The sequence below is a fragment of the Mirounga leonina genome, unplaced genomic scaffold (assembly GCF_011800145.1).
Source record: "Mirounga leonina isolate KUSES-001 unplaced genomic scaffold, KU_Mleo_1.0 Mir_151, whole genome shotgun sequence".
NCBI classification, from domain to species: Eukaryota; Metazoa; Chordata; class Mammalia; order Carnivora; family Phocidae; genus Mirounga; species Mirounga leonina.
In genome coordinates, this window is record NW_023270377.1 from 68,787,613 (window position 1) to 68,931,791 (window position 144,179).

General features: G+C 37.8%; 1 protein-coding gene across 9 annotated transcripts; it reads right to left on the minus strand.

Annotated features, from left to right (window-relative positions):
- Positions 1 to 17,791: 17,791 nt before the first annotated feature.
- On the minus strand, positions 17,792 to 113,275 carry TANK (TRAF family member associated NFKB activator). 9 transcript variants are annotated; one of them, XR_004679692.1, is made up of 9 exons: positions 96,881 to 97,053; positions 76,733 to 76,880; positions 53,138 to 53,249; positions 51,947 to 52,065; positions 28,572 to 28,648; positions 27,831 to 27,946; positions 22,080 to 22,660; positions 18,771 to 18,921; positions 18,548 to 18,639 (listed from the first exon to the last, which is right to left on the minus strand). XR_004679692.1 is itself a non-coding variant. In XM_035007911.1 (8 exons), the coding sequence occupies exons 2-8, from the start codon at positions 76,829 to 76,831 to the stop codon at positions 18,460 to 18,462; spliced, it is 1,284 nt and encodes a 427-aa protein (XP_034863802.1). In that variant the 5' UTR covers positions 76,832 to 76,880; positions 113,154 to 113,275; the 3' UTR covers positions 17,792 to 18,459. The 9 variants fall into 9 exon arrangements, 8 of the variants coding, with proteins under 8 accessions (XP_034863802.1, XP_034863800.1, XP_034863799.1 ...); XM_035007911.1 differs by lacking the exons at positions 18,771 to 18,921; positions 96,881 to 97,053 and adding an exon at positions 113,154 to 113,275 and having other exon boundaries at positions 17,792 to 18,639; XM_035007909.1 differs by lacking the exon at positions 18,771 to 18,921 and having other exon boundaries at positions 17,792 to 18,639; positions 53,138 to 53,246.
- Positions 113,276 to 144,179: the final 30,904 nt, after the last annotated feature.

Genomic DNA, 144,179 nt, shown 5'->3' on the forward strand with positions numbered 1-144,179 from the left:
GGGAAAATGACAATATTATATAAAGGTGTCTCAATTCATTTATGAATTGAATGTAATTCCGTTTAGACTTTCAGGTGAGTTTTTAAATCCAGACTGCCTAAAAGGACTACCTCATAGTAAAGAGGAAAATTTCCTCTTCCCCACAATGTCCACTCCTACACCCCAAAGGTAACCATTGGTAACAATTTTTTTTGTTTATTCTTTCAGAAATTTTTTACGTGTCTATAAGGCACATATTCACATACACATGGGCATGCACACACACTTCTATGCTTTCGCTGACTTTTTTAATTATAGGAGGGATAATATCATCCATACTGTTCTACGACTTGCTTTTTCCACTTAATATATCTTGGGCATTTTTCCATAGTAAAACATATGCTCTCAAGTGAATTTTTTAACTTAATAAAGTAATTCTGAAACGTATGAAGAATAAGTAAGCAAGAATAACAAAGAGGACTTTGGAAAAAAACTACTGAAGAGAGACTTGCAATATCAGATGTAAGAATGTATAATTAAAATATTGTGATAAAGGTAGAGGAAGAGAGAAATCAGAGGAGCAGAAATTAATCTCAGAAGAGGACTCTGGAACATAAATTCAGCTTGATTCAAAAGTCTTTTTAAATCAATAGGAAAGAAGTATGTCATTCAATAAGTATTCAGAGACAATTGCTGAACAACTGGAAAGAAATGATCAAATCTTCACCTCACGTGACAAACCAAAATAAATTGCAGATTGCTTAAAGCATTAAATGCATGAAATGAAAACAAAAAACAAAAACAAACCAAAGTCATTAAATATGTAGCAGGAAATGTAAGTGAATACCTAATCTTCATAAGGAGTATTTTCTTTCTTTCTTTTTTTTTTTTTTTTAAAGATTTTATTTATTTATTTGACAGAGACACACAGCGAGAGAGGGAACACAAGCAGGGGGAGTGGGAGAGGGAGAAGCAGGCTCCCCTAGGAGCAGGGAGCCCGATGCGGGGCTTGATCCCAGGACCCTGGGATCATGACCTGAGCCGAAGGCAGACGCTTAACGACTGAGCCACCCAGGCGCCCCGTATAAGGAGTATTTTCTAAATGTACAAGCACAGGTAGAAATTTTAATGAAAACATTTGCGAAACTGGTAATTTAAAATTGCAAAAGTCGGGGTGCCTGCCTGGCTCAGTCTGTAGGGCATGTGACTCTTGATCTCGGGGTTGTGAGTTCAAGCCCCATGTTGGGAGTAGAGTTTACTTAAAAAATACTTTTTAAAAATGAAAAGGTCAATGACAAAATATGATATTACCTTGGAAAAATACTCTATAATATATGGCACAGTGTTACTATCCTTATTATATAAAAAACGCTCAGAAATTAATTTAAAAATAAAAACATGTCAATAGAAAAAAAATGGATGAAGTAGAGAAAGAAGCAAGTCACTAGGAAACAATATAAATGGCAAATAAACATATGAAATATATTAAAAACTTTGAGTCAAAGTAACAAAAACTAGAAGAAAACTCTTTTTTAAACATCACAGTAGATTAAAAAACTGGTAACATTTAGTGTTGGTGAAGAGATGGAAAAATGGACACCTTCATACCCTTCCAATCTGGAAGACACTTTGGATTTCTGTGTTAAAGCTTGTAAAAAAAACTGTTTGATCCTCAAATTCCCATCTTGGGAATTTGTATGGAGGATATAATTGTAGATGTATGCAAGTATTGTCTGCAGAGATGTTCATCATAGCATTGCTTATAATGTAGGAAAGGTAGAAACCACTGAATATAGTGCCAGAGAACTTGTTAGGTAAACTATTGTGTACCATACAGGCATTCAGAATAATTCTGGGCACAAACATTTAATGACATGGGAAAATATTTGTGATATATTTTAAGTGAAAAGTGTAGCTCACAAATAAGGTGCCCTGTATTCTAATTATTTTTAATACGTATTATTGCACAGAAAAATACGCTGTAACAATATGCCTTAAAATATTGACAGTGACTATCTCTAACTAGTTGGGCAATGGGTGATTTTTATTATATTATTTCCATAATTTTCACAATAAACACTTACTAATTTTATAATCAGCAATAATGTTATAAAAATAAAATCCTGGGACACCTGGCTGGTTCAGTCGAGTAGAGTGTGTGACTCTTGATCTCGGCGATGGAAGTTCGAGCCCCACATTGGGTGTAGAGATTACTTAAAAAAATAAAATCTTTAAAAAAAAAAAAACCTTAAACAAATGTTTATGATGCAGACATTGAAATTTATGTTTTTTCTCAAGTGACTGGTTGCTTTGGGTCACTTTGTTTAGGTGTAAGCCCAGGTTAGCTTGTCAGCATTTCATTGAGAAAATATACCAAGTAAATCATGAGAATAAAATTATATGTTGATTTCGTAAAAAATCATGATCTTCTGTTAGACAAAATCACAGAGCTAAAATACGCAGTATTTTCATTTTTTAAAAAGAAACAAATTACTATAATAATTAGAAGAATTCAATTAGCATTATACTCCTTTAAGTAAAGATTAAATGGCTCCTCCCTAAATTTTATTATGTAATCCCCCTTCATTTTCTAATTAATGGGAACACAAATAAGTATAATTATAAAATTTAATACTCAGCAACAGATCATATTTTTAATAAAAAATTTCTAAATATTTTTCCATATACTTTCCCAGGGAACAAATCATACCACAGAATAGGGCAAATAAACTCTAGGAAACATTCTTTATTTGTTCTTTCTAGAAAATGCTAACTTGTTGATTTGGTGACAAACATGTATACATACTGTATTAAAAATAAAATTAATGTAAACCTAATGAAATGTTAAAATTGTGAAGCACAAAGCAGCTAGTTAAAACGATCCATTCTTTCTCATGTATCCTATCATTTGCTATTTAAATTAGTAGAACAAACTTTGCACAATCCTCACATGGTTCATTCACATAAAACTTTAAAATTTAGACTCCCAAGTAGCAAATAATGTACATGATATTATTTTAGGATCTGATTTTAGGTCTGCCTGATTTGGCTGGCAGTGTGATAAGCAGCATGTGAACAGGAGAGGTCAGTTCCAAGCAGAGCCTGAATGAGAAGAGCAACTCATTTTCCATGAGCGAGACGCCTTTTTAATTTACCAGCACATCCTCCATCTGAAACCAGGTGCTATTCCCACAGGAGAAAACACTGCCCTCCAGTGGTCTTCACTGGAGAAATGGAAATAGTTTCAGGTACCATGATTGCAGCACTTAGAGAAAACATTGTGTGTATAGCTAGTCTTGTTTCTGGCTGTATTTCTTAAGCTGAAAACTACGTCTACAACCGAGCATAAGGACAAAACCTCCAAAGAAAATTCTAGTATATAAGTAGTTACTCCAGTTAAATAGTCATATTAGCTACGAGAAACGATTATGGCTTTCCGACCCCCAAAGCTGACCATTTATTTGACAGTCACAATTGGATTATGTTACCCACCTATAGCTTGTCACTTCCCAGATAAGGAAAAAGAGATTTCATCTCTATGTTTCCCTTGTTGGCCAATTTTTTAGCTAAAAGACATTTAAAATTGTACAGCAGGCAGAACCCCAGGGGACTGAACAGTGTTCCAACATCCTTAAAGGCTTCCCATCACTTGAAAAACCAAATTCTTCCTCCTGTTTCTTAAACTAACCAAAGTAGGCAAAAGCAATTTTAAAAAGTCTTTGTGTCTAGCATTGGAAGTTTCTCATATTTCACACCATTATATAAATGTCACTCTAACCTATATGTATCACAAATGCTACGCTAAATTAGGGCCAAATTTGCAACCTAGTTTAACTGGGTTTCCTCTTTTTGCAAATGCAGTTTTTGTGTCTGCATTTAGCAATGCATACAAAACTGTCCGTGTAGCTAACTGCTTCGAATTGCTAAATTTGAGGATGGATGTGTAGATCGCCCGAGTCTTTATGCTTGTGCCAAAGCAATCCTGTTTCTAGGCATATAAAGACTTCCTAATCAAATGGACCTTGATTACACTGCTAAATTCTTGGACTACTTCATTGAGTCTTTGGATTTAGTAAAGGAAAAATGGAATTTTAAGGGGGCAGAGATGGTTTCTTAACCTCCCATCCCTCTATCCTTCAGACACCAGAATGGAAGTGCCTCACCGAAGAGCAAGGACTAGTCCCACAGCCGTAGGGGCTCATCCGTTACCAGCCATGTGACTTAAACTTGGCCACATTTTCCTTGTCAGTGGATAAAGATAATAATGACCATCACAATCACCATCACTGCTTAGACTATTAAAACAGTGGCCACGTAAATGTCCTAGAGGCATGATTTTCTAAAAATATTACTCTTTTACCATCTTAAGTCAAGGCTCTTCATTCAGTTTACTACATAGAAGATGTGCTGAGTCCTCCAGATAAATTCTCCAAAACAAATGCCCTGTGATATTAAATATTAAGTAAAATATTTTAACATCATATTGTTCAAATATAGCATCTTAAAACAAATGCCCTGTGCTCTTAAATATTACATAAAATATTTTAACATCATATTGTTCAAATATAGCATCTTTAAGTATGAATCAAGATTTTTCTTCTTTTCAACCCCACAGAAGGTGGTATCTATTATATATTCACCTGGACTCACTTCAGACTAAAAAAATGACAAACATAAAATTATAATTATCCTGAAAATGGTATAGGAATTAGACATGTTTGGCTATGTTGGACCTAATTGTAAAGTCTTTGGTCTTGAAAGTATACAGTCCCACAGCCACACCTGTTCTGGCTATTTATTCAATTTAGAAAATATACCCTTCAGAAAGGAACACTGCTTCCTTTAGGAGGTTAATGTGTTCTCCTTTCAGATGAAGAAAAACTTAACAAACACATTTTAATAAGACACATCGTTTCCCCCTGTCCCTAGCTGTGCTAATGAGTTTTTACTGAGCCATGGTCCCGTATCTTCATCTGTTTCCACTCTGTACACCTGCAGCATTATAAGACATAGTTTCCATCTGGATAAATTAATCCAGTGCTGTCTTCACTGCCTATGACATTTCATCAACCACCTCATTATGATACTTTGTGTCCTATGACAGAATCTTTGATTAATCAAAATAGTTTTTATAATACTACAAACTTTATGATTCAAAAGAGTAGGATACATTGAATTGAGACTATAACAATGATTTGATAAATATGCTATATTAGAAATTTTTGAGATGAAGTTCCATTGAAAGATGGAGCAAAATAATACAGCTAGATATTCCGATAGTGCATACGTGTTACATTGAACCCCTGTATAAACATTATCTGCGCATTAATAAATGCAAAGAAAATAAACTATGGTTATAACAGTTATAGCTAATCTAAATTAGACAATGAAACATAGGAACTTGTGGCATTCTGAATTTTGAAAAATGCATCATATTTGTCACAGCATCAAAATAATCTAAAGTCAGAACACCTTCCCTGGATATAATTATATGATTATAATTCTCTACCTTGACAGATGACATTTTTAGAGAACTCTAAATACAACTTCTAGTATATGCACTAAAATAAAATGTTAACAGATAGACAACTCACCATAGTATAAGTAACACATTCAAATTTAGTAATTTATTTTCCAGGTGGAAACCAGGCTTCTTGGAAGACTTCAAACTATGCCAAATGGTCTGATTTTACCATAGAGGTAGGCACTAAAGGACTAAATTTACTTTTGTGTAATTTTTGTTAACTACATTTTACATGCAAATGTCTATACAACCATGTTAATGAAGTTATAGAGAAGGAAAGAAAGTTGGCATTCCCATTTTTCTGTTTTATTCAAAAGCAACTTTCCAGTTGACTTGCTATATCATTTTAAACCACTTTTCATTTAGTCAAAAGAAAATAGAAAAGCCTAACAATGCTTTCAAATGGGATCACAAGTCAAGAAAAATAATATCTTACTTATGAACAGAATACAGGCTTGAGAGTTTTTCTCCTGTACCTTAAATTTTCAGAACATAGACTATTTCTATTGGAATCAGACAAAAAAAAGTTCTGTTAATCATAAGTATTTAGAAAGTGCAATCTACTGACCCAGAGTTGGTCACTTAGTGGGGAAAAAAAACTTTGTCCTTCTTATTAGGAGCTCAAAATTTTTTGCACCCAACATGGGATTGGATGCTTAATTGACAGTTATCCAAAATCTTCTTTTCCAAGAAATATAAACAAATATATTTAAATTCTGCATGGGTGAATTTTCTATTAACATTTTGGTATTCACGCTTCAAAGCCCATAGTGGCATTGAAAAGTATTGCTTTCAAGGGGGATGTTAATCCCAAATTTGTCTCAGATCATAAAAGAAGTGTCCCTAGGGCCTAAGACAAATAATGTTTTTAAAAATAAAGGCACACTTGATTTGTAATAGAACTGAAAGTGAGAACATCAGAAGTGTAGGGGATAAAAGGAGAAAAAGGCAGAGGTAATGGCCACAACTCTGCATTTATGGTCCACGTTACAGCCAGGACCAATACAATCTCACCCGCAGAACATCCAGAAAAAGAGAGCAAAATAAAACCTCCTTCACTTTCGCACATTGAAGGGAATCAGGATCCTCACTCAAATTCCAAACTCCTGGAACTTGGAAATATTCGTAAAACCCCCAACACCAAGGTTTCTGAAACCTGCCACATCCCAGAAACAAGCAGATCTTCAACCATGGAAATATGACTATTAAGAATTCACAGATTATCTGAAACATTTACTAATCACCCCACCCCCAAGCTAGAGGGAGAGGAAGACTCCAAGCATTGGGGAAAGCCCACTGTGAAAATGCCAGGCCCTTCTTAGGCCTTAGGTTGTCAACCTAATTCCAGCCACGACTATTACCTGACTCTACCAGGGAAAACAGTGTACTTCTGTGTGTGTGAATTGGGGTGGGGTGGGGGTGGGGCACCAGGATGTCAAGACATTTAACACATTCATATGATTTTTTTTTTCTTTAAACATTTGAGACTGTTGTGTTTCTACATGCTGGGCAACATAAATCATAAATCTTGCTGGATTTCTGCTACTGCTGCGTGAAGCCTAGAAACGGCATTCCGGTCAATGGGAGGAAGAGACAGACAGAAATCAAGACAGAGACAGGCAGCACCCCCAGGACGTGAAGCTTGCTCCTCCTGCAAGCTGGAGTGGAAGGAGATGGTGACATCCAGAACAAAATGTTTTTGCCACGAGGACGCTAAAGCTCTTGCTTTGTGATCTCTGTGTATGAGAAAGCATGATCAATGGAAGGGACTTAATTTTCCCCCTTTTCTGGAATCAAAATATGAGGGCTTTTTAGTTATTTTTAAACTTCTTCCTGTAGAGTCCATTGCTGTGTTCCATGGAACAGACAAAACTCAGCAAGACAACAAAGACTTGATCTGCAGGAGAGAAGGTAATAAAGAGCAGGTCCTCTCCAGAGGGTAATTAATCCTTAGTCATTCATCCTAGAAGTCCCAGTTACAGTGGAGGTTAATGTTCAGGTAGCTTCTTTCTATTTTCTTTAAAAATTTTTTAAACATTTTTTTTTTTTTTTTTTTGCAGAATGTTATACTATTAATTGCCAATTTGCATATGTGTGCAGCTGCTGTTTTGGCTCTGAACTCAATCCGATAAGCTTGCTGGAGGTATCGCAGAGCACTTGGCAGCTTTCCTATTTGAAAAGAAAGCCTCTCCCCACTACAGAACAGCTGATCGTCTATCAGCGATAGACCCTGATGGCGTGAATTACAATTACACTACTTTTCACACTAAATCTGGGTGATAGCTACTTGGAAAGAAGTTTCATCATTTTTTACCACAAACTGGAAAAAGAATTACATGGTCATGCTGTGCTTTTAAAGGCAGTTTGGTTCACTTTTGTCTATTTAACACCTAATTCCAAGAAGTCCATAGGCATCCAGAGATCTGAATGGCGCGTAATGAATTCACTGTTTAGATTGAAGATTTTTAAAATCTACCTCAAATTACATTTATTAACAAGGCGACCAGGAAGTGTTAAAGTTGTTAGACGCTTCATTTATTAAATAATTTGTGGGTATTTTCAGTTGTCATATCTAGAGTCATGGGGTTTGCTTATTTTTTTTTAATTAGCAATCCAAAACAATGCTACTGAAATTTAACAATTCATCACATAGTCTTGGGCTCTTCAGTTCGGCTGTTAATGTTAGATGATTCAGATTGTTATTTTGATCTGTTTATAAATGATTTAGGTTGCCTTGTGCCGTGAGGAGAAGCGCAGCGGCGGAGCAGAAGATCCTTCTCGTCTTTACTGCATGGCTCAGGAGAGCTGAGGGGACTTCCAAAAATGCATTTGGGGAGCTTAGCGTCTAGCTGGAGCGAACAAGCGATGGGGGCGAGGGCCCCTCGTAATGACTTGATTTATTATCAGTAGTTAGCTTCCTTCGTTATTAATTTACATTTCCTGTCTGCTGGGAACACTGAGGCAGGCCCTCCTCGCCAAAGTGCGTCTTCATAGAATCCTACACCCCTCGCATTTTTTTTTTTTTTTTTTTTCTGGGACAGGAGAAAGTCCCTTCTTCCCTCTTCTTGCGAGAACCGACCAATCATCAGAAACTGTTACGAGGCCCCTAAACATCCCTCTCCTCCTCACTCTCCGCTCAGATCGCCTCCCCTCCCACCTGGACATTTTAATCCATTTGTTTCAAACGCCAACACCAAACCAAACCAAACAAGAACAAGAGTTAAACCCACCTCAAGCAGCAGAAGAGAACACACTCATCCTGACGTAGTTAACCTAAGAGAAAAATAGATTGTTTTCCCTTTTTAGGCGCTAGCTTTATTAGATTTCTCACTCTCACAGATTATCCGAAGACTACCCATTGATTGATCGCCCGTAGAGCTGCATTTGGTGCAAAGAAAAAACTCACAGCTTTATTGGCTCCCAGGAGACAAAACAAACAGAACAAGATATTCATATTAATGCAAACAATGCAACAAATGAGGGGAAGAACCGCCCGGCTGGAGCGAGGCGCGCAGCGGCGCGGCCGGGCGGGGAAGGGCCCGGGGGCCTCCCGCCCGGGAGCCGGAGCCGGGGCCTGGCTCCCCGGCCCCCCGGACCCCGGGCCCGGAGCGGTCGGCCCCCCGCGCCGCTCCCCGGCCATCCCCGCCCCGGGCCGGGCTCCCGGCCTCCAGGCCTGGCGGGTCCGCGCAGCGCGCAGGCCTCCGGTGCAGGCCTCAGCGAAGGGCCTGCCTAGGCCCCTCCACCCTTCGCAGGGCCGGGCTGCAAGGGTCGAAAAGCCCTCCTCGCTTTCTCCTTTCCCTCTCGGTCCGCTCCAGGAGCCCAGCACCTGAGCCTCAGTCTCCCCTCGGCTCCGGCTCCGGGTCAGAGGCGGGAGGGAAGCCCTCGGGGGCGCGCTCCCCACCCACCTGACCCACCTGGAGGGAGAGGTGGAAAGGGGCCCGGCACCTCTGGAGGGGAGGAAGCCACGCGACACGGAGCCTCTCTCTTGGAGAAGCTCACCGTGGCATGGAGGAGACTATATAAACACACATTTAAACACAAAACACGGTGAGATCGAAAGCAAGGGGAGCAGTTCGTACGGCAAATGCTGAGAGAGATTTAAGAGGCACTGAGATCTCCCTTGAGGAATGAAAAAGGAAGAAAGACAATTCCAGGCACACAAAGAGGTAGTTACCTCACACCTAATCACCCTCACCCCCAAAATCCACAAAGAGCAAAAAAAGAGAAAAGAAAGAAAGAAAGAAAAAAACTAGAGGAAAATCTGTTAAGTAAGACTTGATTTCACATCGTTACAAGTCAATGAAATATTAAAAATAGGGCTCCCAAATACTGCATAGGGCATACTTACAGTAAAAAACGATTTGTTGTTTATCTGAAATTCAAATTTAACTGGGCATCCTGTATTTTTATTTGCCAAATCTGGCAATACTAACTAAAAAAAAAGCAAGGCTTATGCTCTGATGTATATTAATAGAATAATCAGGATAGTAAGGACTTTTCAATGGGACTTTGACTTTGAAAGGAAATGAGTTGCCTTCACAGGATCCTTTTCCAAGCATATAATAGGGTGGAGGAAGAAATGATGGAAACACGCGGAAATGTCCTTATTTGTTGGAAGAAGTAGCGGTGTCATTGTTAACTAGGAAATGGGCCAGGGTTCCTTCCCAGAGGCCGGCTCCCTTCCAGGCTAGGACAGAGCACCCAGAGCCTGCCTGGAAGTAGAGTGTCAGTGATAGTGGGACTCCCATGTCAGGATTAGATGTTTTCTACCACTTAGTATGGAGCCACATTACTCATTGTATCTATTTTGTTTCCGAAAGAGACAAAGTTGGGACCTGAAAACTTTTAAAGGTGGAAGGGAAAAGGAAAATCTGCTTTGAAATTTCTCAAGGGCTCTCACCTATAAACAGATCTCATCCATGCCTTACAGATGCTGAAAGAAAAGACTTTCAAAATGCCAGTGGTAGAAACCTCAAGAAAAACGAAACAGTGGGTCTTTGCATGTTGGAATGGTGTGTGTGTGTGTGTGTGTGTGTGTGTGTGTGAATCGAAAAGCTGAACGGTGGAAGCCTGCTGCTTGCATTTCTCCCTCAGTCCTGGTTAGTGAGAGCTTTTTCAAGGAAGCTTTATCACCCTTACTGATACTTTGGATTTCCAGTGAGCTTGCCTTCCTTTTAAGCCAACTGCTTGAAGTTGGATGAGTACACCCACACGGGCTGCCCCTTTAACAACTGCAAGGGGAGAGACTATTTGTCTAATGAGAGCTGTTTCCAGAGTTGATTCACCAACATGTAAGGGAAGATAATATAATGCTGAGACCTCCTCATGGGCCTCAGGGCCATCTTGAGACAAGTGAAGGCCAACTCTTGAACCAATGAAACGTTTGTTTGGTTTAGGGAATGTTTTAGTTCCAGTTGGATAGTTTCAGAAAATATATAGGCTCACTTCCAATTCATACTGGTTTACTTGTTTTTCTTTACCTTACAAACTCTAACCTTCGGTTTAGAGTTTAGACAATTAAAGTTAGCGTTGTGGTTTGGGTGTTACGGTGAGGTTTAACTCCAAGCTTTTGAGATGCAAATCTCTTTTACTTTCTCTCCTACCTTAGTTTGTGTCTTAAGCTTCAAAATTACATTCCAACACTTGCTGCTTGGAGCAAGGAAAGAGAAATGCTTGACATTCAGTGCACTAAGGTGCTTCTTCCTCCCAGCAGAACTGTTCTGAGGCCTGCTTTAGGGTGGTGATAAATGGATAATCCCTAAATAATTCACCCCACCCATGGTCAGGTAATGTCAGCCTCCCCACTGTCCCTGTGGTTTGGTATAATGGTTAGTCCTCTGTGTACAAAAGACTTCTGATAGAATGATTTAAGCTTCCTATGAAGCCAAGTACAAAGCCAGTGAAAAAGTGTGGTTATTTTAAGGTGAAGGATTATTATGGAAAAAATGGTGGATTGAAAGACAGGAGAGCTTGAGTTGGGTTCTAACAATTTGAGTGGGTTCGAGAGACTCATTCATCCTCTTTAAATGCAGTTTATTTGGGATTTATTGTTTGTTGGGTTTTTTCATCCACACAAAAAGAAAGTTGGATTAGGCAATCTTTGAGATTTTGTTATTTCAAAAACAACTATTCCTTGAATTAATTAGTAAGTGATGACTTATCTTTTGTACTCTGCTTCCAAAAGATATAAGTAAGATATTTAAGGAATGTATTCATGATGCGGCTCTAAACAACAAAGGAATCATGGGCACACTTCAGGTTACCCAGGCATTCCAGATTCCAAGGGGATATTCAAATGAAGGAGACCAGTTCAACATCAAGGGATACATAAGCAGGTGCAAATACTCTGGAGAAGGGTGAGCAAAGACTTAACCCTGAACAAACAGGACAAGGGGATAGATAACACGTTTGAGAACCTACGGTGGAGCCCTATTTGGGGAATGAGACCTGAGAAAGAAGACTGCAATAAAGAGAAAGCTAAAGTTACTTGGTAAATATACGTGGTATCATCATTCTCAATATTCTAGTGTTTGCTGCATTTTAAGTATATGAGTTCATCCATGAGGTGCTCTGAGGCTGGAGGAAGTTAGCAATCTAGTTGTAACTGGTTCTAGAAAAGACCCAAAAAACTCACTTCCTTACATCCAATCAGGGTTATAAAGTGGTATGTCTTTTAATTTGAGGCCCTCCTTGTGCTGTAAGCTCCAACAAGCTTTCGCTAAACAGACTTCATTCACATTCTGAATCTGGTTTTTGTCTCACACATACTAAATTTTACAAAACAGAAAGAAACAATAGAGCTTATTAGGAAAAACTTGTTTTGAATAGTAAATTAAGCATAATGGAAATAGGCACATGTTTTAGCACGGTTTCCCTCCTTTTTTACCAATGGAACATTTACATCTTTTTCAAAGTGCTGTGATTTTCCCCTTAAGTCTTAAGCTGGCATCCCATACTTTCAATAAATGAGACTTACATCACTTGTATCTACTGAGAGGAGTCATTGTAATACTGTGTATTCCAAATGTGCAGCCTCCTTAAAAAGAGTTTTACACAGTCTTCCCTGAGCTGTATTAACCAAATCATTGTGGCATTCTAAGAATCCAAAGAACTACCCGATTTCAAAGACAGTGTAAAGCAACTGTCAGTTCTGACATGTTTCAAATCATCGTACCCTGTTCTTGGAGACTTGGAAGCCGGTACATTCAGAGGTCCACCTGACTAGATGGGTTGTTACGGAGAGATATGCCCCAGGTGGAGGCATCTTCAAAGCCAATATATTTGCTTTATAACTGGTGTCAAATTGATGTATATATTAAAAAATCTTGGAAAATGATCTCAAAAAGGAAGTAACAGCCCAATGAGCCATATGTTCAGGGAACCTAACAGGTTTCCATTGGGACCAAATTTCACTTCACCTTTTTGTCCTTATGTGCAAATAAAAACTTATCTGTAAATACACCATTAAAACAACCATGCAAATTTGTGAAGTCTGTAGACTGAGAAGAAATTGCATTAAGCGTGTAACAACAACCAAGACATTGGAAGGTAAAGAGTTTGATTAGATATTAGAAATACATACACAGCATGGAACTGAACTAAATGTATTTGAACTCTATAAGTTTACCACTTCAGAGAGAGATTTTGGTTCTATAGAATTGGTTAATGAAGAAAAGTCTAATGAATAGTTAATGAGTTGGTTAATTTTGATGCTGATGGAGCACCTGAATCTCCAAATTTACATTAGTAAATGTAAAGTAAAATTTTTTTCCTGTTAGGTAGGTTGCTATTTTAACAGATTCCCATGCCAGGGAGTTTTCCAAATGCCAGATAATACTCTAGCACCGAGAAGTCTGTGATGCAGTGAGGGTAGAGAGGCCTGCTTAGTGGTTTTCCAAGGAGTAGAAACCAAAAAAACCATTATTTATACAAAATTCTTGAGGTAACTCTTTTAAGAATTCTCAATTTTAAAACTTTTAAACATTCTGTGTTATTCTGTTGTAGATCCCAACAATCTTGCATTCAGCTATTGTATTGGTATGCCTTGGGCATCTTCTAAAAGGAAAACTGATTCATTCTGTGTGTTTGTGCAGGTTTTCATATGACTAGATCAATGATTATGATATAAAACACCAAAATTTACTCAAGTCATTTTTATTTTATTCTCTTGTGTTGTATTTTAACCATGACACATTACAAACAGGGAGGGGTAGAGAGAATACTATAAATGAAACTCTCAGGTATAAATGACAGCTTTATCGAATCTTCACATTTTAAATTGATCTTTTTTAAACGAACATTTGTGTGTGTAAATTGATGCAATGGTAAAGGTCAGCAGAAAAAAAAAATTATACTGGTTGGATTATCTTTCAGGGGCTTTCCTTTTCCATCTACATTTTTGGGGAAGGAAGTTTTATGATGTTAATTTAAACACCTGCTTAGCTAAATAGCACAGAACACGTTGGAAGGAACCGCATTCTCGTTCAGTCCAAATTCCTACCAGTCCTCTGAAGCTATGTTTCGTTTAACCCACTGAAGCCACAAGAACGGCAGTGTTTCAATGTTTTAATCTCTAAGGGTAGTTTATGTAAGATGTAGAATAGTAAAAATGTAGGATATAGGTAAAAGAGCATTTTAAGCAAAAGCTTGGAGCTCAACAATCAGCTTTTAAACTAAAAAAGTAGGAGGAAATTGTATCAAAACCTCAGGTCCTGGGCCTGCCTGCCTCAAGAAGTAGAGCAGAGACTCAGGTTCTGGATTCTCCTCTGTCGGGAGACAACTTCCCTCAGGTCAGAGCACTGAGAGGAGCAACAGGCAGAGAGCTGCGCTTCCAGAAATGCCCCGGCGCCCTCTTGCCTCCAAGTCTAAGCGGCAGAGGGTGGGGTGGCCGTTTTCGTAAAGGCTTTCTCTCACCAGCAACAGTTTAATGGGGGCGTCTCTGGAGGTCCAGCCTTGGAAGCACAACTACTGCGAAGGCCCTTTGTCTTCCTCTGTCTGATTTCTAAGTCGTGCGCGCTATTCTGGCTTGGTGGGCCGAGGAAGGTTCTGGGGGTGTCTGTGGGGCTCAACGAGGGAGCCTTTGCTAGGGGCTGACTTCGCCCGCTGCCCGGCTGCCCTGGAGCGGGCTGCGGGCCGCGAGAGGCCTGCGGCGCGGCAGCCGTCCTAGGGCCGGGCGTCGGAGCTGCAGGCTCTCCAGGGGCCTTCCTTGCCTTTCTGGTCTCCGCTCTCTTCCCACTCCTGTCTGTCCCACCTGTCCCTTCGCCCTTCGTGAATTCGCTCGGGTTCTCACTCGCTGCCCAGCTCGTCCAGCCCACCAGCAGAAAGCAAGTGGGCACAAGAATGCTGGCTCCTGGGCCTCTTCCGCACGAGGTGGAAGCGAGAGCGCGGGCCCTCGCCCCACCCCCAGGAGGCGCCCAGGGCTGGGCACCCGGCGCAGGCCGGCCCTCGGCGCGTGGCGCAGCAGCTCGGGGCGGCTCCCGCCCGCCGCGCGCTTACGGCCGGGCCCAGCGAAGGAAGCCCGCGGCGAGCTGCGCGGGGGCTCCCGACCTGCGAGGGACGCGATAGCGGTGGCTGGGTTCCACTTGCCAGTGGCGGGAAGGACGCGCGGGAAAGCGAGGGAGCAGGAAGCGGGCGGCGGCGGCGGCGGCGGGCCCGCTGGAAAGGAGGGAGCGCCGCAGGCGGGAGGAGGGAGCGCGGAGGAGGGAGGCGGGGGGGGGGGAAGGAGGGAGCGCGGCAGGCAGGCGGAGGGAGGGCTGATTAGCATGCAGCAGCGCTCGCGCGCCCGGCTCCATTGTTTTAACACCTCCCCTCTCCTCCGCGCCAATCTGTCACCGTTCAGCAGGCGAACGCTGCTGCCTCAAATGCTGCTCTTCTCAAATGAGACGGATAATTAGTTGCCCCGCACGAATGCCGCACTCTTCTCACCCCTGATTGCTATCACCTTCTTGCTCCTGGCAGTTTTGACACCTCGTAATCAGCCTGCTGCTTTTCTCTTTTCTTCCCGACTTCTGCTTCCCTCCCCCCACCCCCCAGTTTGTTTATTTATTTATTTATTTACTTACTTATTTATTATTAGTAGGAGTATTATTATTTTAAATGCAAGCCTGGTTCCTATTTGGACGAGGCCTCCGCGGAGTTAACCTCGCGCGTATACAAGTGCGCGTATATGCGTCTATGTAAAATAGGGTGTATGCGCGTGAGTAGGGGGCGGCCTGGCAGTTTTGCGGGAAACACTGCTTCCGCGCGGAGAGAATTCTCTCCTCCTGAAGAAATTTTTGGGAAGGGAGGAGTTGAGGAGAGGGGCGGGAGGGGAGAGTTGGGGAGACCTCAATTAATGCTTGAAAGATCTCTTAGAAATTAACAAACTGGGGAGTCTCGGAATCTGCTGTCAGAAGCGTGTTCTCCCCGCTCTCCTCTAACAAGCACTGACAGTCTAATTACTGTAGCTACAAGCAGCTGTCGAGGCAGCAGCCCGGGAGAGAAGGCGCCACAGGCGGAGCGCACCAGGCCGGCCCCTGCGCGCGGCCCAAGCGCCCGGCCCGGCCCGACTCCGGGGACCATGGAGAGAAGGGCAAGGCCCCGCACCCGAGAGCCCCGCGAGCAGAAGGCGGGCCTGGGAGCCAGCGGACACGTTTATCGTTTTATATTTATAAAGTCTTTACCTTGAAGGTTAAAAGATGTGAAAAGAAAGGAGGGGACGTGGGGGAGTGGGAAGAATATCTCCTGAGTTTCCAGCCACCCCTTTTCTACCTCCTCGAGCTCTCTCCCTCCCTCGGTGTTGGTAAAATAACCACGCAACCCGGGCTGAGGGGGCGGGGTGAGCCAGGCTGGAGTGTAAGAAAGCAGATGTCCCCGCTGGCAGCAGCCTCAGCCTCCGGGGAAAGCTGCACGGGGTGGGGGGAGGGGGGCCCTCCCGAGGACATTCACCTCCCACTTCTCAGGCATCCCGCTCACAACTGCCTCGTCTCGGCGGGGGTGGTTTTTTCAGACTCAGCGTTTCGCGTGTGCAGCTTTTCTACCTGCGAGCTGTTCTTACCCGGCCACGCTTAGCAGATGCCAAGATGCAGCCCCTGCACGACTCAGTAATAAGGGGCAGAGGGAGAGACCCGGCGGGTGCCCACTCCACCTTTCAAGCTGCAGCCTGCGCCACCTCTGCAGTGCGGGACTGGAGGCTGCTCTCCAGGCTGCATTTCCTGTGGCCCAAGAGGGCCTCTGTCCCTCGGAAGTTGGAGCCCTGGAACCCAAAAGGAAACAAGAGTTTCCCGCTCTTACTAACAGTGCTGGATGTGGAAGAAGGGTGGACCGGAGAAGAGTCCCTGATAACACTTTGAGTCACTTTCTGGGCTATAATTTCCTTTGGTTGTCAGCAGGCTAGTAGATGGCAACTGTGTGAGAGGGACTCTTTCTCTTCTAGAAAAGGAGAAGGAAAAAGAATCCCCGTTCACGAGATAGGTACAGTGGTATATTCTGGCTGGTAGGGCGGAGAAGTTTTTATTTTTAATTTTGTGGGAGGGGGGAAGGAGTTAAGTGAGAGGGGAGGCTGGGTGGGCTGGAGGTAGGGAAGAGACTTGGATAACTGTCTAGGTATTTCCATTCAGCCCCAGTGGCAGTGGAGGAAAGATGTACATGTCTCAGAACTCTTCACAGTGAATGCCTAATAATCGCTATGTCACCTTGGTGAGGAAGATGTCAACGTGATGTGCTTGGCACCCTGAGAAGTCGAGGCACCATTCTCATTCTTCCACGAGTGAAGGCTCTTTGCTGTGGCACAGGGGCCTCTCAAATTCCCCCATCCTAAAACCCTCCAATTTTTAAAAACACTTACTCCAAAGAAGGCTTAAATTCATGTTTTGAGAGTTGCAAATCAATGTTCATTTTCTAAAATGGAAGCCATGCCCCAAACATTTTTAAAAATCAGAGGGCAAAGGGAAACCTAAAAAAACAAGCACCACAGGGAAGAAAAATGAAAGAGAAATCTCATTTTAAACAAAATTTTGCAGCCTTCTGGATTCAGTATCCTTGCTCTCAAATGTCTTCCAGGGGCCATCAATCAGGTTGCTGACAATGAATAACAAATTTCTGAACAACAATGTAAACATGTATAATATAAATCAATAAACGTGGATGATCCTTACAGGGCTTTAGATTTGCTCCCAGGAAATACATGTTTCTTTGGCAAGTTTAGTTTGAAAAATAATTTTTAAATTCCAAGTGATCTACTACTCGTAATTAAATATCACCAGATCTGATATCACCCTCCTATTATTACAAAACACGAATGTTACAAACTTCCCCAAAACGTGATTTATTCCTTTATTTTTTTCACTCAGGAACAAAGAACACATTTAATGATCACAACATAAGTAACTTTTTAAATATTTAACTCATTTCATCATGTAGCTATACACATAGTAAAATTTAAAACCATGTATATTATTTAACAAAACAATCTAAAGTGTTTAAATAATTCTACCAGTGATTTTATCACTCGGCAACAAATGTCTTAGGTTTGGTATTTACTTAAGACATTCATGTTGTCTGCTGTTCTGTATTACAGGTTTACTTAAAAAAAAAAAAAATCACCTATAGCATAAATAATCTAATTTTTAGGTGAAAAGCCCTATCAACATTTGACATCACCAAATTCAATAGATCTAACTAGAAATCCAAGCAATAAGCTTAGATATTTGAAACAAATATAAATTAAGGTAATAAACACTGTAAACATGAATATAATGAATTATAGTTTTATACAGAATGATCTTTTAAAAGATAATAAAAGAAAGTTACAATGCAAGTCTAGGAAAAAACTCAAATAGCTGTGACATAGCTATTTTTCAATAAATGATCTTGAACTAAGTCTGCAATCAAGTATTTATAGTATTAAAACCCAAGATCATCACATAGAACTTGATGATCACATAGAATCATCACACAGAACTGTTTTCAAATGCATCTTAAGTCTCCCCATTAAAGTGTGAATTAAGATGCCGGAGGAAATCCCCCCTGGATGTAATGGATGGTGGGAAAAATGCTTGACAGAATTCACATACTCGAGGTATATGCAGTTCTGAGACTGTGCCACTTAGTACCGATGATAAGTCACTGTCTTGATTAGGAAAGGGCTTCCAAATGGGCTGCAGGAAACAAACAAAAACATCTTCTGTTATTTGTATTTAAAAATCAACTTCCAATGAATTTCAAATTCAAATTTTTTTGTGTGGGTTATGTGCATAAACACAAAATTCCCTTATATGAAAGCAATTACCTTTCCATAGCATTAGCATGAAGACGTGACTCAATTCTCTTCATTAAGGGCACAGCTAAACTTTGATTAAGAGTCACTTAAAATACATACATGCACTTTATCTTCACATATTTAAGAATTTTCCAGTTTTACCACCAGCAAATTTTAATACCTGTTATCACAAAAGCAGTAGTTTTGGAACAACAGTCAATAATTAAGACTTTTTAAAAATTAAATTCTATCTTTTCCATTTTCCAACAGAAACCTTAAGTTATAGGGCTCTTTTTAATACACAGTACACTAGACATGAGGTGTGTAAACATGCATTTTGATCAAGAGCCATTTAAATTTTGCTATCTATAAGCAAATACACAATGAATAAAACATAGGAATAAGTGTAGTTTTGGTTTTTGAAAAATTTTTAAAGTACTAAACAAATTCCACTGATCAGGTGTTTTTTGAAACCTCAAATATTTAATCATTCAACAAAATCTTGTTACAGAGTGCATCGTTTTGCCTTCTTTACCCTTTCTTGTGACTGAATACAGTGAAACTTGTCAATAGCTGCTTAATTAAAGCAGGGAAAACCATAATTCAACAGAACTGTCTCCATTATAAGCAAGACATAAGTACTCTGAAGATACTGCATTTATTCTTTCTAAAAAAATATCTAGCAGGGCAAGAAAAAGCATTTAGTTCAATAGTAGGTGCTCAATAAATGTTTGTTGACTGGAATGTCTTAACTTTCCTGAAATATTGTAAACCAAATTATTTTAAAAATTTGCTTCCTGGTTGGTATACCCTGACATAGGTAAATTACCTTGACACAGCTAATTTCTGACACTTTGAGGAGAATCACCTCAAAAAATCAATTTAAAGAGATACCTTTGGGCTCCCATTACCCATATGTTTTTAAAGTAACAACCTAGTCCAACACCTGATACAGTGTTAGTTTTCATTCCCTTAACCAATCTCTTTCGTTCTAGTTAACCAATCATTTACAATAAACAGTGTATTACTAATTGAAGCATTTGAGTTTCACATCACTGTCTTCTTATAAACATTTTACTGGACAGCTGCGTACAGTTGGTGTAAATATACAAAGTCTGTCTAGGCACCGAGATACATTCAAATATTAGAGCAGAGGCTTATAATAACATTGACTCAATTCCCTTTCTAAGAAGTGACAATTTTATCACAAAAAATAGTAATATTAAAAATATTTATTTTAAAATTTGGGATAATCTTCTTTAGAAAATATGATTAGAAGCAGCAGTAATAACTGTGAGTATATAAGCAAAAATAAGTTAGAGTTAACCAGATTTAAATTTTACTGTTTGCAGTTTAAACAAAAAGTACAAGTGATTAATGTGCATCACTTTAATGGGAAACTGACAGGGATATAAATAAAAGATTGTTCTGTTACAGATAATTCTTATTAAGATCTATACAATAGCAAGAAATAAGCTTAGAAGCAATTTAGCTTCTAAATTTGGTGAGCCAATCTTCTACTGCCACTTTATCTTTAAAGTCCATGTTTATCCTTCTCTATTAGGAGTTACTGGCTCAGACCTGATCTTTTCACAGAATTCAGTTGGGACCCCACTCACTGACTCAGCAAAAGTAGGAAGAAAAGAAAATCACATAGAGCAAAAATAAGCAGATATATTTTACGCTTTGTTATGATACCTGAAGGTATAAAAAAGTGGTAGTAGTGACTGATATAAAATACAAATCTGAAATATGTAACCCAAATTTTTCATGTCTCTTTATCATTACCAACAATTCAAGAATTTTATATTTATCATACTAGCTTTATTAATACAAATAAAATGGCAAAATGTTTTTAAAAATTAAGAAATATTCTTTCAATCCTAAACTGCAACATGGCCTTCAAAACAAACTAATTTCTTTGCCTTTTCTGCCAAAATATCAATTATCTAACCTTATGCCCCATGTCTTGTGACAGCTCAACACCAATTCTCCTGCATTTTTTAAGCTGAATACTTTTCCATCAAGTTGTAATCACATACCAGCTGTTTCCCTTGCTGTAGCATAGAAAGCAAATGCACAATGCAGGGTGCCATCTACTGAAACATGAATGCACAGACTAACTAGTAAAAGAACAAGCAAGAGATATAATGGGGAAAAAAGTAACAAGCATTAGAACTGATGCACTTCACAGCTCCACAGGAATTCTACTTGTAATAAAAGAAATTGTTTAATTTGTTTCATTTAGTAGTAACTATAACTGAGACTATGATGTGAAATAAGGCACAATGTAGAACATAAGTGAGTTTACAATTAAAGCTTACTGTCAGAGATGCCTAGTTTTCCCCACTACTAAAATACCACAGCTTGACTATACTGCCTCCTTTGTATGCTGATTTAAAAGTCTATAACCTATGTGAGTACTTAGAAAGCCAAAGGGTATTCATCAAATTGTTGGATTTTTAAAAGTAAGTATCTCAAGGCAAATAGAAATCAAACAAATGTGGGCAAATTATATAGATATTTATACCATTCTGTATTTTCACCAGCTTCTGTATATTGTAATAATTATATATTTTTCATTTGTCTTCAGGCATTAATTTTTGTTTTTGCTTTGTTTTTTTAAACTAAGAGCATCATTCTGCAATAGAACCTGGATAAATGGGTGGATAGTAGTGGATTGGGGGGCTGTAAGTAGTCTGCGAGCTTTAGAAACATTGAAGTGTTTGATTAAAATCATACATATGCAGAGACTATTTAAAAAATCTATTAGGCTGCATGTTCATTGCCAGATTAGAAACCAAAACCAAACCCTTCGGATCTACGTACTATATAATTGAGAATGTAATGGAAGTATTAGATGAAAGACAGTTCACTTATTTTGATAAAGAGGAATACATGATGCAATTATTTACTTATGAAAAACATGCATTCTTGTAAAGAGTAATGACAAACTTTTTAATAAAAAAATGCCATCTGTTTCACAGTATGAAATTTAACAAAGAATCCTATTGTAACACTGATGCTGAGTAAAAAGCTTTGAATAAGGGACTAAGAAAGAGACACACACTAGGTATGGATAAAGCTGACATGTATTTTAAAATGTGTCCTACATTTTAAGGTACTTTATAATAGAGCTTTACCATATATATTCAGCTTTTAAAATTTCATGTCATTTATTATAGGACTTGGTTTGTTGTTTTTTTTTTTATCAAAACCCTTAACTGTAGGTAGTCATTAGTTTAAGGATGACTGATAACCTAAAAAAGATGCATATCTGTGCATGTATGGCAAAATGTGTGTTCACACATAATATATTTGTTAATGCAAAACGGTTACCTGCTGTGGTCCTCGGATAGCTTTTCCCGGGGACTCAAGAGAAGCAAAAGGTGCATCAGACGGGTCCTGAAGTGGTAATGTATTTACATATAATGCATTATGGTTTCCAGGTGGCAAACACGGAGCTCTATCCAGAGTTGTCCTGATACACGTGTTTACATGATTGGAGGGTTTTGTTTTGTCAGTTGTTTTAAGGTTTTGTATAGCTGATGCTATGGGGTCAATTCCCTGAATTTCAAATAAAGTTTCTTCTGTTTTAACAAAGTTTCCCGGGTTGTCTCTGAACTCCATATTAAATTTATCCTGGCATGCCGCCTCAGATGGGACAGGACCAAGGATGTTGGGTCTTTCTGGAGTACTATGTAAGAAAGTAGAGTCATTGTCCGTAGGTGGAAACTTGACACTGAATTTAGAAAGTGATTCGAGAGAGGTATCTTCCTCATCCCGGCCCAGTCCTCTTGGTGTGACAGATGTGACACATGGTGTACCTCTATTTATATCATCTTTAGCCTGAGGCTTACCCAGCGCTTCTTGTTTCTCTGTTTTATCCGTACACTGTATAGGGAGAGAGCATTGTGTTTCTGCAGGGAAAAGAACACAAAAGGAAAACAGTTGCACTCCAATCATTCTTAAAAATTTGAATGTTCAATTAGCTTTGGACAGATGAATATGATTTTTTCTATTAGTTTTTATAGCAACTGAAGACAACTGGGAGTTTTTACATTTGCTTCCATCTTCACAGGAATATCAGCAGTCTCCAGTGCGTGAACTGGAACGGAGCTTATTAGTCACGGTTAAACTACTTTGTCTTTGCCTAGGTCTTTTGCTGTAAGCTTTGCCTCTCGTTCACAGTTATCCTGTTCTATGCTTAAAAAACATTTGCTTGTGGTGTATACATTTAAACATTTTGTCAGTAATGGAAGCTGCAACTGTGAGCTTGCTTAGACAAGTAAGTTGTTAAAAAGGAAAATCCTTACTAGGCATACATAACATTATACAGGTTAAGAATCTGCGTGAATTAGGCCATTTATTACCCCTGATGTCACTGTGTGACCAAGTGTTTCACCAATCAATTTAGCCATTGTGTACTCTCAATAATCCATGTGAGGGAGTAGCAGTGGTGGGGGCTGGGGAGAAAGAAGACAGCAGAGGCAAAAGAAGGATGAAATTTTGGGATGCATGTTCAGAAAACTGTATGTGAATATATAATTCTCTCATTTGATATACAGGCCTCCTGTTAGCTAGTAGTAGGTAGATAGCAGGTAGATACCATGGCCTCTGCAGCGCATTTAACTAGAAGTTGCTTATCAAACAAATTCAGCTCTCTAGAACAAATTCAGCTCTCTAGGACACAGGCAAAAGCTGGAAAGTAAGTAAACAGAGCTTCTGAGGAGTCAGAATTAGAGCCAAAAGGCCCACAGATACATGCATTTTGTTCTTATTCTCTTTTTAGATTTATTCTAACAAGCTTGATGATATTTCCCTAGCTCAGAGCTGGTTAGAAGCAGCAAATTAAAAGGTAGGGATAGGAGTTGTTGAAGACAGATATAGATATCAACAAGAGCTGAAAGCATGAGAGGAGACAAGAAAAACAAAAAAGCAGATATAAGAACTCAGAAAACACTATCGTCTGGTGTAGGGCCAATAAGGGCTACATTTCTCAATGCAAAAAAACAATGATCAAAGCACTCTCCATGTTGATGATCCTGAGACATCAGAAAAAGCTAAATTGTGCTCCACCGTCTTACCTAAGACAACAGTAAGGTTGGAGATTGGTAATGTGTGATTTTCATTAAATGGACAAAAGATAGAAATTAAAAAAACAACAACACAGCACTTCAAAAAGGTAGTCACAGAGAAGTTGGACCTTCACAAAAGGAGGCTCTCCCAAGGGTGCGGACTGAAACAGAGAGCGCCCTGAGTAATTCTGTCCAGGTTAGCAGGCACTCAACAAATGTCAGTTCCTTGCAGGCTCGTGACACCTTTCCTCTTCTACCACAGCGCATCCCAGCGCAAGATTTTCTGCTTGGACATGACAGTAGTACGGTGCAACCACCTTCTTATGTACCTACCACCTCCCTTCAGCACGTACCATCTTATCTTACTGGATTACAACAGCCTTTGAACTGCGTCTTTGCCGCTGAACTTAGCTCATATCCAGCCCATTCTCTACATTGCTCCCTATTTTTCTCTAAAGTACAAATCTGGTCATGTTACCTTCCTCATAAAATCTTTTCATGGCTCTCCAAAGCCTCATCCCTCAGAAAAGTCATATAAAACTGTTCATGACTGGCCCCTGGTTACTTCTCCATGCTCTCACCTTTCACCAGAACTGTAACAGTGGGGAACTTTGTACAGTTCTCCAAAACAGCCATGCTTTCCCGTCTTTGGGCCTTTGTATACGCTGTGCAGACTGCCTGAAGTGTCCTTTCTGACTACTCTTTACCTAACTCTTATTTGTCCCTCATTTCTTGGTGTAGACATTAATTTCTCTGGATAGCTCTCTCTGGCTCCCCAAGACTGGCTTAGGCATGATTCTTGGGTGCCCTGAGGGTTAAACACTTTGTATTATGTCTCCAAGTATACTGTTCTTTCTCCCATTAAAGTAGGTTTCTTACAATCTTCAACCACGTTTTGTTTCCCACTTAACCCCAGTACCCTGTCCAGTGCCTGGCACATAGTATGCCCTCAATAAATGCATTCTAAATAAATTTGTATTCTGTTCCCAACAGAGCCTAGTATAATAATCTACATTCATTAGATAATCTGTGACTGGGAGTGGTCCAGTAACTGAGACCAAAATCAATTGTTTGGCAGGATTTCTTTGTCCTTGGAGGTATCTTAAAGTCCATTAACTCTAGTCATTTTTCCTGATAGTAGACTTTAACAGTAGCAGGATTTCTAGGAAATAGTACTTTCTTTGTAGCTAACATTTGCTAACTGCAAAAAACAAATCAGGAAAATCAACTGCTGAGGTAACCAAATTCTCTAACACGTGAGGAGGAAATGCTTATCAAAATGATCTTCACAAGAACAGGGAGAATGATGATGAAGAATCTGCTGGTGCTGATAATGACAACTATTAACGTTAATAGCACTTCTATGTGCCATGCACTCTTATAATCATTGTAAGTGCCTTAATTCATTTCATACTCAAAATAATCACATGGTAGGCTCTATATTATCCCCACTTTACATGTGAAGAAATTGAGACATGAAGAGATTATTTCCAAGGCTACACAGCTAATGAATGAGTGGTAGATCTGGCACTGGAACCCAGGCAACCTAATTCTAGAGCCTGTGTTCTGAACCATTATGCTAAATCAAACATGCTGCTTTCTATATACACAGAAGAGTCACCAAAATGATAGAAATGTGTTCTGAATTTCTTTTCTAGTAGTTGACCTATCCCCCTTGTGAACAAAACCTGAAAACCTCAAACGAGCTATAATAAAGCAGGTATTTTCTTTTTGTATAGCTAGCGGGCATACTTCAGCCACATTAAAATAATTTTCTGAATTAATCTGTTCAAGCAATGAGTTACTATAAAAAAAAATTTTAACGAGGTACATAAAAGTACTTGTCATCCTGACACTATACTGAGAAACATCATCAGGTGGAGCAAATTGCTTTTCTATTTTGTTTATTTCAAGAACACTTATTTTTGCAAGAAAAAAAAAAACAAAATGAGAAACATTTTTAGATTTCCAAATTTTAAGTACAGGCTGTCCATTTAGACTACTTCTTAGTTTAATTACCTTATATACTGACAAAAGAAAAAGATCTGATGGTTGTTGGTAACCTGCAATCCTATATTCTACTCTTGTGATACTCTCTCCTGAAATAGGACCCTCTTTTATGGACCAAATAATACTTTTTATGAAGCCACATTTGCTTTCAACATACATTTTACCTTTATCCCTTCTCAAGGCTATTGCCGTTAAGTGAATGAGAAAAAAAAAAAAGAAAAAGGAAATGTACAATTCTACTAACTCAGCAATTTTTCATGAATTATATGTTTATCTAAAAGTAAAAGTCAAATTTTCACAAAAAATAATACGGGGGCAATAATGCTAATTTCCAGCTGTATTAGGCAAATCACACTTGAAATGGTTTCTTTATATTTTCATTCAGTGTAGTGTTCATCCTTAAAAAGTCTGAATAGTCATCTTTTTCCAAAATATTTTTCTTTCTTTCCCTTTTTGACCTACTACTACCAGAATAATACTTAATATTTTGGTTTTTGTTTGGACCCAGCAAAACTTCACTGCAGTCTGTGACACACAGATCTAAAATATTTCAAGAATAATGCTGTATTTATTGTTTGTGACACATTTAATATAAAACATAAAAATAACATTAGGAAGCAGTTTTAGTGGGGAAGAAACTGAAGTTAAACACTCAGTGTTCTAGTTGACAGATACATACTCAGATTTAGACCTGTGCAATTTAAAAATGGTCAAAGTATTAAGCCACTAATAATGGGGTAGGTTCCCTGTGTAACAATGAATACATCACCATTACAATGTTTTGATAAGATGCTGATGTTAAAAAAAATCATGTTTATGAATTCTACATACTACATATCTATAGCTAGTACATATTAAATAAAAATTCTTTTACTTCAGAAGTACTTAGTGCCTTTAGCCTACACAAAAGATCAGTTTCTCATGAAAATGACAAAGATTCAGGTGAAAGAATTAGAGTTCTTTTTTGGGAGGTGGGAGGGAGGGAGGGGGAGAAATAAATTACGTCTTTCTACACAGATTGTTTTGTTTCTCTACCACATTGTGTACCTTTTCTGAAAATAAAATGGTAGTGGTATGCAAAAAGTGAATTTACACAATAAAATGATTTCTAAATAGCATAGATATAAGAGCTGTTAGAAATGGAAAGTGATCTTTAATTAAAGGGGTATTAGCACTGCTGCAACATCTTTCAGAGTGAAAACTGTAAATCACATCTCTTGGGAATTGTATGCAGAATATCTCAAATCACAAAGGTAAAGGAGAATTTATCATTTTAAATGATCAGTTTACCTTCCTTTTGTTTACAGAAGTGCTTGGTAGCCAGATTCAATCCCTGGTATTTTGCTATTCATATGAGTGACTGAAGCAAACACCAGTCTGGGGTTTTAGGAAAGGGTAAAGGTTTTAAAAAACACACTGTAACACATGTGTAAAACAGATGTTCCTTTTAAGTCATATTTTATACTAAATTTGCACTTTCTATCTCCAACAGAACTGGCCTCACGAAATGTGAAATGTTTATTTCTTGAACCAAATCATAAAAATCCATAGTATTCAATCAACTTTCAAGCAGAAGTTAAAAATAAACCTGATGTTATAATTTTACTTAGCTCATATATGGTAGTACAGCTTCAAGGTTGTTACTGACTTATAAATTAATGTTTAATTAAACCCCCAAATAGCAACTGAAAACTTTGAGAGAGATTTCCTACACTTGTTTTGTACTTTTTCCAAGGTGGAACTTCTCATTAAGATGATCAGTAATTACATCACTCAATTCACTCTATATAGTCCCACACACAATAAAGAGAGAAAAAAGCCAATCATTAGGTAATGTAATACAGTACAGAGCTTAGACAGCACTTACCCATTAAAAGTGGTGGGAGGCACAAATTGCAGATCCTTAGCACTTAATAAGCATTTAGAAATATTTTCACAATCAAAAAAGAAATAAATTTAAATCAGTCAAATTAATATTACCGTGTGTTAAATCAAACCTTACCAGTTGCAGGGGCTGGTACATTAAGTTTGCTTAAGTGATCTTTTTGTGCTTTTGCTAACATGCATATTCTATGAAATTCTTCTTTTAGATCCTGGAAAGTCTTCTCTATATAAGCCCTAAAAATAAATATTTTAAAATATAAGGCTTTATCTTTAAATATTTTTTATCATTATTAAACTTAAATAGCACCATTTTATATACCACAAAATAATTACTGAAAGGTTAAACCTAAAAAAATTATTTTAAAATCCTAGAAAATGTCCCAAAGAACTACTCTAATGTCTGGAGAGCTAGGCACAAAGTCACAGAGTAAGCGATAAATTAAAAGTTCTAATACATACATGTAGCACAGACTAGCATATCTACTTGTTCATAAATCACACTTTTGCTGGCTGTCTCATTCTCATGTTAGAAATTTCAATGTATTGATTTTGTAAACATCTTAAATAGAAGAAAAATGAAATGTTCCTCACTTTACATTAAAATCTGTCCATATAAAATAATGTGGCCACAATACTTTGTCTATTAAGTACTAGAGCTTTAATTTAGTTTTTAGATCCATCTCTGCTATTCACTGTATGACTTACATATGTCATTTTAACATGGAGGAGCCTTGGGTTGGTCTCTTCTAGTTCTAAGCTGCTATTTTGTTACAAGTGCAAAATTTTAAAATATATGTCAATAAAAATATATTTCAGTATGTATGATTTTTAGAGTTGGCAAAAAAGGATATAGAACTACCTTTCGTGGAATAAAGGAATGCCAAGACTCCCTGGTGAAGTTTCTTTTCTAGGAGAAGAAACCTCTTGTCTTCTTACCTTAAAGATACAAAATAATCACCACTTTAAATTGCTTCTAAACTCAAATGAGAATGGGTTAACATAAAATACAATGGAATATTCATCTTCCTCATGGGAAAATAAATTTAGGTAGCATACAGATATACACAGATTTTTTTTTTCTTTAAATGAGATCAGGGAAAAAGGAAGATTAAGGTAGAAAAATAGGATGAAGACAAGAAGTATTTCTGGTAACTTCTGTAATTATTATTTCCAGTACTGACAATTCAAGAACTTTCCTCAAATTGGAGTATTGACTGAAATTGTTACTCTGATTATCAAGCACCTGGTATGACCCGCAACTAGGGAAAAAAAATACCTGTGTGTATGTGTATTTACTTCTTCCCCATTATTGGCCTATATGTTTAAATCAATGTCTTTGCATTTTGTTATAGATTCTTTGCTGAGGAATGCAGCTATATTTAGAGGAAGAAAGAAAACCAAGCTACAGCACCTTAGCATTTAACAAGTATTTTAAAGATAGCACAAGGATATATTTAAGCTACTTTCTGAAGCTAAGTTCTTGCCTTTCACTCCCACCCTGTGGCTTATTCTGGTATTACATTGATTCTGACACTTAAAAGTCAACATTAAAGAACATGTAATAAATCCACTGGATGGTTTAGATTTTTAAAAAAATCTTTAATAATACCTAGAAAACTTTGTGTATCTTCTAAAGGCACAAACTGACAAATTCAAAGATTTGGATATGTCTTAATATTGTACAATCATAAATTATAATTCTACCAAAATTTTATAGGTCTTATTTAAGTTCAAACTGAAACCATGGACATTCGTATTTAGAGACTTTTTAAGATTTAAGGTCATTGTAGCCATTATTAAAACCGATGATTTTTCCTCATTGTTTCTTATCATCAGAGTATAACCCCTTTTAATTTTGCTTTTCAAAAAGTTCTTTCAGTTTCTTAGGAGTTTCATTTGTTAAGGAAAAGCCTTGATCCCAGTTTTTTTCTTTAAATTAGTATCTTCTTCAATTTATTCATTTTATTGCTCTACTTTTTTAGCTTTTTCTAAAGTGTTTGCTTAACATTTTAAAAATATTCCTTTAATTAGTAAAATAAAATCTCGGCAACCCAAACAATTTGTGATTTTATATATTATATGTTGTCAGACTGAGGTAAAATAAGTATCATTTGCTGCTGCACACTTTTTGTCTGGCAAACCTTTAGGCCATGTCTTCTTCTGGATTCAAAGTGTTCTACTGAGCTTGCAAAGCAGTCACATCAGAAAACATTTTCACACTCAGTTTGTTTTTAAAAGCAGTAGACAAGATTTTTCTTTAGTGTTATGTGCAATTAAAACACTCAATGGATTTTAGTGTGGACTAGGAAGAACGGCAACATTTCAAAGACAGCCAACCATTCAGGATGCCCCAGATATAAAAGCAAACTTTTATTTTTTAAGATTTTATTTATTTATTTGACAGAGAGAGACACAGCGAGAGAGGGAACACAAGCAAGGGGGGTGGGAGAGGAAGAAGCAGGCTTCCCGCTGAGCAGGGAGACCAACGTGGGACTCGATCCCAGGACCCTGGGATCATGACCCGAGCCGAAGGCAGACGTTTAACTGACTGAGCCACTCAGGCGCCCCAAAAGCAAACTTTTAAAAGATACTATATTAGGGGCACCTAGATGGCTCAGTCAGTTAAGCGTCTGGCTCGGGTCATGGTCCCAGGGTCCTGGGATTGAGCCAGTATCGGGCTCTCTGCTCAGCGGGAAACCTGCTTCTCCCCCTCTCACTCCCCCTGCTTGGGTTCCTGCTCTCACTATCTCTCTGTCAAATAAATAAATAAATAAAATCTTAAAAAAAAAGATACTATATTAAGGGGTGCCTAGCTGGCTTAGTCAGTAGAGCATGTGACTCTTGATCTTGGGGGTCATGAGTTCAAGCCCCATGTTGGGTAGAGAGTTTACTTAAAAAAATAATCATAAAAGATATTATATTAAATCTGTATCAACAAAGCAGAGAAGAGGTAGTATTAAGAAAACAGAAACATTTGACAACTTAATGTTAAACAAATCATAAAATGTGATTAAATGAAATGATTAATATCCTTTTAAAATTTACTACTAGAAATACTCAGTATGAAACAAAATTATTTTATTAGGAGCCAGAAAGAACCAAAAAGAAGTACAGTTGACCTTTGAACCATGTGGAGTTAGAAGAGCCAACCCCTGTGTATAAAATCCATGTATAATTTTTGACTCCCCAAAAACTTAATTACCAATAGCTTACTATTGACCAGAAGCCTTATAGATAACATAAACACTCTATTAACACATATTTTGTATATTATATACTGTACTCTTACAATAAAGTAAGCTAGAGAAAATATTACAAAAATCATGAGGAAGAGAAAATACATTTACACTACTGTATCACAAAAAATCCACATAAAAGTAGACCCACTTAGTTCAAACCTGTGTTGTTCAAGGGTAAGCTGTGCTCTGTAATTTTAACCTAAAAATTAAGATATTTACAGAAAGTTTAGTAAAGACTATTCTAGTTTCCAAAGTACTGATTTGGGAATCAGTACCTGGAATGATTGCTTCTGATGTTAAAAGAACCCTTAAAAACAAAAGGGGTGGGGGTGGAGATAAGATGAAAGTGAAGGAAAAGGAAGGAAAAGAATGATAGACTTTTTATGGTTTGGCAAATAAGCTGTGTCAACCTACTTCTCTAACATTTAGATTTTTTTTTTTACAAGATTTTATTTATGTATTTATTTGAGACAGAGAGCCGGGAGGGGGGGGAGCAGCAGGGAGAGGAAGCAGCAGACTCCCTGCTGAACAGGGAGCCCATTGCAGGGCTCAATCCCAGGACCCCGGGGTCAGGACCTGAGCCGAAGGCAGATGCTTAACAGGCTGAGCCACCCAGGCACCCCTCTGACATTTAGATTTGATAACCAGTGTGGGTGAATTTATCTGGGAAAGATTCATCAGGTGTAATGGCAGGGGATAAAGGGAGTACTCTCTTATTGAGAAATTTCCATGAAGTATGTAAATTTAAGATCTTCAGCTTCTTTGGGATTAAGAACACAGCCCTGCTTACTATTATTTTTATTATTATTATTGAAGAAAAACATTACAATTGTACTAAGCAATACACTGTATCTTCTACCATTTACACCAAATAAATCTCGATACAGTTTGAATGAAAATTTTAGGTCTCCAGCATCCAAGAAAAAATTTCAAAAGGGACCTTTTAACATGTTTGTTCAACAAATGACAAAAATGGCAAGCAGTTCTCTGACATTGGGAAGCAAGGTTTATCTAGAATGGGTATAGCATGTCAATGCTATTTTCCATTGTAGCTATCTGACACAACTTCCTGAAAACAATCATTTATTTTTCAAAGGATGTAGAATTAGTGTACTCAATGGCAACTCTAACACCTTTCCCAGAAACTCAAGACTTGCTTTTCAATGCTAAATTACTTAATAAAGACTGTGCAGTTTGTGGAACATCCCAGACAGTAAGTAAACATTAAAAGAGATAACTTGTATTTTTCTTTCTATTCTCAACTATTCTCCAAGCAGACCCTGCACTGCAAGAAGCTGAAGTTACTGCAACTTCAAATAAGAAAGCAAGGGAACTTTGAACGTTGTATTTTAGGAGACTTTAAACGTTAAATCATTCAACAAATGAGTTTATTTTGAGGTACTAAAACTTAAAATACTTAACATTATAAACTGTTCCAAGTACTAGTTTGGAAATGCCGAACTTGTGGAATGAATACTGAAATAAGAGCTTTACACGTCGTACTTTTCATTTACACTTCACTATGGCGCTGGATAAGTCATTCAACTAAATCATTAAGATAAACCCATTTAAAACAGTTGAAAGATGTTGTGAAATGATTCCTTAAATTGCCTCTTATGTGAATTGGGAGAATTTTGTTTTAGTGTAAATCAGTTTAAGTTTCTCATAGATGGGTATCATAAAAAATATATGTTCCAGGGCCAGTTGACTATGCAATGATATTTAAGGAGGGAAAAGAAAAAGTGGCTAATATTTTTGTTAGTCCCAAACCAGATTTATTCTTTATGCAAAGATAATGGAAATCTTTTTCTGTGTGTACGTTGGGAGTCCAGGATCTGTTAGAAATCAACATCTTAAAGAAAGAAATGTAGGCTTTCCCCAATGTTTGCCTTTTTTTTATATTTAGCACTAAAAGTGAAAGTATTTTATTCCTTTTATAAACCAATTTGAAAAATAACTCACAATACCAAAATATGAATTCAACCTAAGTGTCCATAATTTGATGAATGCATATAGAAAATGTGGTGTATATAAATATACAATGGGATATTGTACAGTTGACCCTTGAACAACATTGGTTTTGAACTGTGCAGGTCCACTTCTATGCAGATTTTTTTCAGTAAATACACTACAGTACTGTAAATGTATTTTCCTTATGATTTTCTTAATATTTTATTTTCTACAGCTTATTTTACTGTAGGAATACAGTATATAGTACGTATAACATACAAAATATGTGTTAGTCAACTGTGTTATCATAAGGCTTCTGATCAATAGTAGGCTACTAGTAGTTCTATGTTTTGGGGGAGTCAAAAGTTCTATATAGATTTTCAACTATGTGGGGAGTCAGTGTCCCTAACTAACTACATATACACACACACACATGCACACACATACACGATGAATATATCAACCTTAAAAAAAAGAAAGGAAAGCATGTCATTTAAGACAACATGGATGTGGAGAACATCATCCTAATGTGAAATAAGGCAGGCACAGAAAGAAAAATATTGCATGATTTCACTTTTATGTGGACTCTAAAGAAGCCAAAATCATAGAAGTAGAGAGTAGAAGAGTAGAATGATGGTCGCCAGGGTTTGGGGATGGGGTGGGAAAAATGGGGGTGGGATGTTGGTCAAAGAATACAAAGTTTCAGTTATGCAGGATGAGTAAGTTCTGAAGATCTCATGTATAGCATGGTGATTATAGTTAACACTACCATATTGTATACTTGAAATTTGCTAAAAGAGTAAATCCTAAATGTATTCATCACAATGAAAAAGAAAGATAAGTATGTAAAGTGATGGATATGTTAATTGGCTTGACTGTGGTAATCATTTCTTAATGTATACATGTATCAAAACATCATGTTGGGGGTACCTGGGTGGCTCAGAAGGTTAAGTGTCTGACTCTTTTTTTTTTTTTAAGATTTTATTTATTTATTTGAGAGAGAGAATGAGAGAGAGAGAGCATGAGAGAGGGGAGGGTCAGAGGGAGAAGGAGACTCCCTGCCGAGTAGGGAGCCCGATGCGGGACTCGATGTGGGACTCGATCCTGGGACTCCAGGATCATGACCTGAGCCGAAGGCAGTCGCTTAACCAACTGAGCCACCCAGGCGCCCAAGTGTCTGACTCTTGACTTCGGCTCAGGTCATGATCTCAGGGTCATGAGACTGAGCCCCACCAGGGATTCTGCTTGAAATTCTCTCTCCTCCTCTCCCTCTGCCTCTCCCAGCCCCTCAAATAAATCTTAAAAAAAAAGCACATCATATTGTACACTGAACATATATACATTTTCTATTTGTTAATTATACCTCCATAAAGCTGGGGGAAATGCAATAATATTCAAATTCTAAATCATGTCTTTTCTTAAAAATTTTAAGCAACTGAGGTTAGACAATTAAACGTTATGAAACTTTTAAAGATAATACTACATTCATTAATGCAATGTATACTCTCTTATATGGAATTTAAACTTTAAAAGGCTAACATTGTGAATAAAGGTGGTTAAGTCTGCAATGACACATTATGAACTACAGCAATGACTATCATTCTATTCCAGTGTTCCTATCCAAGATTCCCTCTAAAATTTAGCTGATGCAAAAGGAATATTTATTTTTATGTGGCTCAGGCAACTGACCGTAACAAATGTATGATTTTGTTTCTGGGTGAGGCTTAGTAGAATTATGCCTTTTTTTAAAAAAGTAGAATAATGATTTTATTTATTTTTTAAAGATTTTATTTATTTGAGAGAGCGAGAGAGAGCTAGAGTGTGGGGCAGGGGCAAAGAGAGAGGGAGAAGCCAACTCCCCGCTAAGCAGGGAGTCCCACTCAGGGCTCCATCCCAGGACCCCAAGGTTATGACCTGAACTGAAGGCAGACGCTTAACCGACTAAGCCACTCAGGCGCCCCTAGAATTATGCTTTTAAAACAGAGAAGAGAACTATGCTCTTACTTGGAACAATGAAATCCAAGAAATAAACCAAGGTGAGATAAGGATAGATTGGTAAAGGAAATAGAAACTGTGGAACAGTTATAAATACTAGCTTGATAAAATTTTCTCAGAAAAAGGAGAAACAGGAGTGCCTGGGTGGCTCAGCCAGTTAAGTGTCTACCTTTGGCTCAGGTCATGATCCCAGGGTCCTGGGATGGAGCCCTGCATCAAACTTCCCTGCTCAGCAGGGTGTCTGCTTCTCCCTCTGCCCCTTCCACCGTTCATGCATGTGCTCGCGCACTTTCTCCCTGAAATAAAATCTCAAAAAAAAAAAAAAAGGAAAAAGGAGAAATAAATGAGCAGTGGAAAAACAATTTGAAAACAAGAATTCACTTATCACTTAGATTATTAAAACTAAGAATGAAATGTTAAAGGAGAAACTGAAGTTGAATATTTTCTTACTAGTTTTAGATATATTGAGATAAAGATGTTATGGTAAAGTCAAGCACTGAATATGGCTAAAGTAGGGAGAAAGTGAGAATAGGGCTGAGACAAGGAAGAGATTAAGGTGGAAAGAGAAGGAAAAAAAAAGAGTTACAAAAAAGAGATTTGATGAAAAGTTTAAGGACAAAAGGCAAATTAAAAAATACAAGAAAACTGTATTTATAAGAATTTATGGCTGTGTGAAATCTACAGTTCTCTCACCCTCATTAATATTACTGAAAATCTAGCAAAGCAAGAGGAACACAAATCCTACAAGTCTTGTCTGTTTGGCATGACACAGTGTGCCAGGCAAACCCACTGCCAGTGCAGCAACAATTTCAAGGCAAAATGGGATCCATTCCAGAGTTCTGAAGGAAGTAGCAAGAAAATAAACAATATACAGATAAAATTAAATACCCCAATTACTTCCAAGTTCATCACAGGGTTCTGGTTTAATGTAAATCCCAAAAAATCACTATCAATGCTACAATAAAACATTCTTTAAAAAAAAGTTAAAGGGGTGCCTGGGTGGCTCAGTAATGTTAAGCATCTGCCTTTGGCTCAGGTCATGATCCCAGGGTCCTGGGATCGAGTCCCACATCGGGCTCCCTGCTCTGTGGGGGGGCCTGCTTCTCCCTCCCCCACTCCCCCTGCTTGTGTTCCCTCTCTGTGTCTCTCTCTGTCAAATAAATGAAAATCTTAAAAAAAAAAATTTTAAAAAGTTAAAATCCTTTACCAGTACTGTCACAATGACTGTAATTTCAATTCTATTAAGTTAATTTGAAGTAGAGCAAGATTAATACTTTGTCTGTCTTTTGAATCTTCACTGTACATTAGGTTTCTTTTTCACATCTTTCTGAATTTGTTTTCTTAATAAGAAGAAATATTGAACTGTGGGGATGCCTCTTTATGCAAAATAGAAAATGAATACCTTAAATGACCAATTTAAAAAGGTAAGGTTTCCCATAACTCCCCCACCCCTTCTCCAAACACTAGATTTAAAACGAACTGACTTGGGAAAATCCTTTTTATTAACCACAAATTCTATGTTATACCATTACCGCATTAAACTGAAAATGTCTTCATGAAAATAGCTGTTATTTAAGCAATTTGCATATATTAACTTAATCCACATAACCTTGTGAATTAGGTACTTTGATTTTTTTTTTTAAGATTTTATTTATTTGAGAGAGAGCAAGAGAGAGCAGGAGCAGAGGGAGGGGCAGAGGGAGAGGTAGAAGCAGACACCTCGCTGAGCAGGGAGCCTGATGTGGGGCTCGATCCCAGGACCCTGGGAACATGACCTGAGCTGAAGGCAGACGCTTAACTGACTGAGCCACCCAGGCGCCCGTAAGTACTTTGATTTTAAAGTCTGCTATAGTAAATAAGGCTCTGAAGAGGTCCAATAATTTGCCTACAGTCCAGCAGGTGGAGTAGCTGCAATTGAAACCCCGGCCTCATCAATCGAGGCTCTTAACTTCGCAAGTATAGGGCTTGGCTGCTAGGGGAGCTCAGTAGTAGTTATCTAGCATGGTGAGGTAGATACAGAACGGTAACATTTACACATCGCACCAATGCAAACTAATTTTAAGATTCTAAAACCTATCATACAACAAATACATTTCTCACTGAGAAGCAGTGATAAGCCAAGTTTTGATGTTTAAATTTTGCCTGGGAAAAAACCTTTGGTATGACCTTTTTCTGTGCTCAAGAATGTCCAAGTAGAAATTTACATTAGAAAATAACCTAGATAGATTTACTCAAGTTCTGCCAAACCATGGTTGTTCACTTGCTGAAAAAAGCAATCTGGCAATAGTTTTTTTTTTAATTACGACTCCAAGTTTTTAATTCATGTGCAGGATATATGCTTGAACAGTGACCATCTATACATTTACTTCTGTTTCTTAGAATCCATATGCAAACTGCCAAAGTGTACACAATCATACAACATATAGCATTTTAGGAAATTATTTGGACTAAAGAAAACACCTGTATTCCTGGTATTAAATTTTATACGCTATTTCTCCCTCCTTCACCACCACAATAGTTTCTTAACCAAAATTTCATAGTTTATTTCTCAAACTTACTATTAGAAGTTAACCATTTGACAAAGCATGACAATGGAGAGTATCTTGTTACTTCCATCTTCTCAAAACCTCAATTCTCTTCCTGCCCCCCTATCTCCTAATAGAGGACTGGGCATAGTTATGGTAGCTAATTTAAAACCCTTGTCTAACAATTTCACTATCTAGCTCCACTCAGGGTTGGTGTGTTCCCTTGAAACTGGGTCACAATTGACTCTCCATGTATTGAATAACTTTGGGCTGTACCCTGAACATTATGAATATGTTGTGGAGACATTATACTACATGGTGCCAAGGGTGGTAATGTTTTTGCAGGCCATTAACTTGGTGAGGCTCAGACTCCAAACTGTCACTCCTTTCCTTTGAAGGGCAGTTCATATTTCGGTTCAGCCCCATAAGCCTTAGCTGCAAACTGCTTCCTATTTGCCCCTGCACATCCATGGCCTCAGGGGACAGCCAGAGACTTGGGCTGAGTCTAAACACAGAACTTACGGTTCTCCTTCCTTCTCTGGCTCTCTCCTCTCTGGGGCTCTTTCCCTCTCTCTGGTGACCATGCTTATTCTGTGTTCATTCTCCTTCCTGATTCTTCCAGCCAGAATGATGGTGGGCTTTCTATTGGGAATTTCAGTACTGCAACTATGACCACTCTCAGGACAAACCTACAGAAAACTGGGAATTTACTCTGAGCTGATTATTTTCTCCACACTTGACTCCTTTCTAAAATATGCAAAGTTCAGTGTCCAGTTCCTCAGGGAGTTACTCTTGTGTATGTTGCCAGAGTTAATACTGTTACTTGTAGAGAACTGGTTAGGTACTCATTTTCTATACAGAAGCTCCAACTCCCAAACTCAGGGTTGTTTGTCTGTTTGTTTTAATCCCTTCATTCTTCTGAACTTTCACCATAATTTTCCAAAAAAGTCTTAATCACCAATCCACTGGCTTTTCCTAAAGTTCTCATTCTGTTCACTGCTCATTTAACAGTATTCACACTACTGACCATATCCTCCTCCCTGAAACATTTTTTTTTTTTTTGGCTACCAGTATAACATATTTAGGTCTTCTTAAGTTTTGGTATTTTCATTGCCCCCTGACCAGGGCCATACATGTGGCCTTATTCTCTAAGGTTCAGACATGGGTACACTGTTCTCTCATTATATACTTTCCTTATCATTATCATTCATTCTCATATCAAATCTATTGAGTTTTCATTTTCTAGTCTATATTTTCAGGCCTCCCTTCTCTCTTGATAACCACTCTCATCTCTTTTGATCCAATACCTTTTCACTTGTTCTGTTGTCTGCTGTCGACCAAGTTTTAAAACATAACCTAATTACCTTTTCTTCAAATATGGTTCATATTTCTAACCTTCATTTTCCTTTTTTAATATAAGGATGTTCTCCGTAGCATCAAAGAATCTTAGGGTAAGATAGAACCTTAAAGAAAGTGAGATTAGGCTTTCCTGGAACGGTAAAATCCAAAACAAAAGTGTGGGTCTGACAAAGGGCAATAAAATGCCAAGATCTATTATCTTCTTCATGTCAAAAAGAAATAGAAAAAAAGTAGGAAGGAGAAAGTTTTAGATTCAGCTTTGGAAAAAAGTTATCACTCTGTCCTCAGGACAAGAGGAGAAGAGAATGTTTAATCAGCTGCAGCAAGAAGGAAAGCAAGACTTACTGGAGCTATATGGCCATCCAGCAGAAGTAAATTCCAGATGACATATTCAGGGAATACGGACCAGTCAGTGAGCCCCTGCAACATTATGTGGATGCAATGTAGAGGGAGACATATTGTTCTTAATGTTAAATATTGAAGAGCAACTAGGGGTAGAAATAATGTGCGTACACCCATCTGATATGGAATTACTTAGGTGAAAACTAAGTTGGAATACAAAAATCACAATACCACTGCTGGTAAACAAAATGGGAGAGAGAAAACAAAAGATGTCCAACTTGGATAGAAAAAAATCTTTCAGAGAAAAACTCACGTTTCACAACATAGCAAGACTGCTTAAATAGTGCACTAGGTGCAAATGAAAAATTAGGTGAGCCTTCCCTGCCTCTCCCCCACCAAATTCTAGAAATATCTTTAAGGAGACTGGTTAAATGAAGCTAAGTGGTTGTCTTGCTGTTGATTTCAGATCCCAGAAACACATTCTTATGCCTTGAAAATAAATTATAAGAGTATACAGTATGCAGCATTTTAGAGGTCTGCAGTTCTGTGGATACCCCAGGAAATGTATCAGGTACCATACTATCTTTAACAGATTACAATCAAAATTCAGTTTGTTCTAGACTTTATATAGTAGGTATAGAGAAGTAACTGGGAGCAATATATAGGATCATGATTTAAAGTATAAAGATGTAGCTCTCTGGGCTCAGATGTAGTTTGTGGGGACATAGCTTAAACACACCAAGGTCGGACGGAGTCACTGGTAAATACAGGACCTGTTCTGGTGCCCTCTCGGGAAAATGGTGAAGACTGAAATAAGCCAGCATGCCAAGTATACCTGCTCGTTCTGTGGCAAAACCAACATGAAAAGATGAGCTGTGGGGATCTGGCCTTGTAGTTTCTGCATGAAAACGGTGGCGCCTGGACCTATAATACCGCTTCTGCCACCACAGTAAAGTCTGCCGACTGAAGGAGTTGAAAGACCAGCAGGAGGCTCCACTATTTGAAACACTGTTAGCCTATAATAAATGGGTTAATTTATACAACGACAACAAAATAAAGGATAAAGATGTAGAACAATTAATTACTTAATAAATGCCAAAAGGACTGATGAACAAGCAATATGACTTATATGCATAAAGGTTCCTGAGATGTTATTCTTAGAGCATAACATTATTTCAATGGAAGGAAAAGTAAGTAACTTACTGAGAAAAAGGCATTTTTCTAACAGAAAATTATAATCTGGTAAAAACTGGTTCTCAAAATATGGCTTAGTATCCCTGGGGTCTTGAGATCCTTTCAAGGGATCCACTTTTGGGAGAGAAATCTACATGGGCCCTGAATGTCCCTGCACATTTTTGCTGTGTATGACAGAATACAAGGCTCTGATTGTTCTTTACCTGGGATATTTCTCAGGATCGTGTTTGCAGGGGGCAAACCTGAAAGATAATGTCTCTCTTGGACAAGGAGCAGGCTGCTGACTGCTTGCTATAAAATGATAGATCTCCCAAGCTCAGTGTTTCTCACCTTTAATGCAATCCACTGCATATGCAGGCATCCATCTCAGTCTTACTGTGTTACCATTCCCCATCCCCAGGAGGGACCAAAGCAAATAATAATGCTCTTGCTTGCTGTGCTGTGTATAATAAAGATTTTTTTCTCTGATTCAAGAGTTTTGTTTCTTCTTACAGCATCCCTGAAGCAGTAACCGGCTAACTTATTAGCTTCTAAGTAGGGTAAAATCAAATCACTGACCCTGAAATCCAGGGGGGCCCCCTATTATTACAATACTATTAGATGTTATTTGCCTTTTTTACTCTGTTGGCATTTATACTGATGATGCAAAAACAATGGTGAGTGAAAACTGCTGGCACCTGAGTATAATCAAGGCCATGGTACCAAACTGGAGTCACACTGTTAATGCCACACATCTAGTGAAAAAAGGATCCCTGGGGGGTCCTAAGCTATCTCCTTGATGAGACAGTAAAAATTATTAATTTTATTAAATTTTGATCCCAAGTTAACAGTTTTTAAATATTGTGTGAGACAAAATAGGAAATACACATAAAAGACTTCTGTTTCATACCAAAGTACAAGGGTTGTCTTGGGGGAAAGCACTGGTTCAACTGTTTGAGTTGCAGGCCGAATTAGTCACTTTTTTTTTTTTTTTAAGATTTTATTTATTTATTTGACAGAAAGAGACACAGCCAGAGAGGGAACACAAGCAGGGGGAGTGGGAGAGGGAAAAGCAGGATCCCCACTGAGCAGGGAGCCCGATGCGGGGCTCAATGCAGGGCTCAATGCAGGGCTCAATGCGGGGCTCAATCCCAACACCCTAGGATCAAGACCTGAGCCAAAGGCAGACACTTAACAACTGAGCCACCCAGGCACCCCGAGAACTAGTCACTTTTTTAATGGAACGCCATTTTCACTTGAAAGAATGACTGACATGCAAGCTATGGATATTCAGATGTTCTCAAAAGCAAATGAAGTTAGCCTCTCAGTTTAAGGAAAACAACTGAAAAGATCTGTTGTCCATGAAAAAAATTTAAGTTTTTAAGTGAAAATTAAAAGCTTAGGGAAGGGGCGCCTGGGTGGCTCAGTGGTTAAGCGTCTGCCTTCGTCTCAGGTCATGATCCCAGGGCCCTGGGATTGAGCCCCACATCGCATCGGGCTCCCTGCTCAGCGGGAAGCCTGCTTCTCCCTCTCCCACTCCCCCTGCTTGTGTTCCCTCTCTCCCTGTCTCTCTGTCAAATAAATAAATAAAAACAAAAAACAGCAATTAAAACAAAACAAAACAAAAAACACAAAAGCTTAGGGAATGTTACCTGTTACAGTAAGCTTGACAACTGCCCAATCCTTAAAAGACTTTTATGATGAGATCAGTATGATGTTAGATGTGATTTTTAAATATTTTATCATAAGTAAATATTTGCAAGATCTGCACTGCTCAGTGAATCAAATTTTCTTTCTTTTTTTAAAAAGATTTTATTTATTTGACAGAGAGAGACACAGCAAGAGAGGGAACACAGGCAGGGGGAGCGAGAGAGGGAGAAGCAGGCTTTCCGTGGAGCAGGGAGCCCGATGTGGGACTCGATCCCAGGACGCTGGGATCATGACCTGAGCAGAAGGCAGACGCTTAACGACTGCGCCACCCAGGCGCCGAACCAATATTTTCCAAATAACCAATTCACGATGCTACAAAATCATATAGGTAAAAGATCTAAAGTACAAGATGGACCACTGACTTTTTAAGATTTTATTTATTTATTTGAGAGAGAGAGAATGAGAGACAGAGAGCATGAGAGGGAGGAGGGTCAGAGGGAGAAGCAGACTCCCTGCTGAGCTGGGAGCCCGATGCGGGACTCGATCCCGGGACTCCAGGATCATGACCTGAGCCGAAGGCAGTCGCTTAACCAACTGAGCCACCCAGGCGCCCCGGACCACTGACTTTTAATACAGTAGAAAAGTTCATTGGTTTCAGCTTTTATATTGCAATTAACACTTAAGAGACTACTACTTACTGAATTTTGGTATGGTATCAAAAGAGAAGAGCCACAATTTCTAAAAAGGTTATTAAAATATTCTTCCCTTTCCCAACTGCGTATCTGGATGAAACTAGATTCCATATAATTCAACCAAAAAACAACACAACAGATCACAATAGACCAAATGTGGAAGCATTTCATAACATTGAGAAACAAATGTCTTCAAAACAGATTTTGAGATTTTTAGGATGACAGATTATAAGAGAAACTAGATTGTTTTGCGAGGCTAGTCCTAACCTACTGAGGCTGAGAGAACAGACTTTCATGATTGGGTCAAGAGAAATCAGGGCTGAACAGAATATACTAACTCTGTTTTGTGGCATCTGGAAAAGAGTAGAAAAAAGAAAAATGGGAAATGTGAGGAAGGGGCTTAAAGGGGGAAGTAACGGGAGAAAAGTCATCACTAGAAATAATCAAATTTGCTTAGAAGCCCAGGTAGAAAACTTAAAAAGTGATATGCCACTTCTCATTTTTTTCTTCCCTCAAAAATTATTTCCAGTATTATAAAAACAAAAATCCTAAAATAATGTATTGAATTAAAAAACAGAGGCCCAGAATAGGAAAGGGCTAGGCTGGATTAATAATTCAGATTTGGAAGGGTGCCTGGGTGGCTCAGTCAGTTAAGCATCCAACTCTTGATTTTGGCTTGGGTCATGATCTCAGGTTTGTGGGATGGAGCTCCACGCTCAGCAGGGAGTCTGCCTGAGATTCTCTCTTGCCTTCTCCCTCTGCCCCTCCCTGCTGTGCACTCTCTCTAAAATAATAAATGAATAAATCTTTAAAAAAATTCAGATTTGGAAACAATCAAAATTTCTGCAATAGAAATTTCAAAGTAAATATTAAAATGCTTTGAATATCAACATATATTTTTTTGTTTCTTAAGTCTGTAATGTATTTATTATGACACTTTGGAAAAAACTCTGAACTTTAATGAATGAACTGGTTGAAGATAATTTTTCTTCCTTCTAATTATTATTCTACCAGAGGGTCTATAAACAAAGACCAGTCTCCAAAGAAGAGTAATACAGAAGTGTTATACATTAAAAGAAGGTATATTCAATCTAGTTTCTAGAAACAAAACTAGGGGGAATAGGACATTTGCTCTGAGAAGACAGGGTAGGGTGCTCACACACATTTTCTCCAAGCCTACAGAAGCCCCACCTTAGGCTGCCATGTGCCTTTGTATAAATGGTACAATCACTACTTTTATTTAATAAAAAGATGATGAAAAGAGAGAATTGATCATTAAAAGAATACAGTAACTCTTGGGGAGCCTGGGTGGCTCAGTCGTTAAGCGTCTGCCTTCGGCTCAGGTCGTGATCCCGGGGTCCTGGGATCGAGTCCCACATCGGGCTCCTTGCTCAGCACAGAGCCTGCCTCTCCCTCTGCCTGCCTGCCACTCCCCCTGCTTATGCTCTCTCTCTCTCTCACTCTCTCTGTGTCAAATAAATAAAATCTTTAAAAAAAAAAAAAAGAATACAGTAACTTTTTTTAACGAAGTTGAGTAATATAAGCAAATTTATTTCAAGTTCCTTTCTTAGAAAAGGTACTATGTGTTTAGATGATGTAAACCACATTTGATTTTGCCACAGAAATCATTTGATAGTTACATATCTTGACTAACGGTCTAATTTCTAACTTTCATTCAAATGATGAAAAACATATTTATCATACACTTGTATATGACAATCTATTTTTAATAAGCATGTAGATTTATTTATTTTAAATCAGTTCAGTACATGATACAGATTGGTCTTGCAGTTTTTAATTAAAATAGAAATTTCTAAATACAGCAGTGTCTGCTCAAGCAACAAATGTCTGTAAGGTAAAATAGGTGGTTTTGTTGTTGTTGTTGTTGTTTTTAGGTAGGCTCCAAAACTAGCGTGGACCCCAACATGGGGCTTGAACTCACGACCCTGAGATCGAGACCTGAGCTGAGATCAAGACCTGAGCTGAGATCAAGAGTCAGATGCTTAACCAACTGAGGCACCCAGGGGCCTCAAAATAAGGTATTTTGATAGAACTATATCCACATGAATAAGAGAAAAAGGAAATCTGGAAAGGTTTCTGTATACCTTCTAGCTAAAAAAAACAACCCACCAAGTTATTAATGGCTCCAGATACTAAAATGCTGAAGGAAGGGGGGAAAAGGCTGTGAGTTCTGTTTTAAGAGTTCTTCCTGCAAAACCTAACTGGTTTCATATTATGGTTTTGTTGTTAGAGCAGTATTTAAAATTATAGATGGGAGGCTTTATTAGCTACATTTTCACAAAAATTGCTGTTATGTATTAACGTGTGTCAAGGTATTCATAATAACAATAGTCTACTATAAAGCTTTCATAATGAATATAAAACCAGGTACTTGGACAATATACAGCAACTCGACAAATAAATATAGTTTAAGAGACTTGCAATAGAAAAAGTGAGAAGCTATAGGGGGCCTAAACTGAGAGAGAGAGATCCCAAAGTGGGAACTGCATCTGAAATCCAGTGTATATGACAAATGAACAGTTCAAGGATGGGGATGCCATCCAAGACACAGACTTGTGAGGCTAGGATTTTATAAGTTACAGAAGTCCAGAAAGTAAAGCGGGGTTAAAGTTCATACTCTGCCTGCTGAAACTGTCATACATAACAACTGGAGGAACACACCAATGCCTCTCATTGAAGGACCATCTATAAAGTAACAAAATGGTAGGGAGCATTCTGTCTTCTGAAGCCATGATTATGTCATTTTAAAAAGGTTATAGTAAATGAAATGCTCTTTCAAACCCCCAGTTTTTAGCTTTCAGTTAGTTAGTTAATTTATGTATGTATGTATGTATGTATATACGGATGTATCTATGTATGTAATCTCTGCACCCAACACGGAGCTTGAACTCATGACCCCCAAATCAAGGGTCACATGCTCTACTGAGTCAGCCAGGCACCCCAGCTTTAAAGTTTATATGATGTTCTCCAAAGTAGCCTACAGTAATAATTTTGGTTCTTGCCTAGAAATTATTCTTTTTCCATTAAAATCTTGTAGAAAATTTACATATCTGTGCACATATTACCAAAATATAGGCATGTAAGAATATGTTTTCTTTTCTCTACTTGAACTAAATGTTGAGTCCCTGGCTCAAGCCTACCTTCAGCTCACCAGGAATTTTTTTTTTAAATTAAGGTCCTACATGTTTTATCTGTACCATAAAATTATGAGTGTTTCAGTTTATCATATAATTAAGGCTTCACATTGTCTTATAAGGTTTGCTAATTGCTTTGGGTCTCCAAATCCTTGTTTCTCCAACCAGATTATATAGCTCCTTAAAGGAGATGGATCTTGTCATCCTCTTTTTTTGTATTCTTGTCACTGACTAGCAAGACAGGGCAAATAGAAGGAGTTCAAATACTTCTTGTCTAAGTGACTGACAAGTGAATTTTTAAGACATCAGCTTTTTTCAGACATGTCAGAGCCTCTGTATATACTAGAATTGCTAGGTACAGCACATCTTATTTCCTTAATATTAGCACTGATGGCAGCTCCACAGCTGCATCACTGTTTTACTCTTCTAAACCCACAAAATCTTTGCTGCGCCTCAAAGCTACCACATATCTGCTGATCTAATCATAATGATAGCTACATTAGAAATGTGCCAACTGTCTAACCGGCATCTTTCAGTAACAAGTGCATTCTTTGTACTTTTATACTTTTGCTTGACACATATAAATCAGATGAAAAAAGACACGTGTAAAGAATAAACTAGAAATATACACAGAAAATCAGAAATAAAGCAAAGATCAGCTCTTTGGACACATAAACACATGAGCTCTATTTAAATAAATAGAAGTTCAAATAAACTCACACTATACTTTGTATCCTGAATCCTAGACTCTGAAATGACTTTACAACAGTCAATAATGTTAGTTTTGTTTATTAAATCAAGACTTTAAGCCAGAGGGCAGGGACAGTATTTCTTTGTTCTTCTAGTGGCTTGCCGTGTCAGGTACACTCAGCAGTTCAGTTAATTAATGAGTGAAGAAAATTTACCAATATCACCAAATTCTTCTATGTATTCTATATTATTGCTCTCTACATATTTTCTGGCATCCAAACACTCTATCTAGACTTTTGTGTAACTTCCACAAAAAAAGTAGGACAGAAAGATGAGGGCAAACAATTTTTGTCAAACCCTAGGCAGCTATAGTATTTAGTTTGGCAACTGAAGTGCTTCCCAGAAGCAGTATTATAAAAATCTCTTATTTCCAAGATCTTAAAAATGACCAGTATATTACAATCCTGGCTTTTAAAAAAGTAAATTAAACAAAATCAATTTATATTTACATTAAGAAACAATTTGTTATTTAAATAACTGCTTTCATAAGTTACTACGTCTGACAATGGTGTTCTACAAATGAGAGAGAGTAGTTTTGTGAAGAATAAGTAGGTCTATTTTTGTGTTATTTAATTTTGTAAAGATTTTCAATTTTTAAAATTGGCTATAAGAAAAGAGTAACAACAGGCAACAGTTTCTTGGTTCTCTAAAACACTGCTCAGCTATTCTCTGGAAAGTCTACATTCATGTTAGAATTTTTGAAATTGTTCTTAAGAGGAGAAGCTATGATATTTTTTTCTTCTGAGATTAACAGTGATAGGATGCAGGAAGTTGAATTTACTATTGAATTCTGCCAAGATCCTCTACTTTTCACTAGTATTTATCATATAAATTAAACATTACACCCTATACCCCTGATCTTTGGTACCTTCTGCTGTATACCAGTCTACAAATCCCATGATACTTTAAAAATACATCTACAAAATCTCTGGTACTCTTCAAGAAGAGGAGCTTATTTCCTTGCCTCTGGGGCACCTCGTAACTTATTTCTAATGAGCAGAATAAAGTGGAAGTGAAGGTATGTGATTTTTAGAGACTAGGTCATATAAAGCACTGTGGCTTCCTCCTTGCTCTCTCTCTTGGATCTCTTATGTTCTTACTTTGAGTAAGTAATTGGCCAGGTTGTGAGGAAAGGCCCACATGGAAGTCTCTTGCCAACAGTCATGTCAGTGAGCCATCCTGGAAGTGGGTCCTCCAACCACACCAACCCTTTAGATGACTGAAGCCCTTGCCCATGTCCTGACTTTAATCACATGAGATCTTGAACCAGAACCATCTAGCTAAGTGACTCCCATATTTCTGACCCACAGGCACTGAGATAATAAATATTTGTTGTTTTAAGCTGTTAAGTTTGGGGGTAAAATTTGGGGTACTTTATTGTATGATGGATGATGCAATGACCCCTCTGCCAAAATATCTTGTCAAGAAAGACTGTGGAAACTATGGTGGTGTACAAGTGCAACTCAGGGGAGCCTGGGTGGCTCAGTTGGGTAAGTGTCCAACTCCTGATTTTGGCTAGGGTTGTGATCTCAGAGTGTGGGATTAAGCCCTGTGTCGGGCTCCGCACTGGGCATGGAGCCTGCTTGGGGTTCTCTCCCTCCCTCTGCTCAACTCCCCACCCCCAGCCAATAAAAATAAGAAGTGAAACTCAGGTTTTCCATTAAACTGAGTACTTTTCCCCTGATGCCTCTAAACTATAAGCAGAGTACTAAGGGTCATCCAATTATACAAGCTCTGCTGTCTTGACTTTTTTTTTTTTAAGATTTATTTTTAGAGAGCACACGCATGTTCGTGTGCACCGGGGTGGGGGGTGCAGTGGGGAGGGGCATAGGGGGAGAGAGAGACAATCTCAAGCCGACTCCCCACTAAGCGTAGAGCCCAGTGCAGGGCTTGATCTCACGACCCTGAGATCATGACCTGATCCAAAATCAAGAGCCAGACACTTAACTGACTGAGCCGCCCAGGCACCCCTTGACTTCTTTAAGTCCTTTTAGAAGTCAAAGGACTCTTGCATGCTCTGTGTAGGAATACCATGAATAGAGGTTGAACTACAAATTTCATGTTTCTCAAATAAAATTTTCTAAAAGCTTCTTTCCCCTCAATATACCCTTTTCCTCTATTGTCTCATTTTCCAAGGCACTCAAAGTTGGCATTTGCCATGTCAATGGGTCTTTCCCCTGTCAAATATCCTAACCAAATCCTAAACAAAACAGTCTAAAGAAAACAAATCCTCAAACCACTCACCAAACTGAAGGAAAGAACAGTGGGTAATTAGTAGTTTCTTTGTGTGATTGGTTCAAAGCATTTCTATTAACTTAGTAATTCATTACAGAGGCTAGGCCAACTGATTGGGAATGTGATTTCTAGAAATCATTTAGTTTTTAAGAAGACTAATAATATAAAAGTATATTGAAAATAGAAAAAAAATGAACTGTACCATTTTCTTAGCCATTTCTGCATCATACCTTGCAGTTTTTATATGTAGATGTATACTTTTATAAAATTGCAACCGATAACCAATATATTTTTTCATTTTGGAAAAATCCTGATATATCCAAAATTGAAATACTTTAGGAATGGATTTCCCTTGTATTAACTAAATTTAATTATAACTCAGTATGTATAGATCAACATATATGCCAATTGAAAAGATTTTAATTCCAATTACTTAATTTGGCAATATTTTTCTAAATGAAGCCTAACTTTTTACAATATAGAGCCAGCTCTCAAATATTCAATAAATCCAATTTATTCATTCTTTTAGAATATATTTATTCTTCTTTTTAATCTGTTATATATTTAGTGCTCATTAACACTTTGGCTCTGGATATATAAAGAAACATGAGAAAGCTGAAATACAAAAGAGTTAATTTTTATTTTTATTAAATGGTTACAGTATAAGAAGACTGAGTTGATGAGCTATTCAAGTATTAAATATGTGGCTGTCAGATAAACATTTCCCCTACTAGTAAAGATCATTAAAAGAACTCATTGAATTTAGATTTATTTCTTACTTGGAGCTTTATTTTTTCCCCTCTATTGTCTGTCTACAAATTAAAGTTACAATTGATGCAACATTATTAATTCTTTAGAAATAAGCCATCTCTGACATAATTTCTGTTACTTATATTTAACGTTAGCCCGGGTATCCAGACATATATTTTACAAACAAAAGACATCTTATAAAAATAAAACAAATGTAATTTAAAAAAGAATTCTGTTGAAGGTTCCCACTGAACACTTAATGACTGAAAAATAAACTCTAAAACTTCCATAAACAATGACAAATTACCCAAATATAAAATAAATGAAATTATTAACATATCTAAAAGCCTTTTACACCATCCCATTTGTTTTAACTAAGACTAATCTTTTCAAAAATACCTTCTCTATATTTGGAACTGAGATGCCAGATAATAATCTTCAAAGAAATGTTGTAAATGGAGTACAGGAATTTTGAACCAAAATTAATGGTAAATGGTAAATAATATTTAGAAGTCCCTGAAACAGGAAAGTGGAACGTATAGTTTACTTAAGCACTAAATTTATAAGTCACCATTTTACAGTTCCATTATTTTATAATAGACCCAATCATAAAATTGTATTTCAGAAGTCAGAATCACTGTTTCTGAATTTTGTCTTTTGCAAAATAAACCTAAACATATTCCAGTGCCAGGGTGTCTTGTGTTTATCAGCATTTTCAGATAAATGGAAATTGCAGTGGGGGTGAAGAGATGATGATCCAAATAAAAAAGAATGATTTAAAAAAAAGTGAAATGGGAGATACTTTAGAGAACTTCCCATTTTAAAACTTTTGTATATAGAAATGTATCTAAATTGGATTTCTCATATTTGATGTTAAATGAAAACAAGTTAAGATAGTCTTTAGTTATGGGAGGGGTGCCTGGGTGGCTCAGTCGTTAAGCGTCTGCCTTTGGCTCAGGTCATGATCCCAGGGTCCTGGGATCGAGCCCCGCTCCGTGGGGAGCCTGCTTCTCCCTCTCCCACTCCCCCTGCTTGTGTTCCCTCTCTCGCTGTGTCTGTGTCAAATAAATAAATAAAATCTTAAAAAAAAAAAAAAATAGTCTTTAGTTATGGGATTGGTAACTGAATAACCTTGGCACATAAAGCTAAAATCTTCTACCTTATCTAGAAGAAAAGAAATAAATATAGCATTCTTGACTTCATTGGTCTTATGGATGTTAAGAGTCCTCATTTACTGGGAGATCGTACTTTATTCAAAAGCTGTTTCATCCTACTAAAACCTAACTCACTAAAAAAATTCCTTTTTAAACTTAACATTTCAATGATTCATAAAAACATGGAGAACAATATGCATCTATATATCCACTACCTTGATTTAACAAGTATTAGCATTTTGCTTAAGCTCTTTTTAAAAAAAAGAAGTTGTAGATACAACTGAAGCCCTCTTTTTTCCCTTCCCAGAATCAGACTCTTCTTTCTCCAATTGTAGAAGTGCTCATTTTTCTAAAGAAGTTGCATAACTTTCCTGTCCATGTTTTTATACTTTTACTATATACTTGTGTTTTAATAAATAATGTCATATTTTATATTTTAAGAAATTTACATAAATTATTCCCATTTTATCATTTTGTAATTTCCACTTTTTATTCAACACTGTTTCTGAAATCTAAGCATACTAATATATAAATATTTAGTTAATTTTAATTTTTCTAAAGCGTTTCATGTAAAGGTGTACCATTCTGCTACTGATGGATGTTTAAGCTGTTTCTAAACAATGTAGCTTGAACATCCTCGTATATGTCTCCTTGCAGATACAAGAATCTTCCTTTTTATGTTGTCTCAGTGAAGCTTGAACATCCTCCTATTTATCTCCTTGCAGATACAGAATGTTCCTTTTATATCGTTTCCTTTTGCTTCAACTGGTTAGGTAGATTTTTAAAAAAAATTAAGCACAGGCAATTGAAGAAAAAAACCAGAGTGTTGTTTTCTAATCCAGAATCATCTGTGCCTTACTATCTACCTTAGTTAAATGTTTTATTTCTTTGTTAAATGCCTGTGATATAGAAATGAGAATAACAGGGAACATGAAACAAACCTAAGCCTTTATTTTACTTGGAAATAGTGCTTCTATTTAGAAACATGTAAGTCATTTGTTTGTGTATAAACAGAATTTCTGTTTAAATTCCAATGGTGGATCTACCTCAGGAAAATTAAACAAGGAAGATGTGTTACGTATCTGCATTTGAATGCTGCTTTTTGCAGAAGCAATGGTAGGATTGAGAAGAATCTTGTCCACCTTCTCCCCTGTTCCTGCCCACCCAAATTTGATAGAATACTGACTGAATAATTCAGAAAGTCTGTGGAACCTGACTTCTCATTTCTTATTTCCTTTAGGGAATAAACCAGCAGTGCAGTCTACCTTTAATTCTTTTTCTCTTGGTATTCCTGATTTTACTTTATCATGTGGCTGATCAAGAGTCAAATTATTCTTCCTTGCTTCACTGTCTTCAAGCAGGGGAACATAGCCAAAACTGTTATCTGCAAGACAAAAACCTCTTGCATGTAAGTAGAGAATCCTTTTTTTTTGGTACCACATGGAAAAAATAAAAACAAACCAGGAACCCTAATTTTAAAGAGATTTTAAACTTCAAAAATTCTTTAGATAATAATTATTTTAACAATTAAAATTTTTCCCATTTAGATTTTTTTCATTCCCACTAAATACACAAAACTCCTACTCCCAAAATAAGTGGTGTAAAAAATATGTAGAATTTAGAAAACTAGAAACTCTTTGCAACTTAGTATCAACAATAGCAATTAAACTTTTAATAAGCCGTATTTCCAGGTATGCATCCTTTGTTTAAGATAATTATTTGCATAACTACTCCATACTTATTCTAGGAAAATTAGAAAATGCAGACATGCCAAAAATAAATAAAAGCTGCCCACAACTTTTATGACCTATGAATTATTCCTGTTAACATTTTGGTTTATATTTTATCACAGTTTTTCTTTTTCTATACATATAAATTCAAACAAGATTATCTTTTTTTGCACACAAAATTATGTATTTTTTTATCCTGCTTTGTTCATTTTTCTATATATTATGAATATGTCTTATGTTAGTAAGTTAACATCTGTTATCATCACTTTTTCTTGGCTACATAGCTATTCGTTATATGAAGGACTAATAACTGTTGAACACTTCATTATTTCTAATTTTTCATTATTAGAAGTTATATTGTGATAAGCATCCTTGCATACACGTCTTTGAGGTCTTGAACAAATATTTTCTTATGACATATTTTTAGGACTTGAATTTTTCATTTAAAAGGCACAGACATTTAAGAAAGTTTTTGCTATTTACTGATAAATCGTCTTCTAGGAAGTTTCATCAACTGGGAGTTCTACAGTATAGTATATGTGAATGTTCATTTCCCCATACCCTACAAGTATCCATTTCTTAAATAAAAATATGTAACTGCACCACAGTTATTAAAATATCAGAACTACTGAGAAACAATGGAGAAATAAAAAAGAAAAACCTGATTTCCACCTTTCTTTTCCCCAAGAGTTTCAAGAAATACATAGAAAATTAGTATGAACATACCTTGACTGGAATTCACAAGAAGTAACTGTGATTTTAGCTTATCAATAATAGTTTGTTGAAGTGACAGCTGTTCCTGTTGCTCACGTATTATCTGCTCATAGTTCTCAGTCTGCTGACATAAAAACCAGTTAGCCTGATATTTACTGACACAAATGTACATACATTTACTGTCCACTAATAATTAATTACATATAGATATGAGCTGCTCTACTGCCATTTCCCAGGTATTGAGCATGTTATTTGTGAACTAAAAACTGGCTCCAACAGTGTATTAATAATCATTATAAACATCACTGGTTTAAAACACGTAAAACACTGTAAAATTTTAAAAAATCATCTTAATTAAAGAAATTTCAGTTAATAGTTCAACGTATGGTTTCTTGGTCCTTCAGTTAGGATAAAAAATGTAATTTAGAATTCAGTCCCTAATGACAACAACAAAAAAGCATGAATGACAAAATGGATGCTATATTATCCTACAAAAATACCTACTAATAACTTAAAAAATGTTAAGATTTCATATCTTTTAGGGTGCCTGGGTGGCTCAGTCATTAAGCGTCTGCCTTCGGCTCAGGTCATGATCCCAGGGTCCTGGGATGGAGCCCCGCATCGGGCTCCCTGCTAGGCGGGAAGCCTGCTTCTCCCTCTCCCACTCCCCCTGCTTGTGTTCCCTCTCTCGCTGTGTCTCTCTCTGTCAAATAAATAAAATCTTTAAAAAAAAAAAAAAAAGATTTCATATCTTTTAAATAAACAGTTTTGAATTTGTATTTAGAGTATAAAACCACAAAGAAAGTAGCATAACTAAGACCCTATGAAAATCAAAGGAACAAGTACAAATTATAAAATTATATTGATTAGAAATTTCTTTTCTCAGATTACATTTTAAGAAGTCAAGAGAATATGTGGTTAATCCTTACTGGATATCTTAAATATAATAATTTCCCTTATATTTTTAATCCATTCATCTTGCTATTTTATTGCAATGGCTGTGAGAATTAAGCAATGAAAGAAGATAGCAGTTTGCATTAGAGAATAACAGATGTTAACAAACCTTTAAGCAAATATGAAAATGTTGCATTACAACTACCAAATTAGTACAAAGTCTTAAAAATATATTACCAACAAATAATAGAGAATTCTTTATCAATTTTTATCACTGGTGCAACAATAAATGATTAAATCATAAATTCCTTGAATGTAAAATAGGGTCCTAATAAGCTCAGAATGTCCTTCAGTAGATACTAAATTTTTGATTTTGAGGGGCGCCTGGGTGGCTCAGTTGGTTAAGTATCTGCCTTCAGCTCAGGTCATGATCCCGGGGTCCTAGGATCAAGCCCCATGTTGGGCTCCTTGCTCAGTGGGGAGCCTGCTTCTCCCTCTCCCTCTACTGCTCCCCATGCTTGTGCTCTCACTCTCTCTCTCTGTCAAATAAATAAATAAAATCTTAAAAAAATAAATATTTGATTTTGAATTGAATTTTTATCAAAGTTCAAAATTAGTGAAATTATTCTTTTCAGAGACCAATATGCTTAAAGTTCTTTATAAATTATACAGCTGTTCCTAGATTCCCAAAATAAATTAGCTTAGGAAATTAAAGCAAAATACCACATTTTCCCAAATGAAGGGTGAAATTTTGTAAGTAATACACTTCAACCAAGAATAACTGACAGAGCTGATAAATAACTCAAGTGGTTTGTTATCTTTGCACGTTGCCTGAGAGTAGTGTTATATAACTTGATACTCCCATAGAGTTCTGCGAAGTAATTTATACATAGGAGATATTTAGTACATCCTTGATGAAAAAAAAAAGGAAATAAAGAATCCAAGTTAAAAAAAAAAAAAAGAAGCCAAATTTTATTATTATAAATAGAAGAATGTATGTTGTGAGTCCATCTGGACCATCTGACCTATAATTATGAATCTCGGAACTAAACCTTAAACACTAGGGCCCGGCCTCTCAGGACAAGACATCTTACTCCTACATGAATTTATATCCAAACCCCTAGAGTGAGTAGGAGGATTTAAAGGTCAATAGCAAATTCTGTAATAGCTTAAATTTACCTGGGCTGAAAAAAAAAAAAATTTACCTGGGCTACATAGAACTACCAGGCTGAGCAATCAGCAAACATGCGGATGTTATTTCTTCACTATCTACTTCTGTGTATTTACAACTTTCTCCAAAGAACTCAAAGCTCTTCATAAACACTGACCAATAAATGCCCATTCTTTCACTACATTTCGACAGGTAAAAGTATTCTTCTATCCAGACATTAAGTAACCAGTACAAAAAACTTAGCAATTAGAGATATACCCAGAATAAGCATGTAAGTTACTCAAACCTCAGCCCACTCTCCTTCTACTATATATTTTTTTCCCACCTTCATGGAAAACCAAAGGACTTGTATTTTCTTTTGGAACCAACTCAGAAGGCTCTGCTAGGTAATATTCACCTTTTAGTCTCTGGCTTAAAAACATACTTTAGCACACCTACATATAAAATATTATAGTAAATGAATAATGCTGAAAATATATTCACTGGCTGGGAAAAATTTCAAGTTGAAGTTCTAAACTATTTCTTAAACTACTTAATAAAGTACTTCATAAACTCTAGCAAACTCTGTAATAACTTAAAAACTGATATTCTGGAAGTATAGTAGGGGAAAAAGAATAGCATTGGTCCTTGTTTTCTTACTGCTTTTTCCACATACTTACATTATAGCAATTATAGTATCCTAGTCTAATTATTTCTGATTTCGCTTTAGACTATGACCTCTTCAAGGGCAGAGGCTATTTTCTTCTGGTATCTCTAGAGTATACAGCAGAGTGGCTGGCAAATTTTGAGATGCTCAGTAAATATTAGTGGAATAAATAGAATTTAAGTTGTTAATTAAGTTGTTAAGTATCAGAGAAATAGACATGACTTCAGAAGGTACCTGAAAGAACAGAGAAAAGGCTTTGCTTATATTCTATAAGGGAAACAGGAAAAATGGAGACAGGTCAGTAGGTGAGTAAGACAAAAGGACATTAAGTTTGAGAAAATGGGTACAAAAGATAGGCAATTATCCAAAGATCTTTTTTTTTTTTTTGAAAAAAGGGAAGCTTATACCATCAGCAAAAAAGGTGCTAATTCAAGAAAAGAAAATACATATTCAAAAAATAGTATAAAGATTTTGACCACAAGGCTATGAGAGGGAAAGTCCAGAAGAAGATATTGTATCAAATTGGGAAATAACCAGTAGAATTAAATTTATTTGTTATATTTGGAAACTGAAAGAATAAGTTTTTTTTCTTTTTATTAAATGCTTTTGTTCACTGAACAGATCTGAATAAACTTACAACCTGAAAAGTCCTTTTAAAAGGTGAGATAATTGTTGTACTGTCACAGTATTTTTTTTAAAAAATACAATTACAAACCAAGTACATTACAGCCCTATCAGAGACCCCACAAAACAGAAAAATCACTAACAACCACATTGAAAATGTACAACAGCAATGTCTTGTCAACACTTCTGTACAGAGCACAGACATGACAGCTAAAACAGACAGAAGAGAAGATGCTTTTGACAGCCAGTGTGTGTGAATGATTCTTTGAGTCAGATGGCAGCAACAAGTTACCAACTAGGAGATGTGCATGACAACTAACCATCCATCTGTATCAAACACCATCTGGCCAAGACAACTCTGGCTTCTGTGTATTTGACACTCCTTCCAACTCCAAAGACTAGTAAAACAAGTGGTCTACCAGCATCTAAAGAGGTAAACAGGTACTTAGGTACTTGTGCCATAATGTACTCTGTATTCTTTCTTAGTGTTCAAAAGCAAAACTTAAAACAATGCCCATTAATTTAGTACACATTTTAAGTTTATTAAAGGTGGTCATCCATACATGTCCTTCCCTGCTCATAAACAAAGCAGAAAGCTTATCTTTAGAACTGTCCCTTTATCCAGGGAAAATTTCAATTCATCTTCAAAACTAAGGCAGCATATTCTCTATAATTTTGGATATACAGCTGCTCAAGTTTTCATGGGTTTCATAAATATTAAAAGAGTTCTATAAATTGAATTTTTTTCCCTACTGCTGACACTGAAAACTGTCATTTTCATATTTTCCAAAGCACTTATTTCCTAGATGGGGGAACAAAAGTTCAAGTGCCCTTTGTCATCAATGATACTTGCAAAAGGTCAAACATTGTCTCTTTTCATCCTCAAGAACTAACCTCAATGTTCTGAAAAATACCATTGTTTTCCTCCAGGTATAAAGACAATAGGAATTTAATAAACTGAAATGGGTTAAAAAAAAAAGAATCTCAATTTAAAAACCTTTCAGACTGTTCCAAGATTAACAAAGAGGACAAAAGCTTTATAGAAGGCTACCACAAATGCTCTCAATAAGGAAACTCCACAGTTCATGAAGTAAGACAAATAATAACTGTCCCAATATACAACACTTTGATCACAAACTACCTTATCTTGAAACTCTGGGTAAACTAAATATCAACTTCAATTTTAAATTAAAAAAAGAGATTGTATAGGATTAGCAACTCAGAGACCCTGGTTTACACAGTTTATTCTTCAACCATTCTCTGCTATATTTTCTTATAACTAGGTTACAAGCCCTGCTATACAACCCCCCCACCCCCTGGCCCCATCAAGACTTACCTAGACCTGCAATTTGACAGATCAGATTATCAATCTGATTATCTACTATTTAGTGACAGTGCTGCCACCAATTTCTCAGCATGCCAAATGGTAAAGAATGACAAACTATTTTTATTTTATGATCTTTGTTTTGGTTCTGATTAATTTACTTAGTCTCTTTGAGCTTTGTTTTCTTTTTGAAACGAAAATGATATTTGCTGGAAGCACTGAAGGAAATAGTGTGTATAAATTATCTGGTACATAATAAGCTTTTTGCAAATATTAGTTCCTTTCCTTTAATAATGAGCAAGGTATCTATATAAAATGTTACCAAAGCATGTAGCATATGCATCCATTAACTAAAGCCCTGACTACCACTGAACATGGACAACATGTCATCAGACTTACCACACAACTTCCCCATGCTCTAAGCCAGTTTTGTCAGTCTTTCTTCTAGTTCATTGTAACCCAGGACTCAGAAGTTTCTTTTTGAGCTCTCTCAAAGCTCAAAAAAAAAAAAAAAAAAGCTCAAAGCTCAGTGGTACCTCCACTGAATCAAAAACATTCTGTCAAGCAAAAAAACTAAAAACCCTGGTTGTCCAAAGTTTGCAAAAAGAAAAAAGTCAAAACTGATTAAGAAACAATTAATGGCTGTTAAAAATTACAAAAGTAGCACACTTGTTGAGAAAATGCAAACAACAAAAAGGTCTACCATCACTACCACTACAAAACTCCACATACGTACAAGGTAAAAAGTGAGTCTTCCTTTACTGTGACTTCCATTCCTCCTCAGGGTTAACTAGTGACACTTTGGTATGTACCCTTTCAGAACTTCTGTGCACATACAGATACGTAAGTAACAGAAGTTACTTACAAAAGTAAGATACATTTTTAAAAAACTGTGAACTATTCTGTAACCAAAATTTTCAACAATACATTATCATCATATGATCATTTCACTGAATACATACTATGCACCAAAATCAGAGAGCTCTATTTTATTTCATTTTAGTTCTTTAATCTTCTGAGTAGATTATTTCCCACATTTTACAGGTGAGAAAACTGAGGCACGAAGAGGTACAAAATAACCTGCCCAAAGTTTCTCAGTAGGCAGTGGAGCTGGGATTTGAGTTCAGGTTTGCCTGACCACCAAAGCCCAAGCCCCTAAATAACCACTACGGCATACCAAGACCCTCTTTTTGCTATATACTCTCTCCTTAAACAATCTTAACTGAAGTGGCAGGTTATATACCAGACTCTCAAATTTCTCCTTCTAACCCAGACCGCTCCTTTGAGGTTTCTAGGTCTCTCCTCTAGATCTATGTGGCCAAGTGCTGTTGGCAAAGCATTTCAACTTTTACATATTCAGAACTGATGATCTCTTCCCTCCAACTTCTCTTTCTCCCTCCTCTCACCCAGCTCCCTGCAATATCAGGTCCTTTGCACTCCTTCTTTGTATATGGTACCACTATCTATCTATCCAGAAAGCTGTAACAATCCTTCACAACTACTTGTTCTATAGTCAATCCATTACCAAGCGTCAGTTTTAATCTTGAATCTCTCTCAAATCTATCCACTTTTTTATCTCCAATGTAGCCATCACCACTCAAGCCATCACAACCTTAATTAACTACTGCAATAACCTCATTGCTCTCCCTAAATGTATCAGCCAATCTATTCTCTCAACTGTAGCCATTTTGTTTTGCAAAACGCATATGTAATCATAACACCCATTCAGTCCTCCCACTCTTTCCCCAATAAAGATCTTCAATGGTTTACTACTGCATTCAAAATACAGAACCCCAAATCCTCAATATGGTGGTCTCTAAAGACCCTACACAGTCTTGCCCCTGATTCTTCTCATTACACCTTTCCCTTATATTTTCAATTCTTTTAGGCCAATGAGTCTTTATAACACAGATCCTTACACCTGGAAAGCACCCTGACCCTGTCCTTCATAAAGACTATCTTCTCTGACCCCCTAGATTATAGATTAGGTCAAGTCCCTAAGAGATGTTCTAATTTCTTCCTAATACTTATCAGAGTTTGGGGCACCTGGGTGGCTCAGATGGTTGAGCATCTGCCTTCGGCTCAGGTCATGATCTCAGGGTCCTGGGATCGAGTCCCGCATTGGGTTCCCTGCTGGGCAGGGAGCCTGCTTCTCCCTCTGCCTCTGCCTCTCTCTCTCTCTCTCTGACTCTCATGAATAAATAAATAAAACATTAAAAAAAAATACTTATCAGAGCTTGAAAATTTACATTTATGAGATTGACTAGTCTCTGCTTTACTAGATGTACCACCATTCCATGAACCCAGTACATGGAATGGTTCCTGATACAATATACTGAGTAGGTGCTCACAGTATCTTTGAGTGAACATCATAATTTAAACATTCCCAATTATTAACAGATCTTCTTGAATTTGTATCTTAGCATACTTGTCTAAAAATTTTGATAGGATATATTTCTGGAAATAAAAAATCTGGAACAAATAATACAAATATTTTAAATTTTGATAGGTAGAAAATGAGTCTATGGCAAAGTACTGACAATGTACAGTAGAAGAAATAAAATTTTGATCAGAAATGGCCAGAGCACTTTTATTCCAATACCAGTAGCTTCAGCAGAAAAAAACAAGCGTCAACTGCTCCAATTGCACAGACACTTTACCCAGATTTTGGGGACGAAAGAAAGGGAAAAAAGAAGGGTGGTAAAGAATGAAGCCATGCACATCTTAAGTGAAAGTAAAGGCATTATTAAATAAAGCAGGACCTATAATAAAGGCATTTTATACCTTCATACAATCCTAGAAAACATATTCTATAAGCTTTTAGAGGTAACATAAGCCTGACACTTTACATTTCAGATGGGTCAAGACTAACTCTAGGATAAAGCAATCTGACAACACAATCCTTAATGCCTTAACATTTGTTGTCAGAAAAATGTTTGGATCTGGGGTGCCTGGGTGGCTCAGCTGGTTAAGCGTCTGCTTTCGGCTCAGGTCATGATCCCAGAGTCTTGGGATTAAGCCCTGCAATGGGCTCCCTGCTTAGCAAGGAGTCTGCTTCTCCCCTTCCCTCTGCCCCTACTCCAGCTTGTGCTTTCTCTCTCTCTCTCTCTCTTGCTTACTCTCTCTCAAATAAATATATAAAATCTTAAAAAAAAAAGTTTGGATCTGTAATTTATGACAAAAAGACAGTGCATGGTTAAATTTAGTCTTGAGGATTTCATCTTAGACTCACTGATTAGTCAGTAAGGCTCTTTACTTAGCAAATGGGGTGGCTCTAAATATTCTGTATCTTTCCCTTTTCTTTGCAGTACACGAAAGGGAATTTTCTTTGTAAGCACCTGAACTATCTTATAATTAAGAGATTTCTACCTTTGTATACAAGACATTGTTGATTTTTCACTTTTAACCAAGAACAGCAAGGAGACAAATATGTTTTAGGCCACATTTCTTTTTAAAAATTTTTTTAAAAAAGATTTTACTTATTTTGAAAGACAGAAAGAGCATGAGCAGAGGGAGGAGCAGAGGGAGAGGGAGAGTGAATCTCCAGCAGACTCCACACTGAGTGCAGAGCCTGATGCAGGGCTGGATCCCAGAAGATCATGACCTGAGCCAAAATCAAGAGTCAACTGCTTAACTGACTGACCCACCCAGACATCCCTCCACATTTCTCTTTTTAATGAAGGAGATTTCTATTTTCTTTTTACATAATGCAAAGATCTTGGGAAAAGCAAGAGATCAGCTGTAGGAAGTTTTCTGAAACAATTCATTTATGAATATGGTAATCTGATTTTAAATGGCAATTTTAAAATTTCAAAATGTTTTTATTTTATTTTATTTTATTTTATTTTATTTTATTTTATTTTATTTATTTGTGAGAGAGAGAATGAGAGACAGAGAGCACGAGAGGGAGGAGGGTCAGAGGGAGAAGCAGACTCCCTGCCGAGCAGGGAGCCCGATGCGGGACTCAATCCCGGGACTCCAGGATCATGACCTGAGCCGAAGGCAGTCACTTAACCAACTGAGCCACCCAGGCGCCCTCAAAATGTTTTAATTATTTTATTCTTCTTCTTTTGAAAAGATGGTCTAAGAACCAATAGAGGATACTGAAGTCTTTATTAAATATATTTTGTTTCTTCCACAGAACAGTGGCAGAAATGGATGAGAAGCAACTTGGTATAAGTAATAAAATTGATTAAATATTTTAAGTCCATATTATGGACTCTTGTGATATTTGATACTCTCCGGCAACTTTAGCCTAGTCAGTCAAAAGATGTGGCAAAGACTGCTAATTATTCCCCCATATACATTTGTTTTTTCTTTTAGTAATACAGACTTTTACCCGGACACATAGTCATCTAGTTGAGACTGTATTTACAGCCATATGACCATATGTCTACATTCTGTTCATACGATGTGAACAGAAGTGACCTGTACAAATTTTGGACTGCATAATTAAAAGAAAGCTATCTGCTCTTCCATGCTTCTCTCTTTTCTCACTGGCAGGGAAATGTTAACAAGGCGAACAGCCACTGTGATTCCAGAGAGGGAAACCGTATTTTAAGGAATGGTAGAGCTGCCTTACTATCCCTGGCTACTCACCTTTGGACTATTGCATGAGGATAAACTTCTATCTTAATTAAGCACAGTACTTCTTGGTCTCTTGTTACCAATAGTTTATCCTGTACAGTAACTAATTCAAGGACCAAACCAACTCTACCACTGCCCTGTGTAAGAGTTTCTTCTCTTATTCTGTAAGCATATTAAAAGCTGTCCATGTCAGGGGCTACTGTGATTAAAACATCCCTTTACTTTGGAACAATCAGAAGACCTCTTAGCATGGGTACATATGAATGCTTACACAAGGCAACAAACAGAATAAGCGATATCAGATTATGACCCTTTTAAGTGCATGCTCTATGTTTTATTTATCTTTGAATCCCAGCATTTATTATGTACCTGGGACATCATAAATTGTAGGATGAAAGAAAGAACCATCAGTAACAAACATTATACTCCAGCCTCTTTTCATACGAGACATATAAATCACACAGGAAGGACTCATCCAAGAAAAGAAGAACCCAAAATAGGTTATTCATAGTAATGGGAAGAACAGTTTGAATACCTGGAATGGGCTGTGATTTAGCTAGGTTAGTAAAATAAATCTGGATTCAGATAAACCTAGTTTCAGTATACATTCTGCCACATTGGCTGAAAAAATTAACTTATTTCCGAGTCTCAGTTTTTTCATTTGAAAATGGGCTAACTATTATCTACTTTGCCAGGCTAGGAGGATTTACATATAAAGTATGTGAAACTTGTAAAATGTATTCATTCAATGAATGGTAATTTTCCTTTCTGTTTTATAATGTAATATAAATTTAAGGGCTGAATGAGGAAGAGGATGCAACTGGTTCAGCATTATCTGGGGATATGTGACATTTTAGTATGGAGTAGAATGAAGGCTATACTGGAAATGTGTTCTTAAAATGAGAGATTCTAATACAATTTAAGGGCATGGTGGCAAGAGTGCCTAGGTATAACAATGGAAAATTTGGTATTGAAAAAGAGAAAAATACTTAGGGGCCAGGGAAAGTAAATATACTTGATGATCAATAGCAGGATGCTAGTAATAGAATGAGGAATCACCCTTTGAAATTTAAGTGAGGTAATTTAGGATAAATAAAAGGCAGTATAATCCTCCACAGCAGTTTGTAAAACTCATAACTCCTTTGAAATGATACAGATGAGGAAAAATTAGTGGAGGTCTGGGCATTCAGTTTAATATCCTTCCAAGTAGCAATGAGATATAGAGCTCAGAGGGCAGATCTGGAGTAGGGAGTTAAATTTAGGAGTCATTGTCATAGGTATCTGAAATTATAGAAGATGAGATAGCTCATATAAGAACATAAAATAAGAAGTGAAGAAAGTCTTGAAAAACTAAAATGTACCGGGCCTGGTGGTAGAGAATAAACCTACAAAGGAGATTAAAGAAGTGGGACTCAAGAAGAAATGAGGAAAATCAAACATGCTATCTGGAATGTTAAAAAAGGAAGAGGTAGTAGAAGAGATATATATATGGTCAGCCATTAAATGGAATGAGGTAGCCCTATTATGTATGAATCTGAGACTATTGATGATTTTAGGCAAAGAAGTTATAGACATGATATTTACAGTCAGGTAGATTTTTTCAAATCACAGTTCTACTAGCTTTAGTACTTATTAGATACATGGTTGTGGGCAAGTTATTTCACCTCTCTGCACTTCCTTCTCCTCATCTGAAAAATGAAAATACTTCCTCACAAGATTTGTATGATTAAATTAGGTGACTGTACAAAGCACTTTGGTAAACATAAGCTTTGATAAATTTTAGTGATGATGATGGTGAAGATAAAGACATTTAAAAAAAATATATTTATTTGAGAGAAAGAGAGAGAGCACGCATGCACACATGTGCATTCCTGCACAGTGGGGAGGGGCAGAGGGAGAGGGAGAGTCTTAAGCAGATTCCCTGCTGAGTGCAGAGCCCGATGTGGGGCTTGATCTCATGATCCTGAGATCATGATCTGAGCTAAAACTAAGAGTAGGACGCTTAACTGTGCCACCCAGGTGCCCCAAAGTTAAAGACATTTTTGAAAAATTTTAATCTTTTTCAGATTGGCACCATTCTATTTTTCGAAAAATATGATTCATAAATTACTAACAATGCTTACCCCTGGAGAGTAAGGGAGAAGACAATCATTTTATATTCTGTATATTTTGAATTATTTGCATTTTTTTCAATACGCATGTGCTTTTGTAGTTTCAGCCAGTAGTATTTTAAAAATCACTTACCTGCATTTGGCTTTGTTTCCCTCATTAATTTGTAATACTTGGATGCCTTTGCTTGACAGAATGCTCTTAAATGGATGTAGCACATTGACTTCTTAAATAGGAGTCTTAAATTGTACTTTTTCACAGAAACACGAAGAGAAGAACTGGCTTGGAGTATGGACAACTAAGTCATAAAAGGCTAGTGAGTTTGTACAAACAGATGAACAGCAATAAAACATAGCTAGTAAGAGAATCCAGGTTACACCCATTCTTTTCCTTTTTTGCAACAGATTTTTAAAAAGTTGTGGTAAAATACAGAAATAAAATTTGCCATTTCAACCAATCTTAAGTGTCCAGTTCTGTGGCATTAAGAATACTCACAATGTTGTGTAACCATCACCACAAACTATCTCCAGGACTTTTTCATCTTCCTCAACTGAAACTCTGTACCTTTTATTTTTTTTTCTTTTTTTTAAAGATTTTTTAATTTTTATTTATTTGAGAGAGAGAGAATGAGAGACAGAGAGCACGAGAGGGAAGAGGGCAGAGGGAGAAGCAGACCCCCTGCTGAGCAGGGAGCCCGATGTGGGACTCGATCCCGGGACTCCGGGATCATGACCTGAGCCGAAGGCAGTCGCTTAACCAACTGAGCCACCCAGGCGCCCAACTCTGTACCTTTTAAACACTAACTCTCCATTCACTTCCCTCAGCCTCTAGGAACCACCCTACTACTTTCTGTCTCTGTGATCTCACTACTCTAGATACCTCATAAGCAGAATCATACATCTATATGTCCTTTTGTGACTAGCTTATTTCACTTAGCATAAAATCTTCAAAGTTCATCCATGTTGTACTGTGTGTCAGAATTTTCTTCTTTTAAAGGCTGAATAAATTCCATTGTTATGTATATACTGCCTTTTGTTTATCCATTTATCCATCCATGGACATTTAGGTTGCTTCCATCTTCTGACTATTATAAATAAGGTTGCTATGAACATAGATATACAAATATTTCTTCAAGTCCCTGCTTTCAATTCTTTGGGGTATATACCCAGAAGTGGAACTGCTGAGTCATATGGTAATCCTATGTTTATTTTTTTGAGGAAATACCATACATTTCCCACAGTAGCTATAGCATTTTACAGTTCCATCAGCAATGTACAAGAATTCTAACTTCTCCATATCTTTGCCAATACAATTGGTATGAACCTGCATCTCATTGTGGTTTTGATTTGCGTTTCCCCAATGGCTAATAATGCTGAGGATCACTTCATGTGCTTACAGGTCATTTGTATAACTTCTTTGGAGAATGTCTATTCATACCCTTTGCCTATTTTTAACTCAGGTTTTGTTGTTGTTGAGCTGTAGAGTTTCTTTATATAGTCTAGATATCTATCCCTTATCAGATACATAATTTGCAAATATTTTCTCACGTTCCTTGGGCTGCCTTAATTTTGATGAAGTCCAAGTTATCTAATTTTTCTTTTGTTGCCTAATCTTTTGTTGGTGTCCTATCCAAGAAATCACTGCTAAATCCAATGTAAAGAAACTTTCTCCCTATGACTTCTTCTAAGAGTTTTATAGTATTAGCTCTTATATTTAGGTTCTGGTTTAATTTTTGTATATGGTGAAAGGTAAATCCAATCCACGAACACAGAATTTTCTACCATTTGTTGATGTCTTATTTTTTTCAGCAGTGTTTTTGTAATTTTCAGTGTATAGGTCTGTCATCTACTTGGGTAAGTTTATTCCTAAGTATATTATTTATTTTGATGATATTGTAAATGGAATTTTCTTCATTTCTTTTTCATATTATTTAATGTTAATGTATAGGAATGCTAATTTTTGTGCATTGATTTTGTATCCTACAACTCTGCTGAATTTATTAGTTCTAACAGGGTTTTTTTGATGGAATCATTAGGGGTTTTCTCCATATAAGATGATCTGCAAACAGAGATAATTTTACTTCCTCCTTTCCAATTTGGATACTGTTTTTCTTGCCTAATTGCTCTGGGTAGGATTTCCAGTACTATGTTGAACAAAAGTGGTATAAGTGGACATCCTGTCTTACTCCTATCTTACAAGAAAAGTCTTCAGTCTTTCACTATGGAGTATTATGTTAGTTGTGCGGTTTTCATAAATGGCCTTTATTATGTTGAAATATTTCCTATTCCTGGTTTGTTGAGTGTTTTTAAAAGGCTTTAAAGGGGTTTGAATTTTGTCAACTGCTTCTTCTGTATCAGTTGAAATGATCATGTGGTTTTCCCCCTCTTCATTCTGTTAAAGTGATGTACTCCACTGATTTTGTATGCTAAACCACTTTTGCATTGCAAGAGTAAATCTCACTTGGTCAAGGTGTATAATCCTTTTAATATGCTGTTGAATTTGGTTTCCTAGTATTTTGTTGAGGATTTTTGCATAAAAAATATTAGTCTGCAGTTTTCTTGCAATGTCTGTATATGGCTTTGGTATGAGGGTAATGATGGCCTCATAGAGTATTAAGAAATGTTCCATCCTGTTCGATTTCTGGAAGAGTATGAGAAGGACTGGTGGTAATTCCTCTTTGAATGTTTGGCAGATTTCACCATGAAGCCAGTGGGTACTAGGCATTCTTTGAACTTTTTAATGACCGTTAATCTCTATTTCCTTCCTTCTGCTAGCTTTAGGTTTAGTTTGTGCTTCTTTGTCTAGTTTCCTAAGGTAAAGTTAGGTTATTGATTGGAGATCTTCTTTTTAATCTAAGTATTTACTCTCCCTCTTGGCAGAGTTTTCACAGCATCCCATAACTTTTGGTAGGCTGTGTTTTCATTTTTATGCTTTTAAGATATTTCCTAATTTGCCTTGTGATTTCTTTTTTGACCCACTAGCTGTTTAAGACTGTGTTAATTTCTACATATTTTTAGTTTCCTTGTTTTCCTTCTGTTGTTGATTTCTAGTTTCATTCTATTGTGATTAGAAAAGATACTCTGTATGATTCCAACCTTTTAACATTTATTATGTCATTTTTAATGGCCTAACATATGGGCAATCCTGGATAGTGTTCCACAAGAACTTGAGAAAAATGTGAATTCTGCTCTTGTTGAGTGGAGTATTCTATATACGTCTGTCAGTTCCAACTGGTCTACAATGTTGTTCAAGACCTCATTTTCCTTACTGATCTTCTAATCTGGTTGCTCTGTCCCTTTTTGAAAGTGTTGATAGTAGGGTATTGAAGTTTGTTTGTTTTTTTTTAAGTAGGCTCCATGCCCAGCGTGGAGCCAAATGCAAAGCTTGAACTTACAACCATGAGATCAAAACCTGAGCCAGGACCAAGAGTCAGATGATCAACTGACTGAGCCATCCAGGTGCCCCAGGGTTGCTGTAGAGCTATCATTTCTTCTTTGAATACTGTCAATGTTTGCATCATGTATTTTGGAGTTCTGATGTTTAGTGCATATATAATTACTATATCTTCTTGACAACTGATAATTTTTTCGTTATATAACGCCCCTCTTTATCTTCTATAAAAAACTTTGATACAAAGTCTGTTTTGTCTGATATCAATACAGACACCCTTGCTCTCTTTTGGTTACTATTTGCATTGAATCTTTTCCCATCCTTTCATTTTCAACCTATGCATGTGCTTAAATCTAAAGTTAGGCTTGTATATAACACATAGTGGGATTCTGTTTTTTATCCATTCTGCTAACCTATGTCTTTTGATTAGAGTGTTTGATCCATTTACACTTCAAAGTAAATACCAGCAGGGAAGTACTTACTTTTGCCATTTTGTTGTTTTCTGTATATCCTACAGCTTTTTCTTTTTTTTTTTAAATATTTTTTTTTTTTAAGATTTTATTTATTTATTTGAGACAGAATGAGAGAGAGAGAGAGCGCATATGAGAGGGGGGAGGGTCAGAGGGAGAAGCAGGCTCCCTGCCGAGCAGGGAGCCTGATGCGGGACTCGATCCAGAGACTCCAGGATCATGACCTGAGCCGAAGGCAGTCGCTTAATGAACTGAGCCACCTAGGCGCCCCTATCCTACAGCTTTTTGTTGTTTCCTCCATTACTGCCTTCCTCTGTGTTTAGTTGATTTTTTTGTAGTGACACATTTACACATTTTGATTCTCTTTCCCTTTCCTTTTGTGTATATTCTGTAGGTATTTTCTTTGAGGTTACAACTGAGACTACATATAACGTCCTGAAGTTATGACACTATCTTAACTTGATATCAAACTAACTTGAATTCAAGTTACTATCCAGCTTTCATTTCAACTTGAAGGACACTCTTCAGCATTTCTTCTAGGTCAGGTCTAGTGGTAATGAACTCTTTCCACTTTTGTTTGGGAAAATCTGAATTTCTCCCTCATTTCAAGGACAGTTTGACCAGATATACAGTATACTTGGTTAACAGATTTCTTTCTTACAGCCCTTAAAAATATCATCCTGTTGCCTTGTAGCCTGCAAGGTTTCTGCTAAGAAATTCACCGACTGTATTATTGGGGCCTCCCTTCTACATGATGAGTCCCTTTTCTTTTGATGCTCTCCAGATTCTTTTTTTGTTTTTGTTGACAGTTTGATTACAATGTAGTTTGAGGGAGGGCTCTTTGGATTTATCTTACATAGAATTTGTTGAGCTTCTTGGACTTGTATATTCATGTTGTTCCCCAAATTTGGGAAGTTATCATTTATTATTTCTTCAATCTACTTCTTTTTTTTTCTATTTCTTTAATTTCTCTCTCTTTACCTTCTCCTATAATGTGTATATTGCTCCACTTGATAGTGTCCCATAAATCTCTTAGGCTCTGCTCACTTTTCTTTTTTCTTTTTGCTCCTCAGACTCCATTATTTCAAACGACCTATTTTTGAGTTCATGGATTTTTTTTTTTTTTTTAAAGATTTTATTTATTTATTTGACAGAGAGAGACACAGCGAGAGAGGGAACACAAGCAGGGGGAGTGGGAGAGGGAGAAGCAGGCTCCCCGCAGAGCAGGGAGCCCGATGCGGGACTCGATCCCAGGACCCTGGGATCATGACCCGAGCCGAAGGCAGTCTCTTAACCAACTGAGCCACCCAGGCGCCCCCATGGACTTTTTTCTTCTGCCTGTTCAAGTCTGCCCCTGAACCCCTCTAGTGTAATTTTCAACTCATATGTTCTATTTTTTAACTCAAGAATGTTTCACTTTTTAAAAATACTTGGTCTCACTGTTAATATTCTCATTTTGTTTATATTATTGCTTTCCTCACTTCCTTTCATTCTGTTTTCCTTTAGCTCTTGGAGCATATTTATGACACTGTTTTAAAGTCTTTGTCTAGTAAGTCTGATACATGTTTATCAAGGACTGTTTCTGGAAATTTATGATATTCTTTAAAAAGGGCTACATTTCCCTGTTTCTTTGTAGGCCTTGTAATTTGTTGAAAACTGGGGTATGTGAATAAACTCTCCTAGTCTTTGCCACCAGGTGTGAAAGATCTTCACTAATTATAATTAGCAGGCCCGTTAGCCTTATGATTAGCTCAGGGTAAAGCTTTACGGTCTTCCAGGTATTTTCTGAGTGTGTATCTTGTTTGGGCTAGTGTGTGTATGTTTCTGTTTGTTTCTGATTTTCCCTGGCTTGTTGGAAGTATGTTAACTTCTCAAAAAGTCTTACCCCAGCTTCTTAGGACCTTAGATGTTTATTATATTCCTCTTCCTTCAATCTCTTACACTTAGATGTCCACTGCAGCCTCTTTCCACATGCTATGCTGCCCAACACTGCCTTCCACAGCTTCCTGCCTGAGACCCAAACTATGCTACCATTCCCAACTCTGAGCTCCAAGTCAAGTGAGACAGAAAACAGTCCCTTGGATAGTCCACAGACAGGTCAGGATGTTTCAAACAAGTTCTACCTTGCTCTTTCCTTTCTGAGGGAGGGAACCAAGAATTTGGGCTACTTCCTCCCAACTGCACCACACGATCATGGGCAGGGAGTGGGTCCAGGGGAAGTAGAAATGCCAGGAAATTTCCTACAGTTTTGAATATGGCTTTTTCTTGACTAGGGTCTGCTTGGTTGCTGAAGATCACTGATTTCCAGAGCTCCTCTAAAATTATTTCAATCAATCTGAACAAGGGCCTACCACTTCCTAGTTTGCCATCTTGCTGATGTCACTTAATAGACCAATTCTTTAAGCATAATGTTAGGAAGGGCAGGTAGACTCACTGACAGCACAGCCCTTGGGGCCTTTTTGCCATCAGAATGCCAGGCAACTTCTCCAAGGTTGTCCTCTTGCTTTTCTTCTCTTGCTCTGTTCTCTTTCCCATTGGTACTTCCTCCTCCCATCACTCCAAATATCTCTGTGAAGATGATTCCCAAATTGGTATTTCCAACTGGTACCTTACTTTAAAGATCCACACTTCAACTGCCTGCTAATCATCTTCCCCTGACTAATCTTCTTACATATGAACTCAAAATATCCAAATAAAATCAAATCAAGTAATAATTTCCTTTACCAAAATCACCACTCAGAGCCTTTGCTCTAATTTTCATACTGTAAGTTTGAGAGCTTGTATTTGTCACCTTATTACTAAAGATTTTAAATGAGGAATATCTAGCTTGTTTTACTTCAAAGTTCAATTTCATTTCTGGGAGTAGATTGGAACAAATTAGTGATTTACACTTGGCACCTCTGATTCTATAATTCGAAAAACAACACATGTCCCATAAAACAAAATCCCAAGAAATATCAAAAGTATACAGGTCTTTTCACAATAACATTTTAGAAAAAAGTTAATTAAAAAAAAACATAATGAATGAGATCAAAGTATAAAATTTTATGTCAGAACTCCTATTTCATTATACTATAGAGAATGTAATGGCCAATAAATCTGACTTTCAAAAAGACTGGTGTCTTGTTTTAAAATGGGAATTATTACATTGTCTTCTGAGGATACAGATGCCTCTGCAGTCTCCTCATATGAAGCTGTCTACATCAAACCACAGGGGTTGGGCAATGGATGGAATAGGAAGTGGAAGAACAAAAAGATACGTACTATCTTGCCTCATCATTGCTACTTCTGAACCATTAGTCCTTTAAATTTAAGCAAAAGACCATCCACAAGGCATTCAATTATACCAGTTTCTCCTCGAAACCGTTTATCTTACAACATACCAGTCATTCTCTCACATTCAAGAATTTTGGCTCTTCCTTTAAAAAAAAATAGTTTATTTATTTATTTGAGAGCATGAATGCACAAGCAGGGAGGAGGGTCATAGGGAGAGGGAGAAGCAGACTCTCCACTGAGCAGGGAGCCTGATGTGGGGATCGATCCCAGGACCCTGAGATCATGACCTGAGCCAAAGGCAAACGCTTAACCATCGGAGCCACCAAGTGCTCCTTGGCTCTTCCTTTCACACAGTCTCTCCAAATGCTCCTGATCTTATCACCACTTTAGGAGAAGTGTTCTAATAGATCTGTTTCTTGAATTTTTCAATCCCACTCCGGCTACCCACTTTCATGACACATCATGAAGACAGAGATCCTAAACATCAATTCAAAAACTCATTAGTAATAGTCTATTACTAATAGACCTCTCACATTCTTCTACTCCTTCTGTATCTGTTCTCTCACTTCATGGAGACCTCAGACATAAACCCTCTTTTTGTTCTTAGTCTATTAGACTCCTAGATTAACTTCTTTCTAATGTTAGTTTGTATTTCAAAGCACACAATTTCAATTGCTTTTGTACCCACCCTTTCTAGCCACCTAACCATTATTCTATTCTTAACTCTGCAATCTCCTAATCCTGGATTTGGCCATCTGCTCATTCCACTTCTATACCAAGAAAGCTGCTGAAAAAAATGACAACAAACATGGATTATCACCAAAAATTCAGTAAATGTTGGATGTAACATTTTTCTTCTCTCATTTCTTAACTGAAGCTGTTTCAATTCTTTACTACTACTCTCAGAATAACCTAAAATCACTTCATTCAGATGACCTCACCTTGCATTTCACAGAAAAAAAAATACTCTTACATTATAACTCTATTTTTTTACTGAATAAATTTGACATGGAACATTATGTAAATTTAAGGTATACAGTGTGCTTTGATACATTTACATATTGTAATATGATTGCTCTTGTAGCAATATTTACATTATATAATTATAGTACAATATTATTGTCTATATTCATTATACTGTGCATTAGATCTTTATGGCTTATTCACTACTCATTATAAGTTATACATTTATAAGTTTATATCCTTAAACAGCATCAGTCTTATCCCCACCTCCTAAACCCTGGTAACCACCATTTGACTTTTTTTTTTTTTTTTTTTAAAGATTTTATTTATTTATTTGAGACAGAGAGAATGAGAGACAGAGAGCATGAGAGGGAGGGGGGTCAGAGGGAGAAGCAGACTCCCTGCCGAGCAGGGAGCCTGATGCGGGACTCGATCCCGGGACTCCAGGATCATGACCTGAGCCGAAGGCAGTCGCTTAACCAACTGAGCCACCCAGGTGCCCCATCACCATTTGACTTTTTTAGATTCCACATATAAATGATAGATGAAAACCTTGCTAACTTCCTGCCACCATCATTTCTGATCTGCAAACTTATCTTTGCGTACACGTATTTTTTCTTCTTGTTCCTTCCACTTCTCAGAGGAATAGGTGTTTCTCCTCTTGTTTCATAGTCAATCCTTTAACCTAGTTTTGAATCTCCAATGACCAACTGGTTGGCCTTATTTCCTTCCTCTCACACTCTTATCTTTCAAATACTCCTTTGCCCTATACACTCGAACCTGGAAATGCTATTTTATTCAAGGCTATAATAAAGGCTTCTAGTTCCATATTTGCAACTATCCATTGGACAATTTAACCTGCATGTCCCGCAGGTAACTAAACCTGGTAACTAAAACCTAATTACACATTTTATTTCCCCATCTATAAATCTGTATCTTCTTCTCTACTGATCCTTGTAGTCATCAGCACCACCATCAATGCAGTTTTCTATTCCAGATACCTGGGTATCCTCCTAGAATCTATGTTATCACACTCAGAAGTGGCCTGCATTCAGGTGCCACCTGCTTTCCATTCTATTTCCTAAATAAATCTTAGATCTCTTCCTTAATTCATCCTTAATGCTTAATTTAAGTTCTCATGTTGACTGCTTGAAATGAGTGCCATTGATTTATTTTTTTTACACTGAAGTATAATATATGTACAGTTGACCCTTGAACAGTATGCATCCACTTATATGTGGATTTTTTTCCAATAAATACAGTACATTACTATATATATTTTTTCTTATGATTTTCTTAGTAACATTTTCTTTTCTCTAGCTTACTTTATTGTAAGAATACAGTATATAATACATATAACATACAAAATATATGTTAATCAATTGTTTATTGGTTATTGGTAAGGCTTCCAGTCAACAGTAGACTATTAGTAGTTATGTTTTTAGAGAATCAAAAGTTAACATGCAGATCTCTGACTACATGGGGGGTCAGCACCCCTAACCCCCCTGCACTTTTTCAAGGGCTAACTATATAACATATGTATATTAATAGATATTTATATATAATTATACATATATTATACACACACACATATAAAAATTCATAAAGTGCAACCTGATGACTGCCACTTATTTTTATATTCCTGGCTCTTAGACCATTGTTTATCATCTCCATGCTTATTGAGCCTGAATTCCACATTGCCCTCTATCCTATATCCAAATGTCAGGAAGACTTTTTTAAAGCATATATATTAATCCTTCAGTAAACTCGGATTGAATAAGAATACAGTATGAACTACTTAGTCATATTCCTCAAGATAGGGCCCTAGTCTACCTTCACAGCTTCTTTTCCTGTACTTCTTTATTGTTCTTGTTGGAGCCATAGAATCACCTTATTGTACATGGAATGTACCATATATTACCTCACTTTTGTGTTTTTATTATATAAACTGCTCCCCCCGCCCCCTTAATTTACCCAACTCCTAATCTTAGCCCAAGCTTTGGGCTTGAGAGTGGGCTTATGACCTGATCCTCCCAGACTGGTTTGGGTGATTCTTCTTTGTGTTTATTTGTTAGCCCCCACAGATCTCCACTATAGCACTTAGTACACTGTGGTAATAACTATTAATCGTCCTTTTTATCTTCTTATTGGAAAGTTCCTTAAGGGCATAAACTATGTTTTGTTTCAGCATTCCTAGAACCTCATCAAAGGCCCAGTATGCAGCAGACATTCATTGATTTTTCTTAAATAAATCAGGATATTTTGAGTTTAGTATATAAGAATAGAGAGTATACATGTTTTCTTTTATTCTTGAATACTTGACAAATACTAAAATATATATATATCCCTTTACCATCCTTTGGATAATTGCTGATGTGAGCAAAGGCTTTTTCCATGGCAGTTAAAAAGTTAAATCACAAGTTTCTGGTTGCTTACCATTGGCAGTGAAGGCAGAGGAGCAGTTAGAGAAATTTCTGTTTCTGCCTCAACCTAAGAATATCTCAATACTCCTCTTCCCTAATTCTGTTTCCTAACTTTCCTAGAACAAGTATAAGATTGTTGAAGTTTCTTAACGAACCTAATGGGAAAATAAGAAGAATAAAAGTTGGGATTTTGTTGTTGTTCTTGTTTTTTAAAATGTGATTATGCTTTATACCTGAACTGGAAACGCAAAGAAATCCAAATTCTAAACTTCAATAATTTGGAAAACTCCCTGTCATTGTTATGCCCCTGTTTCTCCTGTGTACCCCTAAGGAAGACCTAGTCCACAAGTCTACCCATATAACTGGAAGTAATCTTTTGCAAACAAACAGGAGAATCACAAATAATGATTTCTGAGAAATACAGGGAAGTACGTATAACATCTAGTTTTATAGATGTGTCAAGTAGAAAGGATGAAGAGAATTGTGTAGTTCCTATATTTATGGAAGTGACTAAGAATTGCATGGCTAGCATATTCTAGACTTTAGAATTTTAAGGCTAATAAAATTGTTTCTTAAATGAGGTAACCAATTCAAGATCTCCCACTTTCAACTGCCTGTTGAAACTATTGCAAGGTTGGCCCTTGGCTGGCATCCGGGAACCTGACTTGTGATAAAGTCGATAAAGTAATAAAGTTGATTGTTGTGCCAGCTTAATTAGACTGTACCATGAGATTTATGGGGAAGACCTACTTTCCTTCTGAGAGTCTGAAATTTTGATTGACATAGGATATCTATGTGACCAGCTCTTAATAAAAACCCTGAATTCTTGAGTTTCAAATGAAGTTCCCTATGTAGAAGGACTGCACCTGAGTGACTAAGTTTTTGAAGCTGGAGGCAGGGTGCACTCTGTGTGACCCCTCACTGGAGGGAAAGAGCATAGGAGGCCTGCATGTGGATCCCTCCAGAGTCTGCCTGATGTTTTACATTAATGATCTGACTGTGTATCTTTATCATGTCAATGTAATAAATCTTAGCTGTGAGTGTTACTGTATGCTAAGTCCTGTGAGTCCCTCTGGACAACACAGAATGTGTTTTTTGGTACTGGGACCCCCAAAACACTCCTAAATAGTGATATTAAATAAGCAAATAAAAACTCTATCATTAGCATCTCACAAAAGTGTGTGTTAATAAAATCCTGCCCTAAAATCTGATAGTATGGAAACACAGTATGAGAATAAAGGACAGAATTTTGAACTGGATAAATTTAGCATTACGAGAAGTTCATTACATTCTTATTTTTCTCATTTTGCTGCAGATCAGTGAAGACCTAATCATGGACCAATGACAGACATGTGCCTGGGAACTACTAAATTTATGCCTAGGAAATATACCTTTCTTCTAATTACCATCTTTTGAAACTGAAAATTAAAAATTATTTATGGAGGATGATGCTCTTTATGAACTATTCCTTCAGGTCACAATGTGTTTTTTTTTCCTAAAAAATTTTAAATTTTAAAAATAATTTTATTTTTAAAAATAAAAAAATTTTATTTTTTAAATAAAAAACAAATAAGAATCTTAAATTTCATCCATTAATATATATCTCAGTGTTTTAGTTATTACAGTTCTTCAAGAAAGTTTGTAACAATACAATATTTTTCACTTGCAAAAGATTCTCAAATTTCCATTTGCTAGAATAAATAAGAACTTTCAAAACCAAAACCATATACCTTTTGCTGTAGTTCTTTTATTGCAGAATCTCTATCCATACATGCCTGTCGAAAGGCTTCATAAGCTTTATTGAGTTGCTCGCCAATATTTTTATCCATTCCTCTCTGTTCTGTAGCATCACTATAAAGGATGGAGTATATGACAGGTCTGGAAAATAATCAGAACAATTTAGATAGCTATGAAATTATACAAATCTCATTTCTAAATGCATCTTATAGACAGTTCCGTATAGTTTATCATGAACATTATAGCACCAAGTACTATAAAGTTTATAAAGGCATATAAGTCTCATCTAAAATCCTGATTAGAAATCTTAAGAAACATTAACTTCTTCAATTTTAATATTCTTTACTAATGTTCAAGGAGCAAGTGGGGTTCCAGTTCATAAAGATGCTACTTTGAAAATAGTAATCTAAAAACGCAACCTTAAAATGGAGAAATATAAAAGGCCATTTGTTATTAATACTTTATTACAGAAATGCACAATAGGATTAGCAATGTGGGAAGGGATTTCTTTTTACTAAACGGACAGTTATTCCCACTTACAAGGTGAGTTCTTGCTACACTGAAATTAGAGCAAAATTAAGTAGATAATAAATATTTGTGGATGGAGTTCACACTGTTGTTATCGCAGAGCAATTAAAATGTGTGAAAATGCTCTTATTTTAGCACAAAATCTAGGGAGAGTTGCTGTTGGATTGTACATTAAAAAAGAAAAATCACATCCCTTCAGTCCTACCCACACTCCCTTTTAGTTTTCCAACCTCCCTGCTGTTTCTGAACTACAGGTGATTTACTGAGTGGAGGTAATTTGGTTTTATCATCTCAATTTGCATAACATTTCTAACCACATTCCTTGGCTCTGAGCAGAGGGCCATGTAATGATTCTGATTTTTCCTGTCCAGCTGTAAAAGCCACACCACAGGACCTTTCTTAATCTTCTGAAGCCACATAATAGATAAAGTTCTCTATCAGTCATGGGGGGTTTGGAGGTACCAAATTATTTCACTTCTTTATGATTGGAAATCCTTCATAATCTCAGTCTCTAATCTTTCATCTGTCCTTTTATTTTGGGTACACAATGCTTTTTAAAAAATTGTAGTATTTCATTAAAATACAATTCATATAATATAAAATTCACCATATTAAAGTGTACATTTCTGGGGCACCTGGGTGGCTCAGTCATTAAGCCTTTCCCTTCGGCTCAGGTCATGATCCCAGGGTCCTGGGATCGAGCCCCACATCGGGCTCCCTGTTCTGCGGGAAGCCTGCTTCTCCCTCTCCCACTCTCCCTGCTTGTGTTCTCTTTCTCACTGTTTCTCTGTGTCAAATAAATAAATAAAATCTTAAAAAAAAAAATAAGGTGTACATTTCTGTGGGGGTCTTTTTGTATATTCATTATGTTGTACAATCATCACCATTATCTAATTCCAGAACATTTTTATCACTACAAAAATAAACTACTTATTAGCAGTTAGTCCCAATCCCCTCTCCCATCAATCCCCCAGCAATTACTAATCTGCTTTTTGACTCTATGGATTTGTCTATTTTGGACGTTTCATATAAATGGGACTATATAATATACGGCCTTTGTGTCTGACTTTTTTCACATGGCGTAAAATTTCTGAGGTTTATCCATGTGGTAGTATATAACAGTACTTCATTGCTTTTTATGTCTGAGTAATATTCCATTGTGTGAATATACCACATTTTGTTTATCCATTCTTCAGTTAATGGACATTTGAGTTCTTTCCATTTTTTGATTATTCTGAAGAAAGCTATACTATTTGTGTATGCATACTTGTGTGAACAGGTTTTCAATTCTCTTGGATACATACCTAGGAGCAGAACTGCTGGGTTAGAGGATAACCTTATTTAACTTTTTAAGGAACTGCCAAAGCTGCTTGGATGTGTACCAAGTTATATTTCACTAGTAATGAGTAAGAGTCCCAATTTCTCTACATCTTTACTAACATTTATCATCCATTTTTGAATTATATGCATCCCAGTGGGTGTGAAGTGGTATCTCATCACAGTTTTGATTTGTACTTCCCTAATGATGTTGAACATCTTTCCAGTGCTTATTGGTTATCTGTATATCTTCTTTAGAGTAATGTCTATCTAGTCAACTCCTTTGTCCACTTTTTAATTGGGTTATTTGTCCTCATATTGTTGATTTGTAAGACTTCTTTATATATTCTGGAAACTTGAGCTTTATCAGATATATGTAATTTGCAAACTTTTCTCCCATTCTATAGATTGTATTTCCTTGATAGTGTTTTTAATTTTGATGTCTGATTTTATCTATTTTTTCTTTTGTTGCTTGCTTTTCTCATGTCCTATCTAAAAAATTGCTGCCTAATACAAGTCATGCAAATTTTCATCTATGTTTCCTTTAAAGAATTTTATACTTTTAAGCTTTTACATTTGGATCTTTGATCCACACTCAGTTAATCTATGTACGGTATGAGGTGGGGTCCAAACTCTTTCTTTGCCATGCAGCTATCCTACTGCCGTAGCACTAAAGGATATTCTTTTCCCACTGAATGGCCTTGGCACTCTTATTGAAATCAGCTGACCATAAACTGCAATGCTTTTTAAAATATCTGGGTAATATTTCAATCCTATCAGCCAGTCTTTCATTTTAAGTACTAAATACACTAAGTCATTTTCAGGCTTCTAAAAACAATTTCAAAGTTTTTATTTTGAGGATCAGAGTGTTACTGCTTTCTGAAGAAATAAAAGAATGGTAATTTTTTTAGGCATTCCACTTAGGAAGTTTGTTTCTACTGCTACCTCTGATAGATAAAAAAGATGAAATGCTCTTAGAATAACTAACATTGCCAGGATCTCTGACATGCCATAGATACTATGGAAAAATAAATAATCAGCATTAACACAAAGTATCACTTTGAGTACTTTATTCACTTGGACACTGTATCATTCAAAGAAGGATTTAAGGCAGCTTATAAAAATATAAGCAAGATTAAAAATAGGTATACAAGCAGGCAAAGAAAATAAGGATAGGCAGCTATCAGGACTATAATATAGTGTAAAATGCTAATGCAGAAATGAGAGGTTTAAGTAACTATGTGGCTAAATTACCTATCACTGTCCTAAAAAGCTGCGCATAATGACAAATTGTCAACATAAAACACATCTATATTTTAAAATCTGAGACAAACAAGAACCTTGAATTGGAAACCCATCTAGTTTCTTATTTTGTTCTATCACTGAATGACTGTGACCTTGATTCAGGGCCACTAAATGTTTCTGAACCCAAGTTTCTTTCTCTCCAATACAAAAAAGATGTTTGGACTTGATTTTGAAGAAACTTCTTTGTTCTACAGTTCTTGAGTCTGCTGAGTCTAAAAATGCATGTCTGTTCCATCAAGAAGGTGCATTCTTGTTTTTAAAAATGTAAATGCAATACTAAAAACAGCTGCATCATATGCAAGTAAATCATGTGAAGGCTTCACTACAGGTCCTTGAATTAGATCACATAAATGTCACTAAGAAGAGTTACTGAGTAAATTCCACATGGATGCATCCTATTTCCTGAAATAATGTATGCTGGAGAGATACGATTCAGGTCAATACAACTAAATAAATGATACAATTAATTTCTATCTCACAATCAAGAAGAGAATTGGGTGTTAGATCAGTGACACTGACCAGAGAAAAAGTCACTGGGACCCAACTAATTAAATTGGACAGATTTCAAATATTAACACCCTGAACTTTAAAGCCACTTGTTCCTCTATTTTTTTTTAAAGCATTTGTTAAGTGTAAAATTAATTTCACAATTTAAGAGGCAGTCACATTTCAATTACATTTTGGTATGCCTGCTGCAAAACTTGCCAGGCTCCAGGGAAATGGTTTTATTTATAGTAAACATGCTCAAACCCAAATCTCATTGCTTAAACCCAGGAGATCCAAGCTAAAGCAACCTCTGCCTTGGAAGCACTCTTCTAGTTATGGTTTCACTCTTTTAAGTGCATTTTTAAGAAAGCCTTCCATGGTAATTTCTTTATTCTGGGTCTGATTTGCTGGTTTCCTTCCACTACAGGAGGAAAAGACTAAGTCACTGATACCCCAGAAGGTACCTGGCAAGCGGAATGCAAAGCACCCCCACCCACCCAGGGCAATCCCCCTGAACCCAGGAGAGTCCCTATCCACCCACATCTGTCGCTCTGGCAGTAGTTCCTTTTTTCCCCCCCCTGGGTGGTTCCTGTGAGAAGGAAAATGAAGGACAGCAAGTTCCTGTTCTGTCTCCCAGGTCCAGCGTATGCCCACCCAGGAGGAAGCACCAAGAAAATCCCTGGGCAGCAGGCTGCTTCCTCTTTCATTAATCCCTTGGTTCAATAACGAAACTGTCCTAGGGTAGGAGAGGCAGCCTACGCAAGGAAGATAATTTTATCTTCCCTTGGTAAAGTTTTCCAGCTCCAACAAAGGTTTGCCAACTGCTAGGACCAAACTTAGATATTAATAAATGGATCCCATTACTATTCAACTCAATTAGGAAAAATAAAGTTTATGTTTACTTGCTACATGTTAGGCACTTTTGTGGAGTGTGGCAAGGAGCTTCAGAGAGTACCACCTTAGAGCTGTGTTCCTTTTACAAAGTTTTTTCACCAATTCTTTATTTTCTATTATTCACATTCCCATCTGACTGATAAGGGCTCAGAGGCATTAAACGACTTGCCTAGAGCTACAAAGCGATAAGCACGGGAACTGGGACTACAGCTTTGAAATTCTTCATTCAAGGACTGATTATTAAAGGCAACTGCAGGGGCGCCTGGGTGGCTCAGTCATCAAGCATCTGCCTTCGGCTCAGGTCAAGATCCCAGGACCCTGGGATCTGAGCCCCGCATCAGGCTCCCTGCTCAGCAGGAAGCCTGCTTCTCCCTCTCCCATCCCCACCCCAGCTTGTGTTCCCTGTCTTGCTGTCTCTCTGTCAAATAAATAAATAAATAAATCTTAAAACAAAACAAAACAAATGAAGGCAACTGCAAAGTATTCTCCCAGGGTGCCATGGTGGATATGTTCATTTGATAAAACATTGCCAAGTAAGAGCAAAGCCTGTACTGGGCACCACTGACACTGAGAACAAAAGAAACATGAAACCTATCTTCCCAAAGGTACCATTAGCTATAACTTAAACTGTATATATATGTACCCTGAGGTATCCAAAGGCTATAGAATTGGGAGAGGAAAGTGGTTACATCTATTTTTGAGGTTTAGGAAAGGCTTTGAGAGGTAGGTAACATTTGTACTAGGTTTTGAATTATGGATAGGTATGATCTCACCCATTCCTTTTATTTGATTATCAAATACTGATCCTTTCTAGAACAGGTTCCCAAGGGCTATAAAGATGTTTTTAGTGTTAGATAATATCCATTCTTCACTAAAAAAGGCTAGGATAATAAGCATTTCTTTATGCATTGTTCAGCTTGATTTTTCTCTTTCTTTTTTTAATATTTTTTTGGGAAACAGAGAGTGTGCACATGCAAGGGGAGGGGAGAAGAGAGAGAGGGAGAGAGAGAGAGAGAATCTCAAGCAGACTCCCTGCTGAGCGAGAAGCCCCACCTGAGGCTTCATCTCAGGCCTGAGATCATGACCTGAGCTGAAATCAAGAGTCAGGTGCTTCACCAACTGAGCCACCCAGGCGCCCCTTGATTTTTCTAATCATACAACTCTGCAAACCTGAGACAATTCTTTAGTATAACAATGACGGTTACTTACAGAAATGACTGATTAGGCTAGTGCTCTTCCCATGATGCTTGAAAAACAGCAGCAATGAGAATGAAATAAAGGATAAGTCTTGTATCTTCAATGAACCTCAATTTTCCTTTCTTTTAAAATGAAGGGGCTGGGGACGCCTGGGTGGCTCAGTTGGTTAAGCGTCTGCCTTTGGCTCAGGTCATGATCCCAGGGTCCTGGGACTGAGTCCCATATTGGGCTCCACGCTCAGTGGGGAGCCTGCTTCTCCCTCTGCCCCTCTCCCTTAGCGTGGTCTCTCTCTCTCTCTCTCACCCTCTCTCTCAAATAAATAAAAATCTTTAGAAAAAAATAAATAAAACTAAGGGGCTAAATAATATAATCTCCTTCAACTTTATGATTATATAGCATTTCCAAATAAATACAGAGTATTGAAGCTATTGCTTGGGAAATACAGTGATATACTTTTCCTCATATGATATCATAGCTTTAAAAGAAGTAGTCATTTTGTCTTAAATTGTACTATAAACTAGGCCTTGGTTACAAACCAGCTGATATGGCATTTCAAGATGGTGAGAAGCATGGAGTAAAGTTATATAGGGTGTCCTGGAATTAAAGAGATGATATGATACTGTGAAACTATGTGATATAAAAATATGTGAAATAACACTGTAAAGATGACTTTATTTATTTAGTAACATTTATGTACGTCCTCCTAACACTTAACTACGTAGAATGAAAAAAGTAAAGGCTTTGGATTCAGATCTCCTATCTGCAATTTTCTAGCCATTTACTTGGCTTCTCTGATATTAGTTTTCTTATGCTACATAGTTTGCAGTGTTATTATGAAGATTAAATGAAACCATATATGAAGTATGTATGTTATCTGTTCCTCAGTATCTATTCTCTTCTCTAATATTCCTGACTTTTAACTGGTATGGTCAGGTGACTATGTTCTGGTCATTGGCAAGTAAGTGCAACTTCCAAGAGGAGCTCTTCACTTTTTTCCCTTCCCTAGCTGGATGGGATGTTGTGGTGAGTCACCTAGAACGGGTGGTAACACTTCAGGGATGGTGGAAGGACAAGGGGATGCAGGAACAAGAATGAAGATGTCTAGGTCCTTGACACCGTGGAGCTGCCAGATCAGCACTGGACAACTTATACTTTAAATTGAAGTATGTGAAAGAAATAAAATTTCTGTCTTATTTAAGCCACTGTCTTTGAGAATATCTTGAGAGGAGCAGAGTTGTTTACTAACTGGTACAACAGTCAACACTGGTTCAGTGCTGAATACATCGTATGTGCTCCTTTTTTCCAAGTGAAAGAGACAAAGTCATAGTCTTTGTTTTTTTTCTCTAATTAGAGCTTATAATTTAGTAAGGCAGACAAGCATGAAAATGATTAACCATACTAGCAGGCCAATTATAAATGTGTAAAAAGGTATGATCATATCTTGATAGGGGTCTGGGAAGCACAGGTAGAAGCATTTGCAGGAATTCGCCCAATGGTTCACTGAAGATTTACTGCATATAAGTTTTATCTCAAAAGAAAAAGAAAAAAGAACTGTTAAATAAAAGGTATAAGCAGGGTAACAGCTCAATAGGAAAAACAATTAAAATGAGAGGGATTGTAGAAGGCTTCATAGAGGATCTGACACTTAAACTAGGCCCTGAAACATGAGGATTTCAACAAGCAGAGAATGAGAGGGAGGAAAGAATATTCACTCTGAAAGAGGAGAGGCATTGAGAAGTCACTAGTATAGTGCATTTAGGGACTGGAGGTATCCTATTTATGTAAGTCTAAGATGTGTACAGAAGATGGAGAGGTGAGGGTATTAAGACAGAATGGTCAGGGCTACCATGTATGATTGTGCTGCACTACAAAAACCCTAGGGGCACCACTCAGGCAGACCGTAATTGGAATGGAACCCCCTAGAGTTACAGAGAGTACTAAGTGCATAAACTATATGCAGCAGACTCAGTTATGGCCAGATTGTAGTGGACCCTGAATGTTACTCTAATAAATTTAGACTTTAACCTGACATTGAGAAGTAATGCAGGATTTTGGGGGTGCCTGGGTGGCTCAGTCAGTTAAGCATCTTGCTCTTGACTTTGGTGGGGAGTCTGCTTCAGGGTTTTCCCCCTCCGCCTGCCCCTCCCCCTGCTCATGTGCACGCACATTCTTTCTCTTTAAAATAAATAAATCTTAAAAAAAAAAGTAATGGAGGATTTTCAAGCAGGAGATAAACATGTTTTAGAAAGGTAAACTGGATACCCATTGTGGAATACAAACTAATGAGGGAGACAAAGTGAGGATATCCATAGCAAACTATTGCTGTAGTCTGGGTGAAAGATGGGCTTGAACAAGAGCAGGGGAAGTGAAAGATGGAATACATTAAAGAGACATTTCTAAGTCAGAATCAATGGGATTTGTTGGCCAAGTGGATCGACAGGAAGGCAGCATTCAGGTTCCTGCAATTCTGAATCAGCTGGCCTGGGATGGGGTCCTGGAATCTGCATTTTAATAAGTAACCCAGGTGACTTTGTTGAAAATAGTTCACCAGCCATATTTTTCAAAATACTAGGCAGACAGTGATGATAGCCAGATAGAGAAACAGGAAGAAAAATGTTTTGGGAAGAAAGATATTGAATACACTTTTGGACAGAGTACTATAGAAGACATATAATTAACAACAGGGCAGGAAAAATGTGCCAACTGAGTGATAACAAAATCTAGAGGAACAAATATATATTAAGTATGGCTTCCCTCCTGCTTATATCCCTATTCTTAAAGTCCTGTTTCGAATGTCCTCTGATACTAGTAAGTCCTTGGACAGTCAACCAAGCTCAAATCTTTTTACCAAAAAAACCAAATTTTTGAAAGGAAAATAGTGGAGAAAGAAGTAATATTTATTATCATGTCACTTCATGTCACAAGATGTACACTCTTTTCCTCTCAAATATAAAGCAAAAAAGAGGATAGGGCCACTTACTATCTGGACAATGTAAGAAGGTACATAAAACACTAGGGCATTTTAGCAGAAGTCTGTTATCTTATGTAAAGAGACTATTAGGCAAAACGGTAGGAATGTTATCTAATGCTCTGTTCTGTTAACCCTTACATGCTGTTAAATAACAGGAAAATAACTCTCTGGTAAAGTGTCTGAATGCATTCTTTTTGAAATCTCCTCCCTTCTACTCTGCCAAATTTATGACAAGAAAGTAGAATTACTAATGATCTTGCACAGGAGTAGGATGGTTTGTACCTATCTTCTGGTCTTAACCAGAAGAGTTTGGGAAAAAAAAAATATTTTCAGTAATCCTGAAAGAGTCCCCCCAAACAGAACACAATAATGTATGAGATGTCACAGGCTGCACAAGATTCATAAAAGGAAAAGTTGCTTTTGAAGAAGTCGTTAAAATCTCATGAGTTGGGGTGCCTGGGTGGCTCAGTTCGTTAAGCATCTGCCTTTGGTTAGGTCATGATCCTGGGTCTTAGGATCAGTCCTGCGTAAGGCTGAGCTGGCAGCCTGCCACTCCACCCTGCTTGTGCACTCTGCTTGTGCGCTCTCTCTCTCATGTTTTCTCTCCCTCTCAAATAAATAGAATCTTAAAAAATAAAATAAAATAAAATCTCACAAGTTAACAGATTAGGGACCCCTCCAGCATCTGTGTGTCATTTACTGTATCAGAACAAAACAAAACCACTATGAAAGGAAAGAGTTCTTCTATGAAGATATAAAACTTTAGGAGACAGATAGGGGACCTTTTCATAAAAAGGCCTATTTTCTCTTAAATCACAGTTTAAATTGCTGAGCGGTCACTTAGTCTTGAGAATATTACCGATGATAAATGGGAACAGGCAAAAGCTTATATAATTATAAAGCTGTACTCTGTGCTCTTAAACACTGGCACGGGACTCCCCAGCTCTTCATACCCCTGCTTTTAATTTCCCTGAGGACACCTCGAGGCTGTTGGGCAAATGTTTGCAAGTCACAACTTGTTTTTTTAGAAGTAATTGTGAGAACTCCAATGAGAAAATAAATAAGGTTTCAGAGATTTCCAGATCTCTATTTCCAGTCATTCCCAAGATGTTTAGGGTGTGACTTTAAATGTTTAGTATGATAAAAGTTTAAAACCAGATATAATACCATGTAACACACTCTTATTCCAGTTGTTGAATACCCCTGAAGACAGGACCCCTAAATCCCTGGGTATCCTGACAAACCAACCTCTCCAACCTGCATCTGTGCCCAAATTGACCGAGTTTCCACTCTTTTCAAAGCCAGTTTTTCTTAAATGTGAATATTCAGACCTAGTAAATCTTAACATTTGCTGTGCTACCCTACTGTGGGGAAACAAGAGTTTATTAAAAATTTTCACTTTTTTCACTCACTTCTTTTTGTATCTGGAAAAAATAAAAAGATGCTATAAAATAAAGATCCCAAACTTAATTTTTAATTGAGACCACATCCTGTATAAATTAGCTTCTTCTTTATTAAGACAATTTGAACATTAGAAAGAAAAATTAAAAAGCCTGGTCAACCAAAGATAAAATCAGATTTGGGAGTATAGAATACACGCTTGTTGATCGGTGAGGGTGAACAAGTCATTTAACCTTCCTGTGGACCTCAGTTCCCTCATCTGCCCCAGTTTAGGATGCTTAGGGTAGAACGTACTGTACAACATGGGTCAATAGAATCATCCAGGGTGGTTTAAAAAAACAGATCAGCAAACCTGTCCAAGACTTCTTGGATAATTTTTTGTGGGGGGTAAAGGGGAGAAGAGGGAAGAGCAGTTGTGAGACAATTTTAGAATCACTGCCATAGGGGGTCAATTCATAACTGGAAAAGCGGTGTACTCTGTATAACACTATACAAATATGTACCAAGGCAGGGAAACAGACTTTTTATAAAGTGTCTTTTTTGTTCCACAGTGATCTGCTTTTTGAATTGTTCCAGAAGAAGTATATAGAATTTGGAAACAAAAATAGCAGTTGCTAAGGTAGAAGATGTTCTTAAAAAAAGAAAGAAAAAAAAGGTATTTTGATACTTTGGCAGATGGCCCAGAGCAATAGCACTCTAACGATCTTGGTTCCCTGAAATTTCCACAACTTATCAGTCTATACAAGTGTTTCCTCTGTTAATGGAAGCGACTCCACTAATGGCATTTGCACCAAAGTTCATGTTGAGAAAGAAATTTGAGTGTGACCATAGCTCTTCTCCTACCAAGTAGCAATGGCCCTTTTCACTTGATGCTCCACCCACCAATACTCTAATCATCTCAATTCTATCTAAATTCTCAAACTATCTATAAATAGTTGAGAAAGGGCATAGAACTCAATGACATGCCTTCAATCCAGAAAGGGACACAACCCCAGACCATAAGGACAATTTCAGTTTTGTGTTTGAATGACAAGCATTCCAACAATGAAAGAGGCATTTCCCTATTTCCTCATGGGAAACATTAGGGATGGGGGAGGGATTGATACCTACTGAGGTAATATTACTTGCCAGGTGCTTTATATAAACTATCTTATTTTAATTTTTCTTCTGCAGGAGCATAGATTATCTTCCCTTTCTTTCTATATAAAGAAAACGAGCTTCAAAAGTTTATATAAATTGACTAAGGTCAAAGAATTAGACAATGAAAGACCCAGATAAATCCAGGTCTCTCTGATATGAAAGTCCAATCTTTAGCTCTTTTCACTAATTTAGTTTTTGTTTTATTTTTAACCAAAGCTATACATATCTATATTTTAAGGAGTCAAGGAGTTTTACAAGGCTTAAGAAAAACTGTAAATCTCTTGCTCTCTCTTTCCCCTCATTTCCTGCTTCATCTTGGCAACAATTTTTAGCTCCTTTGGTTCTTTCTGGGATTTATCTTGGTATCTCTAAATAACATACTAATATTGCCATTACTGATTTTTCAGTTTTACTTGTCTTCACTATGCAAAGTAAGGATTCAGGTCATAGCTTTGCTATGCTGTCTTCTAGCTTCCATTTGTTTTTGTGGAAGTCCAGAGCCATTTTGATTCCTGATCTTGTACTTAACTCACCTGGTTCACCCCTCACTTCTAGGAAATTTTCTTCAATTATTTTTTGGGCAATTTCTTTCCTTCTGTATTCCTTTGTGGGACTCCTCTATCTGGATGTTGAATCTTCTGAAGTGATACTCTAATTCCTCCCAGCCTCTTCTTCTTAAACGAACTTCTTATTTCATATATAAAGTATCTTAAGCCTGCTATCTTTGGTAATCAGTATTCTGCCAAGTGATTGTTAACCAATCCTGAATAAATAAAATAATAAAGTAGGTAGCGGTGCTTCCAGAGCTCTACTGAGGCTGGGAGTGGGTAAAGCAAAACAATGTTCCACCAATTGCCCAGCTCAATCAAAACAACTCAACTTTGATTAGTTATATATTTTGGGATTTCAAGTTTGGAAAAGAATCACAGGCTTGGGCGCCTGGGTGGCTCAGTTGGTTAAGCGACTGCCTTTGGCTCAGGTCATGATCCCAGGGTCCTGGGATCGAGTCCCACATCAGGCTCCCCCTGCTCTGCGGGGAGCCTGCCTCTCCCTCTGCCTCTGCCTGACATTCCCCCTGCTTGTGTTCTCTCTCTCTGTCAAATAAATAAATAAAATCTTAAAAAAAAAAAAAAGAATCACAGGCTTAAAGGTATCAGATTCTCACCACCTCCACCCTGAATGATTTATAAGGCTTTAGTAAGGTCTATTTTTTGTGGGGTAGAGACAAGTATGGGTGATTTGGGAGGTGGGAAAGGCCCCTCTGTTGGGTTTCGCCCACTGCTGAGACTACTGTGTCTAGGTAAGTGGTCTGCCAGGTTTACACTTGTGGTAAGAGGCCACTTTAAATCCAAAGAAGTTTCAGGATGGGGGGAGGAAATCACCTGGAGCTACCTCTTCCACTCCACCCTAGAAAAGAAAGTCATCTGCTTTTCCAACCCCTTAGGGTATGAATAATAATAAGCATTCACATTCTATTTCAGAAAAGTTGGCACCTTAGCAAAAGAAGAGGTAAGTAAATTAGTGGAAGATACCCCCTTTTTGTATTTTAGCTCTGTGTTCACTTTTTCACCCATGAAAATCATCAGAAGCAAAAAGCACTAGTCAATAACGTAGTAAATACACTTAAATAAAAGGACATCCTCTGTCTTAGGGTAAATTTTTTAAAGACACTCAAAAGTCCATGGGATGCCTGGGTGGCTCAGTCAGTTAAGCGTCTGCTTTCAGCTCAGGTCATGATCCCAGGGTCCCTGAATCGAGTCCCACATCAGGCTCCCTGCTCGGCGGAGAGCCTGCTTCTCCCTCTCCCTCTGCTGCTCCCCCTGCTTGTGCTCTCTCTCTCTTTCTGATAAATAAATAAAATATTAAAAAAAAAAAAAAGTCTGTGTGTTTTCCCCACTTAAAGAAAGGTAATGGAAAAGAACTGTCACTCCTAACAGTTATAATCATTTCCCACTCTTAAGAGAGTTCCCTAACATAAGCAGCCAATTCTCCAAAATAACAGTTTGCATTTCTGGTCTCACTTTCTGATATACCCATAGCACACTGCACTAGAACTGTGACTGTGTTGCAGTCAGGCAGCTGAAATAATAGAAACTGAAATACCATTGATCCAGCAGTGTCAGAATTTTGATTTTATATTTTTTCCATAAGCTGGTAGTATGCTAAATGTATCAGGATAAACAAGGTAAGATGAACCCCCCAAAGATCAACCCCAAACCTCCCCAGACCAGGCTCCCCATTTTGCTGGATGTTCGGACTTGGTGAAACTTTTTGTGTTATCTTCTAAGCGTTCAAAGATTTCACAAAGACCACACCCATGTGTCTCAGCTTTGCCTTACTTCCTTTTTTTTTGGTCCAGTAGTACTTCTTTCTCTCAAACTGTTTATCAAATTCTAGGAGTTGAAGTGCACAACCAAACAGTATTAACACCAAAAGAGAAATTGGGCATGGCACGATGTTCTACCCCAAGGTAAACAGAAACATGGCACTGTTCAGTTAGCTTCCTCAGCTTCCTAAGGAGTATCCTCTCCTGAGTAAGGATCATGTTAAAATATGGAGATGGGGGGTAGAATGGGGTTTATGCAGTTTAAAATGGCTATTTAATAATAAAAATCTGTTTTCATAAATCATATAAAGTAGTGCTCTGCAGAATATTCTTAGATGGGGGAACTACAAGAGCCAAGTTTATATTCAGTATGAGGAGGTGTAAGAGAAGACTGTGGGAAGAAGGAACAAATATTAAATCTCCTTGGATGTGTGAGATTTTAACGTTTATGAAAAAGGAGAGAAGGATTTTAAAAAGCCAAGAACCATCAATATCAAAGGAAAGGCATTTCTAATTTAGTGACAGGAAATATATGAAATTCTATTATAGGAAATGCTACATAACAAGTGGCTATGAATAATACAAGCATTTAAATATCCCATAAGAGCAGGTGATTTTATTCAAGTGATTTGAAATAACATATTATTTTGAAGAGACCTAAGTCCCTGATTTCTGTCCATTTAGCAAGTCACTCTCCCTAGCAAAATTACCCGGTTGTGTGCTCCAGAGAACAATTCTCTATACCTCACTCTATGCAAATATTTCAAAGATTCTTAAAACTTCAACTTCTTAAGTAACCATCAAAATAGAACTCATGTTATTCTTCTTTATCCGCTCAATTCCCAATAATTCCTTACTGAAATGACTTGAAAGACAGACCTTGTTTTCACAACCTATTTTTCATAGACACTTTTTTTTTCAAACCAAAAGTATCGGTAGTAAGTGAAAGCTAATGCAGATCATCAGTGCTCAGTTTACTCTCATAAGTTAGTATTGATAATTACTATCATAGAGATATATCTCTGGATAAAAGGAAGAAAACTCAGGTTACTATACAGGACATTTCCCCTATGAGATAAGTATTATTTACTTCCCAGACTCTTTTTCTTTAAAACAAAAAACAAACAAACAAACAAACAAAGTCCCTTAAGGTCCCTTAAGAATTCTTGTTTGCACAACTGTAAATACATTCAACACCACAAAACTGTACATTTAAAAATGGTTACGATGGTAAATTTCACATTTTATGTATTTCACCATAATTTTAAAAGTTTTTATAGACTAAGGATTGAAAAACTATGACATACGTATTACATGGGTCCCAAAGGCTTGTTTTCAGTTGCAAAGGACCTGGTACCGCTGTCTGTTCTGATCCTCCTCAACTGTTCTGAACAGTGTCAAATACCACATCTAGTTCAAAAGACTGTACACTAATTAGCCATCTACCCACAAGGCAGTTCATTTAATATTCTCTATTCTTTTTTTGAAAATGACTCAGAATCTTGGTCCCAGACTATAAAGAGATTTTTGTTACCTATTCTAGATAATAGCCTCCTCTTTCCCTCTACCCACGAGTGAAAACCACAGCAGCAAGGAGATGGGGGGAAGGGGAATGGCAGCCACAACATAAATCCTACAGGAACCAGAAATCAAAATTTGGCCTGACATAATGAAACTCAAACTAGTGAAATTAAACAGTAATATACATGCTTATAAGGTGTCAGAAAACAAACAAAATACAAAACAGCAGTACAGCTAATCAGTTAATGCATCATGTCAGAATAGTTAGAATAGTGAAGTTTTACATCACAGGCTACTTATTTTTATTTACCATTTACTTTTGGATAATGAGTATGGCTTTTAAAACATGCAAAGTCTTTCGTTGTTATATGGCACACTCCTAAATCATGTCAATAATTATTTTATCTAGACTGATATACGATCAATTAAAATACTCAAATATGCAAGCATTCACATAATGCCTGCATCTCTCTGTAAATAACACTTATGAGTGTCTTGAAGTCCTCCACAGTTTACAGATGTATACTGATAAATTACATTACCTGCTTAAGGTCATATTCTTGAGTGATCAAAAAGTGTCTGAAATAATCACTTATAAAAGGTAATAACCCTACCAAAGAGTACACAATACACATGTCACACACATATCTGGACCATGCTAATGTTAATAATTTTCACTTCATATTAAGTAAGTACCGTCATGCTGAGCTTGCGTATTTTTTTCACCTACTCATTTTGAAACTCTCCTATGGGATTTGGCTACAGTAGAATGTTAGCTCGGTTAGTACCTCTAAAGAAAGAAATTTCCCAACAAAATTGGGAAGCTAATGACAACAAAGTGAAACTGATGCTTTCCCAGTTGAGTGTCATTCCTGGTTACCTTCAGGGCAGAGAAGAGCTTGCCCATGTAGACGCAACACCCTTTACTTTATAGTATAACTGGAGTGGAGGAAAGAAAGAACAGCAATACATTTTATTATCAGCCTCAGCCTACCTATATAGCATTTTCTCTGACTATGGAAAAAAAAAAAGAGGTGGGGGAGGGGAGAAAAATGACCAGGATCAACACAGAAGTTGTTTTCAATATATTGGTATCTTAAACTCTTCCCTTTATTTGGATTTACTCTGTGGACTTTTTGTTTGTTTGCTTTTTTTAAGTTCTGAGGCTTTTTGCTGAATATTGTTGCTATTTTAAGAACAATGTACTTTCAGGCCAACATGGTTTCATGAGTGAATTCTTTCAAATCTTATAAGAACAGAGAGCTCTTATGCCGTTTAAACTAACTTCAGTGCAGAGAAAGCAGGAATTCTTCTCAGTTTTTTTTAGGAAACTCATAACCCTAATATCAAACTCTGGCAAAGATAACACAGAAAATGATGGCTACAGATGATACCCAAATACTGATTTTAAGTAAAAATGTTACCAAAAAGAAACCTATATGCTTAAATATTACACCATAACCAAACATAAGGTGGATTCACAAACTGGAATTCAAATAAAATAACCCATCATCCTAAGAGGTCAAAGAAAAGCACATAATAGGTCATGACAGATGCCAAAAGCCATTTGACAAAATTCAACTTCCACTTCTAATAAAAATGTTTAGTTAAGTTGTAATGAAAAGACATCATCTTAACAACCAGAAATATACAGACCAAATGAACACTCAACATCCATTATTCAAAATGCTCTCAATGTGCTAGTCAATGTAAACACACACATACAACCTTGGCCTAAAATCCATTCTCTGTGGGGTGTGTGGGTGGCTCAGTAGGTTAAGCATCTGACTCTTGATTTCGGCTCTGGTCATGATCTCAGAGTCGTGAGACCGAGCCCCGCTTCAGGCTCTGAGTTGAGCATGAAGCCTGCTTGAGATTCTCTCTCTCCCTCCCTCTGCCCCCTCCCCCCTTGCTCTCTCTCTAAAATAAAACAAAATAAAATCCATTCTCTGCAAAAATCCTAGTAAGCTAGAAATATTAAAGACATTTCCTTGATGAACAGAATTTATTGGAAATTAATAGTAAACCCCTTATTTAATGATGACATAGTAAAAACATCCACAAACTAAGAAATAATATATGGATGGCCAGAATCACTGTTACTACATATCACTGCGCTGGAGAAACTAGCAATTCACTAAATCAAAGAAAGAAAAGAAGTATAAAGATAAGATTATATTTAGATGACTCTTCCTAGAAAATTCAAGGGAAACAATTTATTAAAACTAATAAGTTTAGGGTGTCTGGGTGGCTCAGTTGGTTAAGCGACTGCCTTCAGCTCAGGTCATGATCCTGGAGTCCCTGGATCAAGTCCCGCATCGGGCTCCCTGCTCAGCAGGGAGTCTGCTTCTCCCTCTGACCCTCCCCCCTCTCATGTGCTCTGTTTCATTCTCTCTCTCAAATAAATAAATAAAATCTTTAAAAACAACAACAAAAAAACAACAAAAAAAACTAGTAAGTTTAGAAAGTTGGCCAGATATAGAATCACTCATCTAGGTACCAGCCACAAAATATTAGTGAATATAATAGCTAAAACCTCCAAAAGGATTATTTTAATAGTTTTTTTTTTTAAGATTTTATTTATTTATTTGAGAGAGAGAGAGAATGAGAGAGAGCACATGAGAGGGGGGAGGGTCAGAGGGAGAAGCAGACTCCCCGCCGAGCAGGGAGCCCGATGCGGGACTCGATCCAGGGATTCCAGGATCATGACCTGAGCCGAAGGCAGTCACTTAACCAACTGAGCCACCCAGGCGCCCTGTTTTGTTTTGTTTTTTTTTTTAAGTCTTATTTATTTATTAGAGAGATACACAGCAAGAGAGGGAACACAAGCGGGAGCTGGAAGCCCAATGCAGGGCTCGATCCCAGGACCCTGGGATCATGACCTGAGTGAAAGGCAGTTGCTTAATGACTGAGCCAACCAGGTGCCCCCAAAGGATTATTTTATTTTATTATTTATTTTTATTTTTATTTTTTTAACGATTTTTTTTATTTAGTTATTTATTTGACAGAGAGAGAGACAACGAGAGAGGGAACACAAGCAGGGGGAGTGGGAGAGGGAGAAGTAGGCTTCCCGCCGAGCAGGGAGCCCGATGTGGGGCTCGATCCCAGGACCCCAGGATCATGACCTGAGCCGAAGGCAGACGCTTAACGACTGAGCCACCCAGGCGCCCCCCAAAGGATTATTTTAATGAGACATGAACAGTTATACTTTAAACTTTACCTCAAAAAGAATGCAATAATATTCAAGAAAATTTTGAAAAAGATAAATGAAGGACTTGCTTTATGAACTACTAAAACATGCTATAATCAGGAGACTGGTATTTGTATAGGAATAGACAAATAGAATAAAGCAAAATAATAATAAAAGACCCATATATACATGGAAATTTATTATAATACAGTAGTATTCTAGTCAGAAGAAATGATTTCAACAAATGATTTCAGGAAAAACGGCTAAATCCCTACCTTATATAATGTACAAAAATAATTTTCAGATATTTTAATGAATAAAGCATAAAAAACTAAAAAAGAATAGACAATACAGGAAAATAATTTTTTGAGTGGGAAATGCCTTCTTAAGTAATAGAAAGCCTGGGTATTTTAAACCAAAAGACTGACAGTTCTTGAAAATATCTGCCATATATTTCACAAAGAATTAATATATCTGCACCCTAATAGAATATAGATAAATAATTCTGAAGAATAATGGGCAAAATGTATGGGCAAGTCACGTTAAGAGATGGTTAACTACATTATGGTACAACCTGTCAAAGAATACCATGCTGACGTTAAGATAAAGTAGAGCTATCTATGTACGGCAAGATTTCCGCCATATATTTTTTCTTATCTGAAAACGCAGATAACAGAATGGTATGCATATATACTCTCACTTTCACAAGGAAACGAAATAACATGTTTATACACATGTAAGAGTGATGTGGAAGGCCTTGTGAAGTACTACGACTGGGGAGAGAACGGAGAAAAAAGTTTCATTTTCTCTATAAATTGCCGACTTTATACATGGTCGTATCATTTTAGGGTTTCCCTCTCCACCCAAATGATGAAAAAATAATTTTTCAACAGAATACAGTGCTTACTTCTCTGCTACCCCTCGTTTGAAATGTGTATTCCACCAGGGTAAGGAAGCAGATCATTTCATTTTCCTTCATTTTCATGTCACTTCACTTCCGTTACTACCATTTCTCCCTTTGGACAACTTGTCAAAAGCATCAGAGAAATAAAGGACACTTGACATAGCAAGGCTGTTCAATTCTTGATTGCTACAGTATAACAAGGAAGACCAAATTACTCTTTGGTTTGAGCATCTTCCCCCTACTTTCTTCACTTCTTGACAAGCAGAGCTTTTTACACCTGTAACTCGTTACTACTCAGTTTACACCGGAGTCGAGACCCTACCTAACGCCTGGGTTTCCCCTGGGGGTAGGGTTTGCTTTTGCTTTTTCCGCCTCGCCCACCCATTCTCTCCATGACCCTCGGGGAAGTTACCCCACTTCTCATTGACACGGCTGTGATGACACCCCACAGGAAAGCAGCGCAATTGTGCAACAACCTTGGGAAGAACAACAGAAAGACCTACTTAAAAGTTTTCGAAAGAATAACCACGATAGTACTGCTTCCGGAAGACAACCCTTGCCCCGAAGGGAGTCTGGGACTCTGGGGACGGGGCCCACGGCTCACCCTGACATCGCAAGCCCTGCCTCCCCTCTTTCCCCGCGAAGTCAAGTCACCGCGAGCGGTGGACGCGCAGTTTGGCTGGATCCCTCCCCAGAGCGTCGCGGCGGGGAGAGCGTTGCTGCGCTGACGTCGCGGGCTCGGAAAGCCCCTCCCGGGTCCGCCTGGGGACGCACACCCGGGTGGTTTTTCTCGCACTACGTCCCTCTCCACTCTGAGAACTGGTCGTCTCCGCAGCTCCTCGGCTTCTTTCCCTGCGGCACCCGTACTGCCAGCGCACCGCCTTCGCTCACACACAAGTTCCCCGCCGTTGTGCTCGACGGGTTCCGACAGACCAACTCGTTCGCGAAGTTTCTTACTCACAGTTCAGGGATTCCGCGCCTGTCTCTCACGACCCGGATCGGCGGCGCCGGGCCGAGGGAGTCGACCGGAAGTTGCTTTACGTTCCAGTTCAGAGGGCAGCGCCTGCGCATGGAGCTTTTAACCCTTCACCCTCCAGCCGGCCAGGCCAGGCCGGACCCCAACGGTCCCACCCACCCTCGCCCCGCCTATCCAAGGCCCGCCCATCTAAGCCCCACCCCGCCGCGCCCCAAAGGGAAAAGTACCGGCGCCTAAAGTCAACAATGTCCAGGTTAAAGGTCACCTGAGGGCCTTGGAGAGATTTTTACTGAACAGAAACTAGCCAGGTCTAACGTCACCCTGTATGTGAGTTAGCGTACACAAGAATCATCGTAGATGCTTGTTAAAGATGTAGATTTACCAGTTCACCCCTAGATATCTTAGAGTTCAGAGCAATTGGGGTGAAGCCTGGAACCTGCATTTTTGTCTCATCCTGTGAATGTGATTAAGGTGATTAAAGTCCACACAGAAACAAAAACACTACACACACACCCACTCTCTCTCTCACACTCACACACAAGCACACCCATTTGGTTTTTCCCCAGTTGTAATAACCTTTCCCTAAATGTACTTGCTAAAGTTGAATGGTTGCTCGACACAAGTAGACCTAAAGAGAAAATTCTCATGCATTAAGATTTCTCAATTATTCCATTTCCTAGCCATGCTTGAATATTCTCTAAGACAGAAAGTTTAGACAGATACCTCTAGAAGTGTTTGAACTCTCAGTTTTAGCTCTTGTACCTCCTGGCTCAGGCAAGTTGCTTAACCTAACAAACCCTACTTTTTATCTGACAAATGGAGACAGTGATAACCTACTTCACTGGATGGATGGCTGTGAGGATCAATCCAATAATGTAAGCAAAAGCACCTGGTAAATTTTAGAATGCTCTTCAAACGAAAGATACTGTCCAGAGTCACTCGTATCAGGCTGGCTCCTTGCCACCACGAAGGTTTTCCGTCAGATTCCTCGCACAAAAATAGCAGTCAAATTCATGGCACAGGTGGAAGCTTCCTGAGAGGACTGAAGTGTAGGACTTATCCACATTGATTGGAGCATGACTGCATCTGGCTGAATGCATGTAGCGCTCTCAGAAGCGTCCATAGTAATAGGAAGCTTCCTATTTTATTTATTTAACTTAAGAATATTTTTAAAAATCTCACCACTTTTGCACATATCTGACATGGGTTGATAATGTTTGAAAAAGACCTCCTCACCAAGCACAAGCATACTAAGGACATCGAAGTAATAGTTTGAGAGCCTGGATTAAAATGACCATGAATACTATATGTTGTTATCAGGCATAGCCTGCTCTAGAACATAGTTTATATCCATAGACTTGACAAAATTTCTGAACTTGAGAACTTTCTTGTCCTGGTGATCTTGGCCAATCCATGCCTGATTAAGTCTTCAGCCAATGATTTTTTATTCATCCTGAAAGATTCAAGCCTAGGTCTGGAATTCTTGAGCTCCATTTTTTCTGGTCATATAGTCCCATATAACTCAGAAGCTGCTATCTTTTCAGGGGAGCCCAGCATCTTGCTCTTCCTGGGATTGTGTTTTTTCTCTGTTAGAGCAGGAGGCTCAGGTTCTGGTTGCCACACTTCCTCCTTACACTTCTGAGCTATGGATGTTTGTACTTCTTTACTTAGGCCTGTAAATCCAAGATTTAAAAACCTACCAAGTTACGGTGCACTTTTTAATATTCGGTTTACTTTTAAAAGTCAAAGCCAAAACATATTGCAAAAAAATGTTTAAACAAACAGAAACTTCTCGTATATCACTGTGATCAGTTGAACACATTCTTATAACAAGTAATTGAGTTAAATATGACAGTAAAGCACTGTTTTTTTGGGTTTTTTTTAAAGATTTTATTTATTTATTTGAGAGAATGAGAGAGAGCAAGCACATGAGAGGGGGGAGGGTCAGAGGGAGAAGCAGACTCACCGCCGAGCAGGGAGCCCGATGCGGGGACTCGATTCAGGGATTCCAGGATCATGACCTGAGCCGAAGGCAGTCGCTTAACCAACTGAGCCACCCAGGCGCCCTAAAGCACTGTTTTTTTAAAGAATTTTTTTATAGCAGTTTTAGGTTTATAGCAAAATTGAGTGGGAGGTACAGAGATTTCCCATATACTCGCTATCCCAACTTATGCAGAAATCTCTTCCATTATTTTTTTTTTAAAGATTTTTTATTTATTTATTTGACAGAGAGAGACACAGAGAGAGAGGGAACACAAGCAGGGGGAGTGGGAGAGGGAGAAGCAGGCTCTCCGCTGAGCAGGGAGCCCGATGCGGGGCTCGATCCCAGGACCCTGGGATAATGACCTGAGCAGAAGGCAGACGCTTAACGACTGAGCCACCCAGACACCCCAAATCTCTTCCATTATTAACATCTCCCACCAGAGTGGTATATTTGTCACAACTGATGAATCTACATCAACATAACATTGTCTTCCAAAGTCCATAGTTTCCTTTAGGGTTCATCCTGGACAGATATATAATAACATGTATCCATCATTGTAGTATCATACTATACTAGAGTAGTTTCACTGCCACAAAAATCCTCTGGACTCCACTTATTCATCCCTCCCACTCATCTTTTTACTGTCTCCATAGTTTTGCCTTTTCCAGAAAGTCCTATGGTTGGTATCAAAAAGTATGTAGCCTTTTCAGATTGACTTCTTTCACATAGTAATGTACATTTCAGTTTCCTCCGGGTCTTTTCATGACTTGGTAGCTTGTTTCTTTTTTAGCACTGAATAATATTCCATTGTCTGGGTGTACCACAGTTTATTTATCCATTAACCTACTAAGGGACATCTCGGTTGCTTCCAATTTTTGGCGATTATAAATTGAGCTCCTATAACATTTGTGTGCAGGTTTTTGTGTGGACATAAGTTTTCAACTCCTTTGGGTAAATACCAAGGAGTAGGATTGTTGGATCATATGTATATTTAGTATGTTTAGCTTGGAAAGAAGCTGTCAAACTGTCTTCCAAAGTGACTGGACCATTTTGTATGCCCACTAGCAATGAATGAGAGTTCCTGTTGCTCCACATCCCTGCCAGCATTTGGTGTTGTCAGTGTTCTAGATCTTGGCCATTCTAATAGGCATGTAGTATATCTCATTGTTTTAATTTTCACTTTCCTGATGACGTATGATGTGGAGCATCTTCTCATATGGTTATTTGCCATCTTTCTGTATATCTTCTCTGGTGAGATATCTGTTAAGATCTTTGGCCCATTTAAATTTGTGTTCTTTGATTTCTTCTTGTTGAACTTTAAGAGTTCTTTGTGTATTTTGGCCAACAGTCCTTTATCAGATGTATCTTTTGTAAATATTTTCTCCCAGTATGTGGCTGGTCTTTTCATTCTCTTGACAGGGTCTTTTGCAGAGCAGAAATTTTTTTATTTTAATGAAGTCTAACTCACCCAACTTTTGAGCAAATTGAAAGAGCTGCTTTGGTGATTTCTAATTGAAACAGTGGAGTTTAATAATATACCCAGAATCTAAAACTAAATGCATAAGCATTTTGAATGTGGAGGTGTTAAGAGCTTTGAATAAGGTATAAAAAAATTAAACATACACATTACTTAAATATATATTTTTCTCTCGTTTCAATCCCATGATGTTGTAACCATAAAGAGAAATGGCTGCATATTTCTCCAGTGTGTGAAACATGCATGAATGCTGGGGTAAGTAGATGAATTTTAGGCTAAGATAATGTCAAACATTTTCCTTTTTCTATAATGATGATGAATTTTTTAGAACTGACATACAGTATATTTTATTAAGGTTAGGAATTGAGTTGAGACATTTATTTGAGGATTAGTCCTTTAAAAGAAGACATAATTTCACTTCAATTTTCCTTTACTCATAATATATTAATATACATTAGGTTAACAAGCAGTACTATGGGGTAGAATGGGATGAAAATGAGAACTGCAGGCTCATTAAAAATATTTTGGGTTCTATTTTCAAAAGTGCTTAATATTTTATTGAGCGTTCTGAATATAAATCTAGGGACAAGGAATGCTGCCAGCATAAACACTTACTACAACTTGGAATGTCAGGTATGCATCAATGATCTCCATCAAATCTTTGATGTGAAGTATCACTATTAATAGAATCTGGTTGACTTCCGATTTAGGATGACATCTGGACTAGCTGTTTGTGTTTCAGACTCTAAATTAAATGCGTAATAAAAAATCAGAAAAATATGAGAACTCATAATAGCACTGAAAGGAAGAATTGATGACCAGATCCAGCATGTATGGCTGAGCAGGCTCTGCCCTATACAGAGCACCCAGCTGACAGGGGTGGTCACTTGCCAAGCTTTGCCCTCTTGGGCTTGAGTCTTCCCCAAAGGAATGCCTTTTTCTAAGTCAGAAAAAAAGCATCAAAAGAGTAGCTGTAACCCTGCCAACAAGCATCCTAGTGACAAAATTTTACAGGATTTCCAATCATTTCCAAGAACTGTGGGGCTGAAATGGACATAACCTTTGTTGCCTGAGAATGAGGAAATCTGCTGGCCTGAAGAACAGTAATAAAATGATCTGCCTCATGGCACCTGCTAGTGAATTGGGCAGTAACCCCACTACTATGTGTGACCTGTACATAGTATTTGACACCTCCTTGCCCCAATGTCCCCCATTAGTACTTCTCTCTATTATCATTTTTGGAGCTGTGGTTTGGATCATACCAACATGATCCCAATGGAAGTGGATAAATGTGATGCTCCATACTTAAGGATATGTGAAGTCAATAATGAAAGGGGATGAGCAGACAGAGCTGTGGGTTTGACTATTTCTCAGACTTTGATTTTTCATATATGGTTCCTATCAAGGAAAAGACCAATGATTGTTTCTGATTAACCAGGAATTCTCCTCTTCATCCTAAAATAACTAGGCAATAAGGGTAAGGTCTCACCTCAGGTCAATACCTATAGTGACAAAATTAATAAATGTCAGCTTCAGGACAAAAATGTCCCTGTGATCTGTGCATGTCTACTTGTCTCTCAGCTCCATATCTGTGCTGAGGAACTAATAGAAATCAGGCAGATAATGAGAAGAACCAAGGAAAATCCATACATCTGGTTAGTAAGGGCTACAGAATGATTGGAATGAGAAAATACAAGACAAAGCATCCCTTTGAAAAGATTATACTGCATAAAGGAAGAAAACAGAGTTCTCAAAATGCAGAGACAATGAAACTTTGGAAAATGGTTTACCAGACGTGTAAGTAGATGGGAAAAATCTGCTTTGCATTTTCTGTGAAAAAAGAGATGTCATATTAGACAAGATATTAGACTAAGAAAAGGAAGGACCTAGTTAAGAGGCAGGGAGAAATAAAAATAAAGTTGGATAAGTTAAGGCTGTAAGGACATAAAGCATGCAATGGCAAAATTAAAATATGATTTGAACATAATCAAGGATGGAATCTAATACTGCAGAATATTAAATCAGTGATTAGAGTAAAAGCCTGAAAAACTCTCTCAAATGTCAATCGAAAGGACAAATAGATGAAAACCATGAAATGGATAGTGGAAAGAAACTGCTCTAACTTTTTCCTGAAGAAGAGATCAGAGTAAATAGAACAGAAATAGCAACCAAAGATATATCAGAAGATATATCCAAAGCAATTGGAGGTGGAAAGGACTGCATAAGTTTTGAAACATATTAGTGAAAAGAGACCAAACACTTTGACATATCCTGATAAAAATTTTGATATGAAATGATTTATCAATTTATTTATTTATTCAGCAAATATTTTGTGAGTGCTTGCTATGTGCTAAAAGTTAGGGATGCAAAGATGACCAAGACACAGTCCTACTTTAAAAGAACTTAGTGTCTGTTGTGGGTAACATACATAGGAGAAGCAGACTGTTGCTGCACAATGTGGTATTATAATATTACAATAGTGGTCAGTATAGGGTACTTTGAAAACACACTGGAGTCCAGGCTTGAGAGGGTAAGGGAAGTTTTCCTAAATCTAAAATATGGTAAGAATTCAATAAGAATACAGGAAGAAAAGAATTAATTACTTGCAAAGAAAGAAAAATAGACTATCTTCAACATTAAACTTCAGAAGCTGATTAGAATAACATCTACAGATGCATGGGAGAGTTTTAACTTACAAAGTCTATAACCACCCAAGTTATCATTCACATAGAAAATGAAAACAAAGATATTCTTTGATACCTGAAGTTTCAGAACTATACCACTCATTTCCTGAAATAGTTGAAGAAGGGAATCAATTTTTTTTAAAAAGGAAAGGTAAAATTCTGAGATAAAAGAAATATTTGTAAATATTGGAAATAACTATTAGATTAAGTGAAAATTTGTAGCAAATATAATAAGGCTATTAAAAGTAATTTTGAAGATATAAGGTACACGTATAAATAAATAATTTAATAATAATGTATTCTAAAATTCCTGTTTATAGCAACAAAAACTCAAGTGGGTGGAAGAGAGGTGGTAAAAGTGAAAAGTTCTAATTTACTATTTTTCTTATCTTCTACTTGTAAAAATAAGGAAATGATAGATAGGATGTCATTCTAACTATGATAATTAGACATATTATTTTAGGGTGGTTTTTTTTTTTAATGTGAAGGTAAGTAACTACAAGTAGAATTCAAAATTGTATGTTTATTTTCACATTAATAGAGGAAGAAAGAAAAGAAAACATTGCCCCATATAACAAAAATATAAAACTCTTACTTCCTGACATTAAATCTGTCACTCAATAAGGTAACTCACATGAGTACTCCTCTGCAACATTTCTTGCATGCATATACTTTCTGTCCTCATTGTTACACGTTGTCTTCATTACCATTCTCTGTCCCTATTGCCACCCCTTGTTCAAGCCACCATCAATTCTTATGTACCATACTAGCCTCCTAATGGTTCTCCTCATTTTCTCTCTTGTCAAATTCCAAATGTTATACTCAATGAACTCCAGTAAGATAAACTCAAAGAGATCTATACCAAAGCACATTATAATCAAACTGTTGAGAGCCACAGATGAAAGAATCTTGAAAGTAGTAAGAGCAAGGTGACTCATTATGTACAAGGGATCCTCAGTGAGATTAACAGCCAATTTCACTTTGAAATCATTGAGTCTAGGAGGCAGTGGGATGACATATTTAAAGTGCTAAAAAAAATAGATGTCAACCAAGAATTCTCTATCTGGCAAAATTATTCTTCAAAAATGAAGGAAAAATTAAGATGCTCTGAGATAATCAAAACCTGAGGAAGTTCAGTGTTAGTAGACTTATTTACCTGATGAGAAATGATAAAGGGAGTCCTTTAGGCTTAGATAAAAGTCTACTAGACAATAATTGAAAGGATTACAAAGAAAAAAATTTGGCAAAGACAATTACATTGATGAACATGAAAGCAAGCATAATTATATTTTTGGTTTATAGGAACTAAGCTGTATAGGAATAAAATTTTTGCATATTATTGAAGCTAAGTTGGTATTCATTCAAATTGGATAGTTATAAATTTAAATTGCTAATTGTAATCACCACAGTAAGCACTAAAACAATATCTAAAAATATATATATATATATATATAAAATAAAATGAGAAGGGAATAAAATGGTACAAAGCAAAGGATCAATTAAACACAGAAGAAGGCACTAATGTGAGAAGTGAGGAACAGAAAAATGGTATAAAGCATACAGAAATCAAATAGCAAAATGGCAGATGTAAGTCCTTCCTTGTTAGTAATTTTTTTAAATATAAATGAATTAACCTCACTAATCAAAAGGCAAAATTTAGCAGAATGGTTAATATAACATGAGCAAACTATGTGCTTACTACAAGAGACTTACGTTAGATCCAAAGACACAACTAAGTTGAAACTAAAATGATGGAAAAAAGATTTTCCATGCAGACAGTAATCAAAAGAAACATGGGGTAGTTATATTAACACAAAATACCTTTCAAGTCAAAAACTGTTACAAGGGACAAAGAAGGATATTATATATTGAAAAGGGTCACTAATCAAAAAGATACAGCAATTATACACATTTACACATCAAACAATAGATCCCCTAAATATATGAAGCAAATATTGATAGAATTGAAGGGAGAAATAGACAGTACTACAATAACAGTTGGAGAATTTACTACACCACTTTTAATAATGGGTAGAAAAATAGAAGATCAAGAAAGAGAGAGGACTTGAATAATAGTGTAAATCAACTAGACCTAACAGGCATATATAGACCATTCCACCCAACAACAGAATACACTTTCTTCTCAAGTAGATATGGAACCTTCTCCAAGATAAACAAATGGTAGGCCACAAAAAAGTCCCAATATATTTAAAAAGAATGAAGTCATACAAAGTGTCTTTTCCAACCAAAATGAATGAAGCTAGACAGTAATAACAGAAGGAAAACTGGAAAATTCAAATATGTGCAAATTAAGCAACATATTTTTAAACTAGTGATCAAAAGAGGAAATCACAAGGGAAATTAGATTTACTTAGAGATTAATGAAAACAAAATTGTACCATACCAAGCCTTACAGGATGAGTGAAAACAGTGCTCAGAGAGAAATTAATAGTAGTTAACATCTACATTAGAAAAGAAGAAAGCTCTGAAATCAATAACCTAACTTTACACTTCAAGGAACTAGAAAAAGGAGACCAAGCTAAACCCAAAGCTAGCAGAAGGAAGGAAATAATAAAGATTAGAGCAGAGATAAATGAAATAGAAAAAAAAAAAAAAGCAATAGAATCAATGAAGTCTAAGTTGGCTCTTTGAGAAGATCTACAAAATTGACAAAATTTTTCTATACTTATAAGAAAAAAAGGAAGAGAATAATAAATAACTAAAACCAGAAATGAAAGTGGGGACATTGCCACCAACCAAATAGAAATAACATGGATTCTAAGAGACTACTATGAATTATAGGCCAACAAATAAGATAATGTAGTTGAGATGTAGAAATTCCTAGCAACACACAATGAAAACTCAAACAGAAGAAACAGAAAATCTGAACAGACCTATAACAAATAAAGGGATTGAATCAGTAATCAGAAACCTCCCAACAAAGAAAAGTCCAGAACCAGATGGTTTCACTGGAGAATTCTATCAGACACTTAAAAAAGAATTAGCACCAACTCTCCTCAAACTCAAAAAAAATAGAGGTGGAGGGAATAGTTCCTAACTCATTTTATGAAGCCAGCATTACCATGATATCAAAGCCAGACAAAAACACCAGAGAAAAAGAAAATTAAAAACCAATATTCTGGGGCACCTGGGTGGCTCAGTCATTAAGTATCTGCCTTTGGCTCAGGTCATGGTCCCAGGGTCCTGGGATCGAGCCCTGCATCGGGCTCCCTGCTCGGTGAGCCTGCTTCTCCCTCTCCCTCTGCCTGTCGCTCCCCCTGCTTGTGCTTGTGCTCTCCCTCTCTGTCAAATAAATAAATAAATAAATAAATAAATAAATAAATAAATCTTAAAAAAAAAAACCAACCCCCCCCAATATTCTTTATGAATAAAGATTTAAAATTCCACAAAATGCTAACAAACAGAATCCAACAGCATATTAAATAGATTATGCATCATGACAAAGTGTGATTTATCCCTGGACTGCAAGGGTGGTTAAAGAAAAAAAAATTATTCAGTGTAATACACCACATTATGGAATAAAGAAAAAACACCCCACATGATGATCTCCATTGATGCAAAAAAGGCATTTCACAAAATCCAACACCCTTTCATGATTAAAAAAAAAAAAAAAAGACTTAGAAACCTGGAATAGAAGGGAACTTCCTCAACATGAAAAAGAGTACTTATGAAAAACCTCCAGCTAACAACTAACTCAATAGTGAAAGACTGAAACATTTCCCCTTAAGAACAGGAACAGACAAGGATGCATCCTTTCATCACTACTATGCAACATTGTCCTGAAAGTTTTAGCCAGAGTGATTAAACAAGCAAAAGAAATAAAAGGCATATAAATTAGAGAGAAGTAAAAATAAAGGGGCATGAGTGGCGCAGTTGATGGAGCATCGGACTCCTGGTTTCAGTTCAGGTCGTGATCTCGGGGTCATGAGATCAAACCCTGTGTGGGGCTCCACACTCAGTGCAGAGTCTGCTTGAATTCTCTCTCCCTCTCCCTCTGCCTCTTTCCCCTGTGCTCACTCTCTCTCAAATAAATAAATAAATAAGTCTTAAAAAAAAAAGAAAAAGAAAAAAGAAAAAATATTTCTTTTATTTTTTTTTAAGATTTTATTTTTAAGTAATCTCTACACCCAACATGGGTCCCAAACTCACAACCCCAAGTTGCATGCTCTACCAACTGAGCCAGTCAGGCATACCAGGAGTAAAAATATTTCTATTTGCATATGACATTATCTTATATGTAGAAAATCCCAAAGAATCTACAAGAAAGCTAGTAGAGCTAATAAATGAGTTTAGCAAAATTGCAAGACACAAGAGCAATGCTCAAAAATCAGTTATGTTTCTATACATCATTAATGAAAAATCCAAAAAAGAAATTAAGAAAATAATTCCATTTATAATAGCATCCCCCAAATAAGATATCTAGGAATAAATATGACCAAAGAGGTAAAACACTTGTACATTGAAAACTACAAAACATGTAGACGAATGAAGAATGAAGAAATATCTAAATAAATGGAAAGACATTCTGTGTTCTTGGATTAAAAGAACTAATATTGTTAAGATGACAATGCTTCTCAAAGTGATCTACAGATTTAATGTAATCTATGTCAAAATTCCAATGGCCTTTTTTTTTTTTGTCAGAAATGTAAAAGTTGATTCTTAAATTCAGATGGAATTGCAAGGGGCCCTGAGTAGCCAAGAGAATACTGAAAAATAAAAATAAAATTGGAGGACTCATACTTTCCAATTTAACAACTTACTATAAAGCTCCAGTAACTAAAACAGTGTGGTATTAGCATATGGATAGTCATATGATTAATGGACTATAATTAAGAGTGAAGAATAAACCGATATGTATTGAGTGAATTGATATTTGACATGGGCACCAAGACTATTCAATGAAGAAAGAATAGTCTCTTTAACAAATGATGTTAGGACAACTCACAGCCATAATCAAAAGAAGGAGGTGGACCCTTTTTCTCACACTATATATAAAAATTAACTCAAAATGGATCTAAATGTAACAGCTAAAACTATGAAACTTTTAGATCAAAACATACAGGTAAATCATTATGACCTTAAAGTTGGCAATAGATTCTTAGATATGATACCAAAATCATCAACAAGAAAATAAAAAATAAATTTGACTTCATAAAAATTAACAAAAAATGGGCATTGAAAGATATTATCAAAGACATGATCAAAAGACAATTTACAGAACGGGAGAGAATATTTGCAAATCATATATTTGATAAGACTCTAAGAATACAGAATATATAAGGAACTCTTAAAGCTCAACAGCAAAATGACAAACAACTCAATTTAAAAATGGCTAAAGGACTTACAGACAGTTCTCCAAGGAGACTATACACATAACCAGCAAGCACATGAAAAGATGCTCAACATCATTAGTCATTAGGGAAATGTAAATCAAAACCACAATGAGGTACCACTTCACATACACTAAGATAGCAATAATAATAATAACAACAATAATGGAAAATAACAAGAGTTGGCAAGAATGTGGAGAAATCAGAGCTCTCATACATTTCTGGTGGGCATGTAAAATGGTTTGACAACTTTGGAAAACTATTTGGTTCTTCCTTAAAAAGTCAAACAGAATTACCATATGACCCACTATTCCACCGCTTGGTATATTCCCAAGACGAATTGAAAACAGGTATTCAAACAAATACATATAAATACATGGTCATAGCAAAACTATTTACAATAGCCATAAAGTGAAAACAGCCCAACTATTCTACTCAACAATAGATGAATGGATAAACAATTGTGGTATATACATACAATAGAATATTGCTTGGCCATAAAAGGAATAAAGTATGGAAATATCCTACAACGTGGATGAATCTTGAAAACATTATGTTAAGTAAAAGAAGCCAGTCAGAAAAAGTCACATATTATATGATTTAACTTATATGAAATAGCCAGAACAGGTACACCCATAAAGACAAAGGACAGATTGGCGGTTGCCGGGGGTTGAGGGGAGCAAGGAAGGTAGAGCACCTGCTTAATGGGCCCGGGGTTTCTTTTTGGGGTGATAAAAGTGTTTTGACACTGGATAGAGGCGGTGGTTGCACGACACTGTGAATACAATAAATGCTACTGAATTGTTCATTTTATCATGTTCAATTTTATGTTACATGAATTTTACCTCAATTTTTTAAAAAGGGAAAGAAATAAGAAAATTTGAATAAACTATGCCTGAGTTAATAAAAGCGTGTCAATACTGGTTCCTTAATTGTAACACACATACCATTCTAACGTAAGATATTAGAAATAAGGGAAATTATGTGATGAGGTGAGGCAGGGTGGTAATATGGAAACTCTGTTGTGTTTGCTCAGTTTTTCTCTAAATCTAAAACTGTTGTAAACAAAGGCTATTAACTGAAAAAAACTTGCTTGTTCTAGATAACTCTTGGATCAAAGAGGAAATAAAACTACAATTAAAACCATAAAATAATGATGATGTGAAAGTAACCTATAAAAAGTTGTAAGATGTAGTTAAAATGGTGCTCAGGAAATTCTTAGCCTTAATACTTTCATTAAAAAACAGGAAAGAATAAAAATAAATGAAATAAGCATTTAACTCAAGAATTGAAAAAAGAAAAAGTAAAATACTGTAGTCTAATAAGAGACATTAAGAAAATACTAATAAAGATGGGGCGCCTGGGTGGCTCAGTTGGTTCAGCTTCCAACTCTTAATTTTGGCTCAGGTCCTGATCTCAGGGTCCAGAGATCAAGCCCCACATCAGGCTCCCTGCTCAATGGGGAGTCTGCTTGAGAATCTCGCTCTCCCTCTCCCTCTGCCCCTCCCCCTTAAATAAATAAATAAATCTCAAAAAAGAGAAAATACTGATAGAGATAAAAGCAAAAACTATCTTAAAAAAGAGCGAATCATAAAATGTTAAATCCAAGAGATAAATTCTTTGACATGTCCAATCAGGAAAAAAAAGAAGAGAGAAAACATTAATGAACAAAAGTAGTAGTGAAAAAGATTACCTACATAGTTATGGAGATGATGCAAAAATACAAGAGAATGCTGTGTATGCTAATACCTTTGAAAAATGTGATGAAAAGGATCATTTATAAACCATCTAAACTGTGTGGAAAAAATAACATTCAACCCAGCTAGATCAATAACAGTAGAAAATATTGGAAAGCTTTTAAAGAATTACTTCCAAAAGTGGGTGCCAAGGACAAACAGTGTGAAGATTTGCTCTTTAAACTTTTCAAGGAGCAGATAACTCTTGTTAAACTTTTTTAGAACATGGAAAACTTTGGTGTTTTTATCAAAAAATAAAAATACAAATTAATTTCACTTGTGAAAATGAAAGCAAAAGTTCCCAACAAATTACAGATTTCTTTTAGCATATGTTTTCTTAACATAAATTGGTGTAAGATTAATTAATCTGGACACACATTTTGCATATCGCTGTTGGTTATAACACAGTTGTGGCTTGCAACTAACACAGTCATCATTGGGAGAAAGCTTTTTTGCACAAAGCGTAGGAACAGCTGCTTTGTTTGAGTATCTGGTTGCTCTGCCTGGATAGGGTTCCTTGGCTACGCCACATTGTTTTCATTCTTTTCTGTTAATTTGAGTTGTGAACTGAATTGTGAAGCCAAAATAATAGAGAAGAGGCATCTATGCATGTGGATTAAAGAGAGAATGAGGAAATCTGTAGGTTTGGTTTGGTTCATTTTGGTCAACTAATTTATTATTTTAACTAGAGCAATACCTAAATATACTTTATAATTATAAACCTACCTTTAGTATGGAGGCATGATTTTTGATAACATAGAATTTTTAAATAAGGCAGTTACTGCATTGTGTAACAGCAGAGCATTACCTCCCTTAAAGTAGAAAAACCTTACAGTTATCTCTAATAATACCAAAAAGACATTGAATATAGGTTAACATGAAGTCTTGATATACCTTTCGTAAAATAGAGTGAGAAGTAGATTTGGTAGTTATTTGGTTTTTATGATAAACGTATTTATCTCAAACCAACAGCCATCATCATTCTTAATGTTAACCACTAGGGAAATTCCCACTGAGATCAGAACAAGACAAGGTTAGCTGCTATCTCCTCTGTTATTAAACACTGTTCTAGAAGTTTTGGTGAGAAGAAAAAAAAAGAGGAGAAAAAATTATATTTTTCTTAACTAGGCATCCCATGTGAATTACCTAAAGCAATTTGGAACAAATAGAGGATCAATATAATAGCTGGATAAAAGATAAAAATATGAAATCAAGAACTTTTCTAAATGCTAGCAGTAATTAGTTAGAAAATACAGTGGAAAGAACATCCTTATCCAAACAGCATCCCCAACCCTATACACAAAGAAGATAAAATATATTGGAATACATTTTATAATAAATACATAAATAAAATACATTAAATAAAATACATTTTATAATAAATGAAGAATCTGTGGTGTTTTCCGAGGCCTTAATACATGGAGAGAAAACAATATGTGCAGACAGGAAGGTTCTCTTACTGTAAGGATGATCATAATTAATGTGTAAGTTCCATGAAATTCCAACTAGGACTTTTTGGGCAGAATTTAACAAACTGATTTTAAATTTTCCAGTGGCCATCTCTTTCATTGTCACAAATGTTTAAGAGAAGTAACTGGATGTTGCTTTGGGGCCCTAACTAGCTGCTTGCAGGAACCTCAGTCAGGTTGGACGTAGTATACAGCACCATGTCCCCCGCTGCATGGAAGTAGACTAATATGTACACCTGTGCATGGGTAGAAGTGCATCCTGGAAGGAATGAGGGGAATGGGGTGGGAGAGTGAGCAGAAGGGAGACCTTGAAATGACTTCTAAGCTTCTACGAGTGACTTGGCTGATCTGTGACTTTGGCCAAGTCATCTTCCTCCCTGCCCCCCCATCACTCTGCACTTTGGAAAAGACATCTCAAAATATGATTTCAATATTGTAAGAGGGCAGAGCAATGGGTAACAGAGAGTCATAAGAAAAAGAAGCAGTATGAATTCAGGTTTGAGCTCTGCTCTGCCACTTATTAACTGGAAGATCCTGTGACTTTTTTTCTCCAGCACACATTCAATAAACGGCAGCTATTGGTGTTGATAATGATTTTCACTGTTTAATCTTTCCAAATTATCAACTTTTCTTAGGATTATTCTTAAGAAAATACTACATAATCTTTAATATTCATTTTTGATTGTGAAAATAAAGACCAGTTGATACCAATAAGACTGGATTACTACCATGGTGAAAGTTTAAATGTTCTAAGATAGGAAATGCAATGTTTTCTGTAAGGTTAATACTTTGCTGTAAAAAAATATTCATTTATGTGTGTTTCTTAGGAGATGAAAAAATACTAACCTTGAGTTAATTTTTGAATGGACACCCTGGATCAGACCAGAATTGATTTTTTAAAAATTTAGTCCCCCAAAAGTACAAATATATACAGTATTAGTTTACGTTCAACCTAGTAAGCTATATACAACTTAATTATGCCAAACACATATCTTTTAAGTCTTACATTATGTTATAAAAACCACTCGTTGGAGAAGGCTTATATATTACAGATATAAACTTAAAAAAAACCATTTCAAGTAGAGACATAAATTTGATCTTAAGGGGCGCCTGGGTGGCTCAGTCGTTAAGCATCTGCCTTCGGCTCAGGTCATGATCCCAGGGTCCTGGGATCGAGCCCCTCATCGGGCTCCCTGCTCAGCGGGAAGCCTGCTTCTCCCTCTCCCACTCCCCCTGCTTGTGTTCCCTCTCTCGCTGTGTCTCTCTCTGTCAAATAAATAAAATCTTTAAAAAAAAAAAATTTGATCTTAAAAGTTGAGAAGAGTGTAAAAAGATCACAGTATTTAAAAATTATCTTGAGTCTTGGTTAGGGACCCCATCTTTTAAGGGCCAAGTGTCCAATTATGACAATGAATACAGAGACATTATCGAATCATGTCATAAATTACTCACTTTACAGAAGCAAGAGTAGAACAAATCTGCAACATTTCAGTCTATGACATGCAGGCTACCTTGCTAGGTTGAGAATTGGTAGGAAACAACTAAAATTTTGGTTACCTCTTCTCCGGGTTATCAGTCTTCCTCCACAGACTAGTGCTCTTGAAAGACGTGGTCAGTTACAGAGTCTGGAAGCTTTTATCTGCAGGCTCTAGCAATGCTGCCCAAACTGACCTGAGCTCTCCCTTGTGTTGCTCTGGGAACTTCCACTGAGAAATCCCCTAAATTGAAGACTTCCTTATTTGTAGCTCTCAACAACCAATCATGGCAAGATATTGAAATGAAGGAAAGACTACCAGCATATGTTCTGTAAACCACCCGTGACTATAGCTCTGACTTCCTTTTGAATCAAAGATACTTTTCTTGAATAGTTAGGGCATTTTAACAAAAGTCCAGAAATTGTAAACACAAAAATATTTTTGGATTAAGCACATTTTCATGTAAGAAAATGTTAAAGTCTGTTCAAAAAATGGCTTTTTTTTTAGCTTTTAGAAGGCACTTTTTTTTTTTTTTTTTTTTTTAACCTAGGCAGTATACTTCTAAACAGCAGGCAAAGACTAGATTTGAGTGTGGTTGTCTTTGCTTCAAGGCCTACGGAGGTCACGAGGATGAAGCCTAGTAATAATGAAGTTTGTGCTGGATTCCAGAGAACGGTCTCGGAGATGGAGAAGAAAGATGAAGCGAAAAAGGCTCTTAAGACAGCTTTCTCCTTGGGAGCTAAAGGTGCCCTGTTCGTGTGGATGAGAGCATGCGTGTTCCAGCACACAGGGGAAATGCTTCATAAATGCATCTATTTTTCTCAGGCTACTTGGAACAAAACATGAAGTTTTACATGCAAAAGGAAGGCAGCATATGCACTGCAGACATTTTTCTTTGTTAGAGCTGGAAATGTCCTGAGACACCATATGTTCCATTACCTTTTTATTACAGATGAGGAAACAGGAGAGGGTAAACGCTCAAAGTCATAAAGAAAGTTAGAGGTAGCTGAGTCTTTTGAATCCAAGTGCATTTCCTTTTTTTACTGGACCACACTCTTAGTACATCAAGTTACTGAACGGAAAATGTGACAACAGCAACAAAAGATGGACAGTCTCTGTTCAATTCCTGCATTTTGCAGATGAGGAGTTTGAGACTTCACCTGAAGTCCCACTGTTAGAAGGACTAGAATTTAGAGCTTCTGATTCTCAGTCTGGTTTCTTTTCTACTTTAACACCCTGCCCTCTCTTAAATTAGATGTTAAGTAAGCCTGAGATATTTCTACTCATGATGAAATTAATCTGTGAAAAGGAAATACGTTTTAAGCCATCTAAAATGATGAGTAAGCGTGTAATGAAAAACATTCCATTTACTAATCTAACATATAGTGAAGTATTAATTTCTTTCGGCACTTGTGTTTTACAACTATCTTACTGATAGCAAACATTAAACTTTCTTGTATGCAATGGAAAAATAAAACCTATCTAATATTGTAAATATTGCAAAATAAAACAAAAAATGGAAGGAAAACTTTCTTCTCAAGAATTTATATTTTTGCCTGAGCAGAATTTTAAAAACACAGCTTTTTTTTTTTTTTTTTAAAGCAGTGCTGATGAGATGCCCCTTTGGTCTTTCCATTCTGTGCCCTTTCCCTCTTCTATTTGCTTTGGCACGTGAGCTTGGCTGATGCCCAAGCTCCAGCAGAACTGGCTAGTCCTGGGAGTTTGGTCTCAACCTGGTGGGCGCTGGTGGCAAGAGGGTCTTGAGGCAAGACAGAGAAGCGGCAGTTAAGAGGAGTTTTTTGAGGAAATTCTGTCCGAATGCGTGGAATTTAACCTCTGCCACTGAGCAGTTCTGGCTCTAGGCAAAACATGTGAGACAGATGGAAGTTTTTATCTTTGTTGTCTCTGGCAGTTCCTTTTCCTACTCCCTCCCCCTCCTTTTTTCCTCTCAGAGTCATACACCACGTGACCAGGCAGATAGAAATTGAGAGCTTACCGTGGGGGAGGAAGGAGCAAACTGGCACCAAGCCAGGATGGCAAAGGTTAGGGTACAGTGACCACGGCAGGAGGAGACGGGACGGTGCTCCAAGGCCAAATTAGAGAATGAGAGGCCAAAGTCAGGTTCCCGTTTAGGCAGAGGTGAATGGCCAAGGAGTTCCTAATCAAATAATGCAGATATCACCACCTTGGGGCCCCAGGGTTCTCAGGGCAGATTTGAGTGAAAGGCCTCCCTAAGAAGAATCCCGGGAAAGCAGCGTCTTCCCTGGGGACAGTAGTGGGCAAAAAGGCCGGGGCTCTTCATTGCCGGCTGGGATTCAGGGATAAGCTCTCTCCTCCCTGAGGGGACGCAGATATCTGCAACTCTGAAGCTAGAAGCTAATTCAGCAGCTGGGCTGCCTAGGATAGGTGTCCTATGGAGGAATTTGGTTCAGATGATCACATGGGAAACTTCAGGGTGGATCCTTGCTCCAGGCATGCTATTTGTGGAAGCAGCAGAATTTTCTAGCCTCTATTTGCCGGCAGGCTGATGCTCTAGGATTTTTATTGGCCCATGGCCAAAGCAGGGCTGGAACCTGCAGGGTTAATAGATATTCTTTTTCTGCTAACACCCCTATCTCTGTAAACTGCACTGGAGGGAGTAGTTAGTATCACTAATTTGCAACTTAATATAAATTTATGTCAAAGTACTGCTTCTCTGGTGGGAATATTTGCATTTTATATCTTAGAGAGTTGTAGAGTTAAAGGTGTCCCCATTTAATGGAATTTCTGGCCATAATGAATGGGGAAAGGAGATGTGGTTGAAGTAGGAAGAGATAGGGAAAGGGAAGTAGCCTTACTCTTTACAGTTCTCATACTTAGCTGTAATCTCAGTTAATGACTGGCTTTATATTAGTAGGGATGTGTAGTTAGCATGCTTGCTCAATTATTTATTCAATAAACATTTATTATCTATTATGTGTTAGGTTGTGTGCTGGATATAGGGATTATTAAAAGGCTTTTTCTTGCCCTTGAGGAGCTCATGACCTTAAGGAAGAGACAGATAGGCAAACAACATTTTCCTGTGCCCACTACCAAAGGCAAGAGCAGAGATACAAGGTGCTTGTGGGCAGAGGCAGTCCCCAGAGCTTGAGCAACTCAGGAAGAGATGCCTAGATATCCAGGGACTGAATAAGCAAAAGGACCAAGTGTTAAAAATGTATTTTATGCCTTTCCACTTTGATTTCTTTCGGGCTAAACTTGTGACTTTTTGCTTATTTCCAAAGCTTTGTAAGTAAAGTTTCTCAAAAAAATCTTAATTTGCTTTTTAACATTGTAGAGGGTTATTTATAGTCTTGATGATAGACACTGTTTTAGTGTTCCTGGTATGTTTCCTTAAAAAATAAATGTGTGAAGTACACAGATAGACTGAATAGTTAAGAAGTACCTCAGATCTGTTATTTTTGAGAACAGGAATTAAAGTAGGGCTGTGGCTTCCCAGTACTCTGTCCTCTTCATCTTATGATGGCTATGTATTTTGGATTATCAAAATAAAGAGGACACTCAGTGACGTATGATAAAAAGATTGATAGAACTAAAATCCAAAAATATCTTGACAAACCCAAGTTATAGGCCAACGCCAACATGAATTTTAATAGTAGTTATAAAGTTGCCTAATTACTAATGCCATTCCTACCACCATCCTAGAAACAAACAAACAAACAAAACAGGAAAAAGTGGCCTAAGCCCAGAAAGGGGATGATGAGATGTAACTTAGTAGAAGTCATACAAACACAACTTAAGAGTTTTATTCGAGGTAGTAATCTGGGGATGCTAAAATGCTCCAAAATGAATAGGAACTTGAATGCCCCCTAGAATAAGGAAAATGCCAGTCTTGCTTTCAGACCTAATTTTCTGGGTACCACTCTTTATTTTTTTTTTATTTTTTATTTTTTTTAAAGATTTTATTTATTTATTTGAGACAGAGAGAATGAGAGACAGAGAGCATGAGAGGGAGGAGGGTCAGAGGGAGAAGCAGACTCCCTGCCGAGCAGGGAGCCCGATGCGGGACTCGACCCAGGGACTCCAGGATCATGACCTGAGCCGAAGGCAGTCGCTTAACCAACTGAGCCACCCAGGCGCCCCTGGGTACCACTCTTTAAGATGACCATAGACGAACTAGTTGTAAAATACTCATCCATATTACATGTATATGATTGCAGGAATGGAGGATGTTTAGCTCAAAGAAGATGAGAAGGAGATGACAGTGTTCAAATATCAATTAAATTCTTCTATATAGCTCTAAGATAGACTCAGACTGGTTAAGTAGGAACTACAAGAAAAACAAATTTTGGCTCACTATGGAAAGATCAACATTCCAATAGTAAGAAGATGAGATCGATCACCTTGGGAGGTAATGAGTTTCCAATTACTGGGAAAAATCAAGCAAAAGATGAATGACCACTGCTTGGGAATCTTGCAAGGGCATTAAAATCTCAGATTAGATAATAATGGCTAATACCTATGTAGCATTTACTATGGGTCTGGCACAATTCTAAGTACTTTACATGTATTATTTCATTTAATTCTTATAAGTACCCTATAAGAAGGGTGCTCTCCTATAGATACAAAGACAGAGGCTTAAAGAAGTTAACTAATTTAACCAAGTGCACATAGCTTAGTTAATGGAAACGCAGACATCTGTCTCCAAAGTCCATACTTTTAACAACTTCACTATACTGCAGCCAGGATGCCCATTATAGGGCACTTTATTTAATACGGATTCTCTCATTCGCTGATAATATGGAATTTTAGAGGCGGTAAAAAGAAGTTCAGATGTTTTCCCTACCAATTTTTATTTCTTCTTATGCCCAATTTTGCAAGCTTCCAGACTGACAAGAAGTTAATGAACTGAGAATATACCACCTCCAATCCCTGCTCAACATGCACTAATTTGGCTTTAGGATAGGATTGTAGGTATGGTGTAATCAGAGACAACAAGATGATGGAAAAGGAAAAGGAGGGCTATGCAGAAGGGGGCTCTTGCTGAGCAGTGGAGGAACGATTTAGACTTGATGCCCTTTCTTAAGTGCCAATTTAGGAAAATAGGGCAGACTTGGAGCAGATCGAATGTCGTTAAGGCAGATGACAGTACACATTTTGTTCGTGAAGATTTACTTACCCTTCAATTTTTTTCCTTTCTAATCTGTTATGTATAGTTTAGTGAGTTGCACACACACACACACACACACAAACCCCATGGTACTTTCTACAGGGTATAAGGTGAACTATCTAATTCTCCACTAAAAATCTCGGTAAGTTGACAAAATTTCATCAGGGAATAAAGGCACCTCACCATAGAAAGTCTGTTCCAGGTGTTATGTTTTCAACTTTCTCTTTTAGTGGACAAGGTAGCAATACATTTAGTTTATTGCCAAATGGCCCTTTTATTTTGATCTATGTACTGGGATTCCTCCTGTCCAAGGTTAATGAGAACCACCGACCAAAAGAATGAATCTCACAGGCATTTTCTTTCTTTAAACCGAGAAACCCAGAAAAATGGTTTAGATATTAGAATAAAGAAAATAAAAATTACTCGGCTCCTTCACAGAGATCCACAATTTATAAATGGTAGAAAACAAATGTGCATTACTGGAAACATATTTCCAGTAATGGATTTATGAATTCATGAAATTGAAATTGGTGTGAGATGCTTAAGGTCATCAATAATTTTCTACGCAAACACACACAGTACAGTAATTTAGTCCTGATACACTTTCTAATATTAGCAAAATTAATAGTTCATACTCATAATTCTCTTGAGGAGATTAAAAAACCACATTAGCCCATCTATAAACTCTAAGACGCAGTGACAACGAGATAGAAATTAGAGAGAAGAGAAAAGAAGGAGAGACAAAAAAGATAATCCATAAACTCTGAGTTTTTCTGTAGCTTTAATAAAATAAGTCAGACTTTCAAAGATATTTGCCCTTTGGAAACTGTTCAGCTTGACTCCAGGGGGACACTGAGAGGCTTAACTAGTTGAAGCTCACAGAAAGATTTCAAGGTTCCTTGTGTGTTATTTATTCTTCAGTTTACCAATTATCTTTTAATTTATCATATTTGGAGGGATGCCAGAGCCGTGATGAAAGAGTCAATAAACATGGTTCTAAGTAAAATCACAAGCTATTGTTTGGGGGGGAAAGACTGAAGTAGTGCTAGCCATGTAGAAGTAATTGTGTGTGTGTGTGCGCGCGTGTGTACATGCTATTCTTTAGATAACCTGGTTGAATCCCTTCACTTCAAAGAGGAAGAAACTGAGACTCAAAGAGGTTGATGTTCTCAATATCAAACAGCTGATTGATGGTGTTGACAGATTTCCACTGGCATTAGAGAACCTAGCTCAAAAGTACTTCATCATCTCTGACTATAATTCGAGGATGCGATAAAGGTTTGAAAGCAGAGTGAGATGTGATTAGAGAACGTTTTCTAATCACTCTATTGGTGTGTGCTTTGTCTCTTTTGTTATTTGGGATTTGGTTTTAAAATATTGTTTGAATGGGGAGAAAAGCTTCTCAGGACACCTCTTTTCCATGTCACTCATTTATTCATTAGTCCTTCATTCATCCATTGCTCTATGCTGATCACCTCTCCGGAGAGGATGCCACAGAACCAAGCTCTTTGTTTAGCACACCAGAGGAATTGCAAATCACCTCTTTGTTGAGAGGTAATGTGGCAGAAGGGTTAAGCATATAGGTACCCGAGCCATATTGCCTAGGTTCCAAATCCTGATTCCATTCTTGGATAGCTCCTTGTCTTAATCTTATGGTAGTTTTGAGGCTCCAATGGGTGAGTATATGTAAAGCATTTAAAACACTGAGCACATGGTAAGGCTATATAAGAGCTTTTTGTTATGTTCTTTATTCCTTGCCATATTTTTATTCACTGTCTCTATAAAATCGTAATGTGAATATATACAAGGATTGTAGGAAAATTTAACAGAGGGAAATTAAATTATTTAAGCAAGATATTTTGGTTCATCTGTGCGACATCCATATTGTCTTTTCCTATTCCCCCTTATAACTTATGTGCTATTTGGGAAGCTAACTCCATTCCTGATACATGAGTAAGCTAAGATCTGGGTGAATCCCAGTACTCTTGTTTGGAAGACAGAGCTCACCTTTTCACTGAGAGTAAACAAGGATGCACTACCCTTATTATGGCTGGCAGCCAGCCTAACTCTACAAAAAGCTTCAGCCTCAGGAAAACCAGCACCAATGGGTAGCCAGAAAGAATGATAGACAAAAATGAGTCTTTAATGATATTGCTGAGTCACCAGATCAATAAACTTTGAAGCTCCCTTTACCTCCTGACTTTGCTATTATGTACTCCCCAAAGTTCTTATTTATTAAGCTAGATTGAGTTGGATTTTCTGTTACTAGCAAGTGAAATCTTCTTGCCATACTACTCAATATAGTACAAAAGAAGTCATGAATAATAGTAATAACCACAAAAAATAGCCTTTTGGAGAAGTTGCTACTTGGCCAACATTGTCCTAGGTACTGATCTTTACAACAACTCCCCGAGACAGGTATTATGATTCTCTTTCTCTGTCACTCAAAGTTTGGAGCTCTGAATACCATGTGCAAAATAACATGACTGCAGATCTTATATTTCCAACATGGCCTATTTTGTGCTAACATTTTTGCAGAAACTAACATATAACCTAATTAAATCACAAAACTCCCAGAAGAAAACATAGGTGGTAAGTTCCTTGATATAGGTCTTGATGATTTTTTGGATTTGATACCAAAAGCAGAGGAAACAAAAGCAAAAATAAACAAGTGTAACTACATTAAACTAAAAAGTTTCTGCACAGCAAAGGAAGCCATCAACAAAACAAAAAGACAACTTACTGAATGGGAGAAAATATTTGTACATCCAATATCTGGGAAGGGGTTAATATCCAAAATATATAAAGAATTCATAAAATTCAATAGCACAAACAAAGCAAAAAACCAAAAACAGTCTGATAAAAAAGTGGGTAGAGCATCAGAATAGTCACTTTTCCAAAGAAGGCATACAGATGGCCAACAGACACATGAAAAAGATGCTCAACACTACTAATCACCAGGGAAATTCAAATCAAAATCACCATGAGAGTACCATACTGTCTTGATGATGACAGCTTTGTAATAGAGCTTGAAGTCCGGAATTATGATGCCGCCAGCTTTGCTTTTCTTTTCCAACATTCCTCTGGCTATTCGAGGGCTTTTCTGGTTCCATACAAATTTTAGGATTATTTGTTCCATTTCTTTGAAAAAAGTGGATGGTATTATGTTCTATGGTGAGCACTGTGAATTGTGCAAGACTGAAATCACAGATCTGTACCTCTGAAACAAATGATACATTATATGTTAAAAAAAAAAGAAGAAGAAGATAGCAGGAGGGGAAGAATGAAGGGGGGGAATCAAAGGGGGAGACGAACCATGAGAGACTATGGACTCTGAGAAACAAACTGAGGGTTCTAGAGGGGAAGGGGGTGGGGGGTTGGGTTAGCCTGGTGATGGGTATTAAAGAGGGCACGTTCTGCATGGAGCACTGGGTGTTATACGCAAACAATGAATCACAGAACACTACATCAAAAACTAATGATGTAATGTATGGTGATTAACATAATAATAAAAAATCCCCCCCAAAAAAACCCTACCATGAGAATCACTTCATACCTGTTAGAATGGCTATTATCAAAAGACAAGAAATAACAAGTGTTAGTGAGGATGTGGAGAAAAGGGAACCCTCATGCATAGTTAGTGGGGATTTAAATTGGTGGAGCCACTGTGGAAGAGTTTCCCCAAAAAGTTAAAAATAAAACTACCATATGATCATCAATTCCACTTCTGGGTATTTATTAAAAAAAAAAAGAAGAAGAAAGAAAGCACTAACTTAAAAAGATATCTGCGCCTCCATATTCATTGCAGTATTATTTACAATAGCCGAGATATGGAAATAATCTAAGTATCCATTAATAATAGATAGATGGATAAAGAAGATGTGGTGTATAGAATATTGTTGAGCCATAAAAATGAATGAAATCTTGGGGCGCCTGAGTGGCTCAGTTGGTTAAGTGTCTGCTTTCAGCTCAGGTCTTGATCCCAGGGTCCTGGGATAGAGCCCCATGTCGGGCTCCCTACTCAACAGGGAGTCTGCTTCTCCCCCTGCTTGTGCTCTCTCTCTCTGTCAAATAAATCAAATCTAAAAAAAAAAAAAGAGTGAAATCTTGCCATTTGCTATAACATGGATGGACCTCGAGGGCATTATGCTAAGTGAAATAAGTCAGAGGCAAATTCTGTATGATCTCACTTATAAGTGGAACTTAAACAAACAAAAACTGAGCTTATTGATATAGATAACAGATCGGTGGTTGCCAGTTGGGGGTCAAGTGAGGGTGAGGTGGGTGAATGGGGTAAAAAAACCCACAAACTTCTAGTTATAAAATAAATAAGTCATGGAGAGGTAGTGTACAGTTAATGACTATAGTTAATAATACTGTATTGCATATTTGAAAGTTGCTGAGAGAGTAGTTCCCAAAAGTTCTCATTACAAGAACAAAAATTGTAACTATGTATAGTGATGGATATTAACTAGACTTATTATGGTGATCATTTTGCAATATATACAAATATTGAATCATTATGTTGTACACCTGAATCTAATATAATGTATATCAATTAGACCTCAATTTAGAAAGCCTAATTAGTCAGTGTTCCTATTCCCTTACATAATTTTTTCCCCCAGATAATTTTTTAAACTAAATACAGAAGATACTCATTTGAACACAATACTGAAACTTGACAGTTGATTAAGTTTCTTGTATATCTAGGTTTGAATTTTTAGTTTGTTTATTTTATTTTTTGTTGCAGGTTTACTATGAGAATCTATTGTTCTAGGATTTAAATGCTTACTGCCTTTTTTTCTATCTTATTTATTATAACCAAGATATAAGGCTCATTTGCGGTAGATTACTCTGGCAGAAAGTCAAACTATCTCTCTGGTTGTTTGCATTTTTTGGGTTTTTAAACAAATGCTTTGAAGATTTATTCTTTAGGGAAGAAGATCTCTTATCCCTCATCTTATATCTGTCAGGGTCCAATCAGGAAACAGACACCATATAGTAGTTTGAATAGGGAAAGTTTAATATAAAGTATTACTAAGTATAACAGCTGGTGATCTATAAATGGGTAAAAACCAACAAAAGATAACAACAACAAAAAAATTCCTTAGGTACTCAGAGAGGGTACCTAAGGAAGGAGCAATGTGAAAAAGAACCCTCCTCTCCAAGGCTGGAATTCAGGCCATGTTGGAAGAGATGTGGTTTCAGATCATTGGATTGCGAGAATTTTGCTGGATTTTCAGGCTAGAACTGATCCACAGATGCTGGGGCAAGCAGGAAACACTTCTAAATGCAGATGGGCCAAGGCTGGGATGCTGACGTTTGGGACACTGGTGAGACTCATTGGGAAGCTGTCCGTAGGGATGCTGCTGAAACTTGATGGGAAGCCATCCATATGTGTGCCACTGAAACTCAGTGGGGGTGTGTGCCACTGGATGAACCTAACAGGAAGCTGGCAACAATGAGATAGGAAACCGAAAACACCCCACCCAGAAAGAGAAGCCCTCTTTCTCTCGTAGTGTCTTTCCAGGTCCTTATACTGACAAAGTTTAACATCATTCTCACTGAAAATGAGAAATATTTTAATATTCTAGCTCCAGTTTTTCAGTGTAGACAATAAAGGGTGGCTTTGGAACTGGGAGGTAATATATTTTTAGCTGGAGTATTTTTGAATGTAGGGGATTCATTTTCATATATTCTGTTACATCATTATTCAACTGTTGCTTTTATGTAAGCATATTATCTATATTACTAAAAGGTAGGTAAAACAGTGTTAACTATAAAATGTCTCATCAGGTGTGGTCCCCACCAAAATCTTGGGGCTCCCCAAATCCTCCTTGACTGATGTCTGAAATAGGTTTGACCTTTATTTGTAATAGAAGACTTTGAATCCAATTACATCTATCTAGTAAGGAGAACAATTATACTGTTGTGGGCCATTAAACCTCAAGGTGGCTGAGACTCTAATGCTAACTATTGATAAGGGAAATGAGGAATTTTCGAGAAACAAGGATGGAGGTGGTTGCTGAAGAGGACCGTGGGTGAAGAATGAAAAGGCTAAGAGTACAAAAGGTAGTTTTGCCCATTTCTCAATTTTGTCTAAACTGATTACATGGAAAGAGGCAGGGGATGAAATTCTTAAGAATCTGGGAAATTTGGCAGAAATAGAGTTACTGGGAACTTTGTATATGATAGGGTGGCTCACATCCTCTTAAGTGAAAAAAAAAAAAAAACCAAAAAGTGAGAAATGACTGAATGATACCAGAAGGTAGAAAGTCCTTGACTGCAAACAGCCAATGAAGGGAAGAGTAAGTAGTTCTATGGTGTCTCAAATGTCCACCAGCTCTAACATACCAATGCTTTCTGATTCTCTTCCCCGGCACGTTTGAATTTCTCACACAGAGCTTGTTTGTGAGGGGAGAGGACACAGGAGAAAATTGAGAAGAAAAGCAGGGGGTGTGGGGGTGAAGGTGGATGAAGGAAAAATGTGAATGGGTGCATTCAGATTGGCTGCACAGAGAAGGCTCCTGCCCAGTGTGCAAGGGTGAGGTTGGGGTTTTTGAGAAGAAAAATGAAGCTATCCAAATAGGGACAAATGCAGTGTGTTTAGTATTTGATTTGTTTTGGATATTCTAGTCTTTTTTTTTTTTTTTCTTCAAGTAGGCTCCATCCCCAACATGGAACCCAACGCAGGGCTTGAACTCACAACTCTGTGATCAAGAGTCAGACACTTAACCAACTAAGCCACCGGGACACCCCTGGACATTCTATTCTTGAATTAGATGTCCATTTTGCCCAAGCTGAAACTTTTCACTACCCAGTCCGAAGACTTTCCTATCTCTTTGAACTTTTCTAGCACTGAGACTCTGAGACATATAGTTTAGTTTATCTTACACATTCCTCCATTGTTCTATAATTGTATTTTGAGAGCAGTGGCCATGGCTTGCATGTAGTCGGTACCCTCACAAACAGCTAGAAGTACGGTGCGTCTGCTAGCACTTAAGAGTTCACCATATATCTGGTGCATAAAGAAGTACAGGATTGGGCGCCTGGGTGGCTCAGTTGGTTGGGCGACTGCTTTCGGCTCAGGTCATGATCCTGGAGTCCCTGGATCGAGTCCCGCATTGGGCTCCCTGCTCAGCAGGGAGCCTGCTTCTCCCTCTGACCCTCCCCCCTCTCATGTTCTCTCTCTCTTTCTGTCTCAAATAAATAAATAAAATCTTTAAAAAAAAAAAAAAGAAGTACAGGATTGGGTTTGAGACCTGACATTCTCTACTACTGCTCAATAGGTGGCCACACAGGATGAGTTTATACTACTGAAGGAAGAGTCTCTTCTTTGGCATTATATATTAAGAAAACCTCTTTATGGTAGCAAGGCTCTTATTCAAAGAAATAAGAGGCTAAAGGATTTCATTCACTCTTCTCTTGAGTTGATTTTCACCCAGAAACTTGAGGAAACTACCCAATTGAATACTTCGGCCCAACACACTTATTAGAATTATAGTGCAAGACAGTAAATAAAGAAATTTATAACAATACTTGGTACAAGCTGAAGTCATTGCTAGCAGGACTCCAGGCTTTCTTCCAAGACCTTCAAGGTAATTTAAAGTGCAAGATGAGAGAGCCAAAAATAAATTGATAAAGAAGAGAAATAAACTATATTTATTAACTTCACTGTGCCAGGTACCACGTTAGTGGCTGTATACAAAGACATTATCTTACTGAATCAACCACACTATGAAGTAAATTTTATTCTCATTCTACAGATGAGAAAAAAAGAGGTGGAAGAGTCACATAGCTACTAATTTGGAACCAGGATTTGAATCAAGGTCGGTCCAACTCTGGAGCCTTTGCTTTTATGACCACATGACATAGTCTCTCTTAAGAAGAGAATCTATAATAATCAGAATCAATAGAAAATTCACGTATTTAGTTTAGGCCCATGACATGGGTATTCTCTAAAAGCAGATAACATCTCCATGGGGACTGGCTGGAGGGGAGTTGGCCGGGGTGGGGGGTGGGGGGGCGGTGTCAGGGAAGCTGCCTCAATAAGAATCACAGTTTTAGTCTAATTGGTGTCCCAGCAGGGTGGTGGGTGAGCTGGTAAAGACTTTCTCCAGTGGGGCGCTCCTTGCCAGAGGGAGGGGGTATGGTCTAGAAACAGGTGGGGCCACAACTGGTCTAGCTTTGGAGCCTTGTAAATTTTTGAAGATAAAAGTAACTTAAATATTTATTTCTTGGAATTTCCCATTACATTTTTTAAAAAATTTTTTTATTGTTATGTTAATCCCCATACATTACATCATTAGTTTTAGATATAGTGTTCTGTGATTCATTGTTCGTGCATAACACCCAGTGCTCCATGCAGAACGTGCCCTCCTCAATACCCATCACCAGGCTAACCCATCCTCCTACCCCCTTCCCCTCTAGAACCCTCAGTTTGTTTCTCAGAGTCCATTGTCTCTCATGGTTTGTCCACCCCTCCGATTTCCCCCCCTTCGTTTTTCCCCTCCCACTATCTTTTTTTTTTTTCTTAACATATATTGCATTATTTGTTTCAGAGGTACAGATCTGAGAATCAACAGTCTTGCACAATTCACAGCACTTACCAGAGCACATAACCTCCCCAGTGTCTATCACCCAGCCACCCCATCCCTCCCACCCCCCACCACTCCAGCAACCCTCAGTTTGTTTCCTGAGATTAAGAATTCCTCATATCAGTGAGGTCATATGATACATGTCTTTCTCTGTTTGACTTATTTCGCTCAGCATAATACTCTCCAGTTCCATCCACGTCATTGCAAATGGCAAGATCTCATTCCTTTTGATGGCTGCATAATATTCCATTGTATATATATACCACATCTTCTTTATCCATTCATCTGTCGGTGGACATCTTGGCTCTTTCCACAGTTTGGCTATTGTGGACATTGCTGCTATAAACATCGGGGTGCACGTACCCTTTCCGATCCCTACTTTTGTATCTTTGGAGTAAATACCCAGTAGTGCAATTGCTGGATCATATGGTAGCTCTATTTTCAACTTTTTGAGGAACCTCCATATAGTTTTCCAGAGTGGCTGCACCAGCTTGCATTCCCACCAACAGTGTAGGAGGGTTCCCCTTTCTCCACATCCCCGCCAACATCTGTCATTTCCTGACTTGTTAATTTTAGCCATTCTGACTGGTGTGAGGTGGTATCTCATTGTTTTGATTTGGATTTCCCTGATGCCAAGTGATATTGAGCACTTTTTCATGTGTCTGTTGGCCATTTGGATGTCTTCTTCGGAAAAATGTCTGTTCATGTCTTCTGCCCATTTCTTGATTGGATTCTTTGTCCTTTGGGTGTTGAGTTTGATAAGTTCTTTATAGATTTTGGATACTAGCCCTTTATCTGATATGTCATTTGCAAATATCTTCTCCCATTCTGTCGGTTGTCTTTTGGTTTTGTTGACTGTTTCCTTTGCTTTGCAAAAGCTTTTTATCTTGATGAAGTCCCAATAGTTCATTTTTGCCCTTGCTTCCCTTGCCTTTGGCGATGTTTCTAGGAAGAAGTTGCTGTGGCTGAGGTCGAAGAGGTTGCTGCCTGTGTTCTCCTTTAGGATGTTGATGGACTCCTGTCTCACATTGAGGTCTTTCAACCATTTGGAGTCTATTTTTGTGTGTGGTGTAAGGAAATGGTCCAGTTTCATTCTTCTGCATGTGGCTGTCCAATTATCCCAACACCATTTATTGAAGAGACTGTCTTTTTTCCATTGGACATTCTTTCCTGCTTTGTCCAAGATTAGTTGACCATAGAGTTGAGGGTCCATTTCTGGGCTCTCTATTCTGTTCCATTGATCTATGTGTCTGTTTTTGTGCCAGTACCATACTGTCTTGATGATGACAGCTTTGTAATAGAGCTGGAAGTCCGGAATTGTGATGCCGCCAGCTTTGCTTTTCTTTTTCAACATTCCTCTGGCTATTCGGGGTCTTCTCTGGTTCCATACAAATTTTAGGATTATTTGTTCCATTCCTTTGAAAAAAGTGGATGGTATTTTGATGGGGATTGCATTGAATGTGTAGATTGCTCTAGGTAGCATTGACATCTTCACAATATTTGTTCTTCCAATCCATGAGCATGGAACGTTTTTCCATTTCTTTGTGTCTTCCTCAATTTCTTTCATGAGTATTTTATAGTTTTCTGAGTACAGATCCTTTGCCTCTTTGGTTAGATTTATTCCTAGGTATCTTATGGTTTTGGGTGCAATTGTAAATGGGATCGACTCCTTAATTTCTCTTTCTTCTGTCTTGTTGTTGGTGTATAGGAATGCCACTGACTTCTGTGCATTGATTTTATATCCTGCCACTTTACTGAATTCCTGTATGAGTTGTAGCAGTTTTGGGGTGGAGTCTTTGGGGTTTTCCACATAAAGTATCATATCATCTGCAAAGAGTGAGAGTTTGACTTCTTCTTTGCTGATTTGGATGCCTTTTATTTCTTTTTGTTGTCTGATTGCTGTGGCTAGGACTTCCAATACTATGTTGAATAGCAGTGGTGATAGTGGACGTCCCTGCCGTGTTCCTGACCTTAGGGGGAAAGCTCTCAGTTTTTCCCCATTGAGAATGATATTCGCTGTAGGTTTTTCATAGATGGCTTTAATGATATTGAGGTATGTACCCTCTATGCCTATACTCTGAAGAGTTTTGATCAAGAAAGGATGCTGTACTTTGTCAAATGCTTTTTCTGCATCTGTTGAGAGGATCATAGGATTCTTGTTCTTTCTTTTGTTAATGTATTATATCACATTGATTGATACCAACCTTGCAGCCCAGGGATAAATCCCACTTGGTTGTGGTGAATAATCCTTTTAATATACTGTTGGATCCTATTGGCTAGTATTTTGGTGAGAATTTTTGCATCCATGTTCATCAGGGATATTGGTTTGTAGTTCTCCTTTTTAATGGGGTCTTTGTCTGGTTTTGGGATCAAGGTAATGGTGGCCTCATAAAATGAGTTTGGAAGTTTTCCTTCCATTTCTATTTTTTGGAACAGTTTCAGAAGAATAGGTATTAATTCTTCTTTAAATGTTTAGTAGAATTCCCCTGGGAAGCCATTTGGCCCTGGGCTTTTGTTTTTTGGGAGATTTTTTTTTTTTCTAAAGATTTTATTTATTTATTTGAGAGAGAGAATGAGATAGAGAGAGCATGAGAGGGGGGAGGGTCAGAGGGAGAAGCAGACTCCCTGCTGAGCAGGGAGCCCGATGCGGGACTCGATCCAGGGACTCCAGGATCATGACCTGAGCCGAAGGCAGTCACTTAACCAACTGAGCCACCCAGGCGCCCTGTTTTTTGGGAGATTTTTGATGACTGCTTCAATTTCCTTAGTGGTTATAGGTCTGTTCAGGTTTTCTATTTCTTCCTGGTTCAGTTTTGGTAGTTGATACATCTCTAGGAATGCATCCATGTTTTCCAGGTTATCTAATTTGCTGGCATAGAGCTGCTCATAATACGTTCTTATAATTGTTTGTATTTCTTTGGTGTTGGTTGTGATCTCTCCTCTTTCATTCATGATTTTGTTGATTTGGGTCATTTCTCTTTTCTTTTTGATAAGTCTGGCCAGGGGTTTATCAATCTTGTTAATTCTTTCAAAGAACCAGCTCCTAGTTTCGTTGATCTGTTCTACTGTTCTTTTAGTTTCTATTTCATTGATTTCTGCTCTGATCTTTATTATTTCTCTTCTCCTGCTGGGTTTAGGCTTTATTTGCTGCTCTCTCTCCAGCTCCTTTAGGTGTAGGGTTAGGTTGTGTACTTGAGACCTTTCTTGTTTCTTGAGAAAGGCTTGTAATGCTATATACTTTCCTCTTAGGACTGCCTTTGCTGCATCCCAAAGATTTTGAATAGTTGTGTTTTCATTTTCATTGGTTTCCATGAATTTTTTAAATTCTTCTTTAATTTCCTGGTTGACCCATTCATTCTTTAGTAGGATGCTCTTTAGCCTCCATGTATTTGAGTTCTTCCCGACTTTCCTCTTGTGACTGAGTTCTAGTTTCAAAGCATTGTGGTCTGAAAATAGGCAGGGAATGATCCCAATCTTTTGGTACCGGTTGAGACCTGATTTATGACCTAGGATGTGATCGATTCTGGAGAATGTTCCATGGGCACTAGAGAAGAATGTGTATTCTGTTGCTTTGGGATGGAATGTTCTGAATATATCTGTGAAGTCCATTTGGTCCAGTGTATCATTTAAAGTCTTTATTTCCTTTGTGATCTTTTGCTTAGACGATCTGTCCATTTCAGTGAGGGGGGTGTTAAAGTCCCCCACTATTATTGTATTGTTGTTGATGTGTTTCTTTGCTTTTGTTATTAATTTCCTTATATAATTGGCTGCTCCCATGTTAGGGGCATAGATATTTACAATTGTTAGATCTTCTTGTTGGATAGACCCTTTAAGTAGGATATAGTGTCCTTCCTCATCTCTTATTACAGTCTTTGGTTTAAAATCTAATTTGTCTGATATAAGGATTGCCACCCCAGCTTTCTTTTGGTGTCCATTAGCATGGTAAATGGTTTTCCACCCCTTCACTTTCAATCTGGGGGTGTCTTTGGGTCTAAAATGAGTCTCTTGCAGACAGTGTATTGATGGGTCTTGTTTTTTAATCCAATCTGATAGCCTGTGTCTTTTGATTGGGGCATTTAGCCCATTTACATTCAGGGTAACTATTGAAAAATAGGAATTTAGTGCCATTGTATTGCCTCTAAGGTGACTGTTACTGTATATTGTCTGTGTTCCTTTCTGGTCTATGTTGCTTTTAGGCTCTCTCTTTGCTTAGAGGACCCCTTTCAATATGTCTTGTAGGGCTGGTTTTGTGTTTGCAAATTCCTTTAGTTTTTGTTTGTCCTGGAAGCTTTTTGTCTCTCCTTCTATTTTCAATGACAGCCTAGCTGGATATAGTATTCTTGGCTGCATAGTTTTCTCATTTAGTGCTCTGAATATATCCTGCCAGTCCTTTCTGGTCTGCCAGGTCTCTGTGGATAGGTCTGTTGCCAATCTAATGTTTCTACCATTGTAGGTTACATATCTCTTCTCCCGAGCTGCTTTCAGGATTTTCTCTTTGTCTCTGAGACTTGTAAGTTTTACTATTAGATGTCGGGGTGTTGACCTATTTTTATTGATTTTGAGAGGGGTTCTCTGTGCCTCCTGGATTTTGATGCCTGTTTCCTTCCCCAAATTAGGGAAGTTCTCTGCTATAATTTGCTCCATTATACCTTCTGCCCCTCTCTCTCTTTCTTCTTCTTCTGGGATCCCAATTATTCTAATGTTGTTTCGTCTTATGGTATTGCTTATCTCTCGAATTCTGCCCTCGTGATCCAGTAGTTGTTTATCTCTCTTTTTCTCAGCTTCTTTATTTTCCATCATTTGATCTTCTATATCACTGATTCTCTCTTCTGCCTCATTTATCCTAGCAGTTAGCACCCCCATATTTGATTGCACCTCATTAACAGCCTTTTTGATTTCTACTTGGTTAGATTTTAGTTCTTTTACTTCTCCAGAAAGGGTTTCTCTAATAACTTCCATGCTTTTTTCAAGCCCAGTTAGTATCTTTAAAGTGATGATTCTGAACTCTAGATCTGACATCATACTAATGTCTGTATTGAGTAGGTCCCTGGCAGTTGGTACTACCTCCTGTTCTTTTTGTTGAGGTGATTTTTTCCATCTTGTCATTTTGTCCAGAGGAGAATAGATTAATGAGAGAACAAAATGCTAACAGGGTAACAACGTTCCCAGAAAATATATTCTAAACAAATCAGAAAAGACCTGAAGCAGTGGGAAAAGAAAGGGAAAGAAAGAAAAAAGAAAAAGAAAAAAGAAAAAAGAAAAAGAAAAAGAAAAAGATAAAGATAAAAACAAACAAAAACAGAACAAAACAAAAAAAACCAGAATGTGATCAAATATGATCAGGCTGGTATATAGATCAGTGCCACACACTAGATTTTGCGTGTATTTTGGTCTGTTAGAAGAAAGTGCCTCCCAATATGTTAAAGAAAGAAAAACTTATATATGTACAAAAATAAGGGTTGATATGATGAAGGGATGGAATATGACTGTAAAGATGGAAATTATAAAAAATTTTATAAAAGGAATTGATAAGAAGTTGTTTGAAAAAGGAAAGAAGAGGATTTAAAAAAAAAGGAAAAAAAAGGGAGAGAATGTGATCAGGCAGGGGAGTAGAAAAAAAACCATACACTAGAGATTTAGGGTATATTTTGATCTGTTAGAAGAAACTATCTCAAAATTTTAAAGAGAGAACAGCTTATATATATAAGCCAAAAATATGGGTAACTACTATGAAGGGATAGAATATGACTCTAAAAATGAAAAATAAAAATGAAAAATAAAAAATTTTTTTTTAAAAGGGATTGATAAGATGTTGGTTGAAAAAAAAAAAGAAAAATTAAAAAAAAAAAAGACAGTTAAAAAAAAAACTTAACTTTGAAAGACTACAGAATCATGGTAAAAAAGCCATGAATTCTATGTGCATTATTCCCCTAGCGCTGGAGTTCTGCTGTTCTCATTGATCGGTAAACTTGGTCTTGGCTGGCTGTTCTCGCTGATCTTCTGGGGGAGGGGCCTGTTGCCATGGCTTCCAAATGTCTTTGCTGGAGGCGGAATTGCCCTGCCCTTGCCCGGTCTGGGCTAAGTAATCTGCTCGGGTTTGGTCTCCGGAGCTTTTGTTCCCTGTGAGCTTTCCGTCCAGCTTTGGAGGCGGAGAGTGAAAATGGCGGCCTCCCAATCTCCGCCCTGGAGGAGCCGAGAACTTGGGGCCACGCTCCTCAGTGAGCCCCCAGAGAAAAGCCATCAGTCACTCCCGTCTTCCCGGTCTCCGCTGCACTCCGTGCTCGCCTGGCCTGTGACTGAGCGTTTCTATCTCTGGCACCCGACCCCGGGTGGAGTCTCCAAACCCAGCAGATCCCTGCGGTGCACTCCCGCGCGGCTCCTCCCGGGGGAGGAAGGTGAGTATCCCCGGATCTGCCGCTTGTTGGGTCCCTGCTGGAGGAGCAGGGGCCCGACTGTGCCGCGGATCACGGTTTATGGCGACCCCGAGCTGAGGGCCCGCGCCTGGGCTCCGCCTCTGCAGCCGGCTTCCCTGCTCCGATACCTGGGAGCTCTGCTGCACTCAGGCTCCCCTGGTCTTTCTGTGACCCCGAGGGTCCTGAGACCGCACTGTCCCTGAGGGTTCTACCCCCCGCTTAGCCACCAGAGTGATGTCCCTCAGTGGAGCAGACTTTTAAAAGTTCCGATTTTGTGCTCCGTGGTTCTATCACTTGCCAGAAGCGGCGGACGGAGGCCCCTCCCCCGCCGTCTATCCTCCCGAATATCGCCTCGGATTCACTTCTCCGCACGTCCTACCTTCCAGAAAGTGGTCGCTTTTCTGATGAGAGAGTTGTTGCTCTTCTTTTCTTCGATCTCCTGTTGAGTTTGTAGGTGTTCAGAATGGTTTGATCCCTATCCAGCTGAATTCCTGAGAGGAGACGAAATCCAGGTCTCCTACTCCTCCGCCATCTTGCTCCACCCCCCCTCCCATTACATTTTTATATTTGACTTCTGTCAACTGGAGGAGGCACCTTTTGTGTACAATGCTCTTTCTGAGGTTTTGGAGGAAATGATTAATTAATAGCTGAAAGTTCTAACTGAATAGAGTAAATCATGTTATACCACTATGTGGGATACAGAGAATAAGATATTGTAATCTAATCTAGTGGAGAGGAGACAGATTAGAGGCAAGATCAGTTAGGAATAATTATTTGACTGTATAATTGCCCGGGTATGGGGACTGACAAAATGTGGGAAGCCAGAGAAAGGGAGTTGTTGATGAGGCTGCTGGGTTTCTCACAGGGTGACTGTGAATGTAGCTGGCACCATTCTAAGGGCTACACACAAATAGGTCATTTCACAGAATCTTCTCACCCACACTAGAGCTTGGATGAAAGGATGTAGAGAGAAGGACAGGATCATGATGGCAGAGAAGAGATGCTCAGCTTTATAGACGTTGATATTCAGCAGAGAGTAGGGCATTGGTGTGGAGGTACCCAGTAAGTACTTGGATGTGAATTCTATCAGGATTTCCCTTTACCCATAGTGTGTTAAGGCAGTAAGTCTTACCAAGAGGCTGAGGAGGAGACTTCAGCTGAGGCTCTGTATCTTTAATCGCCATTCCTTTTTGCAACTTTTCTACAAATGGTATGAAACTGAGCTCTCAATATTGTCTCTTCTTCTCTAGCTACAGAAACACGACTAAAGCCTTGAAGGTAGTGCTCCTGTCCAAACATATGTTTATGTTAATGAGAAAAGGTCACTTATTTTATGTAGAGGGAAATTCTTTATTTTTCTGACACATGATAAGAAGCAGTATGAAGCTGCAAGATTTCAGACATTATAGAATGTAAAGATTTGAAGATGTAGAGTTTTATTTCTTTTTTCTAGTACGATGGTAACATTTCTGAAAAGATAATTGAATTTTAACTTGAATTTTTAGGTTAATTTTAAATCAGACAAAGGTGTGGTTCAGAAGTTTTGTGCAGCTATAAGACATATAGCATTTAAGTTAATATGCAGAAGAATTCTGGGGTGCCTGGCTGGCTCAGTTGGTACAGCATGCGACTCTTGATCTTGGGGTCATGAGTTCAAACCCCACACTGGGCGTAGAGCTTACATTAAAAACAAACAAACAAATAAATAAGCTGAAGAATTTTTTCCTCCATTAGCTGTTTTTTTAGATATATTAGTTTGCTAGGGCTGCCAAAACAAAATACCAGAGGCTAGGAGGCTTACATGACAAAGTTATTTTCTCGTCGTTCTGGAGAAAACCTGGAAGATGGAGACAACTGGGCATCTGCCCTGCAAGATGCTCCCAGAGTCAGGTTATCACTCCAGCCAACCAGTAATACATCTTCTGTCCATACCTCTCCTCCCTCCTCACACATCTGGAAGATGCAGAGGCAACATACTGAAGATAGGGGGTTGGAGAATGAAAGACTAAGACAGGAAAAGAGGGCCATAAAGGAGGAAACTGTTCTAGATTTCTCTCCTTGGCTTACAGATAGCTGCCTTCTTGCTGCCTCCTCCCACGGTGGTCTTTCTGTGCAGACATACCCCTGGTGTCTCTTTTTGTGTCCAGATGTTCTCTTTTTATAAGGACACCAGTCAGGTTGGATTAGGGCTTACCTAACAGCCTCATTTTAACTTCCTCACCTCTTTAAAGTCCCTGTCTCCAAACACAGTTAAATTCTGAGGTACAGCGGCTTAAGGCTTCAACATATGAATTTGGTGGGACATAGTGTAGCCCATAACATTATATGAACTGAACTTAATTTCTTTTCTCACCCCTGGCTTTCATCTATTTGAGTTTTTCCCTGACCCTTAAAAAACTCTGAGTAGACTCCAAAATGTCTCCAGTCCCCTTGCTGGTTTTTATTTTTTTAATTTTTCTTATTTTTTAAAAAGATTTATTTATTTATTTGAGATAGAGAGAGAGAGAGAGAAAGAGAGACTGTGCACACACGAGCAGGGGAAGGGGCAGAGGAAAAGGAAGAGAGAAAGAAGCAGACTCGCCACTGAGCATGGAGTCCAATGCTAGGCTTGATCTCAAGACTCTAAGATCATGACCTGAGCTGAAACCAAGTCTGATGCTTAACCGACTGAACCACCCAGGTGCCCCCTCCCTTGCTATTTTTATTTTTAATTAATTAATTAATTTTACAGATTTTATTTATTTATTTTAGAGAGCAATCACGTGCGGGGGTGGAGGGGAGAGGGGCAAAGGGAGAGGGACAAGCAGACTCCCTGCTGAGCAGGGAGCCCCAAGTGGGGCTGAATCCCAGGACCCTGGGATCATGACCTGAGCAGAAGGCAGACGCTTGACAGACTGAGCCACCCAGGTGCCCCACCCCTCTGTTGTTTTTAATGTACAGTCTTCTTTCAGGTTTTAAAAGGTCTTGTTCTATATAAACAAAAAATAACTTTTCTCTCAGTTTTAGTTCAGGACCTGTGGTAAGGAAAGAAGCAAAAAAGCACATGGTAGACCTCTTCATTCTTTTCCTGTCTTATTCTTTCATTCCCCAATCCCCTCTTTAACTATGTTATCTCTGGGTCTTCCAGATGCAGTGCGGGGTTGTGAGGAGGGAGGAGAGGTATGGACAGAAGATGTACTACTGGTTGGCTGGAGTGATAACCTGACTCTGGGAGCCTCTTGCAGGGCAGATGCCCAGTAGTTTTGAGACATTTGTCATGTCCCTGGTGTGAACAATACAATCTTTATCTGGTTTCTTACTATTGCTCCTCAGTCCCTGCTTCAACAGTACATCCTAACAGAGACTCTTTGTTTTGGGACCTTGATTTAGACCTGGTTACCTCCCACAGTGTCCACTGGGACCACCAGAAAACCTGTGTCATTGCTCAGCTCTAGAAGTGTCGACCATTTCCATGATGACCCCCTCTCCTTGCTCCATTTTCAATGCCAGGTCCAGGTCGACCTCTTGCCTCTAAACCTTTTCAAATAAGAGTCTCTGTACCCACTAACTTTGATGGACACAAGCCAGGGTCCCTGAGAGATCCTCTGGAAGCTCTCCCCTCATCTGGCTTGAAGGGTTGTGTGTTTGTAAATACTCTTCCAAATGCTATCACGAGATGCATAGAGAAAATGCACTACACATTCACTACTCTCTGAACAACTCCACTACTCATCACCTTGCTTCCTTTTATTTTTGGGGTTGAGTTTTTAGATCAACTTTTTGGATGATCCTGGAGCAAATTTATAGGTAATGTGACTTTTTTTTTTTAAGATTTTATTTATTTATGAGAGAAAGAGAGAGAGAGCATAAGCAGGGGAGTGGCAGGCAGAGGGAGAAGGAGAAGCAGGCTCTCCGCTGAGCAAGGACCCTGACGCGGGGTTCGATCCCAGGATCCTGGGATCATGACCTGAGCCGAAGGCAGACGCCCAAATGACTGAGTCACCCAGGCGCCCCAAGGTAATGTGACTCTTTTTTTTTTTGAAAGATTTTATTTATTTATTTGAGACAGAGAGAATGAGACACAGAGAGCATGAGAGGGAGGAGGGTCAGAGGGAGAAGCAGACTCCCCGCCGAGCAGGGAGCCCCATGCGGGACTCGATCCCGGGACTCCAGGATCATGACCTGAGCCGAAGGCAGTCGCTTAACCAACTGAGCAACCCAGGCGCCCGGTAATGTGACTCTTAACATGGTTCTCTGCTCTGGGGCTTCAGATGAGAATCAAAGGCAACAGGAACAAATCTACTTATATTGCTGTATACATCAGTAATTTTACTATTGAGATAATTTAAACACAAAGTTTAGATGCAGGATATATCTAAAAACAGAACAAGATGGCTTAATTAACAGACTTGTTTTCTCAAAGTATTGCTTCAGTCAATACGGTTGGACTAGTTTGGTGTGTAGAATTAGTCTCAGAGACTTTCATCATTCTTTCAGGGAGGTTCCCTACAGACAGGCAAATGGATAGACTGAGCAAATGGGAGTTATTTTGTAGGCTACAGGCCACAGAGGAGAACATTTCTAAAAGCTCTATTTAGGGTCTCTCAGGTCTTCATTCCCAGAAAGCCGGAGCAAAGAGGCTTCACTTAGCATCCATCTATGTCTGGTCTTTTGTATTCCTGCTCCTCAAATAATGACCTACTTCTCACCTACTGTATTCTTAATTTTGGCATAATCACCAGACTGAAACAGCCTATGTTCCTGTGCTATTTCTGTTTTACTCTTGGTTACAATCTGGGCTTGATTCCTTCTCCTCCTTTACTTAGGTTCTGGTGTCTGTGGGTTTGAATTTGCTTCACTATGATTCATCCTATTGTCATGACTCAGAAGGAAGGATCCTGCCACTGCTTTCACAATTTGCTAACTAATAAAGATTTCAAAAGTTAATATATCTAGGGGCACTTGGGTGGCTCAGTGTTTAGACGTCTGCCTTCGGCTCGGGTCATGGTCCCAGAGTCCTGGGATTCCTGCTCGGCGGGAAGCCTGCTTCTCCCTCTCCCACTCCCCCTGCTTGTGTCTCTCTCTGTCAAATAAATAAATAAAATCTTAAAAAAAAAAAGTTAATATATCTAATTCCAAAAGTCTTTGCTTTTGATTTCATCTTTACTATTATTGAAGTCATTTTACAAACTCGGTAGGAGCGCCTGGGTGGTGCAGTTGATTGAGTGTTGATTCTTGGTTTGGGTGTGTCATGATCTCAGGGTTGTGGGATCGAGCCCCAATTCTGGCTCCAGCTCCATATGGGGTTTGCTTGAGACTCTCCTCTTGCTCCCCACCCCCACATGCTCTCTTTCTCTAAAATAAATAAATCAATCTTTAAAAACAAAAGGGAGAAAATATAGTTTTGCCTTTTCTTCAAAGCCAACACAAGTTCTTAAAAATGATGGCAGAATCAAATCCTGACAGAGACTCAGAATGTTTTTCCTCTTCTAGGTACTTACACTGTGTGGGCTGCTCATAAATGGGCTTATAAATGCAGCCCACACAGTGTAAAACAGTCTGTGGCAACTTGATGGAAATCAGAGATTCTACTTCTGGAAAAACTGAAAAAAGGAAAAAACTCTTCCCCCCCCCCCCCCCATAACCTGGCATTTCCTCAATAGATAGAAGATTGCCATAATTTGGACATGCTAGAACCTAACAGTATGGACGAGCAGGTAGAAGGAAGTTGAGATGGGACAAACAAATACAGAAACTGGCCCTCCAGGACCAGCTAGAGCCACGCAGAGCACAAAAAGCATGATATGCACAAGATTGGTTTAGGCAGGTATTGATTTTCAATCCTGGCTCAGAAAGAGCCAATTCATTCCTTGAGCAAAGACCCTAGTCCTTGTCATTGATGAGAAAAACATTACCTGATGTCAAAAGCTCCAGTTACTTAAGCCTGTAGTCCCCAAAGGACAGTTGTCTGTAATAAAATTTTGATCAGACCATGTGAAATGAGAAGGGTAAAGTAGTGATTTTTCCTGTGAAGCCGAATTTATTCATTCTAAGGAACTGCTTTTCATTCTGAGATTTGTTCCCTCCTACATTATTTTTTGGTATCAATATGTGGTTTTTAAAAATAAAACAACAGTGTTAGTGGATAGCAGTTATTTGTTTTTATATCTTTGCTGAGCAAATTAAAGATTAACAACCTTATATTGGTCCCCAAAATGTTTTTGAAAATAGTGCTAGTTTATAAAATCCAAACATTTTGGAAGTGTTGAGTTAAGCCACAACACTATCCAGTGAAATACCATTGACAAAGAAACAAGAAACTGAATCAGGAAGAGACCATGTTCTTTGGATGGTGGCAGAGTGTGGGAAAAAAATGGCATCAAATTCCAGACCCAATTCCCTGTCAGCAGCAGGAGCTGAGCCCGGGGGTTTTCTATCAGTGCTACTTCTGAGTACCATTTGAAATGGTTGTTTTCTTATTATTAATAGTAAATCAGGAAGACAACAAAGATTTTATGAGAAGTATCAATGAAGCACAAATTATGATTATATAGTTAGAGATAAAATGAATATTTGATGTTATCGTAAGTGTGTGAACACTTAAATACACTAGTTTATTATCATTGGCAGGTTGGTGTCACAGGGAAAGAGGTGCCATTGAATTGTCTGTCCAGGCTGACCAAAACCAGCTCCCTTTGGGAAATGCCCCTACTTGGAGCTGATTGTTTCCTTCTCTGAACTCCCATTATATCCCTACCAGCGATGCCAATATTGGATATTGGGTAGGTCCCTGTGCTGGGTAGGATTCTAAGGCGAAATATGGGCTCAAAGACAAAGAATGTCATGAATGGTCATTGATATCTGCCAAGGGCTCTGGAAGAAAAGTTGTGGGACATATTTGGGGTGGTGGGGTATTTGCGATTTCAGGTCAATACTCTCATTTGATATTAGCATATACTGCTCCAGATTGTACTTACCAGTTTATTTACACAGAAAACTGTTTTTCATTGTGAACCGAATATAAAAGCAGGAAAAGTACTTTTCCGTTGGAGCAATGCTTTGCAAGATGCATTCCACCCAAAGGCTCAACATCAAATTTACCAGAATGGCAAACAAAGAATGTCTCACAAAAGAAAAAATGGTCTTGAAACAATAGAACTGTGCTCTGCCCTAGAATTTAGAGATGAAAGAGACCATCTATGTCTTTGCTACCTTAGTGTGGTTGGCTGATCAGCAGCAGCAGCATCCTTAGACTCTTCAAAATGCAGAATTCCAGGGCCCTGCCTCTACGTTTCTCAACCAGAATCTGCATTTTGACAACATCCCCAGTGGTTCTTGCTCTGCTGAGGAAACCAGGACCCGGAGGACTAGCAGATTGGACCAAGTCTGCTTGGATAGTGACTTCTTAGCACAAGGGTAGGAGAGGAGCCCCGTTCAGCTGGGACACGGGGCAGGCCAAATCATCAGGAGGCTGCGTCATAGGAAATGCTGCCAGGCTGTGCCTGGAAAGTCATTGCAAACTCAAAGGGCTCCTTCTTGGGAAGAGATGATGTGGCTCTTCTAGGTTCCCAACCAGTGTTTTCACTCAAAACACTGTTTGGTTGGGACTCAAAGATTAATCAGTAGGGAGCAGGGCTCTGAGGTATAATAAACAAAAGGGGAGAGAAGTAGTCATGTTTCTCCATCCCACTTCCCTTAGGCTGCTCAGTAACATCATCTGGGAGCCTCAGAAACCCTCCTGTGCCTGGATACCATCTCCAGAGATTCTGATTTAATTGGTTTGAGATCTGTCCCATGCGTCAGTATTTTAAAAATTTCCCTAGTTTATTGTTATGTGCAAATAGCATTGCAAAGTCTCTAATATTTTATTTCATTAAAGACTTTTAAAATAAAGACCTGCAGGGGGAAAAAAACAATAAGTATTTACACTCCAAAAAAAGCAGCTCTACCACAACATAAATATATGCTATATAAATTCATATGAAAACCAGAGTTAACATTTGATTAGGAATATCTTTATATTGTGTTAGAACCTAGAAGGATGAACTGGGGAGGGGCATAAGTTTGAAGATCTACTTGTTTTTTTTTAAACTACAAATAAAGTATTGTGTTTTCACTTCATTTAAATTTACTGTCACAAGCGGATACTCGAAGTATAAATTGGGATTAAGAATTGGGAGGCCTGGTTGTGCTCCGTGACCTCCTGCTAGCGATTAACTTGATGAATGCACGGGTGAAGGTGGAGAATGGGTGTTAATTAGACTGCCTTGAAGCGAAGTTGCTCCACAAAAGGCTAATCTTGGAAATGCGGAAATTCTTTTCATTAACACCTAGTTTGCAAGTTCCTAGGAAGGAAAGGAGCAAAAAACTAACTGCTATTGGGGATCCATTCTGTGCTGGGCTAGGCTTTCTCATTTTGTTTTCACAACTACCTTGTGAATTAGATATTTTTCCCTGGATAAAGGAGGCTCTGAGAGAGGAAGTGACTTGGACATGGGTAGTAAAGGGCAGATCGGGATTTGAAGTCAGGTATGTCTGTCTCTAGAGCCTATGTTCTATGGCACCCATGATAGAGATGATATTTCTTTTCTTTTTTTTTAAAAGATTTTATTTATTTATTTGACAGAGACAGAGATAGTGAGAGCAGGAATACAAGCAGGGGGAGTGGGAGAGGGAGAAGCAGGCTTCCTGCTGGGCAGGGAGCCTGATGCGGGGCTCGATCCCAGGACCCTGGGATCATGACCTGAGCCGAAGGCAGACGCTTAATGACTGAGCCACCCAGGCGCCTGCGAGATCATATTTCTTTACATCCATCACCACGTGTCCTACACACGCTCTATCACTGACAATTGTTTCTTTAAGAATCAACAACTGAAGTGCGTGTGAAACACGGGAGATGTGTACAGCTGTGATCAGATTCCCCTCACTTCACATGGCCTCCTATCATTCTCTTTCTGGTAAATCTTTGGCTCTTCCCATCCTGTGATAGGCTCCTTTTCTCCTATGGAGCCAAAGAGAGTCAAATATCGGTTTCACTCCCAGAGACTCTCTCAATCCTATAGCCCCTGATTCTGGACTGGCAGTCTTTGCAAATTTAGGTGGAGGGTCAGATTTCTCCAGCCTGGAGACACCCAAGAGAATTCAGTGAGCTACATGGGGTTTGAGCCTTGATTTGAGTTGGATCCAGGAGGAATTGGAACAGAACAGAATTCAGAAATTCGTTCAGATTTAACACTCAATATAAATGTTATGAATTTCTGAGACCCTGCGTATTTCTGGGAGTTGCTGGGGCTGACTCCTTTCAAAGGTTAATTCTGGGGCTGTCTCTTCACTATAATTTAATATATTCAAGACTACTTGCTCAAATCACTAAAGCTGAGCTCATGAGAAAATTTTTTGATAGACTCCACAAAATGGACACTAAATCTTGAATAACTAAATGAAAGCTATCCTTTTCGTTGGATTTGAACTGGACGAAGTGCTAAAAATGAGCAATTCTGTGAAAAATACCAGTGATTAAAGAACTGATAATACCTGTAGGATGGGTTTGGCTATAGAAGCAGTCTTGTGGTGGTTTCAGACAGCTGTATGGGCACATGATTGTCACAAGTTACGGTTTCAGTACCAGGCATGGGTGTGAACATTCATTCATCTGGGTAAGGGTTAGCTAAGCAGAAAATACAGTTTTGTAACTAGTCTGAAGCTCACCCAGTGCATTACTTTGGGATATCCCCATCTCCAATTTAATGTTTGACTGATTTCTTCTTTATTCAGAGTTTAGAAGAGAGATGCAATAATGATGATAATAATATTTGTGATTTTTTATGTAGATAACTGTCTCTCTCTCTCTCTATACACACACACTGTAGCTTGTGAATATATAAATAGACTTATCATAGGTACATAGTGCTAGCTTACATCTTATACTCTATACCCTGAGGAGCTATGCCATTTTCAGGGACACCAGTATCATTATTACTGGGTTTTCCTGGAATCGTGCTTGGGTGGGACAGATACTAGAATTCCCTTAAGTCGGGGGAATCCAAGTCTTACTCTGTTCCAGAGTCTGTGTGCCCCGAAGAAGTTGAGCACTAGGAGTAGTTTTGGCAGCGTCTGATCCAGCACTTTTGTTTCCCAGTACAGTTAGAAGAGCAGGGAGGGGAGAAAAAAGGCACTAAGAAAGGGAACAATTCTGTATTCACAGGTTGTCTGTTTTTTAAAGCTATTCCTGGGCAGGCATTTTTGATGGAGTGAAAATCATGCAATCAAAGAGCTTTAAAAATAGACAAACATGTAGCAGATTTCTTCTCCCCACAGAGAATGTACACTCCCTTCCAGGTGTTACCTCAACAAAAGAACAGATCTGGTGAGCAGAGTTCTGGCTGGATGTTGGCTGCCATTCAACCTCTTGCTTGAGCTCTTGCATATTGTAATTTCGGAACAAACTTTCATGGCATCCTGATACAGAATTTAATTTTATTTGTATTATTTTACTGCTTATAAAATAAGGGGATGGTTTGAGAAGAGTATTTCATCCTGAGATTTTCAATATTGTATGTTTTCAACTTAAAAGTAGAGGAAAAAACTCTCTCTTCCTAAGTTGAAACTCTAAGAAGAACAACTACAACAAAAAACCAAATATGTCCCATTTTGATAGGTCAATCAGTGGCTTTTGCTCTGTAGAGGAAAATTTACTGTGAATTCTAAGTTTGGACAGATGACCTGTGGGTTTCTAGAGAGCAGAAATGCAGGTACTTTCTGCAGGGTGCATCTTTATGCTATTCTTTGAGAAACAGTGAACAGATGCAGGTACTTGAGGTTATTAATTAAGGGAGGGAGGAGAAGAGGGAGAGAATTTTGATTTCTAGTTTGAGAAGAGGTCTTGATGATATGTGGTTGGATATTACTGAGAAGATGATGGGAAATGAAAAGGTTTTAATATGTTAGGGTGAAATCTGGCTCCATCAGAA

Bases quoted from the DNA above. Each gene is read 5' to 3' on its own strand.
- TANK (XM_035007908.1), bottom strand. From the start codon at position 96,990: ATGCGCAGGCGCTGCCCTCTGAACTGGAACGTAAAGCAACTTCCGGTC. The intron at 76,881-96,880 runs GTGAGTAAGAAA...ATTATTTTCCAG, and splicing joins AGGCGCGGAATCCCTGAACT to ACCTGTCATATACTCCATCC. The intron at 27,947-28,571 runs GTAGTTCTATAT...ATTTATTTTTAG, and splicing joins ATTCCTTTATTCCACGAAAG to GGCTTATATAGAGAAGACTT.